The 107,483-nt window shown below is 38.6% G+C and overlaps 1 protein-coding gene and 1 pseudogene across 1 annotated transcript; both read right to left on the minus strand.

The window, feature by feature from the left end:
• Positions 1 to 27,520: 27,520 nt before the first annotated feature.
• On the minus strand, positions 27,521 to 80,225 carry Agtr1b (angiotensin II receptor, type 1b). The gene is made up of 2 exons (NM_175086.3): positions 80,082 to 80,225; positions 27,521 to 29,523 (listed from the first exon to the last, which is right to left on the minus strand). Exon 2 carries the CDS (start codon positions 29,486 to 29,488, stop codon positions 28,409 to 28,411), a length of 1,080 nt encoding a protein of 359 aa, NP_780295.2. The 5' UTR covers positions 29,489 to 29,523; positions 80,082 to 80,225; the 3' UTR covers positions 27,521 to 28,408.
• On the minus strand, positions 104,061 to 105,019 carry Gm18426 (predicted gene, 18426; annotated as a pseudogene).

Here is a 107,483-nt window from a genome sequence, read left to right on the forward strand (position 1 = left end):
ACAATGAATCAAACAAAAGCAAGTTGAAACTTATCTTTGAATTGCAACAAGGTTGCCTCACCTAGCATGTTAGCAAATCATACTCCAAATTTAATGGGGTGACCTACAAGGCTTGAATTAGTTTGTTCCTTTTAAAAGTCTTGTTGGTGTTTTGCTTTAAATTATTACCAGTCATTTTATTCTTTAGATAAACTTTGCTTCCTGCTATACATTTAGTCCAAATTAATCATTTTTTTCTTACTTTTGAGGTCAGCCTGAGGCTATGAAGGGGTTAATTGTAAGAACTAGAAGGAGCTCCACGGTTTTTTTTACTTATCTTCTACTCGTTGGACCATCTGCTGTGATGGGTTAAGGCCTTTCTGACCTTGCAGCTTCCATTGGAAACACTGAAGACGTTTTTTCCAGTGTTGATGTACCCCCCCCCCCTTTGTAGAATGTATACTATTAAGAATTCAGCCTCTAGGGTCTCTATGTGTTCTTTCTGCCCAAGAGGACAGGGGTGTACTGGAGCTACAGGGCCCTTTTAGAGGAGTCCTGTTTTCTGGTTCCCCAGGACCTAGTGGACTTGGGGGCAAGAGCTAAACTTAGGCAATCTTGCTAACCATCATACCCTCAGTGGCTTTGGCCTCTGAATACAGTTATTGAAAACTCAGGTCAATTACATTAGTACTAAAACTCAAATTATGGGTTAAAATTTATCTGCGGACTATGATTTTCAAAACTGAGAAAAATTGATTGAATTTTGGATTGTGGTTAAGGCATAATCCCTCCAAATATCTGATATGGTCCTAAACATTCTTCTACAATTTTTTACAGTATATGAAGTAAGGTTCTCAGCACTGATCATTATAAATCAAAATATGAATCAACTTGGAAAAATGTTGAAGTTGTTTAGTGACCCTCATCATCAAATTTTCTTGTGAAAATATGCACACCCATTTTATACTCACAGATAGGAGCAGATTCTACCCATTACCAAAGAAGCCTCCAGCCCCACCACTGTTTTTTTTTTTTTTTTTTTTTAAACATGAAGACCATCACAGAAAAGCATAGCTGGATACAATATAGAGACCAATAGATCACAGACAGCCTGGTCCAATGAATAAATCTGTATTAAAGTTGATCTAATGGCTCATAGAACATGGGGACAAGAAGTTGGGGAGGATATATATATATATATATATATATATATGTATATATATATATATATATATATATATATATATGTGTGTGTGTGTGTGTGTGCGCGTGCGCACACGCGCATATGTGTGTGTGTAAAACAATAAAATTGAAACAAAAAGATGTAATCAACTTGAGAATAGGGAGAGTATGGAGAGAGTTCAAGGGAGGGTGTCAGGGTGAGGCTGAACGAAAAAGAGAGGAGAAACTGATACAATTTCTTTTCAATTAAAAACATGCTAAAAATTGAAATGGGTACAGGTTAACAAAATAAAAATAAATAAAATGATGAAAGACTTTGAGTACATTTGCCTTACAAGGGAAAATAAGTAATTCAAGAAACATTGGATGTATTATAGAGAATTGATTATTGATCCAGGTAGGAATGAAGAGACCTGAAGGGCAGAGGTGGTTTTGTCAGTTCTAAGAATGAAGACCCAGCTGATCTTTAGGTTACAGTCATCTTGGTAGGAATGAGGATATTTTAAAGGAACACTTGTGCTCCTCCTTTGACTATCATACTGTTTAATGAAATAATGGATCCTACCTATTGCAAGAGATTTTGTATTTTCTAATGAAAATGCTTTTAAATAAAATTTTATGTTGAGCTCAAATATTAAGATAGAAACATAGCTAAGTTCCTCGTCTTCCAGAATTAAAATAAGAGATAATCTAAATTTTATAAATATGGCCTCACTTCCACAGGCCAGATAGAGAAAGTAGAAGCTTTGAATACCAAAGGAATCAGGGCCTAAGAAACCTCCTGTTTTCTCTCTGTGTTATGCACAAACTAATGCTGGCTAGGTGGAGGACTTGGCTTGCCCAAGTGAGTGCTTCTGTCTTGCGTAACAGTCAAATACTGCAGTAAGAACTTGATTAAAAACTAAACATCACTAAAGTGCACTTAGAAGGATTAGCAAAGATCCAGAATGAAAAGCAGTTAAAAAAACCCTCATTTTCTTTTTGTCCAATTCTATGATTAATGAGAAAAATAAATTAAAAGCAAAACAAAAAGAGAGAGGTGATAGTAAGAGACTATTAGAACATACAGCTCTTTATAGATATTTTTGAGTGAGGTGGAGAAATAGATTTTTAACCACTTTCTTTGTTTTAAAAGATCTTTATTTATACAACTTTATATACAATACTTATGTTTGGATCCTCTTAGCTAAACGAATGTTCTGTGGATTTCAAAACAAAGAAGTCACAGAAGTTTAATTTATTCTCTGTTATAGAATTGTTGGGATGAATTAACTAGACAGATGTGATTTCTTTCTTTATGGTACACCATAGTCTAAACATTTTTTAAGTCTGCTTACCCTTGATGCCAAAATCATGTATCTACCAGCCTGGTGAGTGAAGGAAAGTTGGTACATACTATACCAAATGTAAGAAGAACAAAATTGCCTTCAAAATAAGCAAAAGGCATTCCATATCATATAAAGTTCAATTCTGTTTCCTTCTTCATATTTTTATTTTTATGTTTACTTATTTTATTAATAATTTTTAGTTTGAAGCAAGGTCTTACTATGTAGCTTTGGTTGGCCTGAAACACCATATGTAAACCAGGCTGGCCTAGAATTCACTGAGATGGGCCTGCCTCTGAGTCCTGAGTGCTGGGATTAAGGTGTGAACCACCATGCCAATCCTTATGCTTAGAGACATTACCCAGTCAGTTGGCTGTATCAGCAACAGACCACCAACATATTATTTATTCAGAACTTACTTTGTGTCAGGCTTAGTAGTACTAGCATGTGGTAATTAACTTGGTTTTCATAGTTTATGAATTGCTTGTATTATATTTGAAGAAACTAAGCCTTACAAAAGAATGAAAGAACCACCATCAGCAACAGCAGCATCACCATCATCATCATCATCATCATTTTCATCACCATTTTCATCATCATCATCATTATCATCATCATCATCAACAACAACAACCTCAAAATGCTAATGGTCACATACCTGATTAAGGAGGCCAAGACTTAGCTCAGACATCAAGTCTTTATGCACTTGTAAACAAACTGTTTAACAGGAGCCCTGTTTAAGCTTGACTTGAAAAACAGACAAAAGAAAAAGAAAAAGAGTGAGAATTCAGGTGTGACTTTTGTACAGTGTTTATTTCCCAGTTGACCCTTTCTCATAATAAATTGTGAATATAGAAACAACATAAAATATGTCTTGACAAACTGAAGTAATGAAAATTGTTCTTGTTTCTTTATTGGCTAGATAGTATAACAGTAAATAAATTTCCCCAGGTTACATTCTTATAAATACTTTTGTTTTCCAGATAGTGTCCTACTTAAGTTGTTGAGTTTGTTATATTTTTTTTATAAAATTAATTCAGATGGCCTTTCATAAAATTATAATTGAAGTTGTTACATGTGATTAATTAAGATTAAATATTTAATGAATTCTATTTCTTCATTGGGAATTTGATCTCACTGTTAGAATTTTATGGGATATGAATATGATGCTAGGTCCCCACTGTTACCCTCAACAGCCTAAGTAGTTCCTAGAGAAACCTAGACTTTTAGGGGTCTCAAGTTTGTTAGGACACAAAGAATGTCCCTAAGATGGTAGAACATCTACTAATACTCTAGAATGGCTACTTGAGCTTAGCTAGGACAGATGACCATGAGGAAAAAGGAAGTTATCCTCACCAATCATAAGAAACTCCATAACTCAGGACCATTGTTTTATCAGAAATATCTGCAGTTTTCTCGTTCCTTCCTAAAGAGTCATCTATAGGCAAGAGTACCAATAAAATGGCCAGATTGCAGCTATACACCCACTTCTGATGGGCACAACCTGGGGACCTTGTTCTACCAAGATTGGGAAAAAAAATTCCCAAGTGGAAGGGATCAGCCCTAAAGGGTTATGAAACACTATGAAACGTACTTATTTCCCCAGGCATGGTGCTGTTCTCTACCTTGGGCAACAGTTCAACAGTTTGTTTCCTCAATAAATTGTCTTTTTGCCTATTGAAACAGTCTAGCTTAGTGGTTCTAGTGAGCTTCACTTAAGCTCAACTCAAGGTCAACTTGTTTTTATGGACTCAGTATAGAAAAAACTTTCAGTGAAGTGAGTTGGGGTATAATAAAAACACTTTAACAAAAACATGAGGATTAAGTGTAGCTGCCTGCGGCCACACGAACTGGGTTCCTGAGTGGGGAGAGAGAAGAAAAGAAACCAAGACAGATTTCTGATCAAGGACCAATGTTTACTAAGAGTCTGTGCTTATAAAGGGGGAAAGCCCATCTCCTGCCATGCCATGCCAGGCTTCTTGATGCTTTGTTGCTAAGTTGTTAGCACTAGTCTGTCAGAGCTGTTAGCATTAGGTCACCAATTCCACAGATTTTCAGCTATCTCAGGAATATCCCAGGAAGACAAGTTCAGCCTCTCAGCAGGTAGCCTTGGAGAAGAGCTGCAGCAGCAAGTGACAGAACAATAAAGCCATCTAGGTTGGAAGGCTCCCCCCCAGGTGGTCTCATTCACAGTGGCAGCAAGGTCTGAATCAGCCTGCTCAAGGCTGGAGGAGGCTACAGTTAAGTATGCTAAGAGATATCTACAAGTGTGGATATGATTTCTAGCTTAGAAAAGTTCCACATAATTTTTGCCAGGTTTTCAAGTTACAAAGGGCTGCTAGAGATTTTAAATGAGATCACTGGGTATTCACAGGACTAGAGTTGGTAAGGTAAAAGTATAGTTCACAGGAGTACAGGGAGGCAGGAGGTCTTCATGGAAACACAGTTCACAGTCTGGTTGAGATTGCCAAGCACTAGGGAAAGAATGAGACCTATTCAAGGTCAAATACACTTAGGCTTTGATCCTAATTCATTGCTTTTTTCACACAAAATGTCTATATGTGAGAGAATATAAACTCTATGTCAGTATCTTTATGGTATATATTTATAATACTGAAACTTTTGCTTCTCAGCTAATGAGTAGAGGTGGCAAAATTATCCAATGAAACAGACTAAGTAAGAACAGGTTTATTTTGACTCACAGCCCCTCAGGATGGCAACATCAAGGCAACAGAAGCTTGAAGTAGTTGACCACATTGAATGTGGAGTCAGGATTAAGGGAGTAATGAAGGGCTGCTTGCTCTCTCAGCTCTCTTCCTTTTTTACATAGTTCAGGACCTCAGCCTAAGGAATGCATGCTAGATGATTCTGCAGAATTGTAAGGGTTGGAAAATCACTGGAAGAAGACTACAGACTCAGATAGTATGCAAACCCAAAGAGTGTTTATTCTGCAGAAACATCCAGATGCCAGAGGGTCAACAATTCTGTAAAATGGTGACCCCAGAAGAAGGCACACAGGCCTTCTTATAGGGAACCAGGGTACTCCCTAGAAGGATTAGGTAATTTAAAATTTTATTGGTTGGTGCTAGGGAGTCACAGGTGGTCAGTGATCTGCATCCCTCTATCATGAATATTTAACCGTAGGATGAACTAGGGCTGCCCAGTGCAGATGGCCCATCCTGAGATATTTGCCCATTTTTGTGGTTATCCCCAGGCTGTTCTTTGGGAGAGGGTTTTATGATCTTTTTCTGGATTTTATAGTCTGTCCATGGAGCTGGTGTCTTGTGGCCTAGTTTCTGGGATTTAGGGTCTGTTCCTGGAGCTGCTGCCTTATGCCTTTTTTTTTTTTTTTTCAAAATCAGGCCTGGCTTTTAAATGGACACAAATGCGGTTTATGTTGTTCTTACAGAACAAACACTCTTTGTCCTTGTCTACTATCTACTATCTAAGTCTGGGATCTTCCCTCAGCAATTTTTGGACCCTTACAAAGTATATCTTGGATGACCTGTCCAGCAGGTCCAGTTATTCGAGGGTCTCAAGGGGACCTCCTCCTAATAACCAAATGGGGGGATAGAGAGAGACGAGGGCCTTGTGTGAATAATACACGGAAACCGTTCTGGAATGCATCAAATCCCCAAATGTATTAGCCAGGCCCGAGTTTTTATGCACAAGCAAAAGGGGAAGTGCCTTTCAGCAGGAGGAATGGGGCAGAGGAAATGCACCTCAGCAGGAGGGATGGGGCATCGGAAAGAGAGGAAGTACTTCTCAGCAGGAGGGATGGGGCAGCGGAAATTTTTCTTTTGGCGACTACAAGGGGAAGCAGGAACTTGGTGGTATCAGGGTACATTTTGAGGTCCGGACATCCGGACATCCAGCGCTGACTTTCTTGGAGCGGTGCGTCCGGTGGCCCGCTTTTGACTCCCTTTTCTTCTCGGGGGGGAGAGGCCCAATTCAGAGATCAGGACAATAGTGTTGCCTTAATAGCTCCCAACACTTGGAGAGTATTGATAAGTTATTTCTCTGCTGGTGAAATGAGCCAATTCGGGCCAGACTAGATTATATTAAATGTAGGTTTAGTGGGAATCTGCTTTTAGGCAAGTTCACTGGCCTAAGGGCAGAGTCAGGGAAGTCACCATGAGTGGGGGGGGGGGGTAGAAAGAAAGAAACATGCAGAGAGAGAGAAAAGAGGAGGAAAGAGAAGGAGGAGAAGAGGGAGGCAGGGGGGAAGGGGAGAAAGAGGGGGATAGAGAGGGAGGGAGAAGAGAGAGAGAGAGAGAGAGAGAGAGAGAGAGAGAGAGAAGAGGAGCCTCTGGGGGAAGGGCATGCCAGCCCCTGGGCTGGAAAGTTCAGGGTTGGGGCAGGGTATTTTAGGTATGGACTGAGGGATGCTGGGAGAACCTGGAAGCCAGGTCAGCTTTGATGTGTAAAATATGTACCTCAGTCCCCTGTCCCAGGGTCTGAAACCAAACAAGTATATGGAAAGGTTGGGAAAACATGATGGAGTGAAGGAAGAGAAAAAAGAAAGAACCTAAGAATGAAGAAAAGGTGGGGGCAGAGAGACAAAGGGAAAACTGCAGGATGAGAAGAGAGTTGTGTGACTCAGCATAATCTGTGAACACAGGAAAACAGAAAGACAATAGAGAATTGTTTTATAGATTCATTCCTCAAAAGCAGAATTTTTAACTTAGGATCCATGGAAAATATTCATGGGACCCAAGTGTCTATATTTGAAAATATTACATTTCCATTTTGTCTCATTTTGTCTGAAACTTTGCTTGGTATCTTCTTCTCAGTGGACATAATCTCCACATCTCTGTAGGACTGGCGTTAAACAGGACTTAGTCAACAATACAAACCACGAATAGGTTCATTTCAAAATACAATTGTGGTAGTTATCTTGAAACCTTATTTTTAACATGTCAAAGATTATCATTGATCTGAACTAATGGTTTATGAGGATATACATACATTAGTACCAGATATTCAAAAAATTTGTTAACTGTCTTTCAGTATAATCAATTTCCTTTCCAACTTTATAATTTTCATTTTTGATTCAAAAAAATAAGTTGAGCTTTTGCCCATCATTGCTGTCGCCTAGTCTCCTGGTTTGCTTGTATGTTCCTTCTGAGTCTATGCTTCACAAATAAGTCGAGCTTTTGCCCATCATTGCTGTCGCCTAGTCTCTTGGCTTTCTTGTATGTTCCTTCTGAGTCTATGCTTCACATGTTTGAAGAAAACTCAAGGACAGAGTCAGTGCTGGAAACACGGGTCACATGTCTTTGAAGGCGTAAACGAGCCGGTTGCTAATGGAGAGAGCAGATACTTTTGCAGAACCAGTTTTTTTTTTTCAGATTAGATTTTTATCTCAAAGCAATCATCTTGTTTCCACCTCCTGAATGTTGATGTTAGTGACTTGAGTCATGACACTCAGAGAAATTATTGTTTGCAATTAACACTAAATTACCAATACAACTATAATTTCACTGGCTTTGGTAGTGAGGGAGATCAGATTCTAATTTCCCTGAAGTCAACGAATCAGGCAAATCTGCAGAGCTGGGAAGGAAGCCGAAGGTTTAGTTGATGGGTGAGGGCAGCAGAGAAGCTATTGGCTAAAGAGTGAAACTGCCTTTTACTTTAGAATTTTGTTCCAGACCGAGACTACATTTTCTGTTAGGAAGTCACAGATTAATTCAACCACATGCTGAGTGCTACACTTTTCTTTGACCTTTCATTTTCTCTTCCCCATTTCTTTATTGTGTACAAAGTAACTGGTGCAGGGATATATGCATATTGCTTGGGGAAAAGATTGAATGGCAACTGGTGCATCTTAATTCAAATCAAATGGCAACAATATAGAAACTACTGGTTCTTAAAAATAGTTTTTTTTCCTCTATTAGTGGCATGTTCATTCCACTCTTATCTCTATATTCTAGTGTGTTACTTTCCTCATATTTTTTTTTTCTGCAGGAAAGAACAATCAATAACATAAACATTCTTGCACACTTTAATTAAATAATTTTTATGTTTTTTGTTTATGATTATAAAACCAAACATGATTTTATTTCATTTTATTTTGCATGTAGTTGTTTTGCATAGGGCAATTCATCACGAAGCTGGAGTAATTTCTCTAAAAATGAAGTCTATATAGTTTTCCCTTCAAGATAAGGATCATGCTAAAATAAACTTCTTGTTAAAAATATTCTGAGTTCTCAGTATTTAAGATAACCAAGAGGTCTGCGACACAAATATTATCAGTAATTATGCCATTGGTCACCAGGGATAAGGGTCTCAGGCTGTTAACTCAAATAGCCTTATCTTTATCTATGTAAACCCAAGGTTCCCATTTTCTCTGAGATTAAAAGTTCAAAATCCCGTTCCAAATGCTAAGCTGTTACTAATGACTTTGACTCTTGGCATTGGTGTTCCAGTGTCATCACACTTCTTCATATATGGTCTTGCTGTCTTTATGTTAGGGAGAAAGAAGTTCTATTACAGAAAGGAATAAGAACTTAGAGAATACTCTGAGGTTTTTGAATCCTTGGCCTCTGTGTAGGAAAGGGAAAAATGCTTCCTAGATATCTTCTTAAGACATATTATCTAAAGAATCTCTTGTTTGGCAATAAAGTGCAAATGACTTAGGCCATCTCAGCATTAATCTGACTCACTGACTCTTAAAGTTTGATTTTATTTCACAGAGCAAAACCTTGTGTTTAAATTCTTGTGGGTAGCTATCCAGGGTTAATTTCTTACTGGTGTTCAAAGCTTCTGTGAGAGGCCAAAACTTTGCTCTTGGTATTGTTATCCCCCCCCCCCCTTTTTTTTGTACAGTATGCAAGAACAAATTTTAACAAGTATGCAATTTCTTTTCAGTATCTGGGTAACACAACTATTAGAAAATATGATATTACTTATTAGATTGACAAATCTTTTCATTTACACATCAAGTCTACTCCAATTGTAGCCCTTGGTGGCTGAGATCTAAGCAGACTTTAAATTAGCCATTGCATTTTACATAATCAGTCTTGAAAAACCCTATTTGAAGAGTAGTAATATTTGGCATGGTTAATTTGCTGGAGTTATTAATTGTTAGTAACACTGAAGAATAATTTTAATTATACATAAAATAATTTAAATAAGAAATATCATCCATAGTAGGTTCATGTATTTGAACACCTACTTGCTAGTTGATGGCATTAGTTTAGGATGTGGACCCTTGATGGAAGATTTATGCCACTGTAGGTAGGTTTTGATTTTGTAGCCTTATTTCACCTATCTCTGAGTCCTGCTAAGATAAGTTCTCATCTGTCTGGAATTGTAAACCAAGATTAATATGTCCTTTCTTAAGTCACTTTTGGCCAGAGGGGTTTATTACAACAACAGACTTACTGATCTTTTGAACAGAAATGTAGAAAATGGAATCAGTAGGAGACCCCAAACCTTCTAGGCAACCAGTCCCTATGCAGAGAGAGTATTAAGCAAATTAACAATACCCCCTTTCTTCATCTCTCATTCTCTCTACCCAAGGTTTGGAAGCAGCCTTATTGTTGTGCTGTTGTACAGTTCACACACTGACCACACCCTACTCTCTAACCCAGATAAACAGTAAACCCTGACAAACAACCTAAGTTACATGACTCCTACTTTTGGTCACACATTATAAGCCACATATTAATTTTTCTACTTTTTTATTAGATATTTTCTTTAGTTACATTTCAAATGTTATTCCTTTTCCCAGTTTCCCTCCCTCCCGGAAACACCCTATCACATCCTTCCTCCCTCTGCTTCTATGAGGGAGTTCCTCCACCCACCCACCCACTTCCACCTCCCTGCCTTAGATTTCCCTACACTGGGGCATCTATTGAGCTTTCATAGGACCAAGGACCTCTCCTTCCATTGGTGCATGACAAGGCCATCCTCTGCTACATATGCAGCTGGAGCCATGTGTACTCCTTTGTTGATAAGCCACGTATAAATTGTGTTTCCCCATGGTGTTTGGCTTCCCTCTTCCCAAGAAACCTTACAAAGTACTTTAATAGTTTGGTGTGGTCCTGAGACTATTTCAGGCTCCTGTTGTCTAGCCAACTGTCTTAGTCAGGGTTTCTATTCCTGCACAAACATCATGACCAAGAAGCAAGTTGGGGAGGAAAGGGTTTATTCGGCTTACACTTCCATACTGCTGTTCATCACCAAAGGAAGTGAGGACTGGAACTCAAGCAGGTCAGGAAGCAGGAGCTGATGCAGAGGCCATGGAGGGATGTTCTTTACTGGCTTGCCTCCCCTGGCTTACTCAGCCTGCTCTCTTATAGAACTAAGACTACCAGCCCAGAGATGGTCCCACCCACAAGGGGCCTTTCCCCCTTGATCACTAATTGAGGAAATGCCTGACAGTTGTATCTCATGGAGGCATTTCCTCAACTGAAGCTCCTTTCTCTGTGATAACTCCAGCTGTGTCAAGTTGACACAAAACTAGCCAATACACTAACATTAATAAAACCTGTAGCCTAAAAGTCTTATCATTTTCCTTATTTGAGGGAAAGCTCTTTAGAGCCCAATTCTTCGATATTTTGATCTGGTAAAAGTTCTTGTTGGCAACATACATGTAACAGAGGGGCTGAAATAACATGGTGGTAACACTGAAATAGATTTTCTCAGTTTGATCTAGGTGAGTGTTCTCAGTCGCTACATGGCTATATGCTGATCCTTTTCATACTTTGAGGATATATTTTGTAAAGGGAATTAAAAGTCTTTTTTTCTCCAGTGAACCAAGTTGGTTAAAGTAAGAAAAAAGCCATTAAACATCAAAGTTCTTGAATGTCCCCACAATTCCTCTGTTCTCCCAAGTAATTTATTAATCAGTACAGGCAATACCATAGGCATAATTATGCATTTCATTTTAAGTATTTTTCCATAATACAGGAGTCAAAATCCTCATAACAGTTTCTGCGGTTCTTTAATTCACGTGAGTAATTCAGCAATAGTTGAGACATGTTTACTTCATAGTTATTTTGTTGGGTAAAACACAGGAGCTGCAGCTTTGTGTATGTAACCACTAGAAACAACTGATGTATCAAAATGAATTGATCCTGGCATTGAGGGGTTTAGAGAAACACAATCAGAATTCAGTACTGTGCGTGTAAGCCTGAAGAAAGAAATCTTGGCTCATTTTCTGGAAATGTCAGGAATTATGTCATAGATGAATAGATAGATAGATAGATAGATAGATAGATAGGTAGGTAGGTAGGTAGATAGTCCAGAAGCTTCCTATCATGTAGATTGTTATGCATCTAAATGATAAATACACGGATAAAAGCATTCCATCCTTTTACTTAACACCTTCCTCCAAACTTAGGCCTGTTAATTTATTCCAGAACACACAGTTTATACCAACACCACACATTCAACATATGAAGAAAATACTCTTAAGGCTGATCTTATAAAATGAGCCCCATACCCACTAGGAAAACAGATTATTCCTTTGACCCTCCAGAGAGTTGCACATTGGAAAACTCTCAGTTAATATATGCATATAATCATTTTCTTTAATTTTTATTCTATTCCAGCCTACACTGTTTCTCTTCCTAAAAACTGTGCTTTGATTGATTTGGTTCAACTGCCGGCCTCCTAGATACATAGGCTAAATTAATATCTAGCCATCTCTGTGCAACATCATCTGTATTAAACCTCTTAGCTTCTCTTCCTAATCTCTCAGTGGGATATTTAACCCCTATATGACTAGAGACAGAGAATCAAAGAACACTGGGTCACATAGAAAGGATGCATAACTCTACAACAGTGACCTGTATGGAGATATATATACATATATATGTATGTATATACACATATATATATATATCCCCAAAGGTATTTTTCTTATTAGTTGTCTTGTCTTTCCTAAGAGGTGGCACATTTGCTGAGACAATTTTAATCTGCTGTCGCTACTCAGTTTTAAGGTCCACAAAAGACTATTGCTCTGACTATCAGGAAGAACTCTCAGCTGGAGGTTCTATTATTAAAATAGCTCTTTTCAACATTTCCTCATTGGGGAAACTTTATGGCTTTCCTCTGTTGCTGAGGGTGCCAAGTCTTGGAAAACCAATCAGGGAACTGGGAAATACAATGATTTCCATTACATGCTGTAAAAGTTAGGGTCACAAAACAAACCTCAAATCCACAGTGAAAAACCTTTGGTTTGTACTAGACAGCACTTAAAAGATAATATCTGTGAATGGCTGAGAAGCACCAGAAAAAATATCCAGCATCCTTAATCATAAGGGAAATGCAAATCAAAACAACCCCGAGATTCCATCTCACACCAGTCAGAATGGCTAAGATCAAAAATTCAGGTGACAGCAGATGCTGGTGAGGATGTGGAGAAAGAGGAACACTCCTCCACTGTTGGTTGGATTGCAAGCTTGTACAACCACTCTGGAAATCAGTCTGGCGGTTTCTCAGAAAATTGGACATGGTACTACTGGAGGATCCCGCAATACCTCTCCTGGGCATATATCCAGAAGATGTTCCAACTAGTAAGAAAGAACCATGCTCCACTATGTTCATAGCAGCCTTATTTATAATAGCCAGAAGCTGGAAAAAACCCAGATGCCCCTCAACAGAGGAATGGATACAAAAAATGTGGTACATTTACACAATGGAGTACTACTCAGCTATTAAAAAGAATGAATTTATGGAATTCCTAGGCAAATGGTTGGACCTGGAGGGCATCATCCTGAGTGAGGTAAGCCAATTACAAAAGAACTCAAATGATATGCACTCACTGATAAGTGGATATTAGCCCAGAAACTTAGAATACCCAAGATATCAGTTACAATTTGCAAAACACACGAAACTCAAGAAGAACGAAGACCAAAGTATGGACATCTTTGCCCCTTCTTAGAATCAGGAACAAAACACCCATGGAAGGAGTTACAGAGACAAAGTTTGGAGCTGAGACAAAAGGATGGACGATCTAGAGACTGCCATATCCAGGGATCCATGCCATAATCAGCCTTCAAATGATGACACCATTGCATACACTAGCAAGATTTTGCTGATAGGACCCTGATATAGCTGTCTCTAGTGAGACTACACAGGGGCCTAGCAAACACATAAGTGGATGCTCACAGTCAGCTATTGGATGGATCACAGGGCCCCCAATGGAGGAGCTAGAGAAAATACCCAAGGAGCTAAAGGGATCTGCGACCCTATAGGTGGAACAACATTATGAACTAACCAGTACCCTGGAGCTCTTGACTCTAGCTGCATATGTATCAAAAGATGGCCTAGTCAGCCATCACTGGAAAGAGAGGCCCATTGGATTTGCAAACTTTATATGCCCCAGTACAGGGGAATGCCAGGGCCAAAAAGTGGGAGTGGGTGGGTAGGGGATTGGGAGAGAGCATATGGGGGACTTTTGGGATAGCATTGAAAATGTAAATGAGGATAATACCTGTCTTAGTCAGGGTTTCTATTCCTGCACAAACATCATGACCAAGAACCAAGTTGAGGAGGAAAGGGTTTATTCGGCTTACATTTCCATGCTGCTGTTCATCACCAAAGGAAGTCAGGACTGGAACTCAAACAGGTCAGGGAGCAGGAGCTGATACAAAAGCCATGGAGGGATGTTCTTTACTGGCTTGCCTCACCTGGCTTGCTCAGCCTGCTCTCTTATAAAACCCAAGACTACCAGCCCAGAGATGGTCCCACCCACAAGGAGCCTTTCCCCCTTGATCACTCATTGAGAAAATGCCTTACAGTTGGATCTCATGGAGGCATTTCCTCAACTGAAGCTCCTTTCTCTGTGATAACTCCAGCTGTGCCAAGTTGACACAAAACTAGCCAGTACAATACCTAATTTAAAAAAGTCTTTAATTTCTTTCTTTATTCCTTCCTTGACCAAGGTATCATTGAGAAGAGTGTTGTTCATTTTCCACGTGAATGTTGGCTTTCCATTATTTATGTTGTTATTGAAGATCAGCCTTAGTCCATGGTGGTCTGATAGGATGCATGGGATGATTTCAATATTTTTGTATCTTTTGAGGCCTGTTTTGTGACCAATTATATGGTCAATTTTGGAGAAGGTACCATGAGGTGCTGAGAAAAAGGTATATCCTTTTGTTTTAGGATAAAATGTTCTGCAGATATCTGTTAAGTCCATTTGTTTCATCACTCCTGTTAGTTTCACTGTGTCCATGTTTAGTTTCTGTTTCCACGATCTGTCCTTTCATAAAAGTGGTATGTTGAAGTCTCCCACTATTATTGTGTGAGGTGCAATGTGTGCTTTGAGCTTTACTAAAGTGTCTTTAATGAATGTGGCTGCCCTTGCATTTGGAGCATACATATTCAGAATTGAGAGTTCCTCTTGGAGGATTTTACCTTTGATGAGTGTGAAGTGTCCCTTCTTGTCTTTTTTGATAATTTTGGGTTGGAAGTTGATTTTATCCGATATTAGAATGCCTCTCCAGCTTGATTCTTCAGACCATTTGCTTGGAAAATTGTTTTCCAGCCTTTCACTCTGAGGTAGTGTCTGTCTTTTCCCCTGAGATGGGTTTCCTGTAAGCAGCAGAATGTTGGGTCCTGTTTGTGTAGCCAGTCTGTTAGTCTATGTCTTTTTATTGGGGAATTGAGTCCATTGATATTAAGAGATATTAAGGAAAAGAAATTGTTGTTTCCTATTATTTTTGTTTTTAGAGTTGGCATTCTGTTCTTGTGGCTGTCTTCTTTTTGGTTTGTTGAGGGATTACTTTCTTGCTTTTTCTAGGGCGTGATTTCTGTCCTTGTATTGTTTTTTTTTCTGTTATTATCCTTTGAAGGGCTGGATTCGTGGAAAGATAATGTATGAATTTGTTTTTGTCGTGGAATACTTTGGTTTCTCCATCTATGGTAATTGAGAGTTTGGCTGGGTATAGTAGCCTGGGCTGGCATTTGTGTTCTCTTAGTGTCTGTATAACATCTGTCCATGCTTTTCTGGCTTTCATAGTCTCTGGTGAAAAGTCTGGTGTAATTCTGATAGGCCTGCCTTTATATGTTACTTGACCTTTCTCCCTTACTGCTTTTAATATTCTCTCTTTATTTAGTGTATTTGTTGTTCTGATTATTATGTTTCAGGAGGACTTTCTTTTCTGGTCAAGTCTATTTGGAGTTCTGTAGGCTTCTTGTATGTTCATGGGCATCTCTTTCTTTAGGTTTGGGAAGTTTTCTTCTATAATTTTGTTGAAGATATTTGCTGGCCCTTTAAGTTGAAAATCTTCATTCTCATCCACTCCTATTATACATAGGTTTGGTCTTCTCATTGTGTCCTGGATTTCCTGGATGTTTTGAGTTAGAATCTTTTTGCATTTGTATTTTCTTTGATTGTTGTGCTGATGTTTTCTGTGGAATCTTCTGCATTTGCGATTCTCTCTTCCATCTCTTGTATTCTGTTGCTGATGCTTGCATTTATGGTTCCAGATTTTTTTCCTAGGTTTTCTATCTCCAGAGTTGCCTCACTTTGGGTTTTCTTTATTGTGTCTACTTTCCTTTTTAGGTCTTGGATGGTTTTATTCAATTCCATCACCTCTTTGGTTTTGTTTTCCTGCAATTCTTTAAGGGATTTTTGTCTTTCTTCTTTAAGGTCTTCTACCTGTTTAGCAGTGTTCTCCTGTATTTCTTTAAGTGAGTTATTAAAGTCCTTCTTTTTTTTTAGAATTATTTTGGGACTTTATTTAGTTTCACTATATTATATGCCTATTTTATGCCAATAACACAGTTTCTTGATTGATGTAGTTTTATGATATATTATGACATCATGTACTGTAAGCTGTCCAACTTTGTTAAAGTCCTTCTTGATGTCCTCTACCATCATCATGAGATATGCTTTTAAATCAGGGACTATCTTTTCGGGTGTTTTGGGGTGCCGAGGACTGGGTGGGGTGGGAATGCTGTGTTCTGATGATGGTGAGTGGTCTTGGTTTCTGTTAGTAAGATTCTTACGTTTGCCTTTTGCCACCTGGTAATCTCTGGAGTTAGTTGTTGTAGTTGTCTCTGGTTAGAGCTTTTTCCTCAGTTGGTTATGTTAGCCTCTATCAGCAGACCTGGGAGACTAGCTCTCTCCTGAGTTTCAGTGTTCAGAGTACTCTCTGCAGGCAAGCTCTCCTCTTGCAGGGAAGGTGCCCAGATATCTGGTGTTTGAACCTGCCTCCTGGCAAAAGTTGTGATCCACTCACAGAGGTCTTAAGATCCTGTGGAGGATCCTGTGTATACCTTACTCATGTCCGCAGACTCCACGCCCAAGGTACCCCTGTGCTAGCGTGGACAGGAAGGGACTTGTGCCCCTGATCAGGCCGGGTTTTCTGCTTCCCTAATTAATGCAAGCTCAGGTCCCGAGAGATTGGATTGGAGCAGCAGCTGTGTTTCACTCACCAGAGGTCTTAAGATCCTGTGGAGTGTCCTGTGGGTACCTTGTGGGTGTCCATAGACTGTGCTCCGAAGGTACCCTGGTGCCGGTGGGGACCCGAAGGGCCCACCAAACCTTTCTTGTTATTAGCCTTTCTGGGTCTTAGAATTGTAGTATGATTATCTTTACTTTACAGCTAATTTCTACTTGTAAGGGAGTATGTAGCAAGTTTGTCTTTCTGGGCCTGGATTATCTCACCCAGGAGGATTTTATTTTTCTAGTTCTATCTATTTGCTAGCAGATTTAATCTTTTCTCTTTAACAACCAAGTAATACACCATTGTGTAAATGCACTAATTCTTGTCTTCTAATCCATTCTTTGGTTGAGGAACATCTAGATTGTTTCCAATTTCTGGTTAATAAAAATAAAGCTGCAATGAACATAGTTATGCAAGTGTCCTTGTCGTAGGATGAAAAGTCCTTTTGGTATATGCCCAGGAGTGGTATGGCTGGGTCCTGAAATAGTAACCCTAACCCATGGAATCTGAGGGTGACACTAGCGAAGACTCCGAGTAATTGAGGACAAAGAGCCTGAACTGTAGCCAGGACAGGCCTCAAGCAGAGGGATTGGAACACCAACTTTCTTAGTCAGGGTTTCTATTCCTGCACCAAACATCATGATCAAGAAGCCAGTTGGAAAGGAAAGGATTTATTCAGCTTACACTTCCACAATACTGTTCACCACCAAAGGAAATCAGGACCGGAACTCACACAGGGTAGAAACCTGGATGTTGGAGCTGATGCAGAGGCCATTGAAGTATGTTACTTACTGGCTTGCTTCCTCTGGCTTGCTCAGCTTCCTTTCTTATAGAACCGAGGACCACTAGCCCAGGGATGATACCACACACAAGAGGCCCTCCTACCCTTGATCACTAATTGAGAAATGCCTTACAGCTGGATCTCATGGAGGCTTTTCCTCAAGGGAGGTTCCTTTCTCTGTGATAACTCCAGCTTGTGTCAAGTTGACACACAAAACCAGCCAGTATACCAACCCAGCCATAAAATCTCCAACCTAACTTCCTCATGCCTACAGGATGTGGTATTGAAGTGCACAGGCAGCTTGCTTCTGCACTTTCTAGCAGAAGTTCCCCTTCTGCTGCCCCAGGCTCTCTCCCACAAAAAACACAGTGGGGTGTGCAGGCAGCTTGCCTCTCTGCTTTCCCACAGAAGTTCTGATTTCCCCAAGCCCTGCTTCCTCATACAGGAAGCACAAGGCTTCTCCCCTTCCCCCCTCTGGCTGCTCTGAGAGAACTGGAGGAGCCACAGGTGCCAGCTTGAGTGAGAAGGATGACAGCCGTCCTTAGCCTCTGTGAGCAAGGTTAGCACTCTCCCTGATAACCAGCTGTGCACTTTCCAGGTGCGACTGGTGCCTTGGAAAAAGATTATTAGGGACCCATGTTTGAATCATGGAAGGGAAGTGATCAGGGGTCACAGACAGTCATAAAACTAGTTCCATAAAGATAATCCTTAGGTCAGAAAAATCCCCCCCTCAGCTGGGCAATTATGCCCTATCAAATGGTATCATGTTTAAATTATGACTTCTCGCCCCCCGCCTCTTCCCTCACCCTAAGCATTCAAAGAATCTCTAACTATGCTGTATATAAGTGCCAAGCCTTCCAAGCTTGTGGTCACACACCTGTCCTGCACTGTGGGAACGATGGTGATCTGAGTCTGACTCGAAAACAATAAAAAGACTCTTATGCACAACTCCATCAGACTCTGCAGTTCTTGAGCTCTCCTAGGTTTCCCACAGAATTGGGGCATAACAGTGGGACCAGAACCTGGCATTATCAAGACCATAGAGTCTTCATCCAGCAGCTAACAGAAGCAGATGCAGAGTTCCACAGCCACACATTAGGCAGAGCTCTGGGAGTCCTACAGAGGAGGGGGAGGAAGGATTGAAGCCAGAGGGATCAAGGACACGGTCCATAGAATCAACCAACAAGCACTCACGTGTCCTCATCAGGGAGCCTGTATGGTTCTGACCTCAATCCTCTGCTTGTATGTTATGTTTGTGTGACTTGGTGTTCTTGTGAGATTCTTAATAGTGGGAGTGGGGCAGTGTCTCTTCTTTTGCTTGCCTTCAGGAACCCTTTTATCCCAACTGGGCTACCTAGTCCAGCCTTGATGTAAGAATATGTACTTTGTCTTATTGTAGCTTGTTATGTCATATTTGGTTGATGAGCCTGAAAGAGCTGCTCTTTTTTGATGGGAGGCAAAGGGGTAGTGGATCCTGGGGAAGGGGAATGTGAGAAACTTGGGGGAGGGAGAATTGTAGTCAGAATGTAATATATGAGAAAAGAATAATTAAAAAGAGAAAAAGAAAATGATATTTGATCCTACTTCTCAGAATAATGATACTTGATCCTACTTCCCAGACTACATTAAAAAAAAAAATTTCTCCACAAAATGTCATTTTTCTGACATGAGACAATTTGTGAGTCCATTATTAATAGAAATGGGAAGACTGACCCAGCAAAAACCAAAATATGTCTTAAGATACAACCAGGGAGCTTCAAATAATGTATTTTTAGAAAATGTATACCAGGAAATATGTATACTTTAAAAATTCTGACAAACCAGTAGAGGGATGGGGACACCAACTACCTACAAACCTTTTGACCCAGAATTGGTTTTGTCCAAAAGAAATGCAGGGACACAGATGAAACAGAGACTAAAGGAATGGCCAACCAGTGACCACCTCATTTTGAGACCCATTCCATGGGCATGTACCAATCCCTCACAGTGCTAATGCTGCTATGTTGTCCTTGCAGACAGGAGATTAGCATAGCAGCCGTCTGAGAGGCTTTTCAACTGCTGATTGAGACAGATGCAGATACCCACAGACAAACATTGGACAGAGTTTGGGAACCCCTATGGAAGAGTTATTGGGAAGATTGAAGGCCTTCAAGTAGGTGGCAACCTCACAGGAAGACCAATAGTGTCAACTAACCTGAATCCCTGGAAGCACCGAGACTGAGCCACTAACCAAGAGCACACATGGGCTGATTAACACCCCCCTCCCCATACCCTGCCCTTATATAGCAGAGGGCTGCCTTGTCTGGCCTCAGTGGAAGAGGATGCATTTAATCCTGCACAGACCTGAAGCATCAGGGACTGGGGAATGTATGAGGGGCTGCCCTCTCAGAGGTGAAGTGTCCTGTCTGTTCTGTAGCCTGTGTAGATTGACTTAGTTTCATGGAGTGGAAAGCATCCGTAACACATCTGATTCATTCATTTCATTGGATAATCATTTGCTGTTTTATTGCTTCTCATAGTGTAGAAAGTCCTGCTTTATCTATCATTCAGGTGGCTTTGACAAACACCAACTTATTTTGAAAATATATAAATTGACTACCCTTAAATTTTAATTAGAAAATGCTGAGTGAATTGCATTTCTGAGTCTACACACTCTAGGTAGTACCTTGTCACTTTTCAATTATGTTTTTACAAAGCCTCTTTGTTAAGTTTCCATTCTTGGCACTTGAAATCATAGAAGCTAATTAACAGGTAGGACAAACGGTTAAAGGTGTGTGTGGGAGTCAGGCAGGCCGTGGGAGTGTCACTGTGTACTGAGTCCTAGGCTAGGCCACTGTATATGCTTTAGTTAAGTGTTTGAAAAGCATATTGCATATGGCTTAAGCCTGATGATAAGGGCAGAGTTCTGACTGTTCTCTTCTGTATGCTGCCTACGCTAAAACCACAGAGACATTTCTGAAGATCAGGGAAAGAAAACTGCAATTCAGAGAGGGTAAGCAAACTTCTCATGGCCCACGTGTTCCTAACTTATTGGTTTAGCATACTTCTCTTCTGTTTGCATGTCTTCTGATACTGGAGTAGTGTGATAATGGTTTTTCCCAGGCCTTGGATCTTGGTGATGGTGCACTTTCTTACTGGATTTTATTATTTCAACCTACCTCTAGAATCAGTGCCTCTTGCTCCATTTTCTCTGGGGCTTCTGGGGTATTGCCTGTCATCAGTAGTTTTGATTCTGTGTGTGGTGTAAATATGCAAATATGTGTGCTTCTTCATGGTGTGCAGGTCAGAGGACAATCTGTAGGAGTTGGCTTCTTTCTTTCTCCATGTGGGGTCTAAGTATTCAATTTAGGTTGTCAGGCCTGGTGGCAAGTGCCTTTATCCACTGAACAGACTCATCAACCCTGAATTTTTTAAATTACCCTGTTTTAAATGCCGTCTTCATTGGAAATGATTCAAGTCATCTATGGAACTATTTAGCTATGCCTTTGACTTCATTCCTCAGAATCCTGATGAATGTGACAACGATATAGAATGTCTCAGAGAAGCTGCCATCAGTACCACAAGTTTCTATTTCATTTCTGGGCTTAGTGTCTTCTCTGAGGATAAGTGCTCAGTGGGAACCACACATACCTTTTATCTTTCAGGGAAGCAGGGGTTTAATCATTTAGCCTAGGATTATGCTACCACCTGTCTTTGTTCCCAGCATTCACCAGTGACTTCGCAATGTGTAACTTCTTGCAGGAGCTTAATATATTTATTAACTCAAGAAGTTAACACTGTTCTTTTAACACAATCCTTCCACAGAGCAGGTGATTTGGATGAAGTTTTCATGAAATGTAAGACAATGGTAAGTGGGGATACTGGAAAAAGACAGAAAAGACACATAATAGGTTAAAAAATAGACTGGTACCTTATCTCCCACATGCATTACAGGTATGTCCAGTGGATTAGTGGCTTCCCCTTTCTTTATTTCTCCAAGACTGTTAACATTGGCACTACTGATATATGAATTAGATGATTTTCTGTTGTGAGACTAGATCTGTGTACTATATATCTATCAGTATTCCTGGCTTCAATATCTGGTGTGTAACATTCACCTCCAAGTTGTCACAAACTTGTTTCTAGATATGGCCAAATATTACCCGAGACAGTTGTTTGTTGAGCATCTTAGACCTATCAGCACACCTGGCTTTTATGCCAGACTGTCACTCCCTTCTGATATAATTGCTCGGCGTTTATTTCCTATACAGCTACCTCTTCTGCCTATGCAAAAGATTAGGCATAAGCAGGTGGTCCCTGCTTTACTGTATGTTCCTTCTAACCTCTCAGGTTTTGAACATCATTTTAAAGTGGCTTTTGATGACTCTGTTAGGACTAGCTCTAGGGATTAAGCCTGAGATTTGTCTCATTGTTACCCTTGGGATGTCAGAGTTCATTTGGAATAAATGAAGCCATTGCTTTTACCATTCCAGATCTAGTCTTCATTAAATCTATTGGCAAACCTAAACTGTATTCTTTTTTAAAAAATCTTTCTCAGAAAATAATGTAGTCTCATAACAATTTCCCCCTGGAGAGTAGAACTTTATTAAGCTGTGTGACAGTAAAACTGTCATGAAAATTAATTCAGGAACTTTTTCCCTCATCCCGTTTAGCGGATACTATATAATTTCTTGTACACAAAGGATGACTATATTTTATTAATTACTGACAGAAGACAGTTGCAGTCTGTTTGTTTTGTAGATCCTCTGTAATGTCATCCAGAGTTCCAGTGCTATGCTGCAAGGTCGATGAACATTTTTTATTTTAACGAGTTCAATTTTCAAGGGAGACAACCATTAAAATTCAAATGGAGATCTGGGAATTTCCAAGAACTTTCCCTCCCAGCAAGAATAGGAATGTAGAATACAGTGGAGAAGATTGGAAAAATTCTTCAAGAATTGACTGTGTACTCCAGGAACCAGTGCTATCCGGATATCTGCTTGCTCTGGTTTTGTTGAGCCAAGCTTTTCCCAAAAGCCAGCTGAGGATGGATCTCCTTTCAAATGATCTGCAACAAGCCAATATTATATGACATATAATATTGTCATAGCTGTCATGAGTCAGATTCTTCTAGAGCACAGGCAAGAATTCTCTGCAAGAATAGGAATGTAGAATACAGTGGAGAAGATTGGAAAAATTCTTCAAGAATTGACTGTGTACTCCAGGAACCAGTGCTATCCGGATATCTGCTTGCTCTGGTTTTGTTGAGCCAAGCTTTTCCCAAAAGCCAGCTGAGGATGGATCTCCTTTCAAATGATCTGCAACAAGCCAATATTATATGACATATAATATTGTCATAGCTGTCATGAGTCAGATTCTTCTAGAGCACAGGCAAGAATTCTCTGCTCGTAGGAACTGTATTATCTACTCATCACAACAACGGGCCACTCAGTTCTGTTCTTGGGGTTTGCATAGTAATTAGTCCGGTGTAACTCAACTGTAGAGGTTGGATTTAGAATTTCGACCTGGATAGTCTGACTCTGGGAACTGACTTTTCACATACTTGTCCCTCCTGTGGAAAGTGGCACCACAAATCCTGCACCTGGAAGTAATTCTCTAAAATACTGTCTAAGAATCATCATTCAGAGTTATCATATTTCTCTATGTCTGTTTCACATTTACAGCATTTGAAGTTATAACTTTTAATGATTGTTTCTCTTGAACATTTCTTTCAGTGTTTCTCAGCCATCTGAATTTTCCCTTTAGAAATTCTGTTTAGATCTGTACACCATTTTTAAATGGGGCATTTGTTTTCTTGATATCTAGTTTTTTGAGTTCTTTATATATTTTGTATATTAGTACCCTGTTGCATCTGGAGGTTGGTAGAAATATTTTCATGTCTGTAGGCTGCCACTTTGTCCAAATGACCTTGTCCTTTGCAGTATAGATGTTTCTCCGTTTCCTGAAGTCTCTCATGAGGAGAGAGACGCAGGAGAGGAATGGGGAGAGAGGGGGAGCAGATACAAGGGGACAGAGCAAGAGCAAGAGAGCAAGAAAGAGAGGAGGGGGCGAGCAACCCCTTTTTTAGTGAGTTAGGTACATCTGGCTGTTGCTAGGTAACTGTAGGGTGGAGCCTACACTAAATGCCAACAGAAGCAACCATGAAAGGTGTTGTTTCCTTGATTTCTTTCTGGTACTTTTATATAATAGAGCTACAGACTATATCCAGCTATTTTGCTGAAAGTGTTAATGAGATTTAGAAGTTTTCTGGTAGATTTTTTTTAAGGTTCATTTATGTATATTAGCATATCATATGCAAATACAGATACTTTGACTTCTTCCTTTCCAAATTGTAGTTCCTTGATCTTCCAGATTTATTATTGTTTTAGTTAAGGCTTCATTGAATAAGTACTATATAGAACTGGCATGGAAAGACTGGACAACTTTGTCTTGCTTCTGATTTTAGTGGAATTGATCTGAGTTTCTCTCTAAGTTGATTTTGGCTATGAGCTTGCTGTAAATGGCTTTTATTATATTGAAGTAGGTCTCAAATATCTCTAATCACAAAGCAGTATTGCATTTATCAAAGATCTTTTCTGCATCCAATGAAATGATCATGTGTTTTTTTTGTCTTTCAGTATATGGTGGGCTTTATTTATTAACGTGTGTTGAACTATCTCTGTGTTTCTAGGATGAAGTCTACTAGATCATGGTGAATATGTTTTTTTAATGTGTTCTTGGACTCAGTTTGAAAGCATTTTGTTGGTTATTTTTGCATCTATGTTCATAAAAGAAATTGGTTTGTAGTTCTCTTTTATATCTCTTCATATAGTTTGGGTATCAGGGTAACTGTGATCTCATGGAATGATCTGGGCAATGTTCCTACTATTTATATTTTGTGGAGTAATTTGAAGAATATTGAAAGTCTGGTAGAATTCTGTGCTAAAACCATCAAGCCCTGTGACCTTTTAAGTTGAAAGTGTTTTAATGACAGCTTCTATCTGATAATGAGTTATACATCCATTTAAATCACTTGTTTGATCTTTAACTTTGGTAAGTTCCATGTAATGAGAAAATGATTTCTTCCAGGCTTTCCAATTTGCTAGAATACAGGCTTTTAAAGTACATCCTATGATTCCCTTGGATTCCTCAGTGTTTGTTGCTATAGTCTCTTTTCATTTCTAGATTTCTCAATTGGGTATTTTCCATCTTCCTCTTAGCTAATTTGCTTAAGAGTTTGTCAATCTGTCTGAATTTTTCAAAGAATTAGCTCTTTGTTTTATTGTTCATTGTATTTTTTCTATTTTATTGATTTCAACCTAGAGTTGTATTATTTCTTCCCATCTACTCTTTTGGGCATGATTTCTTATTTTTTTGTTCTAGAATTTTTAGGTGTGCTATGAAGTTGTTCAGATCTCTCCAATGTCTTTTTCTTTTCTTTTCCTTCCTTCCTTCCTTCCTTCCTTCCTTCCTTCCTTCCTTCCTTTCTTTCTTTCTTTCTTTCTTTCTTTCTTTCTTTCTTTCTTTCTTTCTTTCTTTCCTTTTTTTCAATGTAGGCTTTTAGTGCCATGAAGTTGCCTCTTAGAACAGCTTTCATTATGTACCATAATGGGGATGAGGACAAAGAATGAGGAGAGGCCATAGTAGAAGGTCTGCTATAGAGCAGGGAATGATCCTGAGTATTGAACTTGGGGGACTGGAGGGAGAGGTGAAATTCTGCCATCAGCCTACTTGCTTCCTTTGTCAGAGTGGCATATGTGTTCCAGGGAATACCTGTTGGAGTTGGGGACTGGGATAAAGCACTGAGTCAGAAATAATGTTTAAGGGTCATGGAGATCTTTGTGATCCACTGGAGATGGATGTGGGAGAGGAGGAAGCTATAGTAGGTATTCTGGGGATGAGACTGGGGGACTGGATATGGAGAAGAGGGAGTAATAAAGGCCTGCTATTAGATTACCATTTTCTCTGGGCAATTTGTTAAAATTAAAGCAAAAGTGAGACATATGACATGGCATTTATACTTGTTAACACAAGAGGTAGGGGATTATATGAATATAAAGTTCTTCAAGAAATTTTATCAAATATAAGTATCCAGTAGGCTAACAAACTTGAAATGCTTCTAATTTTTTGAGCTATAATAATTGAAAAAAAAAAGTAACATGGTGTAAAGTTGACCAGGTGTTTCAAGTAGAAGTAAGTCAACTCTATAATTTGGGATGAGGTAGAATTTAATGTTTGGAGGTGATTCTTTGTGAAAATAAAAGAACATTGGTAAATGTCAGGCATTATATTAACAAAATTTCAAATAATCCAAGAGAAACCACAGGAGGGATACATAACCACCTATGCAGAAAGTAACTCTTTATCCAATGAAAGTGAACGCAAGAAGCTACTAATGAAGATTCTGCCTTATGCACCAGACCCTCTCTAAAGGTTTTATCTCTTCACAACTCTTATCAAGTAGTTTATATACCACTAAATCTTTTGTTCACATTTTTTTGGGGGGGGCAAGAGTGAGTATCTCAGACTTCTATAGGTGGACCTCATGGACAGTTGAAATATCTAGGTTGAAGAATGATACAGTTATCCAATAGGAACATTAAGTTACAGCAGGTCCTTCAGATTCAACCAAGTCCTCTCCTTTAAATCTGCATGTACACAGCAAACTCCCCTCTGATAAAATTTTATAAATTTCACATGTTGCTAAGTCACACAGTTGGCAATATTATAAATTATTTTATATATTTCAGAGAATACTGAATAATGTTTACAACTGTATAACCTTTATACTCATTTATACTTGAGAAATCTGTCATATACATGTACCTGAATGTTCATCTCAGAGAAATTACAATACAGAGAACAGGCTACAAAATGGCGATTGGCTATACATAATGTATGCCTTTGTTGATAACAATCAAATCTTACAATCCTGGAGAAAAAAAATGATTATGGTAAGAAGCAACTGTATTTATGACACTGAGTGAAAAAGTAAAGTTCTATGCATGTTATGATTCAGCATGATAATTTTTATACTTGAGCAAAACTATCCAGAAGCAAATGGATTAAACTGTTAATGGATCTTTTTATTTTTCCACTGGGACATTTCGTAAGACTTTTTATTATTTTATCATTTTTTATATCTTCTCTATTTCCTACAGTGGTCATGTACATAATTAGATAAATCCCAATATTAAAATTATAGGTAAATAATATATTATTTTGTGTTATAAGGAATGGGTAATTTTGCTTTGAGACAAATTTTACTTTTTAAATTTTTGAGACAAATTTTACTTTGAAAATTGCAAAACAATGTGTTTATTACATGTTGTTCATTAAAATGAAGTATTTTCTTTTATATCTGTCCAAAAGTAAGATTTAGAAATGTATAGCATCCACTGAAATGGTTCAGTAGGTAAAGGTGCTTGCCCCAAGTCTGATTGATGACTTATGTTTAGTCCAGGGAACAGAGAGAACTGACTCCCACAAGTTATCCTCTGATATCACTGTGTGTGCCATGTGTGCATCACAATAAATAAGTATAATAAAAAGTTATAACTACCTATACTAAGTTATAAATAAACCAAGCTTAAAAATATCTTCATGTGGGGTTGGAGAGATGGCTCAGTGGTTAAGAGCACTGGCTGCTCTTCTAGAGTTCCTGAACAATGGTTCCAGTAACTACATGGTGGCTTATAAACACCTGTAAAGGGATTCAATGCCATCTTCTTGTGTGTCTTAATGTCTTCATATGTATATGGGCAATGGTGTACTCATATATATATAAAATAAATAAATAAATATGTAAAAAATATATTCATGTTTACTCATGGTTTATGTTTTAAATAAGGAAGATTAAATATCTTATGATAAATTTTTATTTCAAGATAAATATAACTTTGCTAGACTTTAATAAAACATTAGCTTAGAGATATAGCTACACATATACACATATAATACATATATTTTTAGAACCATAAAACATACTTTATGATAAATCTGCTTAGCAAAGACTACATTTCTTAGATATGAAATAAAACTGGTCCAACTATGAAGACACAGTTACCTGGGAGAGAATCACAGCAGTTTGACTTTATGACTGAGGTAATGCATGCTACAGGTAAGCTGTTCTGTCCACATTGTTTGTGGTACACTGTTTCGAATTCTTAAGACACTGGCTGAACTTCACAAAAAGTTTTGAAAGTTGATGACTATTGCCTAGCAAATCTTAACACACAATGTGTAGTGTTGGGGACAAGGGTATCATAGCCACTAGTAGATAAACTGATGTGTTGCTTCCTTGTCCCTTGGAAACTCTTGACTTCTCATCTTCTTTTTGCTTGTCAACAGAGTTAATACCGACTAATTATGTTCATGTGGAAATCAAAATAAAAGAATTGAGAGGGCATTGAAGACATGGTATTTCTGCCAGTACATTTCCCCCTCCCCCAAATCAATAGTCACTCAGTTTGTGACACTGTTCTTAAATCAGTTATTCAGTCAACAACAAAACAACAAAACAACAACAACAACAACAACAACAACAAAAAGGTGGTGAACAGTAGCTTTGCTCTGGGGAAAATAGTTTTGTTTAGCACTTTATAAACCATGTACAGTCCAGAGTCCTTTCTCTGCTTCAAGCCTGAAAAGGCTGGAAGTTGACCATTCCTTTAATAGTGAGTGAACTGTCTAGCTAAATGCTGCTCTGGCTTCTACTGTCAGGGGATCATGTCACTAGCAGGCTTTGAACCCTCTCACTCCACTTCAAAACAATACGCAGACTTCCTGGCAGACGAGCTCATGTTATCTGAAGGGCGGTAGGAAAGAGTACTCATTTTTGTTGATAACCCTGCATGCGACCTGGCCTTTGGGGGAATATATTTCAGAAGCTGGAGGAAATATCTTTTAAATTTTTTCCCCAGAAAGCCATAAAACAGAGGGTTCAGGCAATTGTTAAAATAAGCTATGCAGATGGTGATGGGCATAGCAGTGTCCACTACGTCCGCAATTTCACAGTCATGGATGACGCCCAGCTGAATGAGCACATCCAGAAAACTGAATATTTGGTGGGGAACCCAGGAAAAGAAGAAGAAAAGCACAATCGCCATGATTATCCTAAAGATGTCATCATTCCTTGGCGTATTCTTCTGAATTTTGTAAGCCTTCTTTAGGGCTTTCCAAATCAGAGTATAGCTGGTGAGAATAATAACGAAAGGGAACACGAAGCCCAGAATGTTCTTGGTCAGACCCAGTCCAATGGGGAGTGTTGAGTTCTGAGATTCATAATGAAAAGCACAAACTGTGATATTGGTGTTCTCGATGAAATACACATTTCGGTGGATGACGGCCGGCAAACTAGCCAAGCCAGCCATCAGCCAGATGATGATGCAGGTGACTTTGGCGACCAGCATTGTGCGTCGGAGGCGAGACTTCATTGGGTGGACAATGGCTAGGTAGCGATCGATGCTGAGACACGTGAGCAGGAACACACTGGCGTAGAGGTTGAAACTGACGCTGGCCGAAGCGATCTTACATAGGTGATTGCCGAAGGGCCACTGGTATTCCATAGCGGTATAAACTGCCCACAGAGGCAAAGTCAACAAAAAGCATAAATCAGCCAGGGCAAGATTCAGAAGGAAAACACTGGCCACAGTCTTTAGCTTCATGTAAAAGTAAATGACAATTACCACCAAACTGTTTCCAAATATTCCCACCACAAAGATGATGCTGTAGAGAGTAGGGATCATGACAAATATGTAATTGTGCCTGCCAGCCTTGGGGCAGTCATCTTGGATTCTTTTAATTCCATCTTCAATAGAAGAGTTAAGGATCATGTCTCTTTGTTGGAGGGGGTGAATTCAAAATGCACCTGGAGAAAACAAAGGTTTGGTTTTCTTTTAAGTGTAATTTTCTGTTGCAAATAAGCAATTTTAATTCTTAATCACAACTCTAGTAATTCAATTTTAGTCTTTGGAGAAAAATCATAAATCCTTATAGGTTGGCAAATAGTAGCTTCCAAGTTGATTGATAATAATACCAAATATATGTCTTGAAAAATACTACAAAACTAAGTCAGCTATCCTGAATGACTTGAGAGCTGTTCTTGGAATAAGCAGAGCTAATTAACAGATCTTTAACTTTAAAAGTGTGATATAAACACATCTTATTTTCAACTAATTTATTTCATCTCTCAATCTTTGCTTGGGTATAGAGATCATCAGCATACTCCCTTAAGCAGTCACTGTGGGAATGGATTTAAGAGGGCAGTAAGGAGTGCTCAGTTCTTTGGGAAATAACATTCCTTCCATGGTTTTCAGGCTGCATCAGGATGAAACTGCTTATTATTATTATGTTTAAAAATTTTTCCAATTTAGTTCTAGACTTTCATTCCTATTGGCTCTTTCTGCACTTAATGCTGAGGTTAACTATTTAATTTGCTCTTTGGGTAGGAAGGATGTCAAACAAAAAGGTTAGGCTAGAATTATTTACAAGATGTCGCTCTGAGCCTGGAGAGTAGGGGCAATTGTTTACGGCATGCAGATGTCCATATGCTTGGGAATGAGGTCCACAGAGACTTTTGTGGACATTTCTCCAACATTTCACATGATTAACACTTAAGTTGTTCAGTTGTGTGATTTGAAAATCCACAAATTCTCTATTATGTAAACCCAGCAGGATCTGGAAGGAATGCTGAGGTGCTGCAAGAGTAACCTGGCAGGGGGTGGAGCTGTGGTGCTCTAAGGTGACACTAGCCTGGCAGGTCATGCTGTTAATTACACAGATCCTGCCCTGATGTCTTAATGGAATTCCTCTGTGTAAGGGGCTGCCCATTCCACTCTGCTCTAAAGAAGAAAAGGAACAGAACAATGGTTCTATTGTTCTTGCTAGTATTCCCATGTTTGTTATCTGATCTCTCAGCTATCGAAGTCAATTGCAGAAGACACCAGGGTGGTGTATTTGTGGTGACAGTACCAAGAAACAGAAGGGATCTCTTTATGCTTCCTGAGTAATTAAATTTATTGTCCCTCTTTAAGTGTCTAGTTCCACCCTCATCTTTCCTTCGTTAGTATCTCTCTCTCTCTCTCTCTCTCTCTCTCTCTCTTTCTCTCTCTCTCTCTCTTTCTCTCTCTCTCTCTCTATATATATATATATATACTCTTCCTCCTTCACTGATAGGGACAGTAGCAACTACACATAGGTATTACCGTTACCATGTGTCATATTTACTGTGAAGTTTTCTCATGTTTTCCAAGTAGTTTTGGAACTTTGGACATGTGTTTTAGCACTTTTTAAATATAATTCATATCTTTTTCATTTTTATGAGATATTTTCTTTATTTACATTTCAAATGTTATCCCCTTTCCTAGTTTCCCTTCTGAAAATTCCCTATCCTCTCCCTCCTCCCCCTGCTCCCCAACCCACCAACTCCAGCTTCCTGGCCCTGGCATTTCCCTATACTGGGGCATAGAACCTTCACAAGACCTCTCCTTCCATTGATGAAAGACTAGGCCATTCTCTACTACATATGCAGCTGAAGTGCCTCTGTGTGCTTTCTGAGATTTGTGGTTTAGTGCCAGGGAGCTCTGGGGGTACTGGCTAGTTTATATTGCTTTTCCTCCTAGGGGGCTGCTTAACCCCTTCAGATCCATGGGTATTTTTTCTACTTCCTTCACTGGGGACCCTACACTCCATCTAATGGATGACTGTGAGCATCCACTTCTGTATTAGTCACTCACTGGCAGAGCCTCTCAGGAGACAGCTATATCAGGCTCTTGTCAGCAAGTTCTTCTTGTCATCTGCAATAGTGTCTGGGTTTGGTGGTTGTTTATAGGATGGATCCCCAGGTGGGGCAGACTGTGGATGGTCATTTCTTCAGGCCCTGCTCCACACTTTGTAACTCCTTCCATGGGTATTTTGTTCCTCCTTCTAAGAAGGATGGAAGTACCCACACGTTGCTCTTCCTTCTTCCTGAGTTTCATGTGTTTTGCAAATTATATCTTGGGTATTCTAAGTTTCTGGGCTTAAATCCACTTATCAATGAGTGCATATCAGGTAACTTCTTTTGTGATTGGGTTACCTCACTCAGGATGATATCCTACAGATACATCCATTTGCCCAAGAATTTCATAAATTCATTGTTTTTAATAGCAGAGTAGTACTACATTGTATAAATATACCACATTTTCCATTTTCTGTATCCATTCCTTTGGTTGAGGGACACCTGGGTTCTTTCCAGCTTCTGGCTATTATAAATAAGGCTGTTATGAACACAGTGGAGCATATGTCCTTATTAGAAGTTGGAGTATATTCTGGGTATATGCCCAGGAGCGGTATTGCCGGATTTTCTTTTTTCTTTTTTTTTCATTATTTTTTTTAATTCGGTATCTTCATTTAGATTTCCAGTGCTACCCCAAAAGTCCCTCAAACCCTCTCCCACCAGTCCCACTTCTTGGCCCTGGCGTTCCCCTGTACTGAGGCATATAAAGTTTGCAAAACCAATGGGCCTCTCTTTTCACTGATGGCTGACTAGGCCATCTTCTGATACATATGCAGCTAGAGACACGAGCTCCGGGGGGTACTGGTTAGTTCATAATGTTGTTCCACCTATAGGGTTGCAGTTCCCTTTAGCTCCTTGGGTACTTTCTCTAGCTCCTCCATTGGGGGCCCTGTGATCCATCCAATAGCTGACTGTGAGCATCCACTTCTGTGTTTGCTAGGCCCCAGCATAGCCTCGCAAGAGACAGCTATATCAGGGTCCTTTCAGCAAAATCTTGCTAGTGTGTGCAATGGTGTCAGAGTTTGGAGGCTGATTATGGGATGGATCCCTGGGCATGGCAGTCTCTAGATGGTCTATATTTTTGTCTCAGCTCCAATCTTTGTCTCTGTAATTCCTTCCATGGGTGTTTTGTTCCCAATTCTAAGAAGGAGCAAAGTGTCCACACTTTGGTCTTCGTTCTTCTTGAGTTTCATGTGTTTTGCAAATTGTATCTTGTATCTTGGGTATTCTAAGTTTCTGGGCTAATATCCACTTATCAGTGAGTACATATTATTTGAGTTCTTTTGTGATTGAGTTACCTCACTCAGGATGATGCTCTCCAGGTCCATCCATTTGCCTAGGAATTTCATAAATTCATTCTTTTTAATAACTGAGTAATACTCCATTGTGTAAATGTACCACATTTTCTGTATCCATTCCTCTGTTGAGGAACATCTGGGTTCTTTCCAGCTTCTGGCTATTACAAATAAGGTTGCTGGATTTTCCAGTAGCACTATGTCCAATTTCCTGAGGAACCACCAAACTGATTTCCAGAGTGTTTGTACCAGCTTGCAATCCCACCAGCAATGGAGGAGGGTTCCTCTTTCTCCACATCCTCGCTAGCATCTGCTGTCACATGAAGTTTTGCTCTTAGCCATTCTGACTGGTTTGAGGTGGAATCTCAGAGTTGTTTTGATTTGCATTTCCCTGATGATTAAGGATGTTAAACATTTTTTTTTAGGTGCTTTTCAGTCATTTGGTATTCCTCAGTTGAGAATTCTTCACTTAGCTCTGTACTCCATTTTTTAATGGGGTTATTTGGTATTCTGGAGTACAACTTCTTGAGTTCTTTGTTTATATTAGATATTAGCCCCCTATCAGATTTAGGATTGGTAAAGGTCTTTTCCCAATCTGTTGGTTGCCTTTTTGTCTTATTGGCAGTGTCCTTTGCCTTACAGAAGCAAAGTCCTTTGCACTTTTATGAGGTCCCATTTGTTGATTCTTGATCTTACAGCATAAGCCCTTGATGCTCTGTTCAGGAATTTTCCTAGTGTGCTTATATCTTCGAGACTCTTTCCCACTTTCTGCTCTATAAGTTTCAGTGTCTCTGGTTTTATGTGCAGTTCCTTGATACACTTAGATTTGAGCTTTGTACAAGGATGGATCAATTCGCATTCTTCTACATGATAACTGCCAGTCCAGGCAGCACCACTTGTTGAAAACGATGTCTTTTTTCCACTGGATGGTTTTATTTCCCTTGTCAAAGATCAAGTGACCATAGGTGTGTCAGTTCATTTCTGGGTCTTCAATTCTATTTCATTGGTCTACCTGTCTGTCGCTGTACCATTACCATGCAGATTTTATCATAATTGCTCTGTAGTACACCTTGAGGTCAGCAATGGTGATTCCACCTGAGGTTCTTTTATTGTTGACAATAGCTTTTGCTATCCTACGTTTTTGTTATTCTAGATGAATTTGCAAATTGCCCTTTCTAACTCTGTGAGGAATTTAGTTGGAATTTTGATGGGGATTGCATTGAATCTGTAGATTGCTTTCGGCAAGATAGACAAATTTTCTATAATAATCCTGCCACTCCATGAGCATGGGAGATATTTTCAACTTCTGAGATCTTCTTAGATTTCTTTTGTCAGAGACTTGAAGTTCTTATCACACAGATCTTTCACTTCCTTAGTTACAGTCACACCAAGGTATTTATACTATTAGTGACTATTTTGACGGGTGTTGTTTCCCTAATTTCTCTCTCAGCCTGTTTATCTTTTGTATAGAGAAAGGCCACTGATTTGTTTGAGTTAATTTTATATCCAGCTATTTCACTGAAGCTGTTTATCAGGTTTAGGAGTTCTCTGGTGGAATTTTTTGGGTCACTTATGTATACTATCATATCATCTGCAAATAGTGATATTTTGACTTCTACCTTTCCAATTTGTATCCCTTTGATCTACTTTTGTTTTCTAATTGCTCTGGCTAGGACTTCAAGTACTATATTCAGTAGGTAGGGAGAGAGTGGGCAGCCATGTCTAGTCCCTGATTTTAGTGGGATTAATTCAAGTTTCTCTCCATTTAGTTTGATGTTGGCTACTGGTTTGTTGTGATTTGCTTTTATTATGTTTAGGTATGGGCCTTGAATTCCTCATCTTTCCAAGACTTTTAACATGAATGGGTGTTGGATTTTGTCAAATGCTTTCTCCACATCTAATGAGATAATCATGTGGTTTTTGTCTTTGAGTTTGTTTATATAGTGTATTACATTGATGGATTTCCATATATTGAACCATCCCTGCATCCCTGGGAAGAAGCCTACTTGATCATGATAGATGATCATTTTGATGTGTTCTTGAATCCAGTTTGTGAGAATTTTATTGAGTATTTTTTATCAATATTCATAGGGGAAATTGGTTTGAAATTCTCTTTCTTTGTTGGGTATTTGTATGGCTTAGGTATCAGAGCAATTGTGGCTTCATAGGTCAAACTGAGTAGAGTACTTTCTGTTTCTATTTTGTGGAATAGTCTGAGGAGTATTGGAATTAGGTCCTCTTTGAGGTCTGAAAGAACTCTGAATGAAACCCATCAGGTCCTGGCCTTTTTTTGGTTGGGAGACTATTAATGACTGTTTCTATTTCTTTAGGGGACATGGGACTGTTTAGATCATTAATCTGATCCTGATTTATCTTTGGTACCTTGTATCTGTCTACAAAATTGTCCATTTCATCCAGGTTTTCTAGTTTTGTTTGATATAGACTTTGTAGTAGGATCTGATGGTTTTTTTTTTTTTTTTTTGGATTTCCTCAGATTCTGTTGTTATGTCTCCCTTTTCATTTCTGTTTTTGTTAATTAGGATACTGTCCCTGTGCCCTCTAGTTAGTTTGGCTACGGGATTATCTCTCTTGTTGATTTTCTCACAGTACCAGCTCCTTGTTTGGTTAATTCTTTGTATAGTTCTTTTTTCTTTTTTCTTTTCTATTTGGTTGATTTCAGCCCTGAGTTTAATTATTTCCTGCCATCTACTTCTCTTAGGTGAATTTGTTTCCTTTTATTCTAGAGCTTTTACGTGTGTTGTCAAGCTGCTAATGTATGCTCTCTCGTTTCCTTTTGGAGGCACTCAGTGCTGAGTTTTCCTCTTAGGACTGCTTTTATTGTGTCCCATAACTTTGGATATGTTGTGGCTTCATTTTCATTAAACTCTAAAACGTCTTTAGTTTCTTTCTTTATTACTTCCTTGACCAAGTTATCATTGAGTAGAGCATTGTTCAGCTTACATGTGTATGTGGGCTTTCTATTATTTATGTTGTTATTGAATATCAGCCTTAGTCCATGGTGATCTGATAGGATGCATTGGATTATTTCCATATTTTTGTATCTGTTGAGGTCTGTTTTGTGACAGATTATATGGTCAGTTTTGGAGAAGGTACCATGAGGTGGTGAGAAGATAGTATCCCTTTTATTTTATTTTTTTTTTTTTTAGGATAAAATGTTCCATTATAGTTATGGGGCTTAGACCAATCTAACAGTATAATTTCCTTAGATAAATATTCTCTTTTTGTTGATTTTTTTCTATAAAACCTTTATTGGTTAGTAGTCATTCTATTTTATTTTATTTTATTTTATTTTATTTTATTTTTTTTAGGATAAAATGTTCCACTATAGTTATGGGGCTTAGACCAATCTAACAGTATAATTTCCTTAGATAAATATTCTCTTTTTGTTGATTTTTTCTATAAAACCTTTATTGGTTAGTACTCATTCATACCTTAGTACAGATTAATCTGCCTGTTTTCTACTACTCTTATATGAGTTTAGTTGTAAGTAGTTGGATTTTCCTCAGGAAAATATTTGGAAATGTCAAGATTAAAGAATGTTTAAAAAATGAAACAAGCCCAAGTTGACTCTGTATTGAGAGTAGAAATATTTGATTTGGCTTGAGAATGAGGACACCAAAAATAGAAAGAAATTTACTTCAAATATGACAATCCATCCCTAGGGAGCCCTGAGTTAGCAAGGAAAAATTCTCCTCTCCTTTCTCTTCCTCTCCTGACATTACACTAATAAGTCAGTTACATTAATTTTGTCTGGAGTGAGTAAAATTGTACTAACTAGTATGAGATTACTATGAGCCTAGAACAAAAAGGGAGATCATCTGCATTTGAAAGGACAGATTTATAAGCATGGATTTGAAATCTAACTTACAAACCGAGGTCTGCTTCTGCTGCACTTCAATTGATTTACACTGGATGCTTTTTAATGTGTAAAAATTATTCTGAACAGTTAGAGGATTTGTTGTTGTCCTTGTTGTAGTTGCTGCTAATTCTAGACAAACTAGTATTATCTGAGAAAAAAAACTACAACTGAAAAAAATGTCTATAAGATTGGCCTGTAGGACATTTTCTTAGTGAATGATTTGTCCTTTGTGGGTGGAACCATCCCTGGGATGGTGGCCACGGGTTCTATAAGAAAGCAGGTTGAGCAAACTATGGGGAGCAAGTCAGTAAGCAGCACCCCCTCAATGCCTCTGCATCAGTTGGTGCCTCCAGGTTCCTGCTCTGACTTCCCTTGGATGGTGGACTACATGCTATAAGGTGAAAGAAACCCTTTTTTGGTCAAGTTGCTTTTTATATAATGTTTGATTTCAGCAATAGAAACCCTAAGACAGAGCTCATACTTGGGAAATTTTAATGAGGTCTTGATTAATTAATGAGTGTATTATTTGAGAGACTCTAGACACAACAATGAAAATGCTAACATATCCATAAACATTTGAATAATGACCTAGATTTATCACCTACCAAGGATCATATTTCTCATACTCAAGATGTGAAAACAAGGAGGTAAGAAGAATTTTATGGGTCAAGATAAAAGAAACATAAATGTGAACAGATATATTCAGCAGACACTTGTGGATCACAGTTCCCAACACCTGCTATGTTACTATGTTCAATTTTCAAGTATGCAAATTGGGAAGGTAGAGTTTTCTTTCTTTACAGTGCTCACTTCTAAGAGGAAGACAGGAGAATTATCTCCACTGTGTTTTAGGGCCTGTGAGATGTTCTCTGTTTATAGTTGACTCAGCTTGTTGAGAAGTGTAGAACATAAAAATGGCAGAGGAACTTAGGGAAAGCTTTTGCATCTTGGAAGAGGGGGACTGAGGGTAGGAGTGGAGGGAAAAGAACAGTAAGAACTTAAAGGCAGCAAACTGGACAGCCAAGAGGTAGTAGAGATGAAGTCATAGCTTGGACTGTTCCCTCTTTAGAGATGTCTACAACACATTTATGAGAATTGGCTCTCATGAATCCACAGATGCTGAATAATCTCTTCAAAGTATTGGTGCAAATGTGTACTGGGACTTTCTGAATGGGAGAGTGCCATGACATTTCTCTATTCTGCATTAACACTACTTTGATAAGTTTTTCTAGAGAAACATGGACCTTAGAGAAAAATGACAGATGGAAATGTCGGCTCCAAAGGAAACTTTATATCCCCAAATTCCAGAAGTCACAAATCTGCTATCTGTGGTATCTATTAGCATGGCCATGTGCATGCTTGCTTCCAGGTTTCTTCATTATCACATGTGCCTGGTACACATTCCAAACTCCATGCTAGCTCCTTCTATATTCTCTAGTACTCTAGGCTCATGGGTTTCTTTTCCCCTCCGCTACTCATAACCCTAACTATTTTGCTATGTTCTCTGTCTCCCACCTCCTCTCTCTTTTTTGTCTGCCCCATTTTTTCTTGCTTTCTTAATCTCATCCTATTGTCTCTCCTCTCTCTTGCTTGTAATCTGTGAACCTGCTTCTTTACCTGCTTCTTTCTTGGCCAGGTCCTGTCTGATGGCCATGTTCAGTTTACTTTTCTTTTTCTGTTCTAGACACTTCCAGATGATTCTGGCTGTTGTTTCTCTTTATCTACAATAAAACCTTCCCAGTCGTGAACAATCATGTCATCAGTTTATACAGGAACTCCTGTGATTGTTACCTGCCTTCATGGAGGAGGAAGAAGCAATGGCTCTTCTTTCTTTGAAGCTAAAAGGAGTCAGTCTGTTTGGGGGAAAATTGTGATATATTAGGAAAACTAAAATTGTAAGTCACAGACATCAGCTGCCTTTCTGTTTGTGACCAGTAAGCTGAATTCTGAACAGAAAGAATGCTAATAAAAGTAAGAATCAAATGAGTACTGAGGGACAGTCAGGTGGAGGTTAGAACTTCTCTTGTTCTGTTACACAGTAGGCTGACTTAGCTGTATATCTCAAGAAGCTGAAAGACGGGTTCTGAATGGTTTTATCATAGAGAAAAGATAAGAAATAATTAAAGAGATAGATACATTTGACCCCACTTGCCATCACACAATGATATTAAACTATGGCGGTGCATAAATATGTTTATTTTATGAATTTATGAAGCAGTTAAAATTTTCAATAAGGATTAAAGAGTCAATGGGGAAAACTGTCTAATTTTAGGTCTTTTATTGCCCTTTACCCAGGCTCCATGGTATGTAGGAAGTTTTTTTGCACCATTTTCCCATAGCCTGGGCAAGAAGGATTTGGAGTAGAAAAACTTCTAACATATCACTCTGTGTCATTTCCAGAACAGTGTGGTTCTGGTGTGTCATACCATTCCTCTGATGTTAGCCTCAATCTCGCCATCCATAAGATGGGAATTGATTCTCTTTGAACATAAAACGTATAATGAAATGAAATTATGTGAAGCTACTGGGCATTAATTTTAATAGTGTCCAAAAAGTTGAAACTATCCTTTTTTTTTTTTTTTAAGGCAAGGCATGCATTGATTCAGAACACCTATCAGTAAGGAAAGTATGAGAGAATACAAACAGGTTTATCAGTGGTAAATTTCTCATGTTGCCATTAAAAGGCTTAAAACTTCAAGCTGTTTTTCAAGGTGTATGGGTAAAAAGAAATGGGAAGCAGCTGAACTAATTTGCCATCATGCAGGTGGGTCCTTCTATCTGCTGACTCTTGTGGGCATTACTTGGTGTTTCTCTACTTTTTTTTTTTTTTCTGTTCCCTGAAGCCAGTAGCAGACCAGATAGTGTTCTTTCTTTTTTAGCACTGAAAAAAACAAAAAAGGTTCCCAAGACTTTTTACTAGATTGTTAATACTTTAAGCTTTTAGGTAATCCACAACCTATCTAATAAAGACAGAGAAACGCAGATATGGGATTGACATTTTACTTTTGTCAACATTTACACCCCAGGTTGAAAGGAACATCTGCATTTTCTTTCGTAAAGCGAGAGTCTGGGCCACTGAGCTCGGTGGATAATGGCAGTTGACACCAAGCCTGATGCCCATTAGATCACAGTTGAATTTTCACAAGCAGTATTTTCAATTCATCTTTCATATAATTACTTCATATATAAAAGGAATAAACCTATTTATAAGTTATTTGCTTAGAGTGTTGGACAAGTCAATAAACCATCCTATTCAAAACACTTTCTTGTGCTTGTTTTACAAATCAAACATTAGAAAGCAGTCTTTTCTTTTCCTGTATGTCTACATTTCCCCAGCAACGTTTCAGGGAACAACTTCCAGTAATTATGCACTATAAATTCATTAACTCATAGAAATTGGCATTGAAATTTTAGTCTTTGCTAATTTCTTAAACAACGAGCCAAACAACCTACCAGCCAACCAACCAACCAACCAACCAGACAAACCAAAACACTAAACAAAAAAACTACGTCTTATTTCTTGACAATTTATGCCTATTTTATGACTGCTGTGTGTTCTTTTATTTCCTTAAGCATTTTGAATCTCTGTCTATTAAGAAATCTTATCTGTTTCATGCTGTGTGTGTGTTTGTACATTGTGTGTGTATGTATGTGTGTGCGTGTGCCACAGCACACATGTTCAGATCAAAGGACAACTTAAGAGAGTCCTTTCTCTCTTTTCAACTATGTGCCCTGTTAATCTAACCTGGACACTAGGCTTTGGTGCCGTCTCCTTTATGAAAGGAAATGAAGAAGTTCCTTTCAACCTGGCATATGAATGTTGATAAAAGTATAATGTCAATACCATATCTTAGTTTCTCAAACGTAGTTCAAGATAAATCTCTCTACCTTGAAATCCCTATTCACTTTGAATTATAGTCAAAATAGCACATGCATGTCCTCCCAACCATCCCAAACTTTTGGTTGCTTTTTGCTTTTTGTAATTTCAAAATGAAAAAAAGAATGGTAGTGATCAAAGATATGTGATCAAGTGTGAAGGGGTTTGCAGCCCCACAGGAGGAACAACAATTATGAACCAGTATCCTCAGAGCTCCCAGGGACTAAACTACCAACCAAAGAGTACACGTGAAGGGATCCATATGTAGCAGATGATGGCCCTGTCAGTCATCAATGGGAGGAGAGGCCTTTCATCCTGTGAAGGCTCTATTCCCCATTGTAGGGAAATGCTAGGAATAGGAAGTGGGGGTGTGGGAGTTGGTGACCAGGGGAAGGGGGGAGGGAATAGGGGGTTTTTGGAGGGGAAACCAGGAAAGGGAATAACATTTAAAATGTAAATATAGAAAATATCTAATAAAAAAAAAGAAAACAAAAAATCCTCCTGTGACACAATGATTTTCTCAGAAAATATTCTCTTTATATTAAATATAAATAGTTAAATGGTGGATGGGAGTTCAAGGAGTGAGGAGAGGTGAAAGTTCTAGAGGCTAGGAAAGGAATGAAATGAAAGCCTGTAAGTATACTGACTGATGTCTTCTCCATGCTCAGATTCTGCAGGTATATAAAGTCACAGAGTTTTCCACTGTGCTCATCACAGTTCATTACATCAGTAGCCTGGCCATGAGGAATAAAACAGAGTTCTGATGGTATGGTCGTGGAGCCTGCACAAGACATTCCTAGCTAATGAGTGGAAAAGCAAAAACTATTGTGAGCTTCTCAGTAATATTTTTGTTATTCCATGTGTCAACCTCCCTCCTGCAGATTAAAAAGCAATTTTATTTTATTTTTAATTATGTGTATATCTGTGTGTGGATATGAGCCTCTGAATGCAGGTATCCATGGGTGAGGAGCAAAGCGATCTGATCTCCTGGACCTAGAGTTAAAGGCAGTTGTGAGTTGCTTGATGTGGGTGCTGGGGATGGAATTTAGGTCATCTGCAAGACAGGCTCTTTTCTCCATTCACAAACATCCTCTCTCTCTCTCTCTCTCTCTCTCTCTCTCTGTGTGTATCTTGATTCAATTGCTGAAACTGTTTTGTTTTACTTTAAAACACCACTTGAAAGGGAAGACTAAGTGACTACTTAGGCAAGACAGTGCAGATTTAGACCCTCTGAATCTAGAATTTATGTGCATCATGAGTTGATGCTAGTCATTGTTATCTACATGACAGTAATTTTAGATTAAAGTTTTAAATACACGAACCACGGAGCTATAAGACTTAAATCTAAAAGCAGAAAATAAACATTATAATGAGTACATTTCTCCAAGTTACTCAGTGTTCCTATCACAGTAGGAATACTCTTTGAACTACAGTCTGCAAAGCAACCCTGGAAAAGGACACAGTTCTGATTGTGGCTTTCTCATTCGCTAACTTTGTGAAATTGACTAAGGCACTCAAAGTCTTCAGGCTTCTGCAACCTTTAGGGAGCTTATACTTAACAAAAACCCCTGGAAGCACCAAAATAGCATAGTATTTCTTTTCATCTTTTGAAGATGAAGGCAACTTGTCAAGCAAAACATATTAAGTCAAAAAATATTAAGTCAGGTTTTTTTTGTGTAAGTATATGTAATGGTATATACTAATAATCCTATATTGAACACAGTCTTTCAATTATAATAACAAAATAAAAATTTTCAGAATAAATAACGAATTTACATGTATAATCTATTAAGTAAGAGTTTGATTCTTTTTTTATAAAGTTAACATTTGAGGAAAATGCTTTTCACGTATACTGGTAGATCCTGCTTAGATTAGTTTGTTTCAATCCATTTATAGTCAAAAGCTGTGAGCCTTTGTGGAATTCATGTTTATTTAATATGGTTGCAAGGTGAAATGGTATGAAAAGAATGGTTTATGGTGAAAAAAATTAAAAGCAAGCCCTTCAGTCAGGGAGGCAAGATTGTGGTACCCTACAAAAAAAGGGCACAAGGTGAAATTAAAATATGTCACAGGAAAATGAACAGAGTCATGAATTCTTTGTGACAAGATATAAATTATTAGTTTTACAATTGGTTTATGTGGTTCAGCTGCCCAGGTAAAAACAGAGGTGAGTGAAGAGGGAAGATCTTTACAACGTCTTCTAGCATCTGGACGATGCAATCAGTAGAGTTTAGAGAATGTCAGAACCTCTGTCCTAAGAGAATCAATGGCAGGAAGGCAATGTTATCTGGTTGTGTTCTAGTTAGGTTTTGAGACCACATTCTTGTATGTGTTATAGTTTTCATAAACTTTAAACACTTTTAGATTCACTTCATTTTATATGTATGAGTGTTTGCCTGCTTGAATATACGTGCACCACATGTATGCAGTGCCTACTTAGGCCGAATGATCCCCTGAGACTAGAGTTATTATAGATGTTTGTGAGCTGACATGTGGGTGTTGGGAAATGGACTAGATCTTCTGCAAGAGCAAGAAGTACTCTTGAATGCTAAGCCATCTCAGCTCCAAGATTTGTTTTTGTTTTTCAATATCAAGGAATTGTGCAGACATTGTAGGACCCAAGTAAATTCAGCAAGAGTGGAGTTCCAGAAAAGAGTATGTTCTTTTACTGATTAACTACCTCCAACCAGTAATTCAATATCCCTCTTATTATTCTTTATTATTCTTTAAACATTACAAGGAATTTAGCCTGAGAATGCCACCACCTGTTTTCATATTTGCTACAGGTAACAAGTGAGAGGGTTGGAAGACAAAACACACATGGAAATCATAAACTTTCAGGCTGGTGAGATGGCTCAATGGGTAAGAGCACTAATTGCTATTCTGAAAGTCCTGAGTTTAAATCCCATAATGAGATCTGACACCCTCTTCTGGTTTGTCTGAAATAAATAGCTTTCTTTCTTTCTTTCTTTCTTTCTTTCTTTCTTTCTTTCTTTCTTTCTTTCTTTCTTTCTTTCTTCCTTTCTTTCTTCCTTCCTTCCTTCCTTTCTCTTTCTTTCTTTCTTTCTTTCTTTCTTTCTTTCTTTCTTTCTTTCTTTCTTTCTTTCTTTCTTTCTTTTAGACAGGGTTACTCTGTATAACCATGGCTGTCCTGGAACTCACTTTGTAGACCAGGCTGGCCTCGAACTCAGAAATCCACCTGCCTCTGCCTCCCGAGTGCTGGGATTAAAGGCGTGTACCACCACTCCCGGCTAAATCATAAACTTTTATAAGGCTATTTAAGGGCAAATCATATCAACTGAAGAGAAGACAGTTCTCAGTTTTAAAGATAGGTCAAAATTTTCAATTTTTAAACGCAGTAGAAAATTTTGTTATTATAATCTTAAGTCTGTTTTAAAGAATTGTTGTATCTTATTATTGATTGGTTAGTTAATTGATTGAATGATTGATTTAGTGTTTGTGCATGTATATGTGAATTTCCGCATGCCATGGCACATGTGTGTGAAGGTCAGAGTGTGGGGAATTGCAGGCTGGTCTCCAGTTGAGCGGAGGTCTGAACCCTGGAAATGGTGATAATTCACCTACATGGAACAGTAGGTGTTCCCTCATGCTCCTGGCACTCTGGCTCCTGCCTAAGTTAACGACCCCACAGCCCCCACAAGAGAAGCATGGCTAGAAGGCAATGGCTCAAACTTCTGACCTTCAGGCTAAACTCCTCCCCAGTTACCTAGCAACAGTAAAGACCATAAAAAGGGCTGTTTAGCCCCTGCTTGCTCTCTTACCTCTTACTTCTCACTTTTTTACCTCCTACCCCTCACTCTCACCCCCTCCTCTCTCTTTGTCTTCTTTCCTCTCTCCTCTCCTCTCCTCTCCTCTCCTCTCCTCTCCTCTCCTCTCCTCTCCTCTCCTCTCCTCTCCTCTCCTCCTCTCTTTCTCTCTAGCCTGCCCCCCTTCTCTCTTTCTCCCTGCCTCTCTATAATAAAGCTCTAAAACCATAGACAGTCTCTGCTCATCAAGGCTGAGTTCACTCTCATCAGTGTTGCGAAACTCTCTTCCCTCATCCCTCTTTCTCATAACCCCGGTGGCTTTAACAAAGTAGCTCCAGGACTCCCAGGTAGGGCTGCCCCTTGCTACCCCCCGAAGAGTGGGTCAGAGGCTTGGATGCCCACCCGGGGATGAGTGGAAGGTATATAGTAGCCTTCCCACGCCTGACTGACCAGAGAATAGGTGGAACTCTGGGAGATGTGGGTCTTCCCCTTCCCCCTGTTCCCCAGGGCCCCCTTTTTATTTCCTAACATCAGAGGACATCTTTCAGGACTCAGTTTTCTCCTTCCACCATGTAGGTTCCAGGAACTCATGCCACCAGCCTTAGCAGTAAGTTCCTTTACTGGTTAAGCCATCTCTCCAGCCTGGTTTTAAGAAGATTTTTGATAAATACTAAAAGACCTATAAGATGTTAGGTATTGTATAATTTATATATTAAAACTTGAGACAAGTACTGAGGTATAAACTGGTAACTTCAGGCCAAATCTAAACCAATGGATACCATTTCTTTGCTTCTCTAACCTCACTGCAAAGTGTTTTGCAGGAATTTGAATCTTCTGTCGTTCACTTATCTCCATTCTTTTTCAGTCCTTTAAGTTGGACAGGGCTCTTTAAAAGCAATGAAGTATGAACCACAAATATAATCTTCCTTTGTAGTAGCCACATTAAGAAGTAAAATAAAACTAAATCAAGCAGATCCTGGGTGAAATTAATTTTGATAATATATTTAGTTAAACCTCGCTATGGAAACTATTACTTCAACACTTAACCAATAAAAGCACTGAGGCTGTTCGCATTTCAATGCATCATTTCATCAGAGAATAGTGTATCACTGACGTTCTTAGTGCGTATCAGTTGAGACTAGCCATGATTAAATTCTCCTCATAGTTGGCATGGCTACTGGTGTGGACAACAGCAAAGCTTGGCCTTCAGATGTCTTCTAACTGACCCCATGAGCAACATCGAAGCCTCACCATCATATAGTGCTTATTAGGAATGCAAAACTCAGGCACCACTTAGAGCCACTGAATTAGAAACTGTGGGTGGGGCAAGCAGGTGATTTTGATCATCCACATGATCTGGATCAAACATATGATTGACTTCTTATAGAATAGAGTTAGGATTTTCAGTCATCTGTGACTCATTGTCTTTATCTGTAAAGCAACAGATAAGAATAAGGTTGTAAGTATCTGCATATTCAGGGTTGTAAGATTGGTGGAAACATCAAATATGATGACATAGGGAGATTATGAGATCTTAGGGCTTGTACTTTGGTTGTTGCTATTCAATGTAGTGTAAACCACTAATCACCTCCAGCGCAAATAAATTTGGTAAAGGCAGATTGAAACAGATCATGATGCAGTGCTAGAAGGAAAAGAAGCTGAAGTAAACAAGGGTTAATATACTTGGTGGAGAACTGAAAGGCGGCAATAAAATGCTGGCTAATGTATAAGTTTTCCAGCTTGAATAATTCCTTTTGAATTCTATGTAAATTAAAATAAAACAGTACCACTAACTAATAAAAAGGATTCAAACTTGGTACCTACTGTGATGTCTCCTTTCTCCTCTTTTCTATTTTGGGCTTCTTTTACTTTCTAAGTAAACAGGCTGGGATAAAAGCTAAGGATGCTAGGCTGATATAAAGTAAATAACTAGATGCCAACAGAAAAATATACAGTTACTGGTGAGTAATGCTTCCTATGAAAATTTGATTAGTAATCAAAAAATTACCACATGCTACTCAACAAATATGAAATTAAAATATGTTTTCAGGAATGTATTTTACACTGAGGAGGAGTTAAGGACAGACATATGCTTTCCAAAAGAGTTGAAATAATGTTTTATATATATGTATATATATATATATGGTTCTGGATATGGTTGTTCGTATTTACAATGTAAAATAATATAAAATAAGATAGATTCCTTGGTTCACCATTTTAAAACAGAATTTCTGCCTAAGAGAACTTCATAGTTCATGCATTGTTAAACAGTTCATATATCAAAAAATACTTAAGGACCAAGAGAAGATGTTTGTACATTCTGTTTACACCAAGATGACTTACTCTCTCCTCTTGTTTTAAAGTTTGCCATAGAAAATTCTCCTTTTTCTACTGCTAATTCACCAAGGAATTTCTGCTTTCATTGCCAGCAACAAACCTGTTCAGGTCAGCTCCCATCTTCCTGAACTTGACTCTGAAAGGAAGCGTCTTGTGTTTTCCTTTATTCCTGAAGTATTAATACCCCCTTCTTCTTCCATCTGGCTCAGCCAACACTTCTCAAAGATATAGCTCTTACTACCAAAGAAATTCTGTGTTGTTAGGAGCCCTCTAGTAGAAAATAGAACTCTGTTTTCCTTGAGCTCAGGGATATTTCAAACAATAAGCTGGTGGGCTAGAAATATCTAACACTTTAGTTTTTATAAACAAGCATTCATAAATTCAGTTACTTTGCAATTTGAAATCATCTGCAGCTGCTCACTTACAGCCTATAGAATAAATCGAACCATATATTTATTTTTCCTCTCAATTAATTTTGACTTTTATTGCCTGTAAGTTGGATGAAATTTCAAGATCAAATTAAGAGGAATGAGAAAGCACCATCATTTCAGGCCTCCCTGTTGGAAAATGTTTGCATAGAGCTTATCTGTACATAGGAAATTCTCAGGAACAGTTAAACCCTTATATCCAGATCAATAGCTCCTCTTCAGACTTGCTGGTGGGTGAGTTCTGGCCTTCAACTTCCACACAGAGGAAGAGAGAGCATCCTTAAGGTGACTTGCAAGGTACTTTGATATTTGCAAAGGTCAATTTGATATTGCCAGTTGTAACATGCTTCAGCACAAAATGATGTCCAATCACGTCTATTTACTATGCAGTTACTTTATTCTTGTGTGAAGTTCTGCTGGAATCTGATTTAGAGAAAGGACTCATAATGGTGCTTTCCTATTAACACTAACATATATTATTAAATAATATTTACTATATTTCAAGTACTGTGCTAATCATTTTCCTATCCATGGGAGCCGAATGAAGAAGAAATGTCCTTTTGCTTTTATGGAATAAGTTATCTCTGAAGTGCATTCTATTAGAACTCTTTACTTCAGTACTCTTCCCAGAAATATCACACATTCTACCCAAGGAACCAGATCCTGTTGTATAACTCCTCAAAAGCCCAAAATGGTGTTAGTTACTTACAGGAGGAGCTCTGCCTATAGGCATTGGGTAAACATCTGCTTATGACATAATTCTAGAAATTACACTCTCAAGGATTTCTATTCAAACACTGGCGGAGAGAACCTGAGTGAATTTCTTGTAGGTTTGTAGGTATGGTTAGACAACTATTGTGCTGGCTCCAAGTTCACCTTGAGATTGAGGTAATGGGAGGTGAAACTCTGCCCTCTGCTGGTACCGTGTCCTCAGACACCTGATAGTGTCAAACCAAGGGTCACAGATGATGTTGCCTCCATAAAATTTGAACTGATATTGCAATATTCAAAATAATAAAATCAGGAACAGTTCACTAAATATAACATGGAAGTACGTCTTTAATTGTAATGAAGCTAATTGGAGAAATGTAAGGAAGAAAAACGGTAAATACGTCAAGGAACAAATAGTCTAGCTATTCACCGTGCAGAAATTAATGGCTTAGCTTGATTTTCTGTTACTCACCTTTACTACAGAGAACAGCTTTTCTGATCCATCAGGCTACAGAGAAATGGCTTTTATTTCCTTCCACTCTTTCTCTCTCTCTCTCTCTCTCTCTCTCTCTCTCTCTCTCTCTCTCTCTCTCTCTCCCTCCCTCCCTCCCTCCCTCCCTCCCTCCCTCCCCCACTCGCTTTCTTTCCCAAAGAACATTACTGTGGAAAACTTCCAAATAGCAATATCATTAGAACAGACATATATGGCCTTAATTATAACAGTTTATTCCTTTGAAATTTCCCCTCAAATTTTAGAGTTTGAAAGATGAGCTAAATTGGAGGAAATTATACACTCTTATCTTTGCTCTTAAGAGCTCTGTTCTCTGAGGGCTGGCCCTATAGCTCAGTGATAGAGTCGTTGCTGACCATGACTGAGGCCTGGGCGGTGATGGGAAAAGTCTCTTCCTATGAAAAAGTCACTGAATTCTTATCAGAATGTGGCTTCTTTTGTATACTAGAACCAAATAGGTAACATTTGGGTGAGGCATTTGAAGTTGGGATTCACAACTCCATGCATGGTAGGCAAACAAAGCCATATTTAAGGCATTTTCCTTGAAAATATGAAACTCAAAGATCACAGAAAAGAAGAAAAAGCTGATAAGCATAAAAGAAAAGAAGTAGAATCAGTCAAAACTAGAAGTAAAAGAAATGATGACGCTGATGCCAAAAATTAATATAAAGCAGCATCACTGAGCAAAGAGCAGTGCAATTTAGGAAGAGATGGAATCAGCTGGTTGTAGTAGGAACAGGGCTAAGAGCATATTTAGAACACAGACTCACTGAGAGCTAGACTTGTAGACATTAAGTTACTTATTTGTTTGCTATTTATTTTTGCCTCAATACAATACAATACCAAATTGAGATCTCAGGTAAACAATTAAATTTTCATTGGGATTCTATCTGAGAAATTGAAAATGATATTGAGAAGCCTCCACTTCGCTCCTAGAATAATGCTATGAAGTGATAAATTTAAGATTTATTTACTTTTATATTTTGTATGTGTGTATGTGAGCACACATGCGTGAGTGTGCAGAGGCCAGAAGAGATGGCATCAGATTCCTTGGAACTGAAGTTACTGATGGCTCGGGGTCACCATGTGGGTGCTTGTAACCAAACAGGGTGTTTTGGAAGAACAGCAAATATTCTTAACCTCAGAGTGAGGCCTGGATAATGTATTTAAAATGATTTCTATAATTTCTTCAAAATATATATTCAGCATGGATAGAGTGGGCACGAACAAAAGCAAGTTTAGCAAATGACTTTAATGTACAGCCAATGGGTACTCTGAAGTAGATAATAGATATCAAGCGCTTCGTATTGTTTTATTTAATGCAGGGTCTCATATAGCAATGTCTGACCTTGAGCATGTATGTGACTGAGGATGACCTTGACTTTTTGATACTTCTGCCTTTACCTTCTGAGTAATGGGATTACAAGTGTGTGACACACATATGGGTGGGGTGGTGCTGGGAGTGAGCTCAGACCATTGTTCATATAAATGCACTACCACCGAATCAGATCCCTAGGACCACCACTTAGAGTTTTAAAAGGAATCATTGATTTATAGGATGTTTGTTGCTGTATCACAGGAAACAAATAAGCTTTACAGTTACATCTCTCACAATCATGTGGTTTGCAAATTTACTCATTCTTTTTGATATTAGTATTCATCTATTTGAAATGGGATAAAAGCCAACTGTGTAATGTGAACATGAGGGTTAGATAAAAGGTAGGGAAGAGGTTGCTGAATATAAAATGCACAACAAATGTTACTAATTGTAATTGCCATTATATTTATATTATCTATATTTTCTTGTAGCCTCTATACATATACTATGTACATACATATATTAAGTTACCCAATAACATTTTACCTTTTATGTGTAATTTGTTGCAGTATTACATATGACCAACAGATTGATCAAAATAATGTAAAAAGCCATTATTGGATAATATGCTGATATAATCTGTTATTAATTACATAAAGCAAATTATCAAATCAAAATTTGAGAAATGGCAGAACAAACATTTTAAGTAGAGATATTTGTAAGATCAAGTTGAAGGAACAAAACCAAATCACTACAGGCATTTGCTCAGTGAATCAACATCAACTAATTAAATGAAAAATTTCCTTAGAAATATAATGCTTTTCTTGCCTATAGCTGCTCCAGTATTTTCAGCTCTTCCTTGAATTTCTCAGCTATCATGTACTTTATTTCTATGTAAAATAGTGCAAAGCAAATTAGGATGAATTTATTCACATTTTGGCAAGCAAAGTTCAGTAGAATTTTGTGAGAATAATATAATATGCAGATCATTTTAGACATCTTGGTATGAACAGGCTCCAATTTACACACAAAAATTATGTTTTAGAAACCAGTATATTTCAGTAGCCATAGTAGTGTATAAAAAGCACAATTGGCTTCAATCATAATCCAAATAATAAATAAATAAATAATGCTTTCTTTATGCTATACCCAGAACAAAAAATATTCTCTTTATATTAAAAACTAACCTGCCCCTTATGGTATTTTGATGTGGATCAGATAGTCAAACTTATTTTTCATCTTTAGAGTATTATGAGGATCAATGTATGCCCTTTGCTGGTGAAAATAAATACAGGATCCTCAGTGCTGTTTTGGCTATCCAAGCTCTTACCATTATAAAGCATGTAGTCGAACTACTATTCTTTCAGTCTTTTACTTGTCTTGAAAAGACTTAAATCAGAGATTCACAGAACACACTCTAGACTATGGAAGTCTGGGAGAAGCACACAGATGAGACAGTTTGTGGACTGCTCTGAGAAAGCTCCTCTGCTTGTGCCCAAGATGAGTTTTGCCCTTCTGAAACAGCCTCAGGGGGCAGCCTGAGCCTCATCCCACCACTATTTCTTTGTTGTCCCTATCAGTAATGTATTTTTCACTTTTCCTTTTCCTATCCAGCCAAAGATGCTGTGTGCATCTTCAAGTTACCTTTCAATTAAGTGAAATTGCTGTGTGGGTAGATGCAGGACAAAATTTATTATATTTGTATATGTGTACTTATTATTTTGATATTTGTTCAATTAATGTCATATAGTGCTCACATGTCATCAGTAATGAAGGAGATTATTGTCATACACTGTTAAGAATAGATATATTTAGTATTTTTAACACTTTGAAAAAGTTACTTTTGAGTGCTTTATTGTTGCATATCCTAAGATGAACTTCATGGCATGGCTATGGAATTATATACAATTTATACCACAAGGCTTTATTTGTGGTTTTTTTTTTTTGTAAAAAATATATTTGCTTTGGTTTTTGAAAACAGATGAACATGAAAATATAAAGAGAGAACTTATCTAATTTGATTAGGCAGGCACATTGAACAGTGATTTACACTAGGTGAATACTTAATGAATAAGCTATGTTTCTGATTATAAGTGACATTTGGCTAGTATTTTCATCGTTTGTCTATATAGCTCTAATAAAAATTTCTAAACAAGTCAATTGACTTTTAAGCTTTGTTGGAGAAAACGTAGTCTAATTATCAGAACGATATTTCAAGTTTTACACAATGATAGTGTGTATATTTTGATTAATTGGCTAATTTGTCAGAATAACACAGTCCCTAACACAGCCTTCTACCTTGGAAAAGAACTGTAGGGAGCTGCAAACATAATAGTTTTATGGAATTCCCAGTCTCAATTGAAATATCTACAGTGCAACTTCTATACCTGAGTGAAGCTTAGGGATCATAGAAGAAAGTTCAGAAAGACTGTACAAGAATGTCTGATGTCTGTATCTTCTAGATGTAACAGGGAAGCTACATCTGTGAACTCTCAACAATAATGTCACCTAAATAAGACCCACATAAAGACATCAGTTGACATGTCAACATGGATGGAGGAAAATTTACAAGGTTCCATGTATAGATAAAGATCTATGGTTATAGAGGAAGGAGATCAGTTTTCTCCCATACCAAGGGGGTTATTTATCCATATGGTAGAATCTGCCCAATGAGACCCAAATAGTCAGCCATAAATACATTGTCTTAGTTCATCTTTTGTGATAAATCCTATGAGGAAGACCAACTTGAGAAAGAAGGGGTTTATTACATCTTACAAATTAAAGTTCACCATGAAGGGAAGCTACGGCCAGGCACTCAGGGCAGGAATTTGGAAGCAGGAACTGATGGAGAACCATGGGAAAATATTACTTACTGTTACTCCATGTCAGGTGTAGTCTGCTTTCTTGCACAGCCTAGGACTACTTGCCAGGGGTGTCACCTCTCATAGTAGCCTGGGCTTTCCCACATCAATCAGTACTTAATAAATGCTCTACAGACTTGCTATTCTGACAGAAATAGTTCCTTAATTGATATTCCCTGTTTCTAGATGGTTCTAGTTTGTGCCAAGCTGACAAAACCCAGCCACCATGCATATGTACAAATGAGCAGCATGAACTCATACACATATGTATTTATTTGTGTGTGCATGTGTGTGTATCAGTAATAATTAGAGAAGAAAGGCCATGAACTCAAGAGGGAGTGGGGACACAGAAGGCGTTTGAGAGGAAGATGGAGGGGTGAAAGTGGTATAAATCCCCATGTAAGAAGTTCTCAGAAAATTTAAATAGAAAACAAATCTGAAAAAGTACACATTTTCATGTTATTATCTTTCACAATAAGTGCTAACCTTTCAGGCTTTATTGATTTAGAGCTTTCAGAACAAAGCAGAGAACATGGGAGGAAGATTGTGGTCTCATGTCAAATTCTTGATACCATCTCAGAAGGTGCTACATTGAGGGCTACTAGTGGCTACTTTTTCAAAGAATGCCATTCAGGAGTGAAGGAATTCTAGATAGGAAAGGTGGTAGAATATTCCCCAGGAGGAAGGACAAGTCAGGAGATTCTGTGCAAGATGGAGATAAATAGTGGCTATCTTCTGAAAAGTAGCTTTTTAAAGAGTCTAGTATTAAGCAAAAGCATATGGGTTCAAGCTAAGGACTCTGGGAGGAAGGCAGAGCAGCCATGATCAAAGCTGCTGACATCATTTGTGTTTTTAGCTCTGGACGGATAATGTCAACCACTCATATCTTCCATGGCTCTATTTATCATGTCTATCATTATCTATCTAATGTCCTAACATGATAATATTGTTATTTGTGACATTACAGCATTAGTTCTATTATTTTTCATTTTATGAACATTTCCTGCCTCTTTGTATGCATGATAGTTTTATGATGAATGATAAACACCATGAATTTTACTTTGTTCTGTATTTTATATTTTTAAATTAAAATTCTCTAGGTTTCTTTTGTGAAGTTATTGTCCTGTGTCCAAAATTTGATTCTTTGAGAGAGAAGCTTTTACATTTTGTTAGGTAGAATCAAAGCTATGTTTGGTACAGGGGTTACTTTCACTTTCTTAATACCTGATGCCCATGCATTATAGAAACCTCAGAGCTCTCAGTAGGTCTCTAAGCCTTTTCTTGGTGTAGCTGTCTCCTCCCTGAGGTTCTGTTTTGTAGACCAAAGCCTCTTCGGCTTCTCTGAACTTGATCCCCTCAGTTTAGGGAGGCTTTATTTTGCTTGGGCTTGTATTCTCTGCATCTTGATTTGAAATTGCTTCCAGGAATTGGGGAAAACACTGACTCTTCAGTTGTCTTGCAGGGAACCCTGGGAGATATGAATCATAGGTCTTTGCTACCCAATAGCCATTGTCTTGAAAACCATTGATCCACAAGTATATCCATTTTTTTTCTTGTTTTCATGGGGGCAGTTATATCTGGTCCCTGTCACTCTACCTTGCCTGGGTACAGATGTCTCTGGAAGAGCCCTGACATATTAAAATTGCTATTTGATCTTGGAAAACTAGTACATCTAATATTCTTTACTCTTGATAAAGTGGGGATAATATCTCAAGTATTAATTGATAAAATTCTATAGGAAAAGATGTATGTTATAATCAATAAGATTAAGGCAAAGAAACATCCATATACAATAGTGGGTTTTAATAAAAGAATCCACCTTATTGGCTGTTTTTTGTCCTTGGCACCAGAACTGTTTTCTGTTTTCCAGATATGCTTGCCATATTTACTACCCTCTTACCAACTGAAGACTCTGTAGTTTACCTTTAAAATTGCTCCTAAAAGACCAACGCGTGGATACTTTATCCCTCCCTAGAATAGGGAATAAAATATCCATGGAAATGGTTGCAGAGACAGAGATTGGAGCTAAGATGAAAGAATGGACCATTCAGAGACTGCCCCACTTGGGGGTCCATCCCATAATCAGCCAACAAACGTAGGCACTATTGCATACGCCAGCAAGATTTTGCTGAAAGGACCCTAAAATAGCTGTCTCCTGTGAGGCTTTGCCAGTGCCTGGCAAATACAGAAGTGGATGCTTGCAGTCATCTATAGGATGTAACACAGGGCCCCCAATGTTTCAGAAGCTAGAGAAAGTATCCAAGAGCTGAAGGGGTCTGCAACCCTATAGGTGGAACAATAATGTGAACTAATCAGTACCTCCAGAGCTCATGTCTCTAGCTGCATATATAGCAGAAGATGGTCTAGTTGGCCATCATTGGTAAGAGAGACACCTTGGTCTAGCAAACTTTGTATGCCCCAGTACAGGGGAATGCCAGGGTCAAGAAGTGGGAGTGAGTGGGTAGGGTAGCAGGACAGGGGGAGGGTCTAGGGGACTTTTCAGATAGCATTTGAAATGTAAATGAAGAAAATATCTAATAAAAAAGTTTAAAAATATGTTCCTAAAACAACCATAAACTAAGCAGATAATCTTTCTCCATCTAGGACTCACAGTGCATTATATCTAACTGAAATATTTTGCTAATGATTAAAAGAGTCCATGTGATTTTGCAGTCATAAAAATCTTACCTTGTCTTATAAACTAATTAAAATAAGTAATTATTTTCATTGAAGTATGAGGTAAAAAGTACACACAAGTATTTACTAATAATATCTGTCTACAATGCAAACTTCTGAGACTTAAAAAGTTATGCAGTTTTGTACCATTTGAATAGAAAATAAAAACAAAATTTCCAAACAAACCGTGCCAAGAAATAAGCTGGAATAGCCATTCTAATATCTAACAAAATAGCCTTTCAACCAAAACTTATCAGAAGAGATGGGGAAACATAATTCTTATTCATCAAACAAAAACTCCACCAAGATGAACTCTCAATTTTAAACATCAATGTCCCAAACACCTACATTTGTTAAGGAAATGCTATTAAAGCTAAAAAGCACAATAATAGTTGAAGACTTCAAAACATCACTCTCACCAATGGACAGCGAATGGAAATAGAAATAAAACAGAGACATAGTGAAACTAACAGAAATTATGAGCCAAATGGATTTAACAGGTATCTATCAAACATTTCCCCCCCAAACAAAAGAATACACCTTCTTCTTAGCACATCATGGTACCTTCCCCAAAATTGATCATATAATTGGACAAAAAACAAGCCTCAAGAGATGCAATTGAAATAATCCCATGCATCTGTCAGATCACCACGAAGTAAGGCTGATCTTGAATAACAACAAAAACAACAGAAAGTTCACGTACTCATGGAAACTAAACAACTCTCTATTCAATGATAACTTGCTCAGGGAAGAAGTAAAGGAGGAAATTAAATACTTCATAGAACTTAATGAAAATGAAGGCATAGCATAATACCCAAACTTGTGGGTCACAATGAAGACAGTGATAAGAGGAGGCACTAAGTGCCCTCATAAAGAAATTAGAGAGACCCTACACTAGCAACTTAATGGCACACCAAAAACCTCTAGAACAAAAAGAAGCAAACACGCTCAAGAGGAGTAGAGGACAGGAAATAATCAAACAGGGCTGAAATCAATCAATTAGAAACCAAGAGAATGATACAAAGAATCAACAAAAACTAAGAGATGTTTTGTGAGAAAATCAACAAGACAGATAAACTCTTTGCCAAATTAACTTAAGAACACAGAGACAGTATTGAAATTAACAAAATCATATATGAAAAGCGAGACATAACAACAAAAAATGAGGAAATTAAAAAATAATCAGATCCTGTGGCATAATCTCTCCCCAATGAATAAAGGGATGAGAAGGATGTGGGACTTTCAGGTCGGGGGGGGGGGCAGAAGGAAGAAACTTCATTTTGGATGGGAGAGAGCATGAAGGCACAATGTAGGTAGCCAGAGACTGTCAGTTTAAGTGCCACCACTGTCAGAGGATCTATAAATTAAAATAGCTTACAAAATTTGGATGTTAGTTTCTCCGCCCAGTTATTGTGTTACCCGTTGATTCTTAGAATGTGTAGTATTTTCTTTCATGCTACTAGGGGCAGCCACAGGAATTTGGAAGTATGGGGCGGCCATGGCAGTGGCCAGCCAGTGGTGGAGAGAATTCAGAGCTCTGAGTCAGAGATTCTGCCATGCTGAGAACAAGCTGGTCTGTCTGTCAGTGCCTGTTGCCAATGGTAGTGTGGGATTCTTCTTTAATATTTCATGAAGGAAGATTATACTAAAAAGGCCTTTACTCAGCAAAACTGGAAAATCTAGATGGAATAGATGATTTTCTAGACCAATAGATACCGCATAACAAAGTTAAATCAGGATCAGGTACACTATCTAAATAGTCTCACAATCCCTAAGGAAATAGAAGCAGTCATTAAAATCATACCAACCAACCAACCAACCAACCCTCCCTTATCCCCCCCAAACCCAAAAAAACAAAAAAACCAACCAACCAACTAACCTACCAACCAACCAACTAATCAAAACAACAAATAAACAAACAAAAACCCCATGGTCAGATGGTTTTAGTGCAGAATTCTATCAGAGCTTCAAAGAAGACTTGAAACCAATACTTCTCAAACTATTCCACAAAATAGAAACAGAAGGAACACTACCTCCTTTGTTCTATGAAGCCACAGTTATGCTATATGTAAACCCAACAAAGAAAGAAAACTTCAGACCAATTTTGGTTATGAATATCAATGTGAAAATACTCAAGAAAATTCTTGCCAACCGAATCTAAGAACACATCAAAATGATCATTCACTACAATCAAGTAGACTTCATCCCAGGGATGCAGGGATGGTTCAGTATACAGAAATCCATCATCGTAATCCACTATATAAACAAACTCAAAGAAAAAAAAATCACATGATCATCTCATTAGATGCTAAAAAAGTCTTTGACAAAATACAACACTTCATATTAAAGATCAGAGAGATCAGAAAATCAAGGTGCACGCCCAAGCATAATAAGATCAACACACAGCAAATCAACAGCCAATTAAAATTAAATTGAGAGAAACGTGAGTTATCTCAGTATAATCAGGGTCAAGTGCTCACTCTCACTATTTATTCCATATAGTACTTGAAGTTCTAGCCAGAGCAATTAGACAATGAAAGGAGGTCAAAGGGAGACAAATGGGAAAGGAAGAAGACCAGCTGTCACTACTTGTGGATGATATGGTAAGTGATCCAAAATTCTACCACAGAACACACCTGATAAACAACTTAAGCAAAGTGGCTGGATATAAATTAACTCAAACAGTCAGTAGCCTTACTCTATACAAAGGATCAATGGGGTGAGAAAGAAATTCAGGAAGCAAAACCTATCACACTACTCACATATAATATAAAATAGTTTGGTGTAACTCCAACCATGTAAGTGAAAGATCTGTATCACAAGAACTTCAAGTTTCTGAAGAAAGAATTCAAAGAAGTCCTAAGAAAATGGAAGGATCTCCCATGCTCATGGATCAGTAGGATTAACATAATAAACATGACCAATTTACCAAAAGCATTCAATTAATCCCTACTAAAATTCCAACTCATTTCTTCACAGAGTTAGAAAGAGCAATTCTCAACTCTATATGGAATAACAAAAGATCCAGGATAGTGAAAACAATTTTCAACAGTAAAAGAACTTCTGGGGGATTCACCATCCCTGACCTCAAGCTGTACTACAGAGTAATAGTGATAAAAACAGCATGGTATTGGTACAGAGACAGACAGGTAGATCAATAGAATATAATTGAAGACCAGGAAATGAACCCATATACCTATGGTCACTTGATCGTTGACAAAGAAGCTAAAACCATACAGTGGAAAAAAAGAAAGCATCTTCAACAAATGGTGTTGTTTCAACTGGAGGTCAGCATGTAGAAAAATGCAAATGGATCCATTCTTATCTCCTTGTACAAAGCCTAAGTCCAAGTTGATCAAGGACTTCCACATAAAACCAGATACACTGAGTCTAATAGAAGAGAAAGTGGGAAATAGCCCCAAACACATTGCCACAGTGAAAAATTTCCTGACAGAACACCAATGGCTCAAGCTCTAAGATCAACAGTTGATAAGTGGACCCTCATGAAACTGAAAAGTTTCTTTAAGGCAAAGAACACTATCAATATGACAAAATGTTGACCTACGGATTGTGAAAAGCTCTTTATCAACCCTAAATTATATAAAGGGGCAATATTCAAAACACACAAAGAACTCAAGAATTTAAACACCAGAGAACTAAATAACCTTATTAAAAATGGAGTACCAAGCTAAACAAAAAAATTCTCAACTGAGAAATCTTGGAGATTGTCATAAAGAAATGTTCAACATCCTTAGTCATCAGGGAAGAATGGCTAAGATAAAAACTCAGGTGACAGCAAATGCTGGTAAGGATATGAGAAAGAAGAACACTCCTCCTTTTGGTGAGATTGAAAGCTGGTACAACCAGCTGGTACAACTATGGAGATCATTTCCTTACGATATGTGCTCCACAATGTTTATAGCAGCCTTATTTATAATAATCAGAAGCAGCAAATAATCCACTAATCCCTCAACAGAAGAATGGATACAGAAGTATTTACATAATGGAATACTACTCAGCTGTTAAAAATGACTTCACAGATTTTGCAGGTAAATAGTTGGAACTAGAAAATATCATCCTGAGTGAGGTGACCCAGACCCAAAAGGACATACATGGTACATACTCCTTCATAAGTGGAAATTAGCCCAAAAGTTTAGAATACCCAAGATGTAACTCACAGACTATATGAAGCTTAAGAAGAATGGCCAGTTGGCCTGCCTTCTGCACCTCTGAGCTGAGACTGATCCACAGCTCTCTGTGCACGAATCCTACCAGGAGAGCCCTGTTCTCCCAGGAGTGCTTTTATTCCTGGGCTCAGAGGTGAGGGGGCCACTTTCTCTACAATAACGGTATGGAGCAAGGTGGCAAAGAGCACACGGGGCACAAGAACAGTGGAGAAACTTGGACAGGATCCTTTCAGTTGCCATCTGCACTCAGAGCTTGGACTGTTCCAAGATCCACCAGGAGAGAGCTGGTCTCCCAGGTGTGATGACACAGACTTACAGACCCACAAGAGGAAAAAGCTCCAGCCAGAGACAGCAAGAACATCTAACTCCAGAGATTACCAGATGGTGAAAGGCAAACTCAAGAATCTTACCAACAGAAACTAAGACTACTTGGCATCATCAGAACCCAGTACTCCCACCAGAGCAAATCCTGGATCCCCCAACATACTGGAAAAGCAAGACTAGGGTTTAAGATCACATCTCACGATGCTGATAGAGGATTTTAAGAAGGACATAGATAACTACCTTAAAGAAATACAGGACAACACAGATAAACTGGTAGAAGCCTTTAAGAGGGCTTTAAGAATTAAGAATTTCCTTTAAGAAATAAAGGAAAGCTGGGAGTGGTGGCGCATGCCTTTAATCCCAGGACTCAGGAGGCAGAGGCAGGCAGATTTCTGATTTCGAGGCCAGCCTGGTCTACAAAGTGAGTTCCAGGATAGCCAGGGCTATACAGAGAAACCCTGTCTCGAATCCCCCCCCCCCACCAAAAAAAAAAAAAACCAAAGAATTAAAGGAAAAAAGCAACCAAACAGTTGAAGGAATTGAACAAAACCATCCAGGATATAAAAATGAAAGTAGAAACAATAAATAAATTACAAAGCGAGACAACTCTGGAGATAGAAGACTTAGGAAAGAGATCAGGAGCCATAGATGCAAGCATCACCAACAGAATACAAGAGATAGAAGAGAGAATCTAAGGCACACAACAATCAAGGTAAATGCAAAATGCAAAAAGATCCTAACTCAAAACAGTCAGGAAATCCAGCACACAATGAGAAAAACCAAACCTAAGGGTAATAGGTATAGAAGAGAGTGAAGTTACCCAACTTAAAGGACCAGTAAATATTTTCAACAAAATTACAGAAGAAAACTACCCTAACATAAAGAAAGAGATGCCCATGAACATACAAAAATCCTACAGAACTCCAAATAGTTTGGATGAGAAAAAAATTTCTCCTGTCACATAATAATCAAAACACCAAATGCAGAAAACAAAGAAAGAATATGAAAAGCAATAAGGGAAAAAGTTCAAGTAACATATAAAGGCAGACCTATCAGAATTACACCAGACTTCTCACCAGAGACTATGAAAGCTAGAAGATCCTGGACAGATGTTATACAGACTCTAAGAGAACACAAATGCCAGCCCAGGCTATTATACCCAGCAAACTTCTCAATTAACATAGATTGAGAAACCAAGATATTCTATGACAAAACCAAATTTATACAATATCTCTCCACAAATACAGCCCTTCAAAGGATAATAAATGGAAAACTAGAAGAAGCAAGAATATAATATTCTTTTAACAAACCCAAAAGACAACCGCATAAAGCGTAATTCTACCTCTAACAACAAAAATAACAGGAAGCAACAATCTTTTTTCCTTAATATCTCTTAATATCAATGGACTCAGTTCCCCAGTAGAAAGACATAAACTAACAGACCGGATACATAAATAGGACACATTTTTCTGCATACAGGAAACCCACCTCAGTGAAAAGACAGACACTACCTCAGAGTAAAAGGCTGGAAAACAATTCTCCAAGCAAATGGTTCAAAGAAACAAGTTGGAGGAGCAATTCTAATATAGATATTATATATTTATATATAAAAGTGGCTTTCTTACTAAAATTATTAAAAAAGATAAGGAAGAACACTTTATACTCATCAAAGGAAAAATAAATCAAGAAGAAGTATTCTAAATATCTATGCTCCTAATGCAAGGGCACCCACATTCATAAAAGAAAGTTTAAAAAAGCTCAAAGCACACATTGTGCCATACAAAATAATAGTGGGAGATTTCAACACACCACTCTCATTAATGGACAGCTCATGGAAACAGGAAGTAAACAGAGACAGTGAAACTGACAGAAGTTATACAAATGGAGTTAACATATATCTACAGAACATTTCATCTTAAAACAAAAGGATATACCTTTTTCTCAGTACCTCATTATACCTTCTCTAAAATTGACCATAAAATCAGTCACAAAACAGGCCTCAACAGATACATGAAGATTTAAATAATCCCATGCAGCCTATCAGATCACCATGGACTAAGGCTGATCTTCAATAATAATATAAACAATACAAAGCCCACATACACGTGGAAGCTGAACAGCAATCTACTCAATGAAAACTTGGTCAAGGAAGAAATAAAGAAAGAAATTAAAGACTTTTAGAGTTTAATGAAAATGAAGCCACAGCATACCCAAACTTATGGGACACAGTGAAAGCAGTGCTAAGAGAAAAACTCATAGCTCTGAGTGCCTCCCAAAAGAAACTGGAGAGAGCATCAATTAGCAGCACATCTAAAAGTTGTAGGGAAAAAAAAGGGGTAAATTCACCCAAGAGGAGTAGACAGCAGAAAATAATCAAACTCAGGGCTGAAATCAACCAATTGGAAACAAAAAGAACTATAGAAAGAATCAACCAAACAAGGAGCTGGTTCTTTGATAAATTCAACAAAATAGATAAACCCTTAGTCAGACTAACTATAGGGCAAAGAGACAGTATCCTAATTAACAAAATTAAAAGTGAAAAGGGAGACATAAGAACAGAAACTGAGGAAATCCAAAAAAATCATCAGATCCTACTACAAAAGCCTATAATCAAGAAACTGGAAATTCTGTATGAAATGGACAATATTCTAGACAGATACCAACCAAAGTTAAATCTGTATCAGATAAATGATCTAACCAGTCCCATATCCCTTAAAGAAGTAGAAAGAGTCATTAATAGTCTCCTAACCAAAAAAATTCCAGGACCAGATGGTTTTAGTGCAGAATTCTATCAAACCTTCAAAGAAGACCTAATACCAATATTCCTCCAACTATTTCACAAAACAGAAAAAGAAGGTACTCTACCCAATTCATTCTATGAAGCTACAATTACTCTGATACCTAAACCACACAAAGACCCAACAAAGAAAGAGAACTTCAGACCAATTTCCCTTATGAATATCAATGTAAAAATACTCAATAAAATTCTCATAAATTGAATCCAAGAACACATCAAAAAAATCATCCATCATGGTCAAGTAGGGTTCATCCCAGGAATGCAGGGATGGTTCAATATATGGAAATCCATTATGTAATCCATATTATAAACAAACTCAAAGGGAAAAAAAACCCATATGATCATCTAATTAGATGCTGAGAAACCATTTGACAAAATCCAACACACGTTCATGATAAAAGTATTGGAAAGATCAGGAATTCAAGGCCCATATCTGAACATAGTAAAACCATTATATAGCAAACCAGTAGTCAACATCAAACTAAATGGAGAGAAACTCGAAGCAATCCCACTAAAATCAGGGACTAGACAAGGCTGCCCACTTTCTCCCTACCTCTTCAACATAGTACTTGAAGTATTAGCCAGAGCAATTCGACAACAAAAGGAGATCAAGGGGATATAAATTGGAAAGGAAGAAATCAAAGCATCAGTATTTGCAGATGATATAATAGTATATATAAGTGACCCTAAAAATTCCACCAGAGAATTCCTAAATCTGATAAACAGCTTCAGTGCAGTAGCTGGATATAAAATTAACTCAAACAAACCAGTGGCCTTTCTCTACACAAAGGATAAACAGGATGAGAAAGAAATTAGGGAAACAACACCCTTCACCATAGTCACAAATAATATAAAATACCTTGGTGTGACTCTAACTAAGGAAGTGAAAGATCTGTATGACAAGAACTTCAAGTCTCTGAAGAAAGAAATTGAAGAAGATCTCAGAAGATGGAAAGATCTCCCATGCTCATGGGATTAATATAGTAAAAATGGCTATCCTGCTGAAAGCAATCTACAGATTCAATGCAATCCCCATCTAAATTCCACCTCAATTGTTCACTGAGTTAGAAAGGGCAATTTGCAAATTCATCTGGAATAACAAAAACGTAGGATAGCAAAAACTATTCTCAACAATAAAAGAACTTTTGGTGGAATCACCATCCCTGACCTCAAGCGGTACTATAGAGCAATTGTGATAAAAACTGCATGTTACTGGTACAGTGACAGGCAGGTAGATCAATGGAATAGAATTGAAGGCCCAGAAATAAACCCACACACCTATGGTCACTTGATCTTTGACAAAGGAGCTAAAACCATCCAGTGGATAAAAGACAGCATTTTCAACAAATTGTGCTGGCTCAACTGGAGGTCAGCATATAGAAAAATGAAAATAGATGAATTTTTATTTCCTTGTTCAAAGATCAAGTCCAAGTGGATCAAGCACCTTCATGTAAAACCAGATACACTGAAACTAATAGAAGAGAAATTGGAAGATCCTCGAGCACATGGGCACAGGGTAAATTACCTGAACAGAACACCAATAGCTTATGCTCTGAGATCAAGAATTGACAAATTGGACCTCATAAAATTACAAAACTCCTGTAAGGCAATGGGCACTGTCAAAAGGATAAAATGGCAACCAACAGATTACGAAAAGTTCTTTACTGATCCTACACCTGACAGAGGGCTAATATCCAATATATACAAAGAACTCAAGAAATTAGACTCCAGGGAACCAAATAACCCTATTAAAAATGGGGTACTGAGTTAAAGAATTCTCAACTAAGGAATACCAAATGGCTGAGAAGCACCTAAAGAAGTGTTCAGCATACTTAGTCATCAGGGAAATGCAAGTCAAAACAACCCTGAGATTCCACCTCACACCAGTCAGAATGGCTAAGATCAAAAATTCAGGTGACAGCAGATGCTGGCAAGGATGTGGAGAAAGAGGAACACTCCTCCATTGTTGGTGGGATTGCAAGCTTGTACAACCACTCTGGAAATCAGTCTGGCTGTTCCTTAGAAAATTGGACATAGTACTACCGGAGGATCCAGCAACACCTCTCCTGGGCATATATCCAGAAGATGTCCCAACCGGTAAGAAGGACACATGCTCCACTATGTTCATAGCAGCCTTATTTATAATCACCAGAAGCTGGAAAGAACCCAGATGCCCCTCAACCACTTTGGAAATCAGTTTGGTGGTTCCTCAGAAAATTGGACATAGAAAATTGGACCTGAAGACCCACTAATACCATTTCTGTGCTCCAAGATTTAATAAGGACACATACTCCACTATGTTCGTAGCAGCCTTATTTAAAATAGGTAGGAGCTGGAAAGAACCCAGATGTCCCTCAAAAGAGGAATAGATACAAAATATGTGGTATATTTACACAACTTACTCAGCTATTAAAGACAACGAATTTATGAAATTCTTAGGCAAACGAATTGATCTAGTATCATTCTGAATGAGGTAACCCAATCACAAAAGAACACACATAATATGCACTCACTGATAAGTGGATATTAGTCCAGAAGCTCGGAATACCCAAGATACAATTCACAATCCACGTCAAATTCAAGAAGAAGGAAGACCAAAGTATGGATACTTAGATCCTTCTTAGAAGGGGGAACAAAATACCCATGGAAGGAGTTACAGAGACAAAGTTTAGAGCAAAGACTGAAGGAATGACTATCCAGAGACTGCCCCACCTGTCGATCCACCCCATATACAATCATCAAACCCAGACACTTTGTGGATGCCAACAAGTGCTTGCTGACAGAAGCCTGTTATAGCTGTCATGGCTCCATCTGCATATGTAGCAGAGGATGGCCTAGTAGGTCATCAATGGGAGGAGAGGCTCTTGGTCTTGAGAAGGCTCTAAACCCCAGTGTAGAGAAATGCCAGGGCCAGGAAGCAGGAGTGGGTGGGTTGGTGAGCAGGAGGAGGGGAGAGGGGATAGGGGTTTTAGGAGGGGAAACCGGGAAACCAGGAAAGTATAAATAAAATAAATATCTAATGTGAGAGGGAGAGGGATAGGGAGAGGGATAGGGAGAGGGATAGGGAGAGGGAGAGGGAGAGGGAGAGGGAGAGGGAGAGGGAGAGGGAGAGGGAGAGGGAGAGAGCAAAATTTGGATGTTTCAATCCCACTTAGAAGGGGAAACAAAATGATCATTGGAGTCAGAGGGAGGAAGGGACCTGGGTGGGGTAGGGGTGGGAGAGGGCAAAAGGGGTACATGATCAGATATGGTGGGGCCTGGGGGGAGACAGGAGAGAAGTCCAGAGGGCCAGGAGAATGAGATGAAGGATGTAGCACATTTAAATGCAACAAGATAGGATAGATACTAGAAATTTTTCCTTAATTGCCAAATTCTATAGATTGCACATTATCAATGTATATCATACCTTATAGTTTTCATAATTGTTATACTTTTATTTAATTTATATTTTTAAGAAAAGGAGCTTTTTATTGGATTAAAAAAGGAATTGTAGAGAGAATATCTTGTGTAATGTATGGATGGATCACATGTCAATTAAAAAGCCTATGGCCAGGGCTGGAGAGATGTCTCAGAGGTTAAGAGTACTGACTGCTTTTCCAGAGGTTCTGAGTTCAATCCCCAGTAACCACATGGTGGATCAAAGCTATCTATAACGAGATCTAGTGCCCTGTTCAGTTGTGTAGGCATATATGCAGGCATAACACAGTGTACATAACAAATTAATCTTTTTTTAAAGAAAGCTTATGGCCAATGGTTTAGGCAGGAAATAGAGGTGGGACTTCTGGGACAGAGAAAGGGTTCTGGGACAGAGCCATGTGGGAGATTCTCTGGGAAGATGTGTTGAGGCAGACAGATGGTACCTGAGAACAAGTAACCCACCACGTGGCAGAATGTAGGTAAAAGTAAATGGGTTATAATTATTTGTGTCTAGTCAGAGTAGAGCTTAGCTATATGGCCAAGAACATGTATTGTGAGTCTGAGCCTTATTTCTGGGAGCATGGGGCTGTGAGGAAGAACCGAGTTTAACCTCTACAGAACTGCCTTAGTTTTGAATGACAAGTGGGAGAGCAGTGGCAACATCCTGACATCCAGAGGAAAAGATCTAGATGTTACCCCTTATGAGACATTCAGAGGAAAAGAACCAGATGTTAGCCCTTATGAGACAGTTTTCAAAGACACTGCATTTACAAGAGAGAGAGGAGTCTTCTGAAACCAGAGCTGCGTCCACACTATCAATATTTTAAAATTAACTGGAACCTGATTTTGTTTTCATGTCTTTGTGTGAGGAGAAAGTCCTCATTTAAGATCATACACTCTATATTCTCAAAATGTTTTACCTCCTTAAAAGGCTGCTTTTATTTGATGTCAGTACTAAGAGTGCTTCTGGGAAATAAATTCATGAATATTTATAAATAAATGACTCCATTTGTACTATTAACTAGCCCCAGGACTGGGAATTCTTCCAGAAAGACTTCTTTTGAGTCAGACTTCAGTTTAGAGAACTAGACATATGCTGGTAGCCACATTATTTAGGTTTCTATTGCTGTAAAAAGACAACATGACCTAAGTAATTTAAGAACATATTTATTTCATCCTACAACTTTTATGTAACAGTCCATCACTGAGAGAAGTCAGGGCAGGAACTTGGAGGTAGGAGCTAATACAGAAGCCATGGAAGAATGCTGATTATTGGTTTGCTCCCCAAGGTTTGCTCAGCCTGATTTTTTTCTTGTAGCTCAGAATGGTTAGCTCAGAGTGTCATCACATACAGCGAGTTGAGCCCTGCTTCATTAACCATCAATTTTGAAAAAAAGAACATTCCTAGACCAATCTGCTAGGAGCATTTTTCTCCTTTGAATTTCTCTCTTCTAAATGACTCTAGCTGTGTCAATTTGATATAAAACTATCCAGCACAGCAGGTCAGAACTAAACTTCACACGTTTCTGTCAAGTCAACACATTTTTATGCCCTGAACTTTGTGGTTCTTTGAGACCAGGTAAGTATCATTCCACTGTGGAATAAGGTCAGAAGAAATCAGGTAGCAAATGGAGTTCCAGGAAGGTCAAAGACCAGGAGCTGAAAGCCCTGTAAAGGGACATATGTTCTCTAGAAGGATTTTTCCTCATTTCAATTACAACAGAGACTTCACTGGACATATTTTGGTTGAATTTTATTGGGGGTAGTCACTTTGAGGTTAAGAGCTATTGTGAAATTGTGTTTAGGTTTACAGAATGCCTACCATCCCTGTACTCAAGAGGCTAGGACAGAGTGATAGAGAGTTCCAGGTCAGCCTGGGGTACATAATAAGATATTGTATTAATAAATCTGGATTCAAATCTTGAATCTATTTGGTTCAGTCATTCAAAATCACATAATTTTTGAGGCTCAGAGATATATGGACACTAAATATAAGCAAGTTAAAAGTCACCTTTTGGTGGAAAGGATGTGTCTATCTGAAAAACACAAGCGTAAAGTGGGTTTCAAGTGACCTAATTTTTCTTATATAAAATGTTCCTAATAATTGTTTTCTATTCTTGATTTACCCAAGTTTATGTAAAATGTACTTATTTGGACAAAAAAACCAACAAAATTTCTCTCCAAAAGTAATAACAATCATATGATTGTTTGAAATCAGAAGTGTTATAATTTCCATAATATTCTGTCATAGAAATTCCCAGGCATTGAGCTACCACTATTTTCTTCCAGTGATAGACATTGCACTTTTTCTTATTCTGCTTGAGATAATGTGATGGATATTCCTCATATGGATATGCCTCATAGGTTGCTGAAGAGAAGTCACTGGCTGATTTCCACAAACTTAACACAGTGACAAGAATGCAACTCAGAGCAATCACCCGTAGACAGGAGGGGTCTTTACTAGGGAGCTGTGTAGCTAGCTCTTCATAACTTGCAATCAGTACCTGAGTTGAATATGTATGTATGTATATATATATATATATATATATATATATATATATATGTATATATATATATATATATATATACACTTATATTACAAAATGCTTATATTCTCTTTTGAGATTATAATTACATTTATTCTTTCTCTTTTCTCCCCCAAATGCTCCATATAACATTTCCACTCTCCTTCAAATTCATGGCCTCTTTCCAGGTTATATTTCTAAATATAGTTTGTTTAGTCAGCATAATGATACTTATATGTATGTTTTCAGAGCTATTTGGCACAGAGCAACCAGTTGGTATGCTCTTCCCTGTGTGAAGACCATTTTTCCTAACCCCAGCCTTCTTCATTTGCCTATAATTCTCTGTGGAGGGTGGAGGCCTCACAGACTTTCCCTGCTCCAATTTGACATGCTTACTGGGGTCACCTTTTTTTCAGGTCACACTTGGGCAGTTACACTGATGAGACTATATAGGTGTAGCTTCTGATCTTACTGAGAGACACAATCTCACAGCAAGGATCCTGTGACTCTTACAGTCCTCTGATCCCTCTTCTTCAATGTTGCTTGAGCCTTAGCGGAGGGAATATTTTGTGGACGTATCCATTGGGACTGAGCTCACAACTCTGAAATGGATATATTTTTAATCTGCATATTGAAGAGAATGGAGAGAGACTGGAATTTCATATGTTTTTGCTTCCTATGTTCCTTTCACAGAGGAATAATGTATGTGGTGATGGAGATGGTGGTGGTGGTCTTGTGTGTGAGTGTCCTTGTGCTAATCTTACTATTGAAGATGAGGGCAAATGACTGAAAGATACAATGTTGAAGCTGTAAGGCATTTTCCCACTTTCTGGGATGGTTGCAGTAACTTACTCAGATAAAAGAATAGCTATTTTTTATATCAATCTATCCCATACTCAAGAAGGAAGAAAAAAATGATTCATGAATGTGATCCGGTTGTTATTTTACAAGGTAGCTTTTAACATTGTATAATAAGAATGTTTTGTAAAAGAATAAAGCCACTAGTCGCACATTGAAGACGTATTTTCCTTATTTGGAGTTAGGAACCTCTCAGTGGCTGTCATAAGACTCTCATGCTCTTTTTGCTACATTTCCTATCTTTCCAAATAGTCACACACGATTGAAGAAGAGAAATGTTTCATGATAAAACAATACAAGTCCATGGTAAATGCTCTCTGGAAAAATAGACTCTAAATTAAAAAAATACACGGTAAAAGATGCGAGTTCTTTTGCTTTTAAATCTAAAGTTAGATTTGGCTAAATGATTTTTTAAAATTCTTAGCTCAACCTTTTTGCCAGTGTTATTGGAACATCATTTAAAAGTAGTCTTGTAAAAATATTTTCCTGGTTTTTCCCTTCATGTAAGTTGTAACCTCAGATAGTACAAATGTTGTTTTAGAAGAATTTAAAATAGAAGTTAACGTTTCCTTACTCTATCTCACCATATCTCTGGATTTACCTCCCTCCCACGAGTCATTAAACTCATAATCTCTTGCTTATTCTTACAGAACTTTAAAAATGCACAATACATCCCTGGCCTACATGCTTTTTCTTATTATTCACTTCACTTCTCTGCTCTTTTCTGTCAGTTATTAATTTTGCTAACTACTAAATGTAAAATACATGTTTCTTATCAGCACAGGTAAAGCAACCTCAGTGATGGCTACATAGTATTCTAGTTCTTGGTAATTTTCTTGATGACAATTTACTTAACCAACCAACTTTTATGGGACCTCAATCTAGTCCACAAATTTCCTCGTTAGCTGCCATAAATATGTCTCAGTGATTACATTTATACATAAGCACTTTTGTACTCACATGAATGTATCAGTAGGATAAATCTAAAACAACCTCATTGAACCAATAGTGTATTTTTAATTTCTTGATGTGGATGTACAAGTTTACCTCTATCAAGATTCCAACAAAAGTTTGATGCTCAAAATTTGAATTCGCGATTTTTTTGTTCCTTGTTTTGATTAGCTTGGCATGCCTTTAACTGGGAAATACCTTGAGCTTCCTTTCATTGCTTGACATTGTCAGATAGTTTTCTTCTACTGGTTTGTGCTGCCGTCGCCTTTGCTTAGTTTTAATTGAGCTATTCACATTTTCATATTTTAGAAAGCTCATGTCACATCGCAGAAACTAACATTTTACATGTTAATAGTTTCTTGAGTTTCCAGGAAGTTTGCTTATGCTACTTTTCATTACATAAACATTTTTAATCCATTTATTTGTGTGTGGAGAGGAATGTGCTCGTGAATGCCGTTGTGCATGTGCGGAGGTCATGTGATGACTAATTATATTCAAAAGTTTTACATACTTAATCTTCCTTTTCTGCTCTATAAATAACCAGGAATTTAAAAATAAAATCAATGACTTTTGTCATAAGCTATTGTTAACATGATTCAGTTCCTTTGACTAGAACACCGAGAACCCAAGTCAGACCCTAATGGCCTCTGGATAAGAATCTATAAGACCAGGAGAAACGGACTGGTGCTTTTGATTTATATTTTGTGTACAGTCCATTCACTTAAAATTATCTTCTCATTAAATATTGCAGTAGTTTAAATGGGAACATCCCCCATAGGCTCAAGGTATTTGAGTGCTTGGTCCGCAGTTTGTGGAACTGTTATGAAAAAGATGGAGAGGTGTGGCCTTGTAGGAGGAAGTGTATGTGTCACTCTGTGTAGGCTTTGAGGTTTCAAAAGTGCATGCCAGTCCTACTCAGGCTCTCACCTCCAAATCAGGTATATGATATTAGTGTTTAGCAACTGCTCCAGAGACATCTTGCCAGCAACTTTTCATGCTCCCTGCAAGGATGGTCCTGGACTCACTCTCTGAAATTATAACCATTTCAATGCCTTCTTTTATAAATTTGCCGTGGCTATGGTATCTCTTCACAGCAACAGTAAAGTAACTAGGACAAATAATATTAAATAATATGATATATATATTTGTATAAAATATATATCACGTATATATATTTGTATAAAATATATTGTGATTCCTTACATTTCTATTGTATGGCTTATTACTGTGACTGCTTAGTTTTATTGACAGTACTCCTTTTAGGAGATCAAAAAAATGGACACATTCAAGCAGTCATTATGTTGGAAACATATAGGAGCTTTTTCCATTCCAGATAAAGTGACAACAATTAGCTCTGAGCAGGTAAACGGCTCGAGTACAATATGTTCATGCACAATGACATCACTTGAATGGAGATACAGTAGATTAAGCTGGTATAACCACTCTGGAAATCAGTCTGGCGGTTCCTCAGAAAATTGGACATTATACTACCAGAAGATCCAGCAATTCTTCTCCTGGGCATATACCCAGAAGATGTTCCAACTTGTAATAAGGACACATGCTTCACTATGTTCATAGCAGACTTATTTATAACAGCCAGAAGCTGGAAAGAACCCAGATGTCCTTCACCAGAGGAATGGATACAGAAAATGTGGTACATTTACACAATAGAGTACTACTCAGCTATTAAAAAGAATGAATTTATGAAATTTCTAGGCAAATGGATAGACCTGGAGGGCATCATCCTGAGTGAGGTAACCCAATCACAAAGGAACTCACACAATATGTACTCACTGATGAGTGGATATTAGCCAAGAAACTTAGGATACCCAAGATACAATTTGCAAAACACATGAAACTCAAGAAGAAGGATGACCAAAGGGTGAATACTTTGTCCCTCCTTAGAATGGGGAACAAAATAGCCACGGAAGGAGTTACAGAGACAAAGTTTGGAACTGAGACAGAAGGAAGGACCATCCAGAGACTGCCCCACATGGGGATCCATCCCATATACAACCACCAAACCCAGACACTATTGCATATGCCAGTCAGATTTTGCTGACAGGAGCCTGACATAGCTGTCTCCTGAGAGGCTCTGCCAGTGCCTGGCAAATACATAAGTGGATGCTCACAGTCAGCTATTGGATGGAGCACAGGGCCCCCAATGAAGGAGCTAGAGAAAGTACCCAAGGAGCTAAAGGGGTCTGCAACCCTATAGGAGGAACAATAATATGAACTAACCAGTAACCCCCACCCCCACCCCAGAGCTGTGTCTCTAGTTGCATATGTAGTAGAAGATGGAAGAAAATATATAACTAAAAAAAAAAAAAAACCCAAAGAAAAGAAAAGAAAAATAGGACTTGATTTCAAATTCTAACTTTCAACTTTTAAATAGTTAGCTTTCATTAAAACATAGGTAACCTACAGTAGAGAACAGACTGTGGGCTGAAATTAATAGACAGGGTTTGAGATTAGAATTCCTTTGGTTAAAATCTCAACTATATATATACCAGTTACTACATGTGGGAGAGCTATTTATCTTATTTTTCAGTATTCTAGACAATAAAATGAGCACCAAGTAGAGCCTATCTCACAGAATTGTTGTGAGAAGGTCAATATTATCTCAGTTAATTGTAGATTTATCAAAATGTGATTTTTTTTGCTTCTGGGAAGAATTGTGTTAGAATTTTGTTGAGAAGCACATTAAATATGTAGATAAATTGCCCATATTTGCTGTTAGTGGTCATATGAACAGATGTAGACACTACATAAGCCAGTATACTAGTGTCTCTAAAAATCTAAAAATAGAAGGACCATATGATCCAACTATCTCATTCCTGGGTATATATCCCAAAGGACCCTGTATCCTACTATTACTCAACTGTGCTCGCTGGTGCTTTACGCACGATAGCCAGGAAATGCAATCAGCCTAGATGCTCATCGAAAGACAAACGGATAATGAAATACAATACAGATGAATGAAAATTGAAAGTTATAGGAAAATACAGTATGATGTGGGGAAGCCCAGGCCGAGAAATATAAACATCTGGTCTCTCACACAGTCAGATGCTAGATTTTAATTATAATATCTTTTTATTTACACTGGGATGAGTTTGTGCAGAGGCAAAGAAAGTAGAAAGGGGCCCACAAGAACGGGCATGAAAAGCAAAAATAAAAACTACAAGCTTCAAGGGAGAGGAGTAAGGAGGGTAATGGAGTGAGTGTGATATGAAGGTGAAAAGGGAGACTCTGGAGTGGGGGAGTGGGGTTAACCAGGAATGAAGAGGCAGGGTGTTACCAGAGAGGAAGTAGGGAGAGATGTATCATCCCAAATTAAGTATGTATAAAAATGACAGAAAACAAAACAAAACAAAACAAAACAAAACAAAACAAAACAAACCGGCATTGATGCTTAGCTAGCCCGTTAAGAAGGCAAGGAGTCAGGTTCTAGCCATTTTGTTGTACATAATAGGACAATTTATCTACATGACATTTAAAAGGTAGTTTCACTGTCACATTTATTTTGTAAAATACAGAGATTTGAAAATTCATTGAAGGCTTTCCATACTGCTACTGAAAACAAACTAAATCACAAATACAACAGTAAAGTGTGGACACTAAGCCCCTCCTTAGATTTGGGAACAAAACACCCATGGAAGGAGTTACAGAGACGGAGTTTGGAGCTGAGATGAAAGGATGGACCATGTAGAGACTGCCATAGCCAGGGATCCACCCCATAATCAGCATCCAAACGCTGACACCATTGCATACACTAGCAAGATTTTATTGAAAGGACGCAGATGTAGCTGTCTCTTGTGAGACTATGCCGGGGCCCAGCAAACACAGAAGTGGATGCTCACAGTCAGCTAATGGATGGATCATAGGGCTCCCAATGGAGGAGCTAGAGAAAGTAGCCAAGGAGCTAAAGGGATCTGCAACCCTATAGGTGGAACAACATTATGAGCTAACCAGTACCCCGGAGCTCTTGACTCTAGCTGCATATATATCAAAAGATGGCCTAGTCGGCCATCACTGGAAAGAGAGGCCCATTGGACTTGCAAACTTTATATGCCCCAGTACAGGGGAATACCAGGGCCAAAAAGGGGGAGTGGGTGGGCAGGGGAGTGGGGGTGGGTGGATATGGGGGACTTTTGGTATAGCATTGGAAATGTAAATGAGTTAAATACCTAATAAAAAATGGAAAAAAAAAAAAAAAAAAGAAAAGAAAAAAAAAAAAAAAAAAAAACAAATACAACAGTAAGGAATTAATGTTTGTTAGTAATACATGGCCAAGCTCCTTGTCACTGAAGGGGTGCCAGTCTTACGAGATGTTGAATGAAAGAGTAATTACTATTAATGTAGTAGGGACCAAACAACACAGGTATGGTACACAGTTCATCTGGTTGATCAGGTGGGACAAGACGAGTGCTGGTTTGTCTTATCACTGCCTCCTAAGAATATTTTGTAAAATAAAACCACTGATGACCCTTTGGGAACATGTTTTTTCCTTATTTAATTGTGATGCTCTCATTGGGTATCATGGGACTTTCATCCTCATTGTGATCAAATTCTTCCAAATAATTGCACAGCACCGGAAGGGAAAAAGAACATTTTGGTTGTTTTTTTGTCATTGTTTTGTTTTTCGTTTTTTTTTTTTTTTTCTGTGTGTGAAACAATGTCATCTTGTTTTAAATGCTCTCTGAGGACATTGACAGTAAATATTTAAAAAATGACAATATGTTGGAGTTTTACTTAAAAGTCTACAGTTAAACTTTGCTAGTTTTTTTTTTTTTTTTTTTTTTTTTTGGTACAAAGTCTATACTAGTGTTATCACAGCATGATTAAAAAAATAAAAACCTGGGTAGAAAGGAAGGTGTACATGATGTGTAGAGATTAATATCTTTCCAGAATATTTTGATTTTCTTCTTTCTTATTTCATTTGCCTCTAAACACAAAGAATCACTAATTTATATTTCAACCTTTTATTCTTTATATTTTAAGCACAGATTTTTATTATTATTCATGTGTATGGGTGTGACTGCATATCCATATGCACATAAGTGCCATGCTCTTAGAGACCAGAAGAGGATGTTGGACCCTCTGGAGTGTAGGTAATTGTAAGTAACTTGACAAGGGTGCTGGGAAAAAAAACCTCAGATTCCCTGGAAGATCAATGCATGCTCTTAGCTGTTGAGACATCTCTTTAAACCTCTTGAAAATGTATCCTGTTTGCTTTTCTTTTGCCATAACTCTTTCAAATGGAAAGATGTAAATATGTCTAATTGCCCTGTTGGTAAGGCTGAAGGATCAGCTTTACACCATTTTATTGTGTATATTTGGACAATATACCTAGATGATACCAGAAAGGTAGCTTTGCTGTAACATTTATCTTCTAAAATATGGGCACTTGAAAATGCACTGAACACTTTATGTACTTCTATTGAAAAGATCCAACTCACAAAGACACACTGCAGTAACTTTTGTAGAGGGTTCAAAAAGTGAGACCGTTAGGATATTAAGAGGATACAGTTTTGTGGTCTCTATTACTGAAGGTATGGCAGTCTTAGGAGATGTGCAAGATGCAGTAGTTATTAGAAAAGCAGTGGGGACTGAACAACATAACCACAGTACACATTCCACCTAGACTAAAAGGTGAGACAAGAGAAGTAGTGATTTATTTTAAGATATTTTTTCTTTTTTCTTTCTTTCTTTTTTAAATGGTTTTTCATTTTAGCTTGCCCAATTCCTTTGTTGGGACAAGATCACTTTTATCCTTTGGTTCATATTTTTCAATAGTCTTATTTTTTAGTTAGCCATTGATACTTAAACTAATTGATCTAAAGAAGATTTTTAATAGTCTGGTAAAAATCAAGGTATATATTTTATCTACATAAAATAGGTGAAAATCACATAGAAGTTGATCCAATCCAAAGAATTATTAATTGTATTATTTAATTTGAAGACAATGCCAGTGGGAACTTGAGCTAAGCAGGTACACTTCTGCTGGAGCCTTGAACTCATTCTTTACCCTCTTCGCAACCTCAATGTTTTCAACATCAGACTGCAGGCAGCTGTAACTGTTCTTGCACATGGGGAGAGTTCTTCAATAGTGCCAGCAGATTCTAGACATCCCGTCTGACTCAAGATGCTGCCTTAAAGACAGCGTTTTAATCTTTGAAATATTTAGAGTTAAACTTCTAAACAAAATTCTTATTTACTAGCCTGCCTGAGAGACTCTTGGGCTTACTGAGGAACAAAGTAAACAAAACAAAACAAAACAAAAGTAAATAATTTTGAATTGACTTATAAAAATAATCTAAAATAAAGTGACCACACAACACTTATTTTTAGTTTTCATATGCAATAGTTAATATTCTTCCCTCCTTGAACATATGTTATGAAAAAAAAGTGAAAATCAGAAAACGTTTACTTTTGCTAAAACAACATCCACTTGGCATGTGTTAAATATTGGTATTCTGTCTAAACTCCACCCCAATGTTCCTGGCAGCAGCCTGGTATGTTCCTCCACAGTTACCTGGCAACAGCCTGTAGGTATAGCCCTATAAAAGGGGCTGCTTGGCCCCTCCTCTCTCTCTTATGCTCTTGCCTCTCTCTTACCTCTTGCCCCCTTGCTCCCCATTCCCTTCCCCCCTCCATGCGGCCATGGCTGGCTCCTACTTCTCTCTCCTTCTCTCTGCCTTTCTCTGCCTCTGCTACTCTCTTAACCCCCCTCCCCATGCCCTAAATAAACTCTATTCTATACTACACCTCCCGTGTGTGTCTGGTCCCTCAGGGGGAAGGGATGCCTTGGCATGGGCCCACTGAGGCACCCCCTTCCCCCACACCCTGCCAGAACATATTCTTATAGCTCTTTCTCTTTTTATGATCACAACACTAAACATATTTTGTTTTCTTTTTCCAACTGACATTAATGCAGTAACAATTTAATAAAATATAACTGAATTTTGTATTTTAGAACAATAGTAAAATAATGGTACTCATTTGTCATTGAATATTACTTTAAATGTCTGTATATACTAATGCATTAAAGTTGCATTAGTAAACCATTGGATGTTTTTAAAATTCAAATCATGAATATAATAGAAACAGTAGGTACAGATAAATCTAGGATAGATATCAAATACAACTTGTTTATGGGAGCTTTAGTGTGCTACTTTAACATGCGAGATCAGATAAACACGCACAATGACTTCACGTGATTTTTAAAGAGAACTTTTAAAGCAGATTTGAAGAAAAATAATAGTGCTTTTTAGCCGGAAGGCTTTGAAAAGCCAATGTGTCTCATTGGCAAAGTACCAAGGTATTAAAACACTCCTAAACTCATCTTAGATATTTTCATTGTGATTATTGTTTTGCTTCATTGTGGGAATTAAAATCAGCTTTTTAATTTGTGCAATATTTGGACTTAAATTAAAAAAAATTGATTAGCTAGCATGGGAAGTTCTTTGACATTTACCAGATATGATTGAGCAGGAAAGAAACTCAATTTAGTGAGAAGCATGAGGTCAAGAGACAGGAGTTTGCACCAGTCAGCCAAAACATGTAAATATGGAAGCCATCACATCTCTGCTCATAGTACAATTTTGGAAGTAAAATACAGTACCTCTTGGCTGTTTTCTTGAAAAGTTCATCATGCATGTGCAGAGGGGAGTCATGGGTAGGCAGCAGCTAGACTGTGCTACATATTCCTTCTCAGCTAAACATTTCACCCTGGACTTGGTACGTGGCAGATTAGCATTCATTTTCTACTGACCCTCTAACACAAGATAGATATCAGGTATTGCTGTTTGTAGTAGCATCCCACTGATGAGCCACAAGCAGCACAAGTGCACATGAGTGCATAAATGCAGTTGGATTCCAAACTAGAAAGGCAAAGTGAGAAATCCGAGTGATTCACAAAATTAATCTTTTTTGAAGCATGATTCAGAGTAAGACAGAAAGTAGACTAAAGATGAGAGACCAGCCACAGCAACAGTGACAGGATGACATTCTAGAATCTAGAGTCTAGGCTTTAAAATGGCAAGGCGTCCCTACACTGAGACAATGTACTGGGTTGGGAGAGATCATGAGGCAGTTACTCAGCTTAAAGACAAAGTGAGCAGAACTAGAGATCTAGACACCTTGAAGGGAACAAAGAACAGTGCCTTCAGAAGAACATGAGTCCAAGCATATTGCAGACTTATAACTGACAGGAAACTTTTAGCCAATGCTGGCACCTCCATATTTGGGGTGACTCCCTGGACCATAAGCTCACATTACAGGAACTGCCATTCATAATTTGGGGGATGAATATTTATAACTATCACTAGAAAACTGAATATTTATTCAGAGAAGATAATTTGTCCTCAGTGCTGGGCAGTTTTGTGGACTCCAAACATAGTCTGCCTAATGGGGTAATTAACACCAGGCTCTCTTCTTTTTAAACAATAACTAAAAAATGAAAAGCATCAAGACTCTGGCCTCATTTTCTTGCCTGTTTGCTTTCTGAGACGGAGCCGGAAGATTTGGGATTTGCTGTATAGTAAAGGTTGGTTTTCAACTCCTGATCTTTCTGCCAGCATCCTCTGAGTGCTGGAATGACAGGTGTGTGACCTCAAGCTTTGCTTAGGAAAATTTATAACAAAAGAGACCTTAAGAGCAGAGAAATAGGTTAAGAGTTGATGAAAAACAACTTTTCACACCACAGGGCTAGGTCAGAGGAAATCTCCATTCTCTTTTCCCCTTGCTTCCCAGCTGAGGAGGGGTGATAGACAGGACAAAGAGAGTCCCAGAAAGTCAACACAGAATCAAAAGAGCTTGAAGAGAGATTGACCAAATGGGGCATTTATAGCTAGGGAAATGCTATGGCAGGCAGGGTAACCTGTTTTGTTTTGTTTGATTTATTTATTTGTTTGTTTTAAACCCCAGGAAATGGGAGAAAAACTAACACCTTGGCTCCAGGAGCCTCCCCAGTGGAATCTACTAGGAGAATCATTTTGGTGCTGAAGCACCTTCAAAACGTGATATCAATTGCTCATGGAGATTATAAATAGCAAAGGCGATGGGAGTTTGACTCCTTCCTGGTTGGTTACTTTCTTTTTCTGGAATTAAACCAAACTAGGTTAGCGTTCTGCATGTGATGGGGGACGGGGCAGGGATAGAGGTGGATATATATAGAAGAGGGGTTGGGGAGGTGGGAGTGTGTCTGTGTGGGATGTTGATACTCAATGAGGGTTTAGCAAACAAGACATCAGTATACAGGTCTCTGATGGTTATCTAAAGACACCAAGACAAGAGGGCCTTGAGGAGGCCACAGCTGGGTGGCTGTTGAGACAGAGAACTGAAAAATGGGATGGTAGATGAGGAGGAGTGGAGGGCCCCAAACCAGGACTTTCAGTAAGAATTCATCTCATTAGCAGAGTCTGAGACAGCTGGAGTTAGTGCCTGTGCTTCTCTGCTTGTTATTTAAATGACATAAAGGGCTTTGGGGAATAATTCCAGCGGAGCACCTAACTTTGTCCCATGTACTTCCAGGGTCTGATGCCAAGGACCACACTGGCAGTGGTCTGAGAGCTTCCCTAGCAGAGAGATTGGGAGGGAGAAAAGCTTGTCTGGGAAGCAGAGGAGGCCCCCTTAACTTTACCTAAAAGCCGCCTGACTTTCAAATAGGTCCTGTGTCCACACAAACTTCATGTCACAGTTTAGACTCACTTGGGTGGACGAGAACATTTGCTGGCTTGCTTCTTGAACAATTAAAATTTGGAATAAGCGACAAACAAGTCTACACCACCCTGAAGCCTCTCATCTGAGCTGGGGATGGTGAACTGTTCTAGGGAGGGCGCTCACAGACAGTGTGTTAGAGCCCCAGGATCAAGCCGGCTCCTTCATCAGGATCTTCCCAAGATGACAAGCCCATCTGCCGCGACTCACCCGTGCACGGTGCCCCAGCTCCGGGCTTCTTTCACGCCTCTTGGCTGCTCCCCATCTACAGTGCTGCTGGCGCTGGAGAGGCTGTGCGTGTCTTGTCTGGTCTCTGTTACTCCCTGCTGCCTGGGATCCAGGCTGCCTGCAGCTGTAATCCTAGCGGAGACAGCTACAATTTATACAGCAAAGGGGCGTTGCTGTTTCTTGGGATCCGAGTCTGGGCTTGCCTTCCCTTCTCGCCCCGCCTTAAAGACCCTCCTGACCCCTCCCTTGACAGATTCTGACTAAGGCAAGGAGGACTCCAATGTACTTCAGTGTCACCTACTTGATACAGGCTCACTTGGAACTGGAACCCTACATCTCCTAGAGAGGTTCTTGAAGAGGGAGGGATCTGTGTGGGATCAGACAACATTATTTACTTTGGAGAGAAAATATTCCTTCCCCCCCCCTTTGTTTGCTTGTTTCTTTCTTCCTTCACCAGCTAGCTCTCCTTTATTACTAAGTTAAAAACACTTCTAAGGATGAATTAGGAGCTTCCTTGTATTTATAATACTAATCAAAATTTGACAGTGCAGCTGTGGATCGTAGATGGCATTGATTAATTATAGGGTTGCATAGAATGAAAGGGTAGATTTTCATCTATTTTTTAAAATGCTTCTTGAATATCATTCATTACAACTATTCTTGTTAACGTATTAGAAAGTCAGTAATGTCATATAAGTACCTTCGGTCTCTTGACTTGTATCCAACTTTGTAGTTAGAAAAACAAAAAGGAAATTTTAAAAGTCTACAGACAAAATAGGAACTCAAGCCTTTTGTATTTGTAGGTTTTTTTATTTTTTTATTTTTCTTTTTGTTTTTTGTTTTGTTTTGTTTCCCGAGACAGAGTTTCTCTGTATAGCCCTGGATGTCCTGGAACTCACTCTATAGCAGGCAGGCCTTGAACTCAGAAATCTGCCTGCTTCTGCCTTGTAAATGCTGGGATTAAAGGCATGTGCCATCACTGCCTGGTGTGAAATACTCTTGAATACATTAGCACAGAAGACTTTCTGAACAGGACATCATGAGCACGCATGGGCACTAAGATCAACAACTAATGCATAGGACCTCATGAAACCGAAATCCTTCTGTAAAGCAAAGGTAAAAGTAGCAGCCTATAGAGTGGGAAGAGATGTTTTAGCAACTCCATATTCAATAAAGTACTAATATCAGAAATATATAAACAACTCACAAAACTAGGTGTCAAGAAAATAAATAATCCAATGAAATAAGGGTACAGATCTAAACAGAGAATTCTCTATAGAGGAAGCTCCAATTTTGAGGAATGCTTAATGAAATGTTCAATATCCTTAGTCATCAGGGAAATACAAATCAAAATTAGTTTGAGATTCCCATCCTACACCTCTCAGAAATGGCTGAGACTAAAATTAAAGTGACAGCTCCATTCTGGTGAAGATATGGATGAGAGGAATGCTTTTCCATTGCTAGTGGGAATACCAACTTGTACACCAATGAAAATCAGTGCAGTCGTTCCTCAGAAAAACAGGGATTGATCTACCTAAAGATCTAGCTCCATCACTCTTGGGCATATACCTAAATGGTACTTCATCCTCCCAAAGGATATTCAACCGTCTTCACTGATGGTATATTTATAATAACCATGTCTTGGAAACAACCTAGATGCCCCTCAACAAAAGAATGGATAAAGTAAATATGGGACATGTACAGAATGGAGTATTAATCAGTTGCTAAAAAATGACATCATAAAATTAGCAGACAAATAGATGAAACTAGAAAAAAATCATCATGAGTGAAGCAATCCAGACTAAGAAAGATAAATGTGGTATGTATTTGCTTTTGACAACTGAGTTACAATTCAGAGATCCAAAGAGGTTAAGTATAGAGGAAGAGACTAGGGCAGCATATGATCTCCTTTTAAGGGTGAAATAGAGATTTTTCTGGGTGGACTGAGTGTGTGTGTGTGTGTGTGTGTGTGTGTATGTGTGTGTGTGTGTGTGTGTGTGTGTGTGTGTATTTAGATTCAGGTTGAGAGGGGGAGTAGAGATGGGGTTGATTGAGCAAATGTAGGAAGAGAATGCTAGAATGGAGGGGAATAAGAGGGGTGTTTTGGAAATCTAATGCAGTGGAATCTCCCTAAAGAAGTCTCCAAATAATGAGAAGAAAAAGTCTCAATTGACTATATGTCACCAAATGAAGCATCCAGTACCAGGGTTGAGTTGCAACCAATTGAGTTGTCCAAAGAGGTCTCAGAGAAATACTCAAACAACCATACTACTGCCAAAACAATACATTATTCTCAACAAACTGACAGCAAGGACCCATTGCTGAAGACCACACACACACACACACACACACACACACACACACCCCTCATTGAGCATGAAGAGCTCATGAAGAGCTGGTACATACATAGAACCTTCACCCCTGTGTTCTAGTGTCTTAGGTACAGGAAAGTACTCTTCAGGGTACCAAAAGAGAAATGTAAAGACCAACCCAGCCAGAAACCTATTGATATACAATCTGTCCTGCTTGCAAAATATTCAAGGAAATTGTGGTACAAAGCTTGTGGGAGTAACCAACCAATGTCTGATTTGATTTAAGGCCCACTCCATGAGATGGAGCCCATACTTGACAGTGCTTAGATGACCAAGAACTAGAGACTACATAGCCAGGAGACTTAAGGTAAAATCAAATAGTACTGGTCTTTAAAACTAAAAAATAAATAAATAAATAAATAAATAAATAAATAAAACTTCTAATAAAATGACTCCTAATGATATGCTGCTGTACTCATAGATCAGTGACTTAGACATCATCAGCAAAGCTTCCTATTACACCAACTGAGAACAAATATAGAGACCCACAACTAGACATTTCACAGAGTGATAGACTTTGGAAGATTCAGGTCTAAATAAGATGTGTCCATCAAATTTCTCTCCTTAGAGCTCAGAGAATCCCACAGATAGGGTGGAGAAAGAAGTGTAGGAGAAGACACTGTAATAAGGAAATATTGTATGAGAAAAGAATGGTTTTAACAAAGGAGGGAGGGAACAGAAGAAAAGCACCTATAGCAAGCCTTGAGAAATGACTACTTGGGATATGGGCTATGATCATTGCATATATGCCACTTGAAGATCAGTGTTGGAGGCAGAGTTTGATGAAGTTGCCTTTTAAAGAGGAATTGTTGTGAAATAACATTTTTTTTCCTGACCTAGTAGCAAGAACTAATTTCATAGGAATTTCTTTAATTCATGACATCTTTTCACATGCCTATTACTGTAATTTAAAATTAGCGAAATTAGAACTGAACAAAGAATTCTCACCTGAGGAATACCGAATGGCAGAGAAGCACCTGAAAAAATGTTCAACATCCTTAATCATCAGGGAAATGTAAATCAAAACAACCCTGAGATTCCACCTCACACCAGTCAGAATGGCTAAGATAAAAAATTCAGGTGACAGCAGATGCTGGCGAGGATGTGGAGAAAGAGGAACACTTCTCCATTGTTGGTGGGATTGCACACTTGTACAACCACTCTGGAAGTCAGTCTGGCTGTTCCTCAGAAAATTGGACATAGTACTACCGGAGGATCCCGCAATACCTCTCCTGGGCATATATCCAGAAGATGTCCCAACTGGTAAGAAGGACACATGCTCCACTATGTTCATAGCAGCCTTATTTATAATAACCAGAAGCTGGAAAGAACCCAGATGCCCCTCAACAGAGGAATGGATACAGAAAATGTGGTACATTTACACAATTGAGTACTACTCAGCTATTAAAAAGAATGAATTTATGAAATTCCTAGGCAAATGGATGGACCTGGAGGGCATCATCTTGAGTGAGGTAACCCATTCACAAAAGAACTCACACAATATGTACCCACTCATAAGTGGATATTAGCCCAGAAACTTAGGATACCCAAGATATAAGATACAATTTGCTAAACGCATGAAACTCAAGAAGAACAAAGACCAAAGTGTGGACACTTTGCCCCTTCTTAGAATTGGGAACAAAACACCCATGGAAGGAGTTTCAGAGACAAAATTTGGAGCTGTGAGGAAAGGATGGACCATCTAGTGATTACCATATCCAGGGATCCATCCCATAATCAGCTTCCAAACGCTGACACCATTGTATACACTAGCAAGATTTTGCTGAAAGGACCCAGATATAGCTGTCTCTTGTGAGACTAGGCCGGGGCCTAGCAAACACAGAAGTGGATGTTCACAGACAGCTATTGAATGGATCACAGGGCCCCCAATGGAGTAGCTAGAGAAAGCACCCAAGGAACTAAAGGGAACTGCAACCTTATAGGTGCTACAACATTATGAACTAACCAGTACCCCAGAGCTCTTGACTCTAGCTGCATATGTATCAAAAGATGGCCTAGTTGGCCATCACTGGAAAGAGAGGCCCATTGGACTTGCAAACTTTATATGCCCCAGTACAGGGGAACACCAGCGCCAAAAAGTGGGAATGAGTGGGTAGGGGATTGGGGTGGGGTGGGTATGGGAGACTTTTGGGATAGCATTGGAAATGTAAATGAGGAAAATACCTAATAAAAATATTTTAAAAAAATAAAATTTTGCAAAATTAGATTCTTTAGGCTTATAATTCCTGTATTTAGACTTACCAAGGGTTTGTGACCCACAGTTTTTGCACAGTTACTCATGATTCTAGTTGCTCATTAAGTTGCTTTTGACTACTACTTCCAGATCAGTATAATTATTAGTTATTATTATTTTTCCATGGTATTGAAGTTAGCTACTTAATCTCTCCCCTTTGGCATATCTTCAAGTCTAGCCTATTTATTACTATAATTATTATTTACTCTTTCTACAGATTATATACATATTTTACATAGTTTATGACTTGAAGATGCTTAAGGTGAAAACCTACTATTTACAATAAAACCATATGTTTTATTGGCAAGGTATTATTATAATCATTTATTTACAGATATTTATTTACCAGTGTATATATTTGGACTTAAAAATATAAAACTAGTAGCTAACATTAACATTAGTTCTTAGACATGTTTTCACAACTTGAATTATCTTGAATAAATGGCCTGGAAAAATCATTTAAATAGAACTAATGATTTAAACATGTGAGTAACATATTTTCTCACGAATAAATTTCCTGGAGTAACATGCTATTTCTTTAAATAATTTTATACTGCTCTCTGTAAAAACATTTCTCATGTTTACAATTTGTCTATATGGATATGCTGAATGTGAACCTTTATTCACAGAAAAGACAACTTTTATTTTAAGTGGATTATAGTAATTATGGTGCTGGTCACAATAGCATAAATATACATAGTCATTGAATTTAAGAAGATCACAACTGCTTCTGGTTTCTATCTGTCTGTGCCTGGAACTCATCCTATGCCACAGAGCTCCATACCTAAATATTGCCAGGAGAGAGCTGGTCTCCCAGGAGTGCGGACATGCTTGTGAACAAAGTTAAGACCACCACTTCTGTTAAAATTCCTGCCCTAGAGGGATCCACCCTGAGCCATCAGGACACAGGAACAAAGGAACAGCCGGGGACAAGATCCTTCTAATTTCTATCTGCACCCTGGACCTGACCCTGTGCCACAGTTCTCCATACCCAAATTCCTTCCAGAGAGAACTGGTCTCCCAAGAGTTTTGACATACAGGCCTGCAGGATGGACAAACCACAGTCAGAGACAGCAAGACCAGCTAATACCAGGGATAATCAGATGGTGAGACGAAGGGCAAGAACACAAGTATCAGAAACCAGGGCTACTTGGCATCATCAGAACCCAGTTTTCTCACCACAGTGAGCCCTGGGTACCCTAACACACCAGAAAAACAAGACTCTGAGTTAAAATCACATCTCATGATGATGATGAAGGACATAAATAACTTTAAGAAGGACATAAATAACTCCCTTTAAAAAAATACAGGAGAACACAGGTAAACAGCTTAAAGCCCTTAAAGAGGAAAAACAAAATTTTATAAAGAATTGTAGGAAAACACTACCAAACAGTTTAAGGAATTGAACAAACCCATCCAGGATCTAAAAATGGAAATAGAAACAATAAAGAAATCACAAAGGGAGACAGCTCTGGAGATATAAAACCTAGGAAAGAGATCAGGAGACATATATGCAAGCATCACCAACAGAATACAAGAGATAGAAGAGAGATTTTTCAGGTGCAAAAAATACCATAGAAAACATTGATAACAGTCAAAGAAAATGCAAAAAGCAAAAAGCTCCTAACCTAAAACATCCAGGAAATTCAGCACACAATGAGAAGACCAAAGGGTAATAGGTATAGAAGAGAGTGACGATTCTCAACTTAAAGGTCCAGTAAATATCTTCAACAAAATTATAGAAGAAAACTTTCCCAACCTAAAGAAAGAGATGGCCATAAACATAAATATGCCTACAGAACTCCAAATAGATTGGACCAGTAAAGAAATTCCTCCTGTCACATAATAGTCGAAACACCATATGTAGAAAACAAAGTAAGAATATTAATAGAAGTAAGGGAAAAAGGTCAAATAACATATAAAGGCAGATCTATCAGAATTACACCAGACTTCTCACCAGAGATTATGAAAGCTAGAAGATCCAGGACATATGTTATACAGACACTAAGAGAACACAAATGTCAGTCCAGGTAACTATACCCAGAAAACTCTCAACCACCATAGGTGGAGAAACAAAGATATTCCATGACAAAACAAAATTTACACAATATCTGTCCACAAATCCAGCCCTACAAAGGATAATAGATGGAAAACACCAACACTAGGAGGGAAACTACACCCAAGAAAAACCAAGAAAGTAATCTTTTAAAAAACCCAAAAGAAGATAACCACACAAACATAAAAATAACATCAAAAATAACAGGAAGCAACAATCACTATTCCTTAATATCTCTTAACATCATTGAACTCAATTCCCCAATAAAAAGACATAGACTAACAGACTGGATATGGAAAAAGTACCCAACACTTCGTTGCATACAGGAAATGCACCTCAGTGACAAAGACAGACACTACCTCAGAGTAAAGGGTTAGAAAACAATTTTCCAAGCAAATGGTCCCAAGAAACAAGCTGGAGCAGTCATTCTAATATCACATAAAATTGACCTTCAGCCAAAAGTTATCAAAAAGGGTAAGTGTGGAAAGCCTTTTGGGGTACCGCTTGGCAGGAGTGTGACATTGGCTAAGGACAAAAAAGTGGCTTCAGATAGGAATCTGACATTGGCTTAGGACAAGGAAGTAACCTCAGGCAGGAATCTGACATTAGGGCAAGATAAGGAGTCCGCAAGAATCTAACTTTAGGCTGTGACAGGGAAGTAGGATAAGGCAGGAATCTTAGTCTTAGGGTGAAACTAGGCCTCAGGCAAGATTTTTGGGCTTGGATGAGGAAGTGGACTTAAGTATTTCAGTCATTATGATAAGCCCTTTTTAACAACTATCATACGGGTAATTACGGGACTTCACTTGCTGCTTTGTTAGTAGTTCCTTATTGTATTGCTTGCCCAAAATACTTGCATGTAATTAAAATGGTATAAAAAGTGGGTTGGAAAATAAAAATTTGCCTTCAGTCTTAGACTTGACAGGGGTCACGCTGCAATGTTGTCTGTCTTTTTTCTTTTTAATCCTCACTGCCATGCTGGAGAACCTGTTAACTGACTGAGCAGGCTTGGTCATATAAGGAAGAACATTTCATACTCATCAAAGAAAAAGTCTACCAAAAAGAACTCTCAATTCTTGAACCTCACACAATAATAGTGGGAGACTTCAACACCCTACTCTCAGTAATGGACAGATCATGGAAACAGAAAATAAACAGAGACACATTGAAACTAGCAGAAGTTATGGACCAAAGGGATTTGACAGATATCTATAGAACATTTCATCCTAAAACAAAAGAATATACCTTCTTCTTAGCACCTCATGGTACCTTCTCCAAAACTGACGATATAATCTGTCACAAAATAGGCCTCAACAGATACAAGAAGATTAAAATAATCCCATTCTTTCTATCAAATCACCATGCAATAAGACTGGTCTTCAATAACAACAAAGCAACAGAAAGCTCACATACACATGGAAGCTGAACAACACTGTACTCAGTGATAAATTGGTCAAGGAAGAAACAAAGAAAGAAATGAAAGACTTTTAGAGTTTAATGAAAATGAATGTGCAACATAACCAAACTTATGGGATACAATGAAGGCAGTCCTAAGAGAAAAACTCATAGTTCTGAGTTCCTCCAAAAATAAACTGGAGAGAGCATATACTAGCAGTTTGACAGCACATCTGAAAGCTGTAGAACAAAAAGTGGCAAATTCATCCAAGAGGAATAGACAACAGGAAATAATCAAACTCAGGGCTGAAATCAACCAAGTGGAAACAAAAAGAACTACAGAAAGAATCAACCAAACCAGGAGTTGGTTCTTTGAAAAATTCAGCAAAATAGATAAACTCTTAGCCAGACTAACTATAGGGCAAAGAGACAGTATTCTAATTAACAAAATCAAAAATGAAAAGGGAGACACAACCACAGAAACTGAGGAAATCCCAAATATCATCAGATTCTTCTACAAAAGCCTATACTCAACAAAACTGGAAATTCCAGATGAAATGGACAATTTCCTAGACAGATATCAAGTACCAAAGTTAAATCAACATCAGATAAACCATCTAAACAGTCCCGTAAACCCTTAAGAAATAGAAGCATTCATTAAAAGTCTCCCAACAAAAAAAACAGCCCAGGACCAGATGGTTTTAGTGCAGAATTCTACCAGACTTTCAAAGAAGACCTAATACTAATACTCTTCAAACTATTCCACAAAATAGAAACAGAAGAAACACTACACAATTCATTCTATGAAGTCACAGTTAAGCTAAGTATTTTCCATTTGAGATGGAATGGTTTCTAATGAGGAACTTTTCACAAATTCCTTTCATAGAGCTCTTCATAAGAAACATTTTTCTACTTCTATCATGTTTAATGTTCCAAATAAATTTTAAAAACTGGTTGAGTGCATATTACTTTCATCTTCAGAAGATATGAATATTTAGGAGGCATTTATCTATTATAAATTATTTTGATGACTTAAAAATATGTCAATAGTGAGTTGTAGAAGTGAAGAATGAAAGAGATAGGAAAAAAGGTCGATAGATGATGATGTTGTTATGTGAAATCAGTAAAACAAAAAACATATTTTAGAGTCCGATGTTTATTTCTGGATGTGGTAAGGTTGTTTTCTTGAAGGACATTCAAGAGAAGTAGTGTCTGGGCAGAGACATGTAGTTTGAGATGTGAACAAAGTAAAGATGGTGTTAGAAGAGGAGATGTATCTGGGATGTGAAAAAGGTAGAGGAGAAATTTCCATGTGTAAGTAGAAATGTGAAGAAACACACATACACAGGCATGGGCACACACACAGGCATGGGCACACATATGCATGAATGCACTGAATAAGCAGAGGCAGAGAATATATCCAAACAAAAACTAGGAAAACACCTACTTGGCAATTAGGAATTGTGCTTCTGTTGTTTTATTCCTTCCTTCCTAAGAGCTCAGGGAAGACTTAGAAGAGATGTTGGAGCTTTTCTAGACGATGCAGCTTTAAAATGGCAAAAAGCATAAGCGGGCTGGTCCGAACTGCCCACCCCCTCCATGTAGCAGACTCAGTTACCATGTGGATCTCCCAATAACTGGAGTAGGGGCAGGGCTGTCCCTAAAGCCATTGCCTGTCTGTGGTTCCCCCAAAGGGATGCTTTGTATGGCCTTGGTGGGAGGAGATATGCCTAACCCTGCAGAGACCTGATGCACAGTGGGGGTGAGGTGTGTGTACTCTCAGGGAGGCTCCACCTTCTCAGAGCACAAAGGAAGGAAGGATGGGGGAAGGAAAGACTCTGAGGGAGGGACTGGGAGGAAGGCTAGCATTTGAAATGTAAACAAAACAAAACAAAACAAAACCAAAAACCTGCTTATGTGTTAAGAAGTGACAGTTTCTTCATGTCTCCTCAAAGACAGCCTAGAGACACAGACAATTTATACAGAAATTTATTTAGTAAAATAAAGTTACAGCAAGCAAATGAGGTAGCCATGTTTCAACTAAACTTTATTTGAATTTGAATTCATGTATTTCTTTTAGTTGTCATGAAACATTCTTTTTTTTTCTATCATTTAAAAATGTGAAAGATATGGAAACAATTTTAAACGTCTGCAACACACTAATTCTGAAAGTGGACCGTTGCTTATATTTTGGTTTAAATGGAGAGGTTAATGTCAGTGTTCTGATTGATAGTGTTTAACTGTCAATGTGACTGAGCATATACTCGCCTGGCAGACTTGTCTTTTTCTATGCCTATGAGCAATGGTCTTACTATACTCTGTGCACAGGATCCTGGACTGTGTAAAGTGGAAAAGTCAAACTGATATCCTCTAAGTATGTATTATTCCTCTCTGCTTGCTCATTGTGGATATGATGTGAATAGCTACACAGAGGTGGCAACCTGACACCCTGACACCCCACATGATGGACTGTAGCTGTAAACTCACAAGAAAACAAAAACCTCTATTCTCTCAGTTGCTTTGTTAGAGTGCTTTATCAGAACAACAAAGATACCAACACAAATGAAAATAGTATATATGAATTCCAAAAATAACACTTGTATGCTGCAAACAGGCTGGCGAATTAAGAAGAGATTCCGTGAGGCTGGAGGCATGGCTTAATGGGTAAGAGTATGTAGTGTTCTTGCAGAGGACTCTCATTCAGCTTCCAATATTCATGCCTAGAAACTCACAATGGATTTTAATGCCAGATTAGGTGGATATGACACCCTCTTCTGACCTCCATGTGCACATACCCAATGCAAGGGAAAATGTATGTAAATAATTAAAACCAAAAAACTTTAAATGAGGCCGGAGCACCTGAGGGAGCCATCTTGGTTCCTGGATCCCTCAGAGACTAGTCTGCACAGGTGAGTGTGGACTACAGAAGCTACACAGCTTCTGGAACAGGTGGAAGCGACAGGGGCGGACCCCATTTCAGGCTCCAGAAGTCCGGGCACCTTCCCTGCCAGAGGAGAGGTGTCCTCCCTGCCTGGGAGGGCTTTGCCAGAGCACCTGGGGGAGCCATCTTGGTTCCTGGATCCCTCAGAGACTAGTCTGTGCAGGTGAGAGTACAGACTACTGAAGCTACACAGCTTCTGGGACAGGCGGAAACAACACAGCTTCTGGGACAGGCCCTGTTTTGGGCTTTCATCTTCAGCCGAGGCAGGTCAGAACTCCAGATATCTGTCCACCTTCCCTGCAAGAGGAGAGCTTCCCTGAAGAGAGTACTCTGAAACTCAGGAGAGATCTAGTCTCCCAGGTCTGCTGACAGAGGCTAACAGAATCATGAGAGGAACAAGTTCCAACCAGAGACAACTATAACAAGAGACTCCAGAGATTACCAGATGGCAAAAGGCAAAGGTAAGAATCTTACTAACAGAAATCAAGACCATTCACCATCATCAGAACCCAGCATTCCCATCTCAGCCAGCCATGGATACACCAACACACCCAAATTTAAAACCGTATCTCATGATGATGGTAGAGGACATCAAGAAGGACTTTAATAACTGAAAGAAATACAGGAGAACACTGCTAAAGAGGAACAAGTCCTTAAAGAAAAACAGGAAAACACAACCAAACAGGTGATGGAATTGAACAAAACCATCCAAGACCTAAAAAGGGAAGTAGACACAATAAAGAAAACCCAAAGTGAGACAACGCTGGAGATAGAAACCCTAGGAAAGAAATCTGGAACCATAGATGCCAGCATCAGCAACAGAATACAAGAGATGGAAGAGAGAATCTCAGGTGCAGAAGATTTCATAGAGAACATGGGCACAACAATCAATGAAAATGCAAAATGCAAAAAGATCCTAACTCAAAACATCCAGGAAATCCAGGATACAATGAAAAGACCAAACCTACCGATAATAGGAGTAGATGAGAATGAAGATTTTCAACTTAAAGGGCCAGCAAATATCTTCAACAAAATTATAGAAGAAAACTTCCTAATCCTAAAGAAAGTCGTGCCCATGAACATGCAAGAAGCCTACAAAATTCCAAATAGACTGGAACAGAAAAGAAATTCCTCTGGACACATAATAATCAGAACAACAAATAAAGATAGAATATTAAAAGCAGTAAGGGAAAAAGGTCAAGTAACATATAAGGGCAGGCCTATTAGAATTACACCAGACTTCTCACCAAAGACTATGAAAGCCAGAATTCCTGGATAGATGTTATACAGACACTAAGAGAAAGACAAATGCCAGCCCAGGCTACTATACCCAGCCAAACTCTTCAATTACCACAGATGGAGAAACCAAAGTATTCCATGACTAAACCAAATTCACACAATATCTTTCCATGAATCCAGCCCTTCAAAGGATAATAACAGAAAAAAACCAATACAAGGACAAAAACTACGCCATAGAAAAAGCAAGAAAGTAGTCCTTCCACAAACCTAAAAGAAGACAGCCACAAGAACAGAATGCCAACTCTAACAACAAAAATACTAGGAAGCAATAATTACTTTTCCTTAATATCTCTTATTATCAATGGACTCAGTTCTCCAATAAAAAGACATAGACTAACAGACTGGCTACACAAACAGGACCCAACATTTTGCTGCATACAGGAAACCCACCTCAGGCAAAAAGACAGACACTACCTCAGAGTGAAAGGCTGGAAAACAAATTTTCAACCAAATGGTCTGAAGAAAGAAGCTGGAGTAGCCATTCTAATGTCGAATAAAATCGACTTCCAACCCAAAGTTATCAAAAAAGATAAGAAGGGGCACTTCATACTCATCAAAGGTAAAATCTTCCAAGAGGAACTCTCAATTCGGAATATCTATGCTCCAAATGCAAGGGCAGCCACATTCATTAAAGAAACTTTAGTGAAGCTCAAAGCACACATTGCAACTCACACAATAATAGTGGGAGACTTCAACCCCCCACTCTCATCAATGGACAGATCGTGGAAACAGAAACTAAACAGGGACACAGAGAAACTAACAGAAGTTATGAAACAAATGGATCTAACAGATATCTACAGAACATTTTATCCTAAAACAAAAGGATATACCTTCTTCTCAGCACCTCATGGTACCGTCTCCAAAATTGACCATATAATTGGCCACAAAGTAGGCCTCAATAGATACAAAAATATTGAATTTGTCCCATGCATCCTATCAGATCACCATGGACTAAGGCTGATCTTCAATAACAACATAAATTATAGAAAGCCAACATTTACGTGGAAACTGAACAACACTCTCTTCAATGATACCTTGGTCAAAAAAGAAATAAAGAAAGAAATTAAAGACTTTTTAGAGTTTAATGAAAATGAAGCCACAACATATCCAAACTTATGGGAAACAATGAAAGCATTTCTAAGAGGAAAACTCATAGCTCTGAGTGCGTCCAAAAAGAAACTGGAGAGAGCACACACTAGCAGCTTGACAACACCCCTAAAAGCTCTAGAACAAAAGGCAGCAAATTCACCCAAGAGGAATAGAAGGCAGGAAATAATCAAACTCAGGGGTGAAATCAACCAAGTGGAAACAAGAAGAACTATTCAAAGAATCAGCCAAATGAGGAGCTGGTTTTTTGAGAAAATCAACAAGATAGATAAACCCTTAGCCAGACTCACTAGTGTCGCAGACCCTCTGGGTCCCTTTGTCTGTGTGGAATGAGTCTCTGGGTGCAGATCGGCAAGGAATTTTCAGGAATGACAGACAGACACACACAGGAGGTTGTGTAGAATCTGAATGCATTTTTTCAGGTCGAGCATCAAACTTTTTATACAGCAGAATGGCAAGAAACCATACGAGATACAATCCACCACAATACAAAAGGAATGTATACATCAAAAGAAGGTGGGGACCAGGCTGCTGCCACTAAGAAGGGAGCCAGGTGTAAAGCTAGTCTATTTTTAAGCCCACCACCAAGGGTTCTGCAGTAGCAGACCTTCTCATGAATACTGCAATACCACAACCCCCATATTTCTTGGGTCTTCATAAGAATTCACCAACTTGCTTCCAATATGAAGCTTGCTATACCTGGCTGTAGAGAAGATCCCTGTCTCAGTGGGATTCCCTAGCTCTATTATGGTATTACCTTGTTTGGGTGAGATTTGCTATTGTCCTTAGTAAATACTTTGCAGACCAGCCCTTAGCTGCTGGTTTTGTCTTATGTAATGCTTAGTTAGTTACTGAATAGGTAATTTCCTTACTGCATTCCTGCCAGATTCCAAGCTCATTGGCTTCTGGAACATTGGAACACTGGTGGGAGACTTAACTATATCAGAATTCACTCTAAAAAGGCACTTATAGTAAGGTAACACTAAAAGAGAGCATGTGGATCCATACACCAGACTAACACAGGGATAGGGTATGAGTATACTGGTTATTGAGAACACCAAAGCTTCAGGAGGTGAGTTTCTGTGAAACTCTATGCCTTGTGATGCTCCCAGGCTTCTCAGCCTGTCAAGGAGACTTCACTGGAGTGTGCGTAGCACACTAGAGGGCACAGGGACAGCATCCTAATTAACAAAATCAGAAATGAAAAGGGAAACATAACAACAGATCCTGAAGAAATCCAAAACACCATCAGATCCTTCTACAAAAGGCTATACTCAAAAAAACTGGAAAACCTGGATGAAATGGACAAATTTCTAGACATATACCAGGTACCATCGTTAAATCAGGATCAGATTAATGATCTAAACAGTCCTCTATTCCCTAAAGATATAGAAGGAGTCATTAATAGTCTCCCAATCAAAAAAAGCCCAGGACCAGATGGGTTTAGTGCAGAGATCAATCAGACCTTCAAAGAAGATCTAATTCCAGTTCTTCTCAAACTCTTCCACAAAATAGAAGTAGAAGGTACTCTACCCAATTCATTCTATGAATCCACAATTACTCTGATACCTAAATCACATAAAGACCCAAGAAAGGTAGAGAACTTCAGACCAATTTCCCTTATGAATATTGATGCAAAAATACTCAATAAAATTCTTGCTAAGTGAATCTGAGAACACATCAAAACAATCATCCATCCTGACCAAATAGATTTCATTCTAGGAATGTAGGGATGGTTTAATATACAGAAATCAATCGACATAATCCAGTATATAAACAAACTCAAAGACAAAAACCACATGATCATCTCGTTAGATGCCGAGAAAGCAAAATCCAACACCCATTCATGATAAAAGTCTTGGAAAGATCAGGAATTCAAGGCCCATACCTAAACATGATAAAAGCTATCTACAGCAAACCAGTAGCCAACATCAAAGTAAATGGTGAGAAGCTGGAAGCAATCCCACTAAAATCAGGGACTAGACAAGACTGTCCACTCTCTCCCTACCTATTCAATTGATCCATTGCTATCTCTTTGTACTAACATCAAATCTAAGTGGATTAGGGAATTCCACATAAAACCAAAGACAGTAAAACTTATAGAGGAGAAAGTGGGGGAAAGCCTCGAAGATATTGACACAGGGGGAAAAATTCCTTAATAGTACATTAATGGCTTGTGCTGTAAGATCGAGAATGGAAAAATGGGACCTCATAAAATTACAAACCTTCTGTAAGGCAAAAGACACCATCAATAAGACAAAAAGACCACCAACAGATTGGGAAAGGATCTTTACTAATCCTAAATCAGATAGGGGACTAATATCCAATATATATAAAGAACTCAAGAAGGTGGACTCCAGAAAAATCAAATAATCCTATTAAAAATTGGGGCTCAGAGCTAAACAAAGAATTCTCACCTGAGGAATACCGAATGGCAGAGAAGCACCTGAAAAAATGTTCAACATCCTTAATCATCAGGGAAATGCAAATCAAAACCACCCTGAGATTCCATCTCACACCAGTCAGAATGGCTAAGATGAAAAATTCAGGTGACAGCAGATGCTGGCGAGGATGTGGAGAAAGAGAAACACTCCTTCATTGTTGGTGGGATTGCAAGCTTGTACAACCACTCTGGAAATCAGTCTGGCGGTTTCTCAGAAAATTGGATATAATACTACTGGAGGATCCTGCAATACCTCTCCTGGGCATATATCCAGAAGATGTTCCAACAGGTAAGAAAGAAACATGCTCCACTATGTTCATGGCAGCCTTATTTATAATTAGCAAGAAGCTTGAAAGAACCCAGATGTCCCTGGGCTGGATTCGTGGAGAGATAATGGGTGAATTTAGTTTTGTTGTGGAATACTTTGGTTTCTCCATCTATGGTAATTGAGAGTTTGGCTGGGTATAGTAGCCTGGGCTGGAATTTGTGTTCTCTTAGTATCTGTATAACATCTGTCCAGGCTCTTCTGGCTTTCATAGTCTCTGGTGAAAAATCTGGTGTAATTCTGATAGGCTTGCCTTTATATGTTACTTGACCTTTTTCCCTTACTGCTTTTAGTATTCTATCTTTATTTAGTGCATTTGATGTTCTGATTATTATGTGTCGGGAGGAATTTCTTTTCTGGTCCAGTCTATTTGGAGTTCTGTAGGCTTCTTGTATGTTCATGGGCATCTCTTTCTTTAGATTTGGGAAGTTTTCTTCAATAATTTTGTTGAAGATGTTTGCTGGTCCTTTGAGTTGAAAATCTTCATTCTCATCCACTCCTATTATGTGTAGGTTTGGTCTTCTCATTGTGTCCTGGATTTCCTGGATGTTTTGAGTTAGGATCTTTTTGCATTTTCCATTTTCTTTGATTGTTGTGCCGATGTTCTCTATGGAATCTTCTGCACCTGAGATTCTCTCTTCCATTTCTTGTATTCTGTTGCTGATGCTCGCATCTATGGTTCCAGATTTCTTTCCTAGGGTTTCTATCTCCAGCGTTGCCTCACTTTGGGTTTTCTTTATTGTGTCTACTTCCCTTTTTAGGTCTAGTATGGTTTTGTTCATTTCTATCACCTGTTTCGATGTGTTTTCCTGTTTTTCTATAAGGACTTCTACCTGTTTGGTTGTGTTTTCCTGTTTTTCTTTAAGGACTTGTAACTCTTTAGCAGTGTTCTCCTGTATTTCCTTAAGTGAGTTATTAAATTCCTTCTTTATGTCCTCTACCATCATCATGAGAAATGCTTTTAAATCCAGGTCTACCTTTTCAGGTGTGTTAGGATGTCCTGGACTGGGCGAAGTGGGAGTGCTGGGTTCTGATGATGGTGAGTGGTCTTGGTTCCTGTCAGTAGGATTCTTACATTTACCTTTCGCTATCTGGCAATCTCTGGAGTTAGTTGTTATAGTTGTCTTTGTTTAGCGATTGTTCCTCTGTTGCTTTTGTTACCCTCTATCAGCAGACGTGGGAGACTAGCTCTCTCCTCTGAGTTTCAGTGGTCAGAGCAGTCTCTGCAGGCAAGCTCTCCTCTTTCAGGGAAGTGCACAGTTATCTGGTGTTTGGACCTCCTCCTGGCTGAAGATGAAGGCCCAAAACAGGATCTTTCCCAGAAGCTGTGTTGCTTTGGCCAGGAAGGTGGTCGGTTGTCTGGAGCCAAAGAAGGCGCCGCCTCAGAAGCTCTCTGGCTCTCGCCTTCCCAGAAATGGCTGGCCTCTGTATCCCACACCCTCACCCGTGCAGCCTGCCCTCTGCGGAGTCCTGGAGCCAAGGAGACTCCTACCGCCAGGGCCTGAGGCACAAACCTCTCGGGCTGGCGGATCCCTGTGCACTCACCAGGAAGGTGGCCGGTTGTCTGGAGCCGAAGATGGCGCCGCCTCAGAAGCTCTCTGGCTCTCGCCAGGAAGGTGGTCAGTTGTCTGGAGCCGAAGGTGGCGCTGCCTCAGAAGCTCTGTGGCTCTCGCCAGGAAGGTGGCCGGTTGTTTGGAGCCGAAGATGGCGCCGCCTCAGAAGCTCTCTGGCTCTCGCCAGGAAGGTGGTCAGTTGTCTGGAGCCGAAGGTGGCGCTGCCTCAGAAGCTCTGTGGCTCTCGCCAGGAAGGTGGCCGGTTGTTTGGAGCCGAAGATGGCGCCGCCTCAGAAGCTCTCTGGCTCTCCTATGTGGAGTTTCCTGATCCACTTAGACTTGAGCTTTGTACAAGGAGATAAGAATGGATCAATTTGCATTCTTCTACATGATAACTGCCAGGTGTGCCAGCACCATTTGTTGAACATACTGTCTTCTTTCCACTGGATGGTTTTAGCTCCCTTGTCAAAGATCAAGTGACTATAGGTGTGTGGGTTCATTTCTGGATCTTCAATTCATTCCACTGATCTACCTGACTGTTGCTGTACCAGTACCATGTGGATTTTATCACAATTGCTCTGTAGTACAGCTTTAGGTCAGGCATGGTGATTCCACCTGAGGTTCTTTTATTGTTGATAATAGTTTTTGCTATCATAGGTTTTTTGTTATTCCAGATGAATTTACAAATTGCCCTTTCTGACTCAGTGAAGAATTGAGTTGGGGATTGCATTAAATCTGTAGATTGCTTTCAGCAAGATAGCCATTTTTACTATATGAATCCTGCCAATCCATGAGCATGGGAGATCATTCCATCTTCTGAGATCTTCTTTGATTTCTTTCTTCAGAGACTTGAAGTTCTTGTCATACAGATCTTTCACTTCCTTAGAGTCACACCAAGGTATTTTATATTATTTGTGACTATGGTGAAGGGTGTTGATTCCCTACTTTCTTTCTCAGCCTGTGTATCCTTTGTGTAGAGAAAGGTCAATGGTTTGTTTCAGTTAATTTTGTATCCATCTACTTCACTGAAGTTGTTTATCAAGCTTAGGAGTCTCTGTTGGAATTTTGGGGTCACTTAAGTATACTATCATATCATCTGCAAATAGTGATAGTTTGACTTCTTCCTTTACAATTTGTATCCCTTTGATCTCCTTATGTTGTCTAATTGCTCTGGCTAGGACTTCAAGTATTATATTGAATAAGTAGGGAGAGAGTAGGCAGCCTTGTATAGTCCGACAGCGTGCTAATATCCAATATATATAAATAATTCAAGAAATTGGACTCCAGAAAACCAATTAACCCTATCAAAAAATGGGGTACCAAGCTAAACAAAAAATTCTCAACTGAGGAATACTGAATGACTGAGAAGTACCTAAAAAAAATGTTCAACATCCTTAATCATCAGGGAAATGGAAATCAAAATAACCCTGAGATTCCACTTCATACCAGTAAGAATGGCCAAGATCAAAAATTAAGGTGACAGCAGATGCTGGCAAGGATGTGGTGAAAGAGGAACACTCCTTCATTGCTGGTGGGTCTACAATCTGGTACAACAACTCTGGAAATCTGTTTGGCAGTTCCTCAGAAAATTGGACATAGTACTACAGGAAGATCCAGCAATACCACTCCTGGGCATATACCCAGAAGATGCTCCAACTTTTAATAAGGACACATGCTCCACTATGTTCATAGCAGCCTCATTTATAATAGTTAGAATCTGAAAAGAACCCAGATGTCATTCAACAGAGAAATGGATACAGAAAATGTGGTACATTTACACAATGGAGTACTACTCAGCAATCTACAGATTCAATGCAATCCCCATCAAAATTCCAACTCAATTCTTCAACAAATTAGAAAGAGCAATCTGCAAATTCATCTGGAATAACAAAAACCTAGGATAGCAAAAACTCTTCTCAAGGATAAAAGAACCTCTGGTGGAATCACCATGCCTGACCTAAAGCTTTACTACAGAGCAATTGTGATAAAAACTGCATGGTACAGGTATAGAGACAGACAAGTAGACCAATGGAATAGAATTGAAGACCCAGAAATGAACCCACACACCTGTGGTCACTTGATCTTCGACAAGGGAGCTAAAACCATCTAGTGGAAGAAAGACAGCATTTTCAACAAATGGTGCTGGCACAACAGGTGGTTATCATGTAGAAGAATGTGAATTGATCCATTCCTATCTCCTTGTATTAAGGTCAAATCTAAGTGGATCAAGGAACTCCACATAAAACCAGAGACACTGAAACTTATAGAGGAGAAAGTGTGGAAAAGCCTCGAAGATATTGATATTGGCACAGGGAGAAAAATTCCTGAATAGAACAGCAATGGCTTGTTCTGTAAGATCGAGAATTGACAAATGGGACCTCATGAAACTGCAAAGCTTCTGTAAGGTAAAAGACACCGTCAATAACATAAAAAGGCCACCAACAGATTGGGAAAGGATCTTTACTAATCCTAAATCAGATAGGGAGCTAATATCCAATATATATAAAGAACTCAAGAAGGTAGACTCCAGAAAATCAAATAACCCCATTAAAAATGGGGCTCAGAGCTAAAGAAAGAATTCTCACCTGAGGAATACCGAATAGCTGAGAAACACCTGAAAAAATGTTCAGCATCCTTAATCATCAGGGAAATGCAAATCAAAACCACCCTGAGATTTCATCTTACACCAGTCAGAATGGCTAAGATAAAACATTCAGGTGACAGCAGATGCTGGCAAGGATGTGGAGAAAGAGGAACACTCCTCCATTGTTGGATTGCAAGCTTGTAAAACAACTCTGGAAATCAGTCTGGAGGTTCCTCAGAAAATTGGACATGGTACTACCTGAGGATCTCGCAATACCTCTCCTGGGCATATATCCAGAAGATGTTTCAACTAGTAAGAAAGAAACATGCTCCACTATGTTCATAGCAGCCTTATTTATAACAGCCAGAAGCTGGAAAGAACCCAAATGCCCCTCAATAGAGGAATGGATACAAAAAATGTGGTACAGTTACACAATGGAGTACTACTCAGCTATTAGAAAGAATGAATTTATGAAATTCCTAGGCAAATGGTTGGACCTGGAGGGCATTATCCTGAGTGAGGTAACACAATCACAAAAGAACTCAAATGATATGTACTCACTGATTAGTGGATATTAGTCCAGAAACTTAGAATATCCAAGATAGAAGTTACAATTTGCAAAACACATGAAACTCAAGAAGAATGAAGACCAAAGTGTGGACACTTTGCCCCTTCTTAGAATTGGGAACAAAATACCCATGGAAGGAGTTACAGAGACAAAGTTTGGAGCTGAGACAAAGGGATGAACCATCTAGAAACTGCCATATACGGGGATCCATCCCATAATCAGCCTCCAAACGCTGACACCATTGTATACACTAGCAAGATTTTGCAGATAGGACCCTGATATAGCTGTCTCTAGTGAGACTACACTGGAGCCTAGCAGACACAGAAGTGGATGCTCACAGTCAGCTATTGGATGGATCACAGGACACCCAATGGAGGAGCTAGAGAAAGTATCCAAGGAGGTAAAGGGATCTGCAACCCTATAGGTGGAACAACACTATGAACTAACCAGTATCCCGGAGCTCTTTACTCAAGCTGCATATGTATCAAAAGATGGCCTAGTCGGCCATCACTGGAAAGAGAGGCCCATTGGACTTGCAAACTTTATATGCCCCAGTACAGGGGAATGCCAGGGACAAAAAGTGGGAGTGGGTGGGTAGGGGGCTGGGGGGGGGAGGGTATGGGGGACTTTTGGGATAGCATTGGAAATGTAAATGAGGAAAATACCTAATTAAAAAAATAATAAATTTAGTCAGCAAGAACATGCTTTAATGAAGATAATATAATGGTCCTAAATGTTACTTAATAAAATATCAAGTTATTTTTCTTTAGGGAGAAAAACAATCTTTAAGAAATAATGTCAGCTATAAGGAAGCTAACATATTAGTTCAGTCATCTCAGCATTCAATTGTCCAGAGGACTGTTTAAATTAACTAATTTATACCATTTTTTACATTTGTTAACTTATTTGCCTGTGTTTCTTTATGTATCTATGCTTGTGGAAGAGGGAACATGTGTATATTTATGGATTCCATATTACAGGTGTGGAGGTAAGAAAACAGCAATCAAAGTTTTTTATTCTTTCTGAAGGTTTGAGGTATCACAGTTATCTCTTCCTACTCACAACTACTGTCTTTACTCACTGAGCTATCCTCGCCCTATACTAACAATATTTAATAAGATAACAATTTCTAAAAATTTGAAAGCATACTATATTTTGTTATGAGGAATGGTCTAGTTTTACAGAAATATGTCTTGAAAAATCCAAATAATGATATGAAGAGAAGATTTCAGATGCAAGGTGACTGTGACCTTTGACCCTTAAGAAATGCCATAGAATATTGACAACATTGAATAGAGTCCTGCTACATTTGAAGTTGGGAGAGTTATATTTATAAGATAGTATAAAAGTGTCTTTGAAAAGATGATTTCATGGGCCACTTAGTATACTACAAGTATTCAATGGTAAAACCACTACTAAAACTAAAGTTATACTTTTCAGTTAAATAAATAACAGGTACAGCAGTAAGAATTTGCTAATGTGATGGAAACTATTGACAGCAAATGTTGAAAAGAATGTGGGGACAGCAACTGGTAAGAAGGACACATGCTCCACTATGTTCATAGCAGCCTTATTTATTATTAATAATTAATAATATAATATTTCCAGAACCTGGAAAGAACTCAGATGTCCCTCAACAGAGGGATACAGAAAATGTGGTACATTTACACAATGGAGTACTACTCAGCTATTAAAAAGAATGAATTTATGAAATTCCTAGGCAAATGGATGGACCTGGAGGGCATCATCCTGAGTGAGGTAACCCAATTACAAAAGAACTCACATGATATGTACTCACTGATAAGTGGATATTAGCCCAGAAACTTAGAATACCCAAGATACAAGACGCAATCTGCAAAATACATGAAACTCAAGAAGAACAAGACCAAAGTGTGGACACTTTGCCCCTTCTTAGAATTGGGAACAAAACACCAATGGAAGGAGTTACAGAGAGAAAGTTTGGAGCTGAGACGAAAGAATGGACCATCTAGAGACTGCCATGCCCGGGGATCCATCCCATAATCAGCCTCCAAACGCTGACACCATTGCATTCGCCAGCAAGATTTTGCTGAAAGGACCCTGATATAGCTGTCTCTTGGGAGGCAATGCTGGGGCCTGGCAAACACAGAAGTGGATGCTGACAGTCATCTATTGGATGGAACACAGGACCCCCAATGGAGGAGCTAGAGAAAGTACCCAAGGAGCTAAAGGGGTCTGCAACCCTATAGGTGGAACAACAATATGAACTAACCAGTACCCCCCAGAGCTCGTCTCTCTAGCTGCATATGTATCAGAAGATAGCCTAGTCGGCCATCATTGGGAAGAGAGGCCCCTTGGTCTTTCAAACTTTATATGCCTCAGTACAGGGGAACGCCAGGGCCAAGAAGTGGGAGTGTGTGGGTAGGGGAGTCGGGAGAGGAGGGTATGGGGGACTTTTGGGAAAGCATTTGAAATGTAAATGAAGAAAATACCTAATTAAAAATAATTGGAAATGAAAAAAAAATGCGCGGACAGTGGAAACATCATTCACTTTACCTCTCAATTGATTCCCATCTTTCTCCCAGTCCCTTCCCCCATAATAACCTCCCCCTCCCCTTTACCTCTGAGAAGTGGGAGGACCCCACTGGGTGCCAAACTGATTCAAGTCACTGCAGTACTGTATACATTCTCTCCCACTGAGACCAGACAAAACAGATAAGTTAGGGAAACAAGATCTACAAGCATGCAACCAAGTCAGGGTTAGCTTCCATTCCAGTTGTTATGGTACTCACATAAAGACCAAGCTGCACATCTGCTACATATGTGTGGGTATCCTAGGTCTAGCCCCCCATATGCTCTTTGGTTGGTAGTTCAACTTATGGGGATCCCAAGTACATAGTTTAGTTGACTCTGACCGTCTTCTTATAGAGTCCCTATCCCCTCCAGGATCCACAATCCTTCCCCAAACTTCTCCACAAAATTTCCCAAGCTTGGTCTAATGTTTGTCTGCGGGTCTCTGCATTTGTTTCAGGCAGATAGCGGGTTGAGCCTCTCAGAGAACAGTTATGCTAGCTAGGCTCCTGTCTGTGAATGCAGATAGACAGATGCAAATATAGCCTAAGAATCCAAGGTTGTTGAATTAGGAAGGCATTCCTGCAATGTGTCCCTATTGATCATCTGAGGACAGATCAGCACCCCTCACCTCACCCCTGCAAATTCCAGTGGTACTGCATTAATTTATATCTGTCCCTGTATTCTGGCCAGTGGGGACAAGTATAATTGTCAACAGTGCCTCTCTCTACATGTTCTATCATTGTGAAAAGGCTTTGACAAACTATGAGGCATCAAAGCCTTACAGTGTGTCCTTGTGAATCAACTGTCTCTGCAGTCACAGTTACTAGTTGTTTCCTCCATCTACACATAGACCTCCATGCAGACATGGTCTGTCACATTCTTCAAAGTTGAATTCACAGTCACTTCCAAGGAATACAGGTATATAGTCATAGAAGTAAGCCCCACGAGTCTCCTGAAACTCACTCCATGAACATGTAGATGCTTTCATTCATTTCCAAGTCACAATGCCTGCCTTAGTATCCAGGCACACAGAATCAAGAATAGCCATTGATTTCAACCTGGCACACAACCCCATTGTAATAGTGGGATGTAAGAACACTCATTATGATCTGTCCCACAGAAGCTTCCAGCAGATCCAGCAAATACAAGCAGGGTTCTCATGGTCTTTATGGCAGGTGCCTTTTTGTGGGCATGTTACCGCCACAAGAATTAGTGGGAGTTTCACAGTTTAGCCCTCTTTACCCCTTATGACATTGGACAGGAAGCCCATTTCTCCTGGCTCAATCATATAAGTGCCAATTTCTTGTCAGGGGCTAGAGAAGCAGGAGTCTTTTAGATCTTCATTCTTTGTCCAAATTATTGGTTATATCTAAGCAGCAATTGTCTTATGGAAAACCCTTGTGGATAGAATTAGTTTTGGCAAAAATTGAAGAGACACATAGTATTGGTTTTATTGCAAAATGAATCCTGGCACTTGAATTGGAGGACAGGGTCCATTTTCTCTCACTAAGGCCAGTCAAAAAGGCAAAGTTATGGGAACAGAACCAACAGGCAGGCAACAGATTAAAGGTAAACCTCTTCTGCAGTTGTTGGGGGGACCCACATTGAGACAATGATGCATATCTGCTACATATGTGTGTGGGGGCAGGCTAGGTCCAACATTTGTATGCTCTTGGGTTAATGGTTTAAGTCTCTGGGAATCCACAATGGTATTTCTCTGGAGTACCTATCCCCTCTGGAATACTTAATCCTTCGTCCACAAGACTTTCTGAGCTAGGTGTATTATTTGGCCTGGGTCTCTGTATCTGTTTCTGTCAGTTGATGGGAAGAGCCTCTCAGAGGACATTTCTAGACTAGACTCCTGTCTGAAAACATAACTGAGTATCATTAATAGTGTCAGGGTTTGTGGTTCTTGCCCATTCAATGAAAGAATCTCATGTTGGGCCAGCCATTAGACATATATTACCTTAGTCTCTATGATATTATTGTCCATGCAGTTCTTGTAGGTAGGGTGAATTTTGGGTTGAGGTTTTGGGGGTGGGTTGGTGTCATTCCTTATTCCTCTACTGGGAGTTTTATCCAGCTACAGGAGATGACTACTTCAGGTTCTATAATCCCTACTGTTAACAGTGTCAGCTAAAATTACCCTCAAAGATTCCCTGGAGCTTTCCCCACTCTGCCTGTATCTGACCACACTCTCTATCCCCTCCCAATCAATCCCTTCTCTCTTCCAGTTCCTTCTCACCATCTACTTTTATTGGCAATTTTATATCCTCTTTCTGAGAGAGAGTCAAATTCTCCCTTGGGCCCTCTTTCCTATTATGCTTATTTGGGTCTGTAGATTATAACACTTTATGATTAATATTCACTTATAGGTCAGGGCATACCATATATCTCCTTTTGGGTCTGGGTTACTTCACTCAGGATGTTATTTTCTTGTTTCATTCATTTGCCTGCAAATTTCATTATATTATTGTTTTTATTACCTGAGTAGTGTTCCATTTTTTAGATAAACAACATTTTACTTATCCATTCTTCACTTGAGGGGCCTCTGGGCTGTTTCCAGTTTCTGGCTTTTACTAATACATAATAGAGCAAGTGTCCTTGGGCTATGGTGGGACATAGTTTGGGACATATGCTGAAGAGAGGTATAGGTGGATCTTGAGGCAGAACTATTACCAGTTTTCTGAGAAAGGAAAAAATTGATTTCCAGAGTGTTATAGGCTTTGCCCTCCCACCAGCAATGGAAGAGCATCCCCATGCTCCACATCTTCACATGTACTGTCGCCTGAGCTGTTGATCCTAGTCATTCTGATAAGTGTAAGTTGTAATCTTAGAGCCATTTTGAGTGGCATTTCCCTAGTGACTGAGGATTTTGAACATTTGTTTCTTGAATATTAGAGTTTTCCTGGTTGAAGAATCTTTACTTAGCTCAGTATCCCATTTTAATTGGGTTATTTGGCTTGTTGGTATCTAACTTCTTAAGTTCTCTCTCTATATTGGATATGAAAAAAAAAAGCCTCAGTATATCTAAAACATCCCTGTACAATAAAAGAACTTCTGCAGGTACTGCCATCTTAGACCTCAAGATGTGCTTCAAAACAATACTGAAAACAAACAATATTATTATTATAAACAAAAAAGTTCATGCATGGTATTGCTATAGAACAGACAAATTGATTAATAGAATCAATTAGAAGGCACTGATAAAACCCATAAAACTATGGACACTTGATTTTTGACAAAGAATCCACAACAATACAACGGATAAAAACCTCTTCAACAAATGGTGCTCCTTTAACTGCATGTCTGCATCTAGAAGAATCCAAATAGATCCTAATTTATTTCCCTGCATCAAACTCAAGTGCAAGCGCATCAAAAACCTCAACCTAAAACTGGATACACTAAACAGAAAGGAGAAGCAGCCTAGAATACATTACTACTGGAGACAATTTTCTGAACAGAATACACATTGCTCAGTCTCTAAGATCAACAATTAATAAACAAGACCTCATGAAACTGAAAAACATTTGTAAGGTAAAGGAAAAACATTTGTAAGGTAAAGGACATAATGGCTACATATAGATTGGGGAAAGGTCTTCATTACTCATTCTTGGTGGAAGATGAATCAGTGACGACACTCTGGATATCAGTTTGGAGAATATTCATAAAGCTAAACACAAACTTACTATATCAGCCAATAGAATACTCCTTAGAATATGTCTAAAAAATCTCTGAAAAATACTGCACAAATACTTGTTCAAGATTGAACATTGTCAGTTTACTTACAGTATTGAGAATATGGAAACAGTGTACATGTACTTGAACTGAGAGATAAAAACTGTGATATATACATATAGTGGAAGTCTATTCAACTGTAAGAAAACTGAAATAAATATTGATAAAAACACATATTTAGCAAGGTATTTCAGAC

This window comes from Mus musculus, chromosome 3 (assembly GCF_000001635.26).
Source record: "Mus musculus strain C57BL/6J chromosome 3, GRCm38.p6 C57BL/6J".
NCBI classification, from domain to species: domain Eukaryota; kingdom Metazoa; phylum Chordata; class Mammalia; order Rodentia; family Muridae; genus Mus; species Mus musculus.

What these genes read in the sequence shown, in the direction of transcription:
- Agtr1b (NM_175086.3), bottom strand. Translation starts at nt 29,488, where the DNA reads ATGATCCTTAACTCTTCTATTGAAGATGGAATTAAAAGAATCCAAGAT.